Source organism: Leptodactylus fuscus, chromosome 1, assembly GCF_031893055.1.
Source record: "Leptodactylus fuscus isolate aLepFus1 chromosome 1, aLepFus1.hap2, whole genome shotgun sequence".
NCBI classification, from domain to species: domain Eukaryota; kingdom Metazoa; phylum Chordata; class Amphibia; order Anura; family Leptodactylidae; genus Leptodactylus; species Leptodactylus fuscus.
Genome location: NC_134265.1, coordinates 80,691,874 through 80,836,052, shown reverse-complemented (window position 1 = coordinate 80,836,052; position 144,179 = coordinate 80,691,874). Strand labels below are relative to the sequence as shown.

At 40.1% G+C, this 144,179-nt stretch overlaps 1 protein-coding gene across 1 annotated transcript; it reads right to left on the bottom strand.

The window, feature by feature from the left end:
* Positions 1 to 32,886: 32,886 nt before the first annotated feature.
* PRDM6 (PR/SET domain 6) lies at positions 32,887 to 136,042 on the bottom strand. Its single transcript, XM_075272325.1, has 7 exons — positions 135,595 to 136,042; positions 121,015 to 121,322; positions 62,229 to 62,356; positions 53,528 to 53,652; positions 53,055 to 53,397; positions 40,711 to 40,887; positions 32,887 to 33,001 (listed from the first exon to the last, which is right to left on the bottom strand). Exons 1-7 carry the CDS (start codon positions 136,040 to 136,042, stop codon positions 32,887 to 32,889), a joined length of 1,644 nt encoding a protein of 547 aa, XP_075128426.1.
* Between the last annotated feature and the right edge of the window lie 8,137 nt (positions 136,043 to 144,179).

Below are 144,179 nucleotides of genomic sequence, written 5' to 3'. Positions count from 1 at the left end.
TTACAAGAAAAAGCTGGCAGACTTCTTTCTGAAAGTGAACTAACTCTAAATGTGTGGCCATTCAGCACGCACAGGGGATAGATTATCAACATGGTTTGGATCCTTCCCAAGGCAATCTGTTATATGACTGCTAGGGTTTAATAAATCACAGATTTTTTAGCTGTATTTATTTGGGTGCAGCTTATTGTGTTTGTGAACATCCTCTCATGCATGATGACGCTGTCTATTTTAATGGGATAGCAGATTAAGTTACACTCTTGCGAGCTCCATTATGTTTTTCACATACTGTTATTATAGTGTGTTTATTTTGGAGCGTTCATGCGCTCATTTTTTTTAATTTTTTTTATATTTTTGCTGGAAAATTATGTTCAACAAGAGAAAAGTGGTTAGAGATCGCACTGAGAGCTGCCCCATTTGAGAGCTTTCCAATAACCAATAAAAAGGTTCATCAAAGCTCTTATTCTATCATCTATCTGTCATCAACTAATGGTTTCCTGTGAAAAATGTATTTTTCATCAATGGTATTTAAGTTGTCCATTGGATCTTTCATCATCATTATAATCCTCATTAGTATCATCATTAGTATTATTACTCTTATTATTTTTATGCATGTACTGTACATGATGAATATGGTTGTTACATGCCAGGTAACTTGCCTCTCCTATACGCAGTCTTCATACATATACTGTATGTAACTACATCTTATACACTGCCTGTTGGCAGCCTGGCTCTCCTCTATATGAGCAGCTAGCTAGTCAGTGAGCATGTCAGAGGCAGTGGTGTAACTTGAGGGGGTGCAGAGGGTGCCATTGCACCAGGGCCCAGCAGCCTTAGGGGGCCCATAAGTACTGGTATCAGTATTAAGATTGCAGCTTCCATCTGGTCCATAAACCAAGGAGACCTACAGATTAACCTAACCAAACTCAGGTAGATTAAACTCCTTAGCACCCGTAACTATCATTATCAAGAATTCGCTGTAGGAGTAAGGTAGGGGGCCCTGGACAAAAGACTGCACCAGGGCCCAGAAGACTTTAGTTAAACCACTGGCCAGAGTGTATAGGAGAGTTGGGGTATCAGTGCCCGTCTTAAGACAGGGGAGACATTAGTTGTATACATTTAAATACCAATACAGTTAGTCATATTCAGCGTATACAGTGAATGCTGAAGATGGACTTTCCTTACCAAAGCTGAGCTAGAGATATTACTAAGGGGAAATTTTAGAGGCTGTTTTATAATAATAAAACTCCTTAGGGGGCATTCACACGGAGTAAGGCCGGGCGTGTATGGCAGACTGCCGAACACTTCCCATTCACTTCAATGGGAGCGCTCGTAAACGCCATTGTTACGAGCGCTCCCATTGAAGTGAATGGGAAGTGTTCGGCAGTCCGACGTAACGCCGGCGTGTACGGCTGTGATACACGCCCGGCGTTACTCCGTTTGAATGCCCCCTTAATTATATTACAAACATGTTTAAGCCCTTGTTCCCTAGACATTAAAAAAAATTTAAAAGGAGTCACCAGAACCCATTAACCCAACCCTGCAGATAGATGGGTTAGGGTCACCTGAAACAAATAGTGTTTTCCCCTTGTGAATCGGTACCTGTGTTGCTGAGATATCACCATTGTTGGCAATATGAAAGTTATTTTCCTAGAGCATTGAGCAAGAACATTGCCACTTACCTCTTTGGAGCAACAACAATGCCCCATTCAACCTAAGGGCTAGTTCACACGTAAAAACCGCCTGGCTTATTTTGGTCCCGAAAAAAAACTCTTCCTAATTAGGAAGCTGGTTTTTGAGCATGAGGTGTTTTTGGAGCGTTTTCTGGAGCAGTTTTTGGTAAAAACTGCTTCAGAAAACGCCAGGCGGTTTTCCCCTCCCCTAAAGTGAATGGACTGTAAAAAAAAAAAAACACACTAGGTGTTTTTCGCCTCCCATTCACTTCTATTGCTTTCCTCAGGCGGAATCCGCCTGAAAAAAAGGTCATGTTGCTTCTTTTTTTCTGCTGGCAGCAAAAAACTGCTAGCAGAAAAAAAAAGCTAGCAGTCTCCATAGACCACCATTGTATGGAGGCAGATTTTGAGGCAAAATCTGCTGTCAAAATCTGCCTCATTGCCCCCGTGTAAACTAGCCCTTAGAGTTCATTTTAAAATTGACAAAAACGGTGATATCGCAGCAACAGAGGTGCCAATCACACAGAGAAAATGCTATTTGATTCAGGTGACCCTAACTTATCTGCAGGGTTGGGTTAGTGTGTTGGATTCAGGTGACAGTCCCCCTTTAGGGCTAAGGTCCAAAGTGACGGCAAGACATCGCGGTTCTTCTTGCTGCCGTTTCCATAGAAAGCTCACTGAGGTTTCCACTGCAGACTTTCTGCTTTAGTCATATTTATAGGGAAACCTTCGGTGTTTCCATAGGTATGATTGACATGCTGTGATTTCCAAAACCGCCATTGTGCATATTTTATCGCAAAGTGTGGATGGGATTAGTTAGATGTGCTGTGACTGTAAAACGCTGCTTTGTTCCCACTGCGTTTACGCTTTGTAGTGCCCCAGCCTAAGGTAATATAGATAGGAAAATGGGAAATTTTAAAAAAAAATTATGACAAGTGAACAAACATGTGCAGACTACATTACACAGTGTTGTAATGTAGAAAATACATATGTACATAGTATAACATGTCTCACGACTAACATTTTGATGGTGCCTATTATTATAATGCGTCTTAGTCACTAGCATTGAGTTACAATGGACGGATCCTTTGTGCCAGATATTTTACAAGCAGTAGAGAAAGCTCATTTATACTACAGCGGACCATGCTGGCTTAAAAAACAGGAATGAACCTAGAACAGCCTGCCCTGTAATGTCTTGTTACCAGTTTATTGTATCATTCCCATAATGTAATAAATGATGATTGATGTCTCGAGATGTAACTGTATTTTTCTTGCAGATAACTCTTATTCTCGTTAGATTCACGCTCTGATATCATGCATTCCTTATTTTACATGTTGCCAGTTTCTTGAAGATAAACAAAAAATAAAGTTGATTTGCTTCCAAAAACCGTGAGCAATAACGATATGTGTGGCTTGGTCCATTGTGAGGAGAGACATGCAGATGTGGCCAGCTAAAAACTGTGTTCCCTTATCGGTACAAGTAATTACGGATTGCTCGGACTTGTAGGAACGTACTCTCATACTCTTTGTATTACACAATGGGTAGGACGTGTCATGGCTTCTTTGTTATTTGAATATACTTTTGTACAATTCATTAAAAGAAACATAATACATGTATTGATACAAAGGAGTATATATAAAGGCTGCTGTCTTACTGCAAACATAACTACAAGCGTCCCTGACTTATGGGCCTGGTTACAGCTGTGGCAGCTGCAAAATATATAGCTGCACCACTATATTAATACAGGGACAGACAAATGAAATGGACCCTGTAGACATTGGGCTCTGCCATTTTTACAATATGACAACACTTTCAAGTAACAAATAGCTGTAATGATTTACATTGCTGAGAATTATTGGTGTATTGGCATGGGTAGCATATAACCCTTTGATGAAGGACATTTGGGGCATTTTTGTGGTTAATGGACAATAGTGCTGATACAAGATACCAAACCATCAGCTGTGAGCATGAGATCTCACCACCTACCAAAGAACTACCACATGTTATCAGGATAGCTGCATATGTCCCCCACCTCTGCAAAAAAAACATTTCTGCCTGTTATATCTACATGCTGTGACCCCCCCTCCTCATGTCCTACAACCGCAGTAGGCTGTATTATTAACATCACTTCGCACAGAAAACTAAATGATCCTGCAGTGTATCTTTGTTTCTTTCCTTTTTAGTTGCTATGATTCCTAGTATTTCTCTATCTGCCATGAGCTTGTATGTGTTTCTCTCTTGTTATATACTACTGTACCATCTGTGAAACTGTATCACTGAAATTTCCCCATTGTGGGACTATTAAAGGATTATTTTAAAGGATTATCTTTGTATAATAGAAGTGCTGATAGAATACAATGGATTCATGAGTCCACTATATGCTTTCACTGTCATTAGCCAAATGGTGCAAAATATTTTGGGACACTTTGTATGAACCTGTAGCTTTACCATAGGGTGGCATATTTTTGTAGTAAGACTTATTGTAGCATATAGTGTAGTGTAGCATCATATCAGACGTCTGCAGTGCTTTACTGTATTACAGATCCACAGACTTCTCTAGTCAACTCTCTCGCAGTCAGAGAACCCCTCTCCCACTCCTATACCTAGACCATTGTGTCTTGTTTTTCCAAAAAGCAACACTAAGGAAATGCTGTCCCATGCTCAAATACACATCCTTATTGCTATATCTCAAGAATACTACATTAACCTGCACTTTCCAGCATTGCCCATGCCAAGAACAGAGAGCTGTTCTCAAGATCAACTTCATTGCTGTCCCTATGTGGCCAAAAGCTGCCCCCTTAGCAAAAATAGTTGGTTTTAAGAATTATGGAAAATATTTTTTTAAGACATTCTTTTCAGACTTTCAAAGTGTTTTCTGAATCCATCTTGCTGAAAACTGAGTAGCCCAAATATCTAAGATACTGGGAATGGTCCAGAGTACAGCTATCAAGCTACATCTAATATATATATATATATATATATATATATATATATATATATATATATATATATATGATAAAAATAGTGGCTTGTTGGAATATCCTCACAACTAGCACTCGGGCCACGTGTCCCAGTACTCCCCTTATTAAACAGGATCTCTGCTTTTTTTATTTAAATGCAGATGCAAAAAACATGCTAAAAAGGGATGAAAACAAATGAAAACTGATGCCACCTGTTTATGTAGAATCAATGTTAAATAAGAATGGTTCAGGGTTTTTTTGTGGGACACAAAGGTGTGGTTAGTCCTACTCTTCTGTCCTATAGTAACTGGCCCTGTTTTATTTAACATTTCTATCACTTTCCATCAGTTTTCATGCGTTTTCGCTTCAGTTTTTTTGTATCCAGGAAACTGACCAGTTAAACTGATGATCAAAATGTGATGTGATGCACCCATCCAGGGGTGTAAAAAGGGCCGTACCTCTATTGGGGCGAGGTGAGACAGCCTTCCGTGGCACTTTCGGAAGGCGCAGCGGCTGCAGCAATTTCACCATTTTCTTTTTTTCTTTTTTTTTCCTTTTTTTTTTCTAAACTAGCCCAGGACAGGGCCGCTCTAAAAACAAACCGAGCGGCTGTACTGGGCTGGTTTAGACCTCTGTGTATCATCATGCCTCCTACGCTGAGACACAGACGTCTTTTGTCGGGTGAAGAGGCAGCGGCAGTAGGAGCAGCGGTGGCAAGGGATCGCAGGTAGGGTGAGTAAATACTTATTTTTGTTTAATAGGCCGCTACCTGCTGGAGTATTCCCAGCAGGTAGCAGGCTATTTACCTACCTCCCCGGGCCTGCTTATGGGTGCGTGGAAAAGTGAGGAGTCAAAGATGTCTGTGTTGCAAACTTTACAGAGTCAAGTCACAGCTGGAAGAAGTGGTCATGGTAGTCCAAAGGGAAGAGACGGGAAATATGGGAAGACATCTCCTGTAAGTAACAAAATATTACTGCGCTACTGCACTGTATTCACTGTAATGCAACCCCCCTCTCTGCTGCCTGAGGTGGGTGATCAAAAGACAACCCGATCCCAGTATTCATTTCAGGGGGAAGAGCGTCTTTTGATCATCCGCCGCAGGCAGCAGAGAGGCTACGTTCACCACCAGTTGTAAACCACCATAACTTTAACAGATTCCTAAACTAGAGGTTTTACTCATAGGTATAAAAGTAGGATCAATTGGATGTGCAATGAAAGGGATAAACAGCCCCAAATCATTTATGTTTTATTAACCACCAAGGATACCGCAGATGAAGAATTCACAATCCATAATCTGTGCAGCCAAGAATCCAGCAATGGATTCCAGGAGCAATTGTGACAGATATTACAAGACACATTGTATGGTGTTTTCTCTATTGTGACAGTCTCCAGATAGTATCCTAAGGCTGTAAGGAAGCTACTCTATCTGTATACCATACAAAACATTGAATGCATCAAGTCGGTGAAAACCGCACAAGCTTACCATTTAATAACACAGACAGTGAATTCCTGGCTGTTGCTGAATTTCTGTATCATAACACAATGCAATATAAGAAAACAATTTATGAGGGTTTGGAGATTCCTCTAACAGGACTTAGAAAGTGACTTAGAATATTATACTATATCTGATCATATACAGAACTAATATTTATCACTGTATGGGCTTTCATTTATTGCTATGTAGTAGAGCAGTGTCTGACAATATACTGTTCCATTATGATCCTGAGTATCGGCTGTATGACCTGAGCTCAGGCAAAGCTGTTACAATATGCCCTTTCCCCTTTGACTTATGTGTCTGATAGGTGTAGGTTTTTGGAAGAGGGTGCCCACTTGGTGATTTGACCACTAGCCATATAGAGTGAATGTAGAGCATCTAACTATATATACAGCATGTCCTGCTTATGCACCATAAGGCCAAGACTACACAGCAGTATGTAGAATTGCAATATTACAATTTCAAATGTTGTCCTATGGAAAAACTAGGTATAACATGTTATGACATCATCATACAAGGCCTGGAAACAGATCATAAAAGGGTGTTTTTATTCTTGCTTTCCATATGACTGAGAGTATCAATTATATTGCTAAGACAGATATTTGTGATATTGAGAAAATGGAGATCGGGGGATTACATTGACTTTGTGGATACAGATACGTTATTCATGATAGGAAACAGGGATGCAGGAAGGTAAATGTCACACATGATGCTCCTTTTACAGTATTCCACAGCAAAATCCCATCAGATATTCAGGTGCTGCAACACATCCCCATTCATATAATGGAATAAAGTTCTAATCTCTGACCTGTAGACCTCCAACACTACAACACCCAGCATGCCCAAACAGCTACAGGATGTCCAGGCGTGTCTGTGAGTTGTTGGTTTGCAATAACCAGAGAGCTATAAGTAGATCTCTGTCATAACAAAAAAATACATTGTAAGGGTGCATTCACACTGAGTAAACGCTAGCTTATTCTGAACGTAAAACACGTTCAGAATAAGCGGCGTCTAAAGCAGCTCCATTCATTTCTATGGGAGCGGGGATACGAGCGCTCCCCATAGAAATGAATGGGCTGCTTCTTTCACTCCGTGCAGTCCCATTGAAGTGAATGGGGAGTGCCGGCGTATACGGCAAGCTCTGCTCATGCCGGAGCGTACACGCCGGCACTCCCCATTCACTTCAATGGGACTGCACGGAGTGAAAGAAGCAGCCCATTCATTTCTATGGGGAGCGCTCGTATCCCCGCTCCCATAGAAATGAATGGAGCTGCTTTAGACGCCGCTTATTCTGAACGTGTTTTACGTTCAGAATAAGCTAGCGTTTACTCAGTGTGAATTCACCCTAATTGTTGAACCACTGTAAGGACAATGAGTTTCACAGCCACACACGTCATAGGCAATTCAGTGGCTCAGTGTTTAGTGTTATTGCTTTGCAGCATTGGTTTCCTGGGGCAAACTTGACTAAGGAAAAAATTTTAGTTAAGGTGGACCTAGAGATTTTATCCCCAGACTCGAAAACTGTAAAAATAAAATTTCTCTCTAAATACATGTGTATGATGTTAAATGCAGATCCTATAGCTGTTCAGCTTTTACTGGTCACCCTTGACATGTGCTGCCCTACACTTGGTTTTTGTATGGCCATAAGTGAAAGGTGCTGACCGCAGAGCCTAGTGGTATGTGCCCTGTAAGTAGTGCCGTCCTAAGTGAGCGTTTAATAAGGCTGGGAAGGAATTTGGTGTCTCTGGTCAGTGTTGCAGATCACTTTCCATGTCATGGTTTACATCAGCCAAACCATTTGATAACTTAACAGCCTTTTCATAACTACTTTGAACACTTATCATATATTTTATTTAGAACCGACAATGCATCTCTACTTGTTTCCTTATCTGTTGCTTTTCTTGTTTCCTTACGCCTATCTTTCTCCAGACTTTAAATCTTTCACATTTTTTTTCTTGACGTCTTTAGTTTACCTATGTTTGTGTGAGGTCTTGTCTGGTATGCCATCGATATTTAAAGGGAATTCCCAGTGTATTTAATGTATTGGATGGGAGATCCAAGCTTATCCAATTTTGCATACATTATTATTAATAAAATCCTAAATCCTGAAACTCTCCTGCTAACCCCCCTGCTAATATAACGTGGCTGGACCATGGCTCCAAGTTTTGCGCTGGTCTCTGTTCACATTAGCTATAGCTGAGGCCTTGTGACTGCTGGCTGCAGTAATTGGTTGCAGTGGTGACATGCCAACCTGGTTTATCACAACTCCAACTAATGTAGATAGAGACTAGCGGGAAACTGTGGGCCGGGTTTAGCAGCAAGGGTTTAGAGTTTCATTATTTTCTTTTAGCTATATAATATTATAATGCCATTTGAAGTAAAAGCACTATTTAGAAAGCTGAGAAAACCCTCTTAAAGGGAATCTGTCGAGGCAATTTGGGATACTAAGCCACCCATAGGCCCTTATGGACCATGGTTTTAGTGTCCCAAATTGCCTTTTATAATAAAAAAAAAAAAACAATAAAAACAAAAAAGCTTTATCCTCCCCATGCAGTCGTATTTCCTACACTGGTGCAGTATTTCCATGAAGCCAGAGCAGTACACCTCGGCTTCAGTACATATGCCTCATACCTTTGGCACTTGGGCAGGGTGTACGTCCTCATCTTTACTGAAGTACTGCGTAAGTATTAAGGGTTTTTTTTTTTTTTTTTAATTGTGGGTATGGATGGGTTTATAACATGGTGATTTGGGACACTAAACCCAGGACTAAAAGGACCTAGGAGTAGTTTAGTATCCAAAATCGACCTGACTCTTTAAGTCTTGAATATAAACTTTTTGTATATTGTATCTATTTTTTTATTTTTATTTTTTTTTTTTTTCTGGTGGGTATCCATATTAGAGAACACACAGTGTCTATGTAGATACAGTCCTATGAAAAAGTTTGGGCCCCCCTATTAATCTTAATCATTTTTAGTTCTAAATATTTTGGTGTTTGCAGCAGCCATTTCAGTTTGATATATCTAATAACTGATGGACACAGTAATATTTCAGGATTGAAATGAGGTTTATTGTAGTAACAGAAAGTGTGCAATATGCATTAAACCAAAATTTGACCAATACAAAAGTATGGGCACCTCAACAGGAAAGTGACATTAATATTTAGTAGATCCTCCTTTTGCACAGATAACAGCCTCTAGTCGCTTCCTGTAGATTTTAATCACTTCCTGGATCCTGGATGAAGGTATTTTGGACCATTCCTCTTTACAAAACAATTCAAGTTCAGTTATGTTTGATGGTCGCCGAGCATGGACAGCCCGCTCTCAAATGATCTGAAAACAAAGATTGTTCAACATAGTTGTTCAGGGGAAGGATACAAAAAGTTGTCTCAGAGATTGTCTCAGACACATGGCTATCAGTTACTGTCCATTATATGTGCGTTGCCCATAGACCTCAATGTTAAAAAAAATAGACACTTACTGTCTGTTTTTTCAAACGGACAGAAGAGTCCTGCATATAGGATTTTTTTGTCCACTTGAAAAAACAGACATGGTTGTAAACGGACACTAAAGGGCACAAATGGACACTAAAGGACATAAGAAAACCCATTGAAATGAATGGAAATTGCAAACAGACCAGCTAGTGTCCAATTATATACGTACAATAGCCACAGACCCTGCTGAGCAGACACCAACAGTAGTGTGAATGCCTCCTAAGTATTATATTTGTTTGTATATTATGGAATTAATGGTGCTATATAAATAAACAATAATAATAATGATGATACATCCCCTTAAAGTAATTTTTGTGGACATAATAAAGCAACCCCTTTTTCATTTAATCATTTAATCCCAATACTTTTGGAGAGTTGCCTCTTTTTGCTTTTTGTATCAGTGCAGTTTTGTTGCACCCCTGTATGTACACCCCCTTGCTGGACGGGTGCAGTGAATTATTCTATATATTTACAGAATTTGTATTTTTAATTTTAATGCCAACAATTTATAAAAATCTAATTAAATGTCTGATAAGACAAGAAATGGTGTTTCTAAAAGTCTATGTTACTTTCTACTTTCTACGTTACTGCTATACACTGTATAGCATTCAGCCAATCAACGCTGGCTCTGAATCGAATATTTACTGCGAATAGCTAGTAGTATTCAATCGAGTACTGTAGTATTCAATCGAATACTTACTCACACCTGGTTTCGACTTACAAATCCTGGTGTGAAACATTGATGTATTGTGTGAAATTGGCCATAAATGTGTTTTCACTAAATTTCTTATCATCAGGGCTATTTTACTTTTAAGCTAAAGCCCCAGAGTGTGAATTGTAGCAAAAAAAAAAAAAAATGCAGAAAAAAAATATCAAAAACGCATTTTGATTTTTTCAGCGATGTTTTCCCTTGATTTTTTTATGCTTTTTTCTTCCTCTATTGAATATATAAGGAAGATAATCACAAGTCTGCTGCTAAAATGAAGATGTTGCACTTTTGAAATCTCTTTCACTTTGCTGATACTGTAAAATGTATATTTTATTTCCCTCCTACGTTTCCGTAATATGGGACCTTAGCCTTAAGGGTCCAAGCTTATTCATGATTGTATCTATTCTGTCGGTATTTTATATATAATGTACAATACAAAGTTAAAGTCATAAGGAATAAAACTTATTTGATGTCTATCCAAACATAATCTTCAGGATCGAACTTTTTTGAAATAGTAATATACAGACCCCAATCTCTTTTGTGTGCAATTTCTCAGGGACCTATTGTAGTTCTTTGAAGTAAGACGTTATGTTTGTAAAACCGATGGCTCAACTAGAAAAAAAAGTTACATTGTGAAAGGTTATGTTGGTTGATCAATAAATCACAATTGCTATTGATGACCTGCTGATTCTTACTGACATGAAGTTGAGAAATGCTTTTCTACTCTTAACACCAGTTGTGTTATTACATGGAAAAGGATACATCAAATAGCAAAAAGTTCTAAGATGAAAGTAGGTATTTAATATGGTCCTTCCAATGGTTGTTTTAAGCTGTTTATACTGGAATGGGCTGAATTTCAAATGGTTTAAACAACTCAGACTTCTGAAAATAGAGTTACTTTCCAGAGCAGTGTAAACAGAATGAGCCTCGTAATGCAGAATGTGTTTTGTTGTGCTGTCACTCACTATTGACTTGCTGGAACTAAAAACTCAGGCATCTGTAATGAATTTGGCTCATGTTGGTTCTGAAAAAATGCGGAGTTTTCATATTTTAGAAACAATTGTCTGTTACATACTCACCTGCAAATCTAAATTGTATTTCAATTCATGGCTATCATTGAAATTTATTGTATAGGTAGAACAGATAGAAGAGGCTTTGAATACATATAGTGAGAAAGTGACAGGCAGAGTGCTGGAGTCCCGATATATCAGCACCAGGTTTCTGACCTATATGTGGTCCAGGGCAGGTCTGGAGTAGGCCTCAGCCCAGGTGTGGGTCCTGGGCTCATTACTGGGCCATAAAAGGCTGCAGAGATTGGACTTAACGGCAGATCCTGGGTGTGAGAGTAGGTGCCTGGGTCTGTCCTGACACACTGAGAATCTGGTGAGACTGTATTGAGCTGTTTTTGCTTACTTGTGTGGTTGGTAGTAAGCCACACGTATAGTTAGTACTTTATTGTTTAGTTAGTGCTCAGACGAGCAGGGTTTTTGTTTGACATTCTTTTGCCTGAAGTTGAGGCTGTACTTTATTTTGATCATTTTGTGCCTGAAATAAAGGTTTATTTATTTTGCTGTTTTTTCATATAAACCTATTTGCTACAGATTTTGTGCCCCTGTCTCTGATTGGTTGGGTCCACACTATTGCTGCTATTGAGCTATATTCCTAACAATAGATATACATATGTCAAGAAACAGATCATATGAAGTAGTTTGTTCCCATAGAATTAAATATTACAGTGAGACTAAGCCAATTTATTTTTGGAAAAATCAGACCAATGACATATGGAGAATGAAATGGCTGCATGGCTGCAAAGCTCTTTCTTTGCTCTCAACATATTAACATGTGGTTGACAGATTAGTTGCCTAACAACCATAAACTGTGTGTTGTTACCAGGGATTATATCACTATCAACCTGAATATCTGGAATTACCTACATATTCAGCTCATAGCAGAATTACAATTAGATGGGTTGTCCTTTCAGGATAGCCCATTTTCATCTGAACTATAAGGGTAGGTGGACATAGAAGGAGATCCCCTGCTTGCAACCACACTGTGTGAGCCAGAGTGGGAATAAGCAGAGGTTCATGTTCCTGTAGACTCACATTGTCAATGTTTTAGATAGACATCTGAATGGGCGCCATGTAATGCTATACATTACCAGCTCATCACCTGCAACCAGGAGCCTCAGGAATTAAACCAAAAGAGTCAACTGAATGTGGCAGCAACTCTGAGATTTCCATGTGGTGTAAAACCTGCTTTCTTGTTGCAGATTTTGCTGAGGTTTTTTGAGCCAAAACCAGGAGTGACTACAAAAGGAATGGAAAATATCTAGGAAGTTCTTATACTTCTCCCTTCTGCTCAATCCACTCCTGGCTTTGGCTCAAAAACCGCAGCAAAATCTGCAACAAAAAAGCAGCTTTTCTACAATTTGGGCCCTCAGCCAAAACCTGTAAGATCAGACAACCTCTTATCTGAGATCTGAGAAAGCTTGAAAAACTATAATTCATTTATCAGAATTTAAATAAAACAGGGCTTTAGCAACCAGAGTTCAGCTTTTTTTTTTTTTTTTTTTTAAATAAATGTGCCCATCATTAAACTTGTAGACAAATGAAATGTATACATTTTTGCACATATAAATTAAAAGTTTAGCAAATTTTTGTTTTAAAAAAACAGATTGTCACCACTAAAAATCTTCAGTTTTATTTGCAAAACTTTTTAACTTTTTATTACGTTTAAATTGAAGTATGTTTATGTTCATGGGAAAACTCAGTAAAATGTTGCTATCATAGGTTGCTTTGGACAATGGGGACAATTTTTGTGTTAAAGATTTTTGGGTAATTCTTTATATTGCTTATTGTGCTATTAACCACGTCTTTGGTAAAATATTCTTAAATATAAGATTGAAAAGAATCTTCAACTGCTATACAGAACACAAACGAAAAAGAATTGCTGAATTTTTTAAAATTTGTCTACATTTTTGGTTAAGACATATTTCCTGATCTACCAGATCAGTTCTAAAAAATGTTAAATTTACTTGGTGGATCTTGCTGGATTTGATTCTTCAATTCTCTATTCGTGCAGCCCTTGGTAATGTCCAAGATTTCGGTGTTCCTTCTTATGAATATTGCTATTTATCAAATTGTTAAATGTTAAATCAACTCTTTGTGATCTAAAATACTGAAAAAATGTCAGATCAGCTACTTAAAGTGCGAGCGTAGAACACGAGGTGCTATTGTATGCTTATGTTCCTGCCAATGTTTTAATGTCTTTAAAACATAGTTTAAAGAAACACTAAAAGTTGCACAACATAATAATCCAAAATGCTATGTAAATAAGAAAAAAATGCAAGTGAAAATGCATTCTCTGATGTTACACTATATATCAAGCCCCAAGAGTGATGTAAATGTTTCAACCACATCACAGCTGGAAAACATAAAACACCCTTTGCTGGACCTCTGTTCTCTTTGCTGAGCAGTTTTAAACATTTTGGATTATATTACAAAAACAGTATCCTTTTGTATGTTGTAGGTGATGTAACATACTGTAGGCACCTTACATGGGGTGTCTAGTTTAGCAATCTAATCTATAAATACTCTGTTAGGAAATTATAAGTGCAATGCGCTTCCCAAGTCTGTTACATGGACAGTCCTTTGATTTCAATGGAATTGTGTAATGCTCCATTTCACCATTGGTGGCGCTCTAGGAGAATTGAATTCCTGCTGCCAGGTTTTCCACAAATTACATTTGATATCTGGCTTTCTGAGCAGCAGGACAATCTGTGATCAGCTTGTCATCAATGTACCCTTCTATCGAAAGTGTTTTGGAATTGGAGATGATTTTTACATTCATTGTAATAATCAGGCAGAGGTTAGGTCACACGTGGCACCATCTCAGCAGCTGAGTAAGCGCCACAGCTGGCAGGTGTCTTCTGTTTTAAAACTCCGACCACTGACATTTATCTCCCAGATGGCATTGTCAATTGTGATCACAGTTATGGGATAATAGGAAAGGCCATTTTCATACTTCCCAATCATCCTGGATTCAGCAGGACAGTCCCAAATTTTGGGTCCCAGTCAGCTGGAGATATGTCCTGGTTTCAACTCTTCTACATGTGGAGATCCATCTTCTCCATGCTTTATCTTTTGACCCCTACCTCTACTCTGGGAGCTGTAGGCATGATGTGATGATGTCAATCACATCGTGCCTGAAGCTTACTGACGACTCTGAGGGCAGAGACTTCAGAGATGATCAGAAGGTATTAAGTTTTTCATGTCTGTTTGTTACCAGGAGGGAGATGTTAATCCTTGGGGCCAGATGAATGGGGACATTAAACTTTGGAGGCAGATGAATAGGGACCTTAAACTTTGGAGGCAGAGGGAGGGGGAGATTAAACTTTGGAGGCAGATGGTAATGTCCCTCTTCAGCTACCCCCACAGTTTAATGCCCCCTTCCAGTTCCCCAATTTAAAGTCCCCCTTCAAGCTGCCCCCACAGTTTAAAATTGGAAACATTAAACTGGGGCAGATAGAGAGGACATTAATCTGTGGTGGCAGCTGTAGTGGGACATTAAACTGGGGAACTGGAGAGGGGCATTAAACTTTTGGGGGTAGCTGGAACAAGACATTAAACTGTGGGGGCATCAGGAGGATTACATTATAATGTAGGGACATATCATGTTAGAGTGACTAGGGGCATTATACTGTATGGGGTGTGCAAGTAGAAGTGGGTGGGAATAAATTTACTCTCTGTCCTTTGACAGAATGCATTTTGTGGCTGAAGCATTTTTTTCCGGGGACTAAACTCCCCCTTCCCAGAACAAGCTTGTTGGAGTGATTCTCCTGCTAGTGTAAAGTCATATTGATAACTCTATGGTAACATATTGATCTTGCCACAGAGTTTAATGCTGTAGTATTACAGTCAATGGTATAAGTGATCACATGTTCAAAACTCCTAAGGAAGCTAAAAGTAAAGTTTAAAAAAATTGTAAAAAATGTAATTTGAACCACCCTCTTTTCCAATTTTACAAATAATACAAGCAAAAAATAAACATAATTGAGATTGCCATATTCAAAAATAGCTGAATTAATAAGATAAAAAATTATTCATCGTCTCCCCTGAACACAACAAAGGAAATAAACCAAATACCTAAACTGCTGTTTTGTGGTCACATAGCATCTCAAAAATGTAGTTAAAAGTGATCAAAAAGTTATATATTCCCCAAAATAGTATTAATAAGAACTACACGTTGTCAAGCAAAAAAGAGCCATTGCACAACTCTGTAGACAGAAATGTTAATATTTTTTCCAGTTTCGCAATTATATGTATTATTGTATTATATGTAATTAATAGAGATGAGCGAACAGTGTTCTATCGAACACATGTTCGATCGGATATCAGGGTGTTCGCCATGTTCGAATCGAATCGAACACCACGTGGTAAAGTGCGCCAAAATTCGATTCCCCTCCCACCTTCCCTGGCGCCTTTTTTGCACCAATAACAGCGCAGGGGAGGTGGGACAGGAACTACGACACTGGGGGCATTGAAAAAAATTGGAAAAAGTCATTGGCTGCCGAAATCAGGTGACCTCCATTTTAGACGAATAGTGGATTTCAAATCCGGGTCATATGAGAATGTGAACTTTGTGACTATGAGACAGGGATAGCTGTACAGGCAGGGATAGCTAGGGATAACCTTTATTTAGGGGGGAATGTTATTAAAAATAACTTTTTGGGGCTCTATCGGGTGTGTAATTGTGATTTTTGTGAGATAAACTTTTTCCCATAGGGATGCATTGGCCAGCGCTGATTGGCCGAATTCCGTACTCTGGCCAATCAGTGCTGGCCAATGCATTCTATTAGCTTGATGAAGCAGAGTGTGCACAAGGGTTCAAGCGCACCCTCGGCTCTGATGTAGCAGAGCCGAGGCTGCACAAGGGTTCAAGCGCACCCTCGGCTCTGATGTAGGAGAGCCGAGGGTGCACTTGAACCCTTGTGCAGCCTCGGCTCTGCTACATCAGAGCCGAGGGTGCGCTTGAACCCTTGTGCACACTCTGCTTCATCAAGCTAATAGAATGCATTGGCCAGCGCTGATTGGCCAATGTATTCTATTAGCCTGATGAAGTAGAGCTGAATGTGTGTGCTAAGCACACACATTCAGCTCTACTTCATCGGGCTAATAGAATGCATTGGCCAGCGCTGATTGGCCAGAGTACGGAACTCGACCAATCAGCGCTGGCTCTGCTGGAGGAGGCGGAGTCTAAGATCGCTCCACACCAGTCTCCATTCAGGTCCGACCTTAGACTCCGCCTCCTCCGGCAGAGCCAGCGCTGATTGGCCGAAGGCTGGCCAATGCATTCCTATGCGAATGCAGAGACTTAGCAGTGCTGAGTCAGTTTTGCTCAACTACACATCTGATGCACACTCGGCACTGCTACATCAGATGTAGCAATCTGATGTAGCAGAGCCGAGGGTGCACTAGAACCCCTGTGCAAACTCAGTTCACGCTAATAGAATGCATTGGCCAGCGCTGATTGGCCAATGCATTCTATTAGCCCGATGAAGTAGAGCTGAATGTGTGTGCTAAGCACACACATTCAGCACTGCTTCATCACGCCAATACAATGCATTAGCCAGTGCTGATTGGCCAGAGTACGGAATTCGGCCAATCAGCGCTGGCTCTGCTGGAGGAGGCGGAGTCTAAGGTCGGACCTGAATGGAGACTGGTGTGGAGCGATCTTAGACTCCGCCTCCTCCAGCAGAGCCAGCGCTGATTGGTCGAGTTCCGTACTCTGGCCAATCAGCGCTGGCCAATGCATTCTATTAGCCCGATGAAGTAGAGCTGAATGTGTGTGCTTAGCACACACATTCAGCTCTACTTCATCAGGCTAATAGAATACATTGGCCAATCAGCGCTGGCCAATACATTCTATTAGCTTGATGAAGCAGAGTGTGCACAAGGGTTCAAGCGCACCCTCGGCTCTGATGTAGCAGAGCCGAGGCTGCACAAGGGTTCAAGTGCACCCTCGGCTCTCCTACATCAGAGCCGAGGGTGCGCTTGAACCCTTGTGCAGCCTCGGCTCTGCTACATCAGAGCCGAGGGTGCGCTTGAACCCTTGTGCACACTCTGCTTCATCAAGCTAATAGAATGCATTGGCCAGCACTGATTGGCCAGAGTACGGAATTCGGCCAATCAGCGCTGGCCAATGCATTCTATTAGCCCGATGAAGTAGAGCTGAATGTGTGTGCTAAGCACACACATTCAGCACTGCTTCATCACGCCAATACAATGCATTAGCCAGTGCTGATTGGCCAGAGTACGGAATTCGGCCAATCAGCGCTGGCTCTGCTGGAGGAGGCGGAGTCTAAGATCGCTCCACACCAGTCTCCATTCAGGTCCGACCTTAGACTCCGCCTCCTCCAGCAGAGCCAGCGCTGATTGGCCGAATTCCGTACTCTGGCCAATCAGCACTGGCTAATGCATTGTATTGGCTTGATGAAGCAGTGCTGAATGTGTGTGCTTAGCACACACATTCAGCTCTACTTCATCGGGCTAATAGAATGCATTGGCCAATCAGCGCTGGCCAATGCATTCTATTAGCGTGAACTGAGTTTGCACAGGGGTTCTAGTGCACCCTCGGCTCTGCTACATCAGATTGCTACATCTGATGTAGCAGTGCCGAGTGTGCATCAGATGTGTAGTTGAGCAAAACTGACTCAGCACTGCTAAGTCTGCATTCGCATAGGAATGCATTGGCCAGCCTTCGGCCAATCAGCGCTGGCTCTGCCGGAGGAGGCGGAGTCTAAGGTCGGACCTGAATGGAGACTGGTGTGGAGCTATCTTAGACTCCGCCTCCTCCAGCAGAGCCAGCGCTGATTGGTCGAGTTCCGTACTCTGGCCAATCAGCACTGGCCAATGCATTTCTATGGGGAAAAGTTAGCTTGCGAAAATCGCAAACTGACAGGGATTTCCATGAAATAAAGTGACTTTTATGCCCCCAGACATGCTTCCCCTGCTGTCCCAGTGTCATTCCAGGGTGTTGGTATCATTTCCTGGGGTGTCATAGTGGACTTGGTGACCCTCCAGACACGAATTTGGGTTTCCCCCTTAACGAGTTTATGTTCCCCATAGACTATAATGGGGTTCGAAACCCATTCGAACACTCGAACAGTGAGCGGCTGTTCGAATCGAATTTCGAACCTCGAACATTTTAGTGTTCGCTCATCTCTAGTAATTAATAGAGATGAGCGAACAGTGTTCTATCGAACACATGTTCGATCGGATATCAGGGTGTTCGCCATGTTCGAATCGAATCGAACACCACGTGGTAAAGTGCGCCAAAATTCGATTCCCTTCCCACCTTCCCTGGCGCCTTTTTTGCACCAATAACAGCGCAGGGGAGGTGGGACAGGAACTACGACACTGGGGGCATTGAAAAAAATTGGAAAAAGTCATTGGCTGCCGAAATCAGGTGACCTCCATTTTAGACGAATAGTGGATTTCAAATCCGGGTCATATGAGAATGTGAACTTTGTGACTATGAGACAGGGATAGCTGTACAGGCAGGGATAGCTAGGGATAACCTTTATTTAGGGGGGAATGTTATTAAAAATAACTTTTTGGGGCTCTATCGGGTGTGTAATTGTGATTTTTGTGAGATAAACTTTTTCCCATAGGGATGCATTGGCCAGCGCTGATTGGCCGAATTCCGTACTCTGGCCAATCAGTGCTGGCCAATGCATTCTATTAGCTTGATGAAGCAGAGTGTGCACAAGGGTTCAAGCGCACCCTCGGCTCTGATGTAGGAGAGCCGAGGGTGCACTTGAACCCTTGTGCAGCCTCGGCTCTGCTACATCAGAGCCGAGGGTGCGCTTGAACCCTTGTGCACACTCTGCTTCATCAAGCTAATAGAATGCATTGGCCAGCGCTGATTGGCCAATGTATTCTATTAGCCTGATGAAGTAGAGCTGAATGTGTGTGCTAAGCACACACATTCAGCTCTACTTCATCGGGCTAATAGAATGCATTGGCCAGCGCTGATTGGCCAGAGTACGGAACTCGACCAATCAGCGCTGGCTCTGCTGGAGGAGGCGGAGTCTAAGATCGCTCCACACCAGTCTCCATTCAGGTCCGACCTTAGACTCCGCCTCCTCCGGCAGAGCCAGCGCTGATTGGCCGAAGGCTGGCCAATGCATTCCTATGCGAATGCAGAGACTTAGCAGTGCTGAGTCAGTTTTGCTCAACTACACATCTGATGCACACTCGGCACTGCTACATCAGATGTAGCAATCTGATGTAGCAGAGCCGAGGGTGCACTAGAACCCCTGTGCAAACTCAGTTCACGCTAATAGAATGCATTGGCCAGCGCTGATTGGCCAATGCATTCTATTAGCCCGATGAAGTAGAGCTGAATGTGTGTGCTAAGCACACACATTCAGCACTGCTTCATCACGCCAATACAATGCATTAGCCAGTGCTGATTGGCCAGAGTACGGAATTCGGCCAATCAGCGCTGGCTCTGCTGGAGGAGGCGGAGTCTAAGGTCGGACCTGAATGGAGACTGGTGTGGAGCGATCTTAGACTCCGCCTCCTCCAGCAGAGCCAGCGCTGATTGGTCGAGTTCCGTACTCTGGCCAATCAGCGCTGGCCAATGCATTCTATTAGCCCGATGAAGTAGAGCTGAATGTGTGTGCTTAGCACACACATTCAGCTCTACTTCATCAGGCTAATAGAATACATTGGCCAATCAGCGCTGGCCAATACATTCTATTAGCTTGATGAAGCAGAGTGTGCACAAGGGTTCAAGCGCACCCTCGGCTCTGATGTAGCAGAGCCGAGGCTGCACAAGGGTTCAAGTGCACCCTCGGCTCTCCTACATCAGAGCCGAGGGTGCGCTTGAACCCTTGTGCAGCCTCGGCTCTGCTACATCAGAGCCGAGGGTGCGCTTGAACCCTTGTGCACACTCTGCTTCATCAAGCTAATAGAATGCATTGGCCAGCACTGATTGGCCAGAGTACGGAATTCGGCCAATCAGCGCTGGCCAATGCATTCTATTAGCCCGATGAAGTAGAGCTGAATGTGTGTGCTAAGCACACACATTCAGCACTGCTTCATCACGCCAATACAATGCATTAGCCAGTGCTGATTGGCCAGAGTACGGAATTCGGCCAATCAGCGCTGGCTCTGCTGGAGGAGGCGGAGTCTAAGATCGCTCCACACCAGTCTCCATTCAGGTCCGACCTTAGACTCCGCCTCCTCCGGCAGAGCCAGCGCTGATTGGCCGAATTCCGTACTCTGGCCAATCAGCACTGGCTAATGCATTGTATTGGCTTGATGAAGCAGTGCTGAATGTGTGTGCTTAGCACACACATTCAGCTCTACTTCATCGGGCTAATAGAATGCATTGGCCAATCAGCGCTGGCCAATGCATTCTATTAGCGTGAACTGAGTTTGCACAGGGGTTCTAGTGCACCCTCGGCTCTGCTACATCAGATTGCTACATCTGATGTAGCAGTGCCGAGTGTGCATCAGATGTGTAGTTGAGCAAAACTGACTCAGCACTGCTAAGTCTGCATTCGCATAGGAATGCATTGGCCAGCCTTCGGCCAATCAGCGCTGGCTCTGCCGGAGGAGGCGGAGTCTAAGGTCGGACCTGAATGGAGACTGGTGTGGAGCGACCTTAGACTCCGCCTCCTCCAGCAGAGCCAGCGCTGATTGGCCGAATTCCGTACTCTGGCCAATCAGCACTGGCTAATGCATTGTATTGGCTTGATGAAGCAGTGCTGAATGTGTGTGCTTAGCACACACATTCAGCTCTACTTCATCGGGCTAATAGAATGCATTGGCCAGCGCTGATTGGCCGAATTCCGTACTCTGGCCAATCAGCACTGGCTAATGCATTGTATTGGCTTGATGAAGCAGTGCTGAATGTGTGTGCTTAGCACACACATTCAGCTCTACTTCATCGGGCTAATAGAATGCATTGGCCAATCAGCGCTGGCCAATGCATTCTATTAGCGTGAACTGAGTTTGCACAGGGGTTCTAGTGCACCCTCGGCTCTGCTACATCAGATTGCTACATCTGATGTAGCAGTGCCGAGTGTGCATCAGATGTGTAGTTGAGCAAAACTGACTCAGCACTGCTAAGTCTGCATTCGCATAGGAATGCATTGGCCAGCCTTCGGCCAAGCAGCGCTGGCTCTGCCGGAGGAGGCGGAGTCTAAGGTCGGACCTGAATGGAGACTGGTGTGGAGCTATCTTAGACTCCGCCTCCTCCAGCAGAGCCAGCGCTGATTGGTCGAGTTCCGTACTCTGGCCAATCAGCACTGGCCAATGCATTTCTATGGGGAAAAGTTAGCTTGCGAAAATCGCAAACTGACAGGGATTTCCATGAAATAAAGTGACTTTTATGCCCCCAGACATGCTTCCCCTGCTGTCCCAGTGTCATTCCAGGGTGTTGGTATCATTTCCTGGGGTGTCATAGTGGACTTGGTGACCCTCCAGACACGAATTTGGGTTTCCCCCTTAACGAGTTTATGTTCCCCATAGACTATAATGGGGTTCGAAACCCATTCGAACACTCGAACAGTGAGCGGCTGTTCGAATCGAATTTCGAACCTCGAACATTTTAGTGTTCGCTCATCTCTAGTAATTAATACATGTTTTTCCCAATTTTTTTTTCCAGTTTCCCAATTATATGTATTGAACATTAGAAGGTGCCATTGTGAAGTACAAGTGGTTCTATTATAGGAGCAATTCCGCCTCTCAGGAAATTGCGCAATCCTAAAGCCGACGTGGTGATGTCTGCAAAAAATCTGCATATCAAGTAAACATATAGCAGAGGGAAGGTAAATGTAATAAGTAATTTGTATATTTTCCCTTACAGTATTAAAGACATCAGAGCAATGAAGCATAATGTGCCTCCTATTGATAAGAAATCACATCTAACAATGTTACCTTTATTTGCTACTTAACATTTAGTTACAATGGAGCAGTCTCCAGCACTGGGTCAATTCCTTATGATAAAGCCCCAACCATCGTAGAAACACCATTAATGAAAACCTAATGATAAAACATAGCACAATATATCTCCTACGTCAGTCAATAAAACACATCATATTAGTGCTGAAAACCCATCGCAATTATTATGTGTGAAGTGAAAAGATTATTTGTTTATTCTGATTTAAGTAAAAAAAAAAAAAAGAATTGTGTCCATTTTTTAACGCGCCTTTCACAATTAGTGTTTCTGTTACATAGTATTATATCCAAAAGTATTGTCAATGAAAGTGAGAAATTATCAGGAAACAAAAGCTTCGTCTAGGTCTCGAACATGACTAACACAGCACTCAACATCTGCTTCCATCTATCATCAGGCATGCTATGTCACTACTTATTGATTATGTAATGCATTCACATTTCATTTACCCATAAGTATTGTGTTTGAGCAATATAATACAGTACAAATCCATTTGCAAAAAATATGCAATCACACATAATGGTATTTTTATAGGTAAACTCATTGCAGTACATCTCAGTTGTGTTGTACCATGAGATATAAAATTATTTTATTTGTAATAAGTACATTAGACTTTTGGTAAATGATTCAGCTTTACAATGAATGAACGTTCAATGTAAACATCTATCAATATTGTAATGCAGTTTTGAACAAGGTTAAGGATAGGATGAGCTTAATCAATGTGAATTATTTTTTTTACTGCCATAACTGGAAATAGCAGAATATTTCATGTCTATAAAAATAAAGTAAAATACAAATCTGATCTATGCACATCTCAATGCCATAAACAACACAAATACAATAATGCTCTATGAATGGAATGGTAGAAATGTAAAAATGATTGAATGCCTAATATAGTCATAGAAGAAAATATTTATTTTTACATTCAAAGGTGTAAAGAAGCAATTTTAGGCCTCATCAATCAGTTAAAAGACTTTATTGGATTCCGTACAAGTGGTGTTCATGCCTCACACTTTAATGTTTTGCTTACCTTTTAGACATTTTGTGAAATAGAGCAAGCCAAGTGTTAGTGTGCAGGCTCAGTATAAAGAATTAGTTGTGAGTAGAGTTTAAGGCTCAAACCTCTCATTGCGTAAACCCCATGGTTTGGTCGCGTTGGAGACGCAACGCCAAATAGCGGGGCACTCCTTAACATCTACCTAACTACTCCTTTACTTCAGAGCCTCCGTTCCTATTTCCCTTTCCTGGTGCTTGAAAACGATTAAATATCTGGGTGTGCAAATCCCTAGTTCTTTTTTCTGATTAATATTCACCAAACTTTCTCCCAATCCTACGCACCCTTCAGGTTGATCTAATTTGTTGTGATACCAAAGGCTTTCTCTGGCTGAGCCGCATTAATCTATTGAAAATGAGTATATTCCCCAGACTCCTCTATCTCTTTCAAACAATCCCCATTACTCTGCCCAAAGTCTTCTTTGCCACACTCCCAAAATCCTTCAACTAATCTTTTTGGCTTTGAGGCCCCCGAGAATTGCAAAGCGTACTTTCATCAGACCTAAACAGAATGGGGGATTGGCCGCCCCAGATCGCTGTAACTATTACTTGACATTCTTGATTGACATCACTCTATACACTCTAATCTCTGGGTTGACTTAAAGAAGTCTCTGAACCCCCTCCCACTCATTGCTTTTCTATGGCTTAAAAAGTGCCATTGGTCAGACAGAACGATTCATACTATCCCTTATGTCATGCACCAAGTACTTGGGTCTTGCCAACTCTATAGCTCTGTGCAGTGGCAGTTCAAGAATGATGGCCCTATGACTCAGGCATCCCAGACTTCCCTGCAACACTACACTGCTCCTTTCTCTCCCATACACCAGATCAACCACCTCTCTGATTCCACCGGGTGCTCCCCACCTCCTTCCCCACTCTGAGTTGCTCACACCAGACCCTGATCCTGTTGCCTCTCACTGACAATCTGCCCAATTGTCGCACTTCTATGTCTCCCTCAAGAAACCTCTTGACCATCACAGAGCACTATTCAACACCTTTGCCTTTCTTCTGTAACTCCAATCCATTCCATCTCGCTTACCTATAGTTTGTTATTGGAGGATTCCACTGACCGATGGCTGGCATACACAGGTGGCTGGAAGCGGGAGTTGGGTGTCTCAATCAACAAACATGGCTCCTCTGGAATCATTTCTATTATTCCACCGAGTTTCAGTCTTTTCCTCCTCCGTTTTCCTAATTCCCCCTACTCATCCTGTAGGCCTCACCTCGTATTACTCTTCTAGTATTACTCTTTCCTGTATGCTCTGTCTACCTCCCTAATTGACCAATCATCTCAATGTTTTCTGTTACCCAGGGGTGGGCGGTTAGCGCCCCCTCCCTTCCATCCTCTGAGACATTGATACATATTTTCCTCTGTTACTGTTGTTAGCTTTTCATTATTCGACTCTGCTGTGACACTGCTTTTGTTTACTTCCTTGCCCAGTGGCGTAACTAGGAATGGCGGGGCCCCATGGTGAACTTTTGACATGGGTCCCCCCCCCCGACCAACACCGAAGACCTCGACCGACCCCCTCCTACGCATTCCTGCGCACTCTATTATGCCCCATAGTGGCCCCTGCACACAGTATTATCCCCCATAGTGGCCCCTGCACACAGTATTATCCCTCATGGTGGCCCCTGCACACAGTATTATGTCCCTTAGTGGCCCTTGCACACAGTATTATGTCTCTTAGTGGTCCCTGCACACAGTATTATGTCCCTTAGTGGTCCCTGCACACAGTATTATGTCCCTTAGTGGTCCCTGCACACAGTATTATCCCCAATAGTGGCCCCTGCACACACAGTATTATGTCCCATAGTGACCCGTGCACACAGCATTATGTCCCATAGTGGCCCCTGCACACAGTATTATCCCCAATAGTGGCCCCTGCACACAGTATTATCCCCCATAGTGGCCCCTGCACACAGTATTATCCCCCATAGTGGCCCCTGCACACAGTATTATCCCCCATAGTGGCCCCTGCACACAGTATTATCCCCCATAGTGGCCCCTCCACACAATATTATCCCCAATAGTGGCTCCTGCACCCAGTATTATCCCCAATAGTGGCCCCTGCACACAGTATTATCCCCCATAGTGGCCCCTGCACACGGTATTGTACCCCATAGTGGCCCCTGCACACAGTATTATGTCCCACTGTGGACACCCATAAACAATTATTATACTCTGGGGACGCAGGGGTGACGTCAGATGACTAGCCGAAGTCTGCACGGATCGTGGAGAGGTAAGCAACAGTGTTTTTTATGTTTCTTACCTCTCCTGGTCTGCCAATCATTATACTCGGGGGTCCGAAAAGACCCCCGAGTATAATGATAGCAGCGGTAGCGGCTGTCACCGGGCCCCTAATGTCCCGGGCCCTGTGGCAGCTGCCTCTGCTGCTATGGCGGTAGTTACGCCACTGTCCTCACCCCTTTTTCCCCTCCTTGTCCAAGTATTTTGATATTTGCTGTTTATATTTTTTCTATTCTCATCTGTTCTATTTGTCTGCTTTCATTGTAAAACCTCAATAAACTTCTTATGTTTAAATTTAAAAAGTAAAAAAGAGGGCAGTCCTTTTTACAGTCCCTCAGTGAATCCCATATAAGGGAATCAGAATGTCTGAAGAGGAAAACAATGCATTTCCACCACAGTTTTCCGCCATCACTTGGCCTTAGCCTAAAGGATTACAGTATTATTATTTGTAAATTTATGCTACACCTGTCTTGCACCCATAGGAGTGGAGAGGTTGTTGTGTATTTCTATGGCAGCCAAGCAGTTTTGCTATTCTCAGAACTCTCATAAAAGTGAGTGGAGAGAGTCGTGCATGTGCAGCCACGTGGACACTCCAAGCGTCAGTAAGACAGGGGTTAGGCAACTACCATTCTCATAATACTACCTTAAGGGATTTGGAACTGCTATAACAAGCTGCTCCAAACTGTAGGCAGCAATTGATATTGCTACACTATATGGAAAAAAGTATTGGGACACCTACACTATCTATCTAGAGGACCTTTTACAATTTTAGGACATCCCATTCTAAACCAGGATAAAGGCATTAATATAGAGTTAGTCCCTTCTTTGCAGTTAAAACAATTATTAATCTCATGGAAAGAGTTTTTAAAAGATTTTGTTGTACTTTTTCTCCATTCATCTAGAAGAACATTTTTAAGGTCAGACACTGATGTTGGATGAGAGGGCCTGGCTCTAATTCATTCCAAAGGTGTTCCATGGAGTTTAGGTCAGAGGTGCATGTGGACCAGTCAAGTTCTTTTTCATCAAACCCATCCAACCATGTCTTTATGGACTTTACTTTGTGCACCAGGGAACAGTCATGATGGAACTGAAGGACCTTCATCAAAATGTTCACTTGAGGTTGGAGGCATGCAATTGTCCAAAATTTCTTGGTATGCTGATGCATTAAAATTTTACAGCGGTAGCATGCTTTTCACCACTTTAGCCAACATTTGGTGATGTAAGGATTGCATGCAGTTGATTGGCTATGGAAACCCTTGCTATGAAGTTCATGGCACAGTTTTTATGCTAATGTTAATACCAGAAGAGTCTTGGAACTCTGCAGTTACGGAGTTAGAAAAGCTTTGGTGACTTTTATGATGTATGTGCCTCAGCACTTGGTGAACCCTCTCTGTAAGTGTGTGGTCAAGTTGCTATGATTACTAAACGCTTCCATTTTTTAATATTAATATTTAATTCTACTCACTGTTGATGGTGGAATATCTCGGAGGGAAGAAATTTCACAAATTGGTTTGTTGCAATGTTACATTATATAGTGTGACTTTTACAGTACCGTGTTGGATTCATTGAACGCTTTAGAATGAGCAAGTCTTTCACAAATCTTTATAAAGGCCGACTACATGGCTAGATATGGCTATTGGACTGAATGAAACACCTGAATTCAGTGATTGAGAGGGGAGCCCCAATACTTTTCTCCATATATTGGGTAGGCAAAGCAGTATTACAGATACAAGAGATAACATCCCAAGTGTTGTATCAGGGAAATGATCACTTTTGTTCATAAGTTCTTACTTTCAAACTTATATGAACTCTGTAAGGGTATTTCCCAATTGGCAAGTATATCTAGATCACATATATGCTATTGAGGGCTGGTTCACACATGCGCCCGGTCTCCACTTTGCAGGTTTCCGGTTCCTGCCCAACAAACTGGTTAGGAGACAGAAACCGCAGGCAGTTTTCAAACCCGTTTGTTGGAATGGGTTTGCAAAGTGTCCACCCATGAGCACCTGTGAGCGTCTTCTGCTCTCCGTGGCAAAACCGTTTTTTTTTAACCGGACACAAAGTTGGACATGCAGGACTTCGTGTTCGGTTAAAAAAAAAAACTGGTTTTGTTGTGGAGAGCAGAAGACGTTCATGGGCGTTCACCGACGTACACTGAATGCCGGGTTTCCGTCTCCTGTCGGCAGAAGATGGAAACCCACAAAGCAGAGATCGGCCGCTGGTAAGAAACGGCCCTAACCCTCACCCTTGTACACAATAAAAGGATCTCTGCTGACTCTGTGACTTATGACTCACATTTTGATCTGTTTACTGCATCCATTTCTGTCCAGTTTTTTTTGTAGGACACAAAAGTAATGTACCAATTTTTCGTACCATGAAAAAAGAGAAAACACAAACAGGAATAGATTTTGTCATTTTTCACGTTAACAATGACATGGACTCTATGTAATCTTTTACTCCTCTGTTTCATCTGTTTTAGCATCTGTAAAACTGATTCATTAAATCAATGTGAATAGCCCCCTGGTTAAATTCTGCTTCTCTGCTCCGATCAGCTAGAAGTATGATCATTGTAAGGCACAAATGTCCAGGATCAGTAATTTTTGTTTTGTAAACTGATAGGTCACATACTTAAAACTTTTGCTGAAAGATGAGGATGTTATAGAAGCCACAATCGACACAGTATAAAGTTCCAGTAGTGACCCCCACACAGTGTAACACCCAATTTACTGGCCTACACAGTGTGTGACTCCCCTTATATTGGCCCCCACATTGTATAATGCCTCTTCTTATGTGCTCCACACAGTGTATCAGACCCTCTGCTGTCTCCGACAGGAGACGGAAACCCGGCATTCAGTGTACGTCGGTGAACGCCCATGAGCGTCTTCTGCTCTCCGCAACAAAACCAGGTTTTTTTTTAACCGAACACGAAGTCCTGCATGTCCGACTTTGTGTCCGGTTAAAAAAAACGGTTTTGCCGCGGAGAGCAGAAGATGCTCACAGGTGCTCATGGGCGGACACTTTGCAAACCCATTCAAACGAACGGGTGTGAAAACTGCCTGCCGGTTTCCGTCTCCTGACCAGTTTCTCGGGCAGGAACCAAAAACCTGCAAAGCGGAGACCAGGCGCATGTGTGAACCAGCCCTCAATAGCATATATGTGAGCAAGATATACTTGCTAATTGGGAAATTGGCCCACACACAGAATAATGTTCCTTTTTCTGGGCCCCCACAATGTCTCACCAAAGTGCTGAAGTTCAGCATCCCCTAGACAGGGTTGAGCTACTTTTAGGGTCAGTGCACATGAGTTTTTTGGCGCTGATTTTGACGCTGAATCCGCCTCAAAATCAGCCTCCAAAAAAAGCCTCCCAATAGAACTCTAATGCACTCACAAATGAAAGCTGTCAGTGTAGGCCGAGGTCTGCGCAACTGCAGCATTCACCCTCTGCAGAGTGTGAACTATGCCCTGACGAAGGTGTGATGACGTGAGTCATCGCGCCTGCAGTCTGAAGGAGGAGGACGCACTGCGGCTCTTCATGGGTAAGTATAAGTGTGCAAATATAAATATAATAAGTATAAACTGAGGAGCATATAATACTGTGTGGGGGGCGTACTGAGGAGCATATGATACAGAGTGGGGGGTGTACTGAGGATCATATAATACTTTGTGGAGGGCGTACTAAGGAACTTGTAATACTCTGTGGGGGCATACTGAAGAGCATATAATACTGTGTGTGTGTGGGGGGGGGCATACTGAGGAGCAGTAAGCCCTGCCTACTCCATCATCTCTAACACTAGCCTATCAAGTTTTGATTTGATCCTAACTCAGCTTAGATGATCACTCATAGAGGGCGCTCCCTTTAACATCATGCCGACCTTCTCAGAGGCCTTTGTTTGCAATGATGTTGGGATTTTACCAGGTAGTCTCTCAGCCTGGCAAAATCCCAACATCATTGCAAACAAAGGCCTCTGAGAAGGTCGGCATGATGTTAAAGGGAGCGCCCTCTATTGGTTTGCTTGACTGAGGCTCTGTCTTCCTAATTACATCATGGAAGATAGACTTGCACATTCTCAGTGAGCGCCCTCTATTGGTGTGCATTCTTGAGGCACTGGTTTCCTAATTATATCATGGAAGTCAGATTTGCATATTCTTCCCATGTTCCTTTGCACAGTGGAGCGCTCATGGCTTAATAAGACTCCATACACCTAAATGGTGGTCTCTCCCTATGGAGTGACAATATCCCCTCAACTTTAGAAATTGTTAAATCTTCAGCTGCATCCCCCTCCTCTCTTACTAGAATATGTCAGATATTTTAGGGATTAACAAGGTACTTGAATATGCTGACAAGTGATGAAGATAATACTTACCTCTAATACCATATAAAGTTTCCTACAATCACGTCTTACTGATTTGTGTAATAAAACGCAACTAATACTTTAAGAAAATTTAGCCTCGTAGATCAGACTGTATATACAACTGTGTTAGGCCATTATTTCATTTTTCTGTGATGTTAGAAGCATAAAAATAAAAAAATACCTATATTGATTATAATGGGTTTCATGAATTTCCGTCACATTGTCCACCGTTTTGCTGGACAAAATCCTGTTACGTTTTAACTGACATTTTTTATTTACAATATTAAATTGACCTACAGGCATAAAAGTATAACTTATATGTAAATGTGTAGGGTTTAGAATATTTGATGACTTCACAAAACTGTAGTTCTTGATTTAAATCTGTTTCTATGTAAAATGTACTGTAATATCTGAAATGAAACAAATATGACTTCATGTATTAGATTTGTTATTCACACTTTTTGTTACTTTTCCTTTATCTAGGAAGTCAGTTAGAGAAGGACAAGCACAATGGCCATAAATTTATTGTAGTGCATTATTAATTTGTGACAGTTCACTGAAGCATCGTGGGATCTTACCTCATCACATTAAGGTTAATAGAAACTAAAAATCCTGTTTCATTGCTATGAGGTCAGTATAGTGCATTGTGTCAAGGGGTTGGGTGAAGGATTTTCTAGGATAGTAATCACTCCAATCAGTAAGCTAACTGGAAGAGAGAAGGTAATGAATAGAAAAGGTAAATCTATCTATCTATCTATCTATCTATCTATCTATCTATCTATCTATCTATCTATCTATCTATCTATCTATCTACATATACAGCATCCTGGAGTAACTGCTATTTTCTGTGTTTGTCTAGTGTGCCTCCAGGTTATGTTGGTATGTCCCATCTAGGTTTTATTTCCAATATCAGAGTTATGCAGCTGTCCCTGTATGTTTTCTTCCATGCAGTTTGAAACCAGTGCCTTGCTTCAGCCCTGGCCAATCACAGGCTACTGAGCAGGGTTGTGAGAAGACTATGGTCTTCCCAGCAACCATTACCATCTCAGTCTAGAGTTAGCAGCTACCCTGCACAGTGCATGCTGTGTTGTGCAGAGGGAGGACCCAGACTGGACTCTAATGGTCACCAGTACAGCCTCTAGGAGGACTTCTTCCTGCCCCAGGCTCATCCAGAGACAGCCCCTGAGACAGGGAGTTTATTTGGCGCGTCTCTGAGAGACATTTGTCAGCTGTGCCAGGAGGAGTAATGGAGGACTCTGACAGGAGTAACTCATTCGGGCGTAGTCTCCAAGTACCCAGGTCCTTGTCAGGTCTCCTTGCCCTGATACAACCCCTATAATATTACCCAATGAGTGACACATGAGGAGTAATGGAGGACTAGTATCACAGAGTCTGTGACATCCCTGGGCAGCCTCCTATGACCAAGGTAGGGGGACTGTACTGCGACTGCTACACCTGCCTGCTAACTGCTGGTTTTTCCATTGTTCCAGTTAATAAAAAGTTCTATGGATTTCACTGCTACCTAGACCCCTGAGTCGTGCCTGAATCACCATCAGAGCCCTTCTGAACTATATCACACTGACTCAGGAAGGAGAGGTCCCATCTCTCAACTAGGAGTGCCCCAGGGGAATTACTACTAGTACCACCACCATCCAGTAGTGCTGCAGGACCCACCTAGAGTGTGTTCAGCCATGAAGTGGGATTAGAGTGTGTGAGGAGTGTTCCCGGCCTAGCAGGTGGCACAGCCAGTGTCAATACTACTCCCATCCTCCGGTCTCCTCCACCTGGTTGCGATATATATATATATATATATATATATATATATATATATATATATAAAATCTAAAGTGTCTTTTTCACTTTTTCATTACCTTTTTTTTATCTTGTTCTTTATCTCACATTGATTCCTCAGCTTGGAAACTCCCAATAAAAGAGCAAGTGACTTGGCCTGTCTATGTATTCCATGGTCAGTTCCATTCCAACAGAACAATTAGCGAGTAATATTACATTTCGCCTGCAGCATCAACTATAGACACTACTTTCAGCTGGTCAACAGGGTAACCATTATTAGAGAAAAACTGTAACCGTGAGACAACCACTTTAACCATAATAACACATTTTTTTTTTTTACCAGATTTTAAGACTAGCCACATGGGATATCTATACATATATATTTTATTTGGAATATTGCAACATGTTTACTTCCCCAGACCATCCCACTTATCATAAACAATGTCTATGAAATCTTTAACATGAAAAGTGCACAAAGTATGATTTGTAAGTAGACTCAGTAGATGGTGGATGAGTGAAATGTCCTCTTTGGTCAGTATTCAGTTCCAAATGCCGGAAACACGGCTCTCACCACAATGTCCCATCACAATGGCCAGACAAATACTTTAAACCATCAAGATAGCAGGAGAGAAAAGAAACAGTAAGGACTCAGTCTTCTGGGCTTCTAAATTCCATTGCCTTTAGGATATCCTCGCCAAACCCAAATCTTATTGTTTTGGTCCCTCTCTTTAGAGGAATGGTATCATGCTACAAAAAGGTGCTTTTCTCAACATGTCCGTGTGCATTCAGAGACAGAGATGTGGCCATTGACAGAAGAACTTGACATTTGCTTTGGTATTAAATAACATTTTTCTGTACAAAATGCATTTAGAAATAAAGCTATATATAGATGTTGGGACTGAAAAGGTTAAGTCCCCGTGTCCTTTGAAATATAATTCACCCCCACTCATAAATAAATAATGTCTTTCTTGGTCTCTCTTCCATGCCAAGATCAATATCTCTTAACATCCTACTTATTTTATTACTGCTTTTGGTTTTCTGGGCCTGATTGAAAGTTGTTCGGAGGAAATCTTTGGTTTTGCTTAAGTGTCCGTGACATTTAATCATGACTTTCCTTGCAGTTTAATTCCAACCAGTCAATCAGTTAATCCACTTCAATTGATTCTGTGCTCTCTGTTATCGGCTTGCACTCATTGGGCATCCTCTGATGTCGACTCAGCTGTGTGGCTTGTGTGAAGCTCCTCTCGCACCTCTCGCACCTAGTGGAGGCAAAAAGAAAAATTAAGACCATGGATGCTTTGGTGTCAGAAGTTTTCTCAGTGCACTTAATAGGAACAGACACTCAAAAGTGGCCTCTGGTTTCATCATCCAAAAAGGTTTAATTGGTGGCTACTAGAAGTGCCTTAGTGACTATAATAGGGCATGGTCCATCTGATTCAGATCACAGAAAACTGTCAATAGGATGGGGGAAGGTGATTTCTCTAGAGAGGCCTGTCTTGTCCCTCCACTGATCACTGTCACATCAAATAGATAAAGAACAAAAAGAGATTTTTAGGAGAGAGCCATCAAAGTAGAATCTTGTCTGGGGTTTTCTGCTCTGCGACCTCTTGAAAGAAATTGATGACAAATAGAATTTCATCTTCTGCTAATTTAAAATCTGGAATCCAATATTTTGGGTTTCTATGAGCCTGGAGGTAAGACAGGACCAATAATGCAGGTAGAGATGGCGACTCAAAGACATATCTTATTAAGATTTTTAGATGAAGATGATTTATAAAATGCCATGTACAATTGTTTTACACTTACACAAATATTTTTAGTATTTTTCTTACTCAAATGCTATTAAATTTGATTCACTATGACTAGACTTGTCTAGAATGTTCTAACTTTTACTGATACAGAGATTAGATGAAAAAGAATTCCACTATCCTGGTTTGTAAGTCAAGTCTGTAAGGGAGAATAATATTTCAAGAACTTCTGATATGTCATAGGGACATTGATCAGTGAGGGTCCATGTGCTAGTATCCTCTACAGAGCATTTTGCCCCTTAGTTTCTGATCAGCTCAGCTTGGCTTTCCTTGAAGAGAAGAGCTGAGAAACCGGTGTACAGATACAAGGGGCAGATTTACTGTAGTGTTTCAACTCATCCTTGGTGTAAAGTGTTATAAAATGTTGTGGAAATTAATGAATTCTGTCACAGTTTGCTGCATCTAGTTTTAGACCAAAATTTCCTGCATTGAAAGGGGACCTGTCTTTATGGAAAGAGGATGAGGTATTTGCAGGGTAAAGGACATGCCATTTATACATTACAACTTCATCCGCGGGTCGTTGTTGATGGATGATGTGGTGGCGCCCACGGACCCCTGCTTACCCCCAAACCCCTCTTTTGCGCCGACCCTTCTCGCACGGCACACCATGGACTCCTCCCCGCAGAACCCATCCCGCGCGGCACTGTAGTACCCCCAGGTCATACCCAGGCCCCCAAACCCCTCCTCTCCATCCCCCCTGCCCCAAAGCCCTGGGCACCGCACCATTGCCCCTAATCCCTGTCCCCAAAGCCGCCAAGTGTGCCCCTCCCCCAAACCTCACGCCCAAGGCCCCCCAGCCCTGTGCACCTCCCTGGGCCCCAAAACCTCTCTCCTGCGCACCCCCCTACCCATCCAAACGCCGCACCTATGCCCCCACGGTGGAGCGCCCGGCCCCATACCCCGCACACCCCCGGGATACTCACACAGAGCCGGCTCATCCGCTTCATGTCTGGTGTCGCACAGATGGAGGCCTCGTGTCTGCCTCAGACCTGAGCCTGGGAGTGTCCGGCATCTTGTCAGGGGCACAGACTGTCCCCAGCCGCTGGAGTTGCCGAGCGCCGTGATTCACCATGCCTGATTCGTGCCGGAGCACCTACACATGTGGCGCCATCTTCTTTACTCCGCGCTGTGCCAGGCTGCATCCTCCCACAACATAGCGCACACCAATCAGCGTGCACTGCAAGGGCCTGTGATGACGTCATCTCAGGTCCTCAAACTTACTCCGAACCGAACTTTGGTGCTCGCGGTCGTGACGCCCAGCCACCCACGGGGATGGTAAGTAGCCTATCATCTATTCCGGTCGGCATTCTATGTGTGTGTGAAATTTCAGGACAATCCATGCAGCGGTGTAGGCGTGATTGAGGACCAAACATCCAAACACACAAACTTTCACATTTACAATATTAGTAGGATATTAGCATCCAGCTTTAGCCACTATGATAAATATATGTCCTTTTCACATTGCCTGTCTATGTTTATGCTCTCTATTAGTGTCATGTGGGCCAGGACATCTGTGAAGAAGAAATGTGTATTTGAAAAGAACTTTGGGTTTCCACTTTGGACAATCCCTGTTTGTTAAAAGGGAATTGCAACAATAAGATGAACACAAACTGCTCTGCTGCTGTTTCCCCCAGTGATCAGTTTTAGTATTTTGAGAATCCTGGCATCAGTTTTTAAGTTTCTATACATCGTCACTACAGGGGACATAGCACATTACCCAGCTCCCAATAAACTGGGTAATGTGTTATTTGCACTGTGGCTGTGTTTGGTATTGCAGCTTAGCCCATTCATTTGAATGGGACTGACCTTTGATCAGGCCATATGACTGATACGTATAGCGTCATATGGTTTGTGAAGCAGGAGCACCACTGTCACATTGAACAGCTGATCCACAGGGGTCCCAGGTGTTGTACCCTCACAGATCATCAATTGATGACTTATGCTTATAAACCCCTTTAAGATCTTAATGGTTTGAGAATGTAAGTAAGTGCACATACTGTATTATGCTTTTTTAAACCAAAAAACCCCTTTAAAAATACATTTTAAATAAGATAGTTGATTTAGGTATAAAGATTCATAAAGGGATTCCTCAGTATGTGGATGACTTAGAATAAGCCTTCCATTCCTGGTTTCACTATTTATGACAAACATTATATTGTTCTAAAAATATCTCCTTCTCAGATTTCCAGTGAAGAAGGCTAATGTGTACAGGTCAGTACAACCTGGCCCCTACATGTCACTGACAGCACATTGGCAGAACAACTGCAGTTTACAGGATTAGATTTTACTGCGGTTTCTAAAGTATATGGGAGTTTAAGATTATTTTTTCTTAACCTTAGATAAAACAAAATGTTTGAAAATCACTAACAGATGGTATCTGGTTACTCCAAAGTCATTCTTAAAGAGGTGTCCAGGCAAATTTTTTGTATTATAAATAGGCCGGGGGAGGTGAAAAAATAAAAAAAAATCATGCTTATCTGTCCCCGATGCTCCGGAGTTCCCCAGTGTGGCCCTTCTGTTGGGCTGTGATAGGGCTCGTACACACAGGCACAGAGAGGGCGGATTATGGCGTGTAATACACGTCATAATCCGCCCCTCACAATGTCTATGTAGACCGCCATGCTACTTTTTACCATGAGCGGCATGCTGCCACTCACGGAAAAAAGAAGCGGGCTGCCCTTTCTTCAAGCGGCAGCAATCTATGGAGTCGGCCCATTCATTTGAGCCAACTCCGGAGGGGGGAGCCGCAACTGTCAGGAGCCGCGACAGTCGTGACAGGCAGGTTTTGACCCGAGAGTGACGTGACTCCCTGTGTCACTCTCTGTGCCAAAATCCGCCTGAACGCTCCCCGTGTGAACAAACCCTTAAACTGCTTGCCGGCTGTGATGTCCCGGATCCCTTCCACTGAAGATGCTGATTTGTCTCAGCGGTCACGTATGGCAGGTACTTTTACTGGAACATAATGTACCGGGAGGACTGGACCATGATGAGAGGCACCTGAGCACCGGGAAAAGTTGAGTATGATTTTTTCCTTTTTTTTTTTTTTTTTTTAACCTACCCCGGCCTATTTTAAATACAAAAATTTTGCCTGGACAACCCCTTTAAGTCCAAAGCTTTGTTGAAGTAGGTGTGATCCTGATTATACTGGAGCCTCTGCTTTGGGAATTGGCTATATCATTGAGGTAGGGGGTGCCTCAAGCCTCTTGATGTGATATTTTGTACTGAATTAACACACTAAGTGTTCTTTAAGCCAGTGCAATAACCAGGACTGTCCTGAGTGATAGATCCATTTTAGATCTCTTTACTTTCATCAGTTTGTCTATGTCTGCAATCCCACACTAAATATATGGTACTTAAAATGCATGAAAACATTCCTTTAGACTTCTGGCAATATATTCACCCGAGCTACTGAAGCAGTTAAGCATGGCCTTATAAATAAGTTGTATTTCCTTGATTGTCTTTCTGGGAATATTCTTAGCAGCCCGTTCTACTGTAAAAAAAACTGCACCGTGATCTTGACAAATGTAAAATGTCAGCTTTAATGTATCAGACCTATCAGCTCAATGAAAATAACTCAGAAGTATTGATTGTCTAATGATTTTTGGTGTATTCATTAATGTCTATGGGCAGATGATCCTCTCCGAGCGCCCGGAGTGCTGATGACACATTAGTGTATTGCTGATTGTTTATTAGAAAACTGATTAGTTAGTGGATTGGACTGCCAAAATATACTACCTTTTACTGCATGACAAACTTGGAACAGAGGCATTTACTATGTACTTTCCAAGTATTTAAAGACCATTTTACAGGTCTATAGTATCCTCCCTTTAATGGCGATGTAGTTATAAGGGTTTCATGTGAAGGTATCCAAATTTAAGAGCCTTAAAGGGAGTCTGTCAGCAGTAAATTGGTTATAAACCTAATCACAGTAATGGTGTAGAGGTGATTCTACAGCTTCCAGATCTACCTCCATCAGCCGTGAAACTTGGTCAATGTGTGTACCGTATTTACTAGCCTGAAGAGTCTACTAGCCGGGAGAGGGGCTCCATGATGAATCAAGTGGGCATGGGGGCTTGGTAGGAATAACTATTGGGTGCCAGTTACTATCACCAGTTTCAGAGTTCTTTTCTTCCATGTCTATTGCACGGTGTGCTAGACATTTCTTGTCAGAGGTATACCTTGTAGCTGGTCTCCAATGCAAAATGGTAACAGTGCTGCCAAATACAGTACCGTTTATGATCCTAATGCTCTTATTCTACAGATTTGTGATACAGAACCCATAACCTGCTGAGTGCCTATACTGTAAGTGCATACAATACCTTGGAATTTCTTATAAATTAACCCTTAAGTACTATCATGGTGTCTATCATAATGATATGTGTATGATAGACACCATGATAGTACTTAAGAGTTAATGTGGAATTGTGAGAAGAATTTGTGGCAAGTTCCAGTACATAACGCATTGCATTGCTTCAAGGGGATAATACGATGGTGTAATATAAAGTCAGTTTCAGTCACCCCAGGCTAATAAAGACTATGCGTAAAGAAGACCTTTCACCACCTCCACCAACTGTAATCCATTACATTCTTTAATAGTGGCTGCTCCACTGATAACAGCACGGTTACAATTTTTTTTTCTCTAGCCCCCACCGGTTCCTGAGCAATAATTTCTGTTAGTTTCAGTAAAATTATGTTCTCTACTGTCCTAAGCTGGAGCAGAAAGACAGGGACCATCCACGAGGGAGAATACCTATGCTGAAACTAACAGCAATGATTCCTCGGGAATAGCGAATGCTAGAGAACAACTCCAACCGCACCAATGTCAGTGGGAGGATGCCAAGAGTTTGTGGAGGTGTTGAAAAGTCCACTTTAAGCTGGCTATAGGCTGTCACCCAATTTATTGGAAAGGGAAACATCAGACTCATGCTGCTTTCATGTCCCTGCAAAAGTATTGGGGGTTCTAGTGAAGAACATTAGTCCAATGGGATCTACTATCTATAAGCAGCATTATAAGTTAATAAGTTTCAATAATTGAATTAATATAATAATAATTTAACATCAACAAGCAATAAATCTTATTTTGTTCACCATTTATTTACATACCATTACAGCTGTTTGTAAATCATATATTAATAATACATATTTTACGCCATGCCCCCAAAAGAAATAAAGGCGTCAACAGGGTAACAGATACTTAAGGCCTTAGCATTAAAATAAATCTATTTTCCGTTTTGACCTCAGAACCTCTTCAATTAATTACTAAAATCTATTTACACAGCAGTCCGGGGAAATCAATTACATATCTGACAGGATTTCAGCAGCTCTTTTTCCATTTCTTCAACCAGCAAAGCCCTAATGGGGACTATTTATCACAGCGCACACCTTGCAAATGCATGAAGGGAGAAGAAGCATCATAAACTACAGTAACTCCTTCCATCTTTACTTTGTATTGGAGGATCTGGAGACACCTGTCATAATTCTTTAGGTTGTAGATTGTTTACTGCTTTCTGTAGGATCCCCTCTAGGGACTACTCAACAGTATCAGTTCTAATAGTTGTGACAATTATATAATGGGTCCATGTTATCCATTGGATAGCACCTACATCAGATTAATCCTGAAAACCCCATGACTGTAGCCAATATGAAAAACATAGGTCATGTACATAATGAATAGTACAAAATAGCATAAAATGTGTACTTTTATACATTTATCTGTCTTTATGTCTTCTGGACTATCTACTAGATAGATAGATAGATAGATAGATAGATAGATAGATAGATAGATAGACAGACAGACAGACAGACAGACAGACAGACAGACAGATAGATAGATAGATAGATAGATAGATAGATAGATAGATAGGCGATGGATCAGAGTTATCTGTCCCCAATAGTTGTGGCAAGATCCTGGCTAGGTGTGTCAGCCATCTCATGCCATTGATCACATGGGTACATTGTCCGTGCCCACACAACCACCATGACAAATATATTTGCCCCCTGAGCCTTAAATACCCCTCACTCATAACAGAGAGTATAGGATGACCAACTGGCCAGTTAATAGCTGTCAAAATGAGAGTCAATGTGAAAACTTGATGGGGCAGATTTATTAAAATGGTCTAAAAGCCAAACTGTCTTAGTTGCCCATGGCCACCAATGACAATGCAGTTTTCATTTTGGAGCACAATAGAAAATTGTTAAAACTTCATTGCTTTTAGAGCATTTTAATAACTCTGTCTCAAAGTGTTATCACAGATACACTGGTGAGATTTATTAATGCTTTGCATAAAAATAAAACGAGAGTCTAATGGTTAATGATAAATCTGATGTCTAGCCTAAGTTCGCAGTTAAGTTGGCTTAGTTTTAGACAAATATTGATGCATTGTTGGAGCACGGTGTCACATTTTAAGCCCCACCTCTTTTCAGCAGGCCAAGCCCCCTTTCCAACAAGCCCTCCTCCATTTTTGAGAAAGGTGCAGAAAGTCTTCTTTTCTAGAAGGAGCACGTTTTCACAATGTGTCTATAAGGGTCAGTTCACACAGAGGAATTTACACGGGTTGGGGGCGAATCCGGAGCAAATACCTCCCAGAATCCGCCTCCCATTGTTTTCAATGGGAGGCAGAGATTGCAGCAGGACACTTCCTGCTTGATCTTTCCGTGGATTCCACAGATGATTCAGCCCACGGCGTCTGCGGCTTGAGACTCCCTCCTAATTAGGCACATTCATCAGGAGTGGGATGCCGCAATGGAATACTGATTCTCTGCTAGACCGTGGCAAAAATACCAGCGGCGGAAATTGAAGAGAATTCCTCTTCATTTTCCGCCATGTTAACAGACCCTAAAAGTTGTGTAAAGCCAGTTTCTTTGGGCAAATTGTGCCAAAATTTTACACATTTTCAATCGCAAATGTGCAGATCCAAATCGCCGAATACAGTAAAATGTTTACATCTTATGTGCATTTATTTAGTTAGATTAGAAATAAAGGTAATTCTGCATCTAGCAGAAGAGGACATATGATCAGATCTAGCAGCTATGTACTTTATATGGTTATATCTCAATGTTGAAGTGAGATGTTAAAAATAGATTTCCCATTTTAATGTACATAAAAGTCCTTTTTTATAGTTAAGAATTTGTACATTGTTACTGCCGTACTAACTACTCACTTAAATGGTTTTTCCCCTGTGTGTGTCCGGATGTGGTTGTTTAATGTAGTTGCTCCAGCAAAGGCCCTGCCACAGTAGCCACACTTAAAGGGTCGGTCGCTTGAGTGGGTGACAACGTGGTTCCTTAATTCTGATGGCTGAGAGAAGGACTGGGAACAGTGTCCACACTGGTAAGGCCTAAATAAGAAACAAAAAATACGATTTGTCTATGTGGAACCATAATGTAAAGATTTCAATGTAACTTAACGTTATAAACATAATTTCCAATCTGCTCGGTGTCTATTAATAGATGAAAGTATTGGCCATACAGAATACCCTGAATAGAAAGTACATGTGAAAAAAATACATACAAAAGCATATAGTCCCAGCATGTAACTGTGATGTAGTTATTATTTATAATAAACTGTATTATACAAGAAGCATGCTGGAATAACACTGTTACATAAGAAGGTCCTGCAGTGCTGACTCAGAAAAAGGCAATAAATTCTTACAAAGTATCTGCCAAATGCCTCTTATTAGGAGATGTTATTATTTTCAAAAACTAAAAAAATCTCTTTCATTTTTCAATGAATAAACTATGACAACATCCTCTTGTTCAATGCCTCACTGCTCTTACAGTAAAGAACCCTTTCTCTGATGATGTTCCTGGGGCATATGCGGTATAATACATTCAGCGCACATCAGCTTTCATGTTCTGTGCCCCCGGTTATCAGTGCCGGTACCGTAGCTCTTCACTGTAAGAAGGGTGTTTCTGACAGTCAGTCAGGAATGCCCTTCCTCACAGTAGCGTCTATTGCACTGTACTGTGAGAGGGGTCGTTGCTTTCTGCCCAGTGATGATGCTGAGTGGTCAGGAACGCCCCCCCAGTACTCGGATATGGACGAGTACTATCAGGAGGGGAGGGGGCGTTCCTCACCGCTCTCACAGTACAGCGCAATAGGTGCTACTGTGTGGAAGGGTGTTCCTGACTGACTGTCACAAACGCCCTTCTGACGGTGAAAAGCTACAGTACTGGCACTGATAGCTCTTCACTGGGGGTACAGAAAGGGAAATCCAATTCAATCCAATTGAATTCAGCGCTCTGTTGGCTTTCTAGCGGTGTATTACACTGCATGTGCCTCAGGAGGTGAAAGGTCCTCTTTAAGGCCCACGCATATGACTGTGCTTTCCATGGTTCCATGTGTGGGCCAACAGTCCGTGCCACAAATCTCAGGAAAGGTCCTATTCCTGTCCAGTTTTGTGGTCAATAAAAGAGGCCTGCGGAAGTACGGCTGGCACGCAGATGATACTGTCGTGTACATGAGCCCTAACTGTTGATTTGGACCCAGCCTCAATTCCTGTTATAGGCTAAGGCCCCACGGACCGTAATCGCAGCGCTAAAGTGCTGTGGAAAAAAACGCAGCATGAATGCATTACGGTTCTTTCCGCAGCGCTTTTAAGAGAAAGTTCACAGAGTTTTCCTCTGCGGACTTTCTCTTAACATTATATCTAAGGGAAAGCCGCCGGTGTTTCCGTAGATATAATTGACATACTGCGATGTACAAAGCCGCAACGGCTTTGCAAATTGCAATGGTTCTGCGCTGCAATCTTTTCCACAAAGTGGGGATGGGATTCACATGAATCCCCTCCACTTTGCCTGCACTGTACAACGCTGCGATTTTTCCCACAGTGTCTCCGCTGCGGGCAAATCACGGCATTTACGTCCCATGGGGCCCCGGCCTTACATGTGTTTGAGTGACCTAACCTTTGCTTGTCTTCTAGCAGTTCTTTTTTACTGGTTCCAGTTTGACCACTTTTATAATAAGTGTTCTGGCTTTGACTTCTTCGGTGATGCCTCTTTTATCTGCTAGTTCTAGTTGTCATTTTACTGGAAGCAAGCACTGTATATCTTGAATTCTGTAGTTCCCATATTCTGACAAAAGACAACCGCTAAAGACGGATTTAAGGCCATGGCCTAAAAATGTAATTTTTCATAAAAATCTATGTATTATGAACAAAACCCAAAATAGATTATCTGTATACGAGAGGAGAAACTGTCTCAGATTTTGTAGTATTAATATGCACCTGAGTCTGGGACACCAATCTACAATTATAATAACAAATATAACATACTTTAGTGTAAAATACATAGTATACAATAAATGCGTGTTACAGATAATATGTAATGAACCTACAACCTTGATTCAGATTTACATCTTCTCAATGTCTCCAAGAAATTAAGTTTTAGATTTTTCAAAGCTTATAAGACTTAAAGGGCAACATGGTGGCTCAGTAGTTAGCACTGTAGCCTTGCAGCGCTGTAGTCCTGGATATGAATCCTGCTAGGAACAACATTTGCAAGGAGTTTGTATATTCTCACCGTGTTTGCGTGGATTTCCTCCTATTCTACAATGGTTCTGTATTGTGTTTCCATGCTTTACCCTCTTGGCTATTTATTTATTAGCCATTTTGTATTGTTAACATAGCAGTAAGTGAGGGCTCTGTACTTTCTGTAATCCCACAATGTTGATGGTTCCCCGGGGCTCTACTATTTTGGATGCTTGGGTCACCTGGCTGATTAAAATCCTTTTGCTAATGGCCAAAACTGAGTCATTTCTTGTTTAAGAGTCGGTAATGTGTATCTTCTGGTCTTAACTCTATTAAGGTAATTTTCTCATTTTAATAAAAAGAACATGTTGCTAATATTGAGCAGATTCCCGGCTTATGGTCGCTGTTAATAAAGGCATTTAGGTGCCCGCAATGGAAAATAACTTAGCTGCACACAGAGATAAAGAGGTGGTGCTGGCAATCACTCAATGGTTTGGCTCTAACTATGAACTTTCCATCTGGATATACTAAGGTGTTTACTATAATATTTCTTCCGACTGTTTTCTTCTGCCTAGCATGAAGTATTTCTTTTGTAATATTCCTTTATGTATTGTGCTATATAAAACACACATAGGAGTAGCTCTATATAGGCTTAGACATAACGTGAAGCTTGGTTCCTCGCAAAGTAAATTCTATATTGGGCCCCCCATGTTACACATTTTACATCAGGGCCCAGGAGCCCCATCTTACACCTATGCATACATAGTGTAAGGCCAAAGAATTTACTGGGATTTGCATAAATAAGAATTTCCTGTTATATTTACATAGTTTCTTTTAGCCATTCAGATATCCCAGCATGCTGGAGTCCATATCCAGAATATAACCTGGGGTTTAAAAAGGTATTCCAATCTCGGTGGGAAAACCGTATGCAATTCCTTCTCTTGATCAAGATTGGAAGGTTATGGAAACATCATAGCTCGCTGTGCTATCTTCATAAATTTTATTTACCTGTATGGGAAATCATATAGAACAGCCGCTTCTGGCAGTCTCTGTAACTCCCAAAACCCCAGCGTCTTATCCGTGTAACAAATGCCATCCAATTACATAGAGATCAACATTTAAGGGTGCATTCACACGGAGTAACGTGCCGCGTGACCTGGCACGTATACGCCGTGTGAGATTTTGAGTGCCGTATATGCTCCCATTGATTTCAATGGGAGCCTAGATCATATACGCCACGTTATTTTGCGGCCGTAAAATCAATGCCGCAAAATAACGCGCCGTATACGAGACACACTGTTAATGGTTCCGTCCCCTAGTGAATGGACCCTGTTGTTGGAAACAACCTTCACAGTTTAAGCTAGCCATAGGGATTTTGTAAGTGGATGAAGACAAATTTTAACATAACTTCTTTGGGGACATCTTGATCATATTCAGCATCTCCTGTTTGGGGATAGGACAGGATTTTTACCTCTTCTATCATTGAGTTAATTTTTGGCTCAATGTTTTGCTTACCTTACAAATGGGAAAGCTGTGGGAAGGTTATAATCAAGGACCCCATCTTTCAAACAGTTAACAAAATGGGAGTTTCAACAATAATTGCCAACAATATTCAAGATCATTGCTCATAATATTACATAGAAAATCTGCTGTCCCTCATCACAATGTAATATATAGGCACCCGTGTAATGTAATAGAACTACTGTCTATTACTAACAAAGTAGTCCAATTAGCAAAGTGCTAATGTGAGTATTCACTACAACAAGGTAAAGGATGACAGTATTGAATGTACGTGGAAGGCTGTTTAATTTGTTTTATACTTTGCCATCGAATGTATCTCAACTTCTATTACTCAGGTCGTGTAGATACTTTACAAAGGAAACCAAGCGTATAATAAGAGGCATTATAAATGAACCTGCTTGACCTTGGAGTCAACTATGAACACATATTTAATCATTTCGCATTTACAGGCGGCTCTACAGATTCTCCTATGTATCGCTTTAGTTTGATTTCCATACTAATGCTTTTTATGTTGCTCAGAATCCCAATCCAGAGGGTTATGTCACAAATGTTATTTGTCCCCGCCGTGAATGCATATGAGGGAAAAGCGGCTGCTGAATGTAGACACACTGCTGTTTCCATACACTTCAATGGGAAATTGCCAAGTGCTGTACTTTGGCTGCTGCTGACACTCCCATAGAAGTGTATGGCAGTAGGGGTGCATCTGCATCCTACAGGGTTGGTTTCCCATAACTGCATTCACAGGGGTAAATCACCACCACATTCTTCGGGTTGGTGGGAATTTCAGCGGTCAAACCCCCACCAATAAGTATTTTAGCCTCTATCCTATGGATGGAGGATAAATATTGTTTTAATTTCATGTATACACAGCCATCTTAGGGTGTCGTTTTCTACAGAACTATAGAAAGCAGGGGCATTTCACTTAGTGCTGTCTACCACCCAGTTACCTTTAGTCCTTCCCAGATGCCCATGATGACTATGTAGTTTTCACATGATCAGGTTGCATTTTCCTGCGTAAAATAAGTCTAATGGCCATAGGAAAAGGGAGATGAGCAAATCCAAGGTAAGTCTAGGGTCACTATAGTGTTTAGGGATTCCATCCACCATTCCACTAAAATATGCAGAGAGAAAAGTCCTGCATTTACCTGTTGTTGGGTATAAACCCCGTGAACCCCATTATAGTCTATGGGGATAGGGTTTCGATATTCAGGTCCCCAAGCGGAACCGAAAACCCAAATGCTAGTGTGAACCTAGCGTTATTTGGTAAAGTTTATTTCCTGTTTGAAGAATGGATTGGGCAAGCTAATATCCGAACCATTGATAACCTTGTGTCTTCTAATATGCCATTGGTTATCTAACGTACATGGTCAGAGTAAGGCCCGGTTCACATCTGCGCATGGGTTTCCATTCAGAGGGTCCATTTGGGGACCCCTGAACAAAAAACTAAAAAAGCGGTTATTGTAGGAAACCTACAGACCCCATAGACTATAATGTGGTCCGTGTGGTTTCCACTCGATTTCCGCATGAAAAATGCAGAGAGAAAAGTGCTGCTTTTTCATTCAGAGAGGGGAACGGAATCCCTGAATGCAGATGTGACCTGATCCTAAATTATTTCTGTATGTAGACAACATAACCTGCTAGTTATGATTTCAAGGGGCCCTAGAACCTTCTTAAATATTGTGAAAACTGCTTAGAATGCTACAAAATGGTAAAAGTGATACTCACCTTGCCAATCCACTTCTTCCAGTGCTTCCCAAATGCCCTGCCAGTCTCTGTTCTTCCTGGCTCTACAGTGGCTTGTCAAGACCATTGAGGTCACTACTTGAGTCAGTGATTGACTCACATATCACATGTCTGTACTGACATATTTTGACTGGAACAGAATTTGGTGGAAAATACAAGAATTATGTCTAATCATGGCGAAATTTTGACATGGGCTCCCTAATGTCCTGGGCCCTGTGGCAGCCGCTACCGCTGCTACCCCGATAGTTACACAGCAAGGTGATAATTATTTTATAATTTTATAAATTTCTAAACCAAAATTAGATGGCTGGGAAAGGATTGAGAGAGAGATGACCCACTGGGACCCTTTTAAAGATGTTATCATGTCACTGGCAGATGGGATATCTCAATTTCATAAAAGTGTATGCTAAGAACCTCATTTTTATAACTATATATAAAAGACATAGCAGTCATATTTTATTGCCGTAGACGAGTGCTGTTGCAATTTTTTTATTTGCAATGACAAGGATTGAGACTGACAGGTTAGAACGTAATAAATATTAATTAATAATATTTTAGGAATATAACATATGTGAGCATGTGTCCTATGATTAGAACAGTAATTTATGTATTTATTTATATATCCGGTGGGGGTAATTTTATAAAGTATAGAGACTTAATATTCTATTTTTGTTACAACAATCTCTTATTTACTGTACTTAATATTGCTATCTCATAAACTAGAGCTTCAGTTGTGATGTGAGATATAGCTGCGAGAAGTCTCACTGCTTTCTTAGTTTACTAACACCAAAAACTTGGCATCCAACTCTGCCTAAAAGTGTTACTTATAAAATTGTCAAATGCAGATTATTATTTCCTGCTGAAAGTAGATCGCTCTTCTCATCAGTATCGATTGGCACTCTCCATGAAAATGCTGTTTCTGTAAACATAGAGAATAAGCAGCCATAAGTCAATTTTATTTATAGGATTTTACATCTCAGGGTAGGAAGATCTGTTCTTGCACAGTCTGCAGTTTAACTCTGAGGTCCCTGTATTTTCTTTGCTCACTATTGGAAAAAACCTGAAATATTTTCCTCTATATGATGATAATCTATCGGGAATCATGTTCGCTCACATCTGAGTTATGAATTCTGCCCATGCAATTAGCGCCTTACAGTAGTTGTTTTAATGCCTGCATAAATCTCCTATTGAAATCCTGTCAAATAAGCCGTTTTTGGTGTTATGGAACTACCCTGCTTGGTATAGAAACATTAGTCATTTGAGGAAACATGAGGAGCTATGTGTATTCTGCACAGTGTTACTAAATATTATCTGTGGCTCGCCATAAATGCAATGTCACCAGTCCATGGCTTGTAGCTTATTACAATAATGGAGACGTCGTCCTTAGCATCTTATGTGGATCTTGAAAGAATCACCAATGGGGAGTAAATCCAGTTGTAGGGTATAGGCAAAATGGCACTTGATTATAGACATGAAAAAAGTGTTATATGGTGTGTGACATTATATATCTACCCTGCCAGTACCTTATTGCAAATTATACCTACGACTTATCATTTTTTCTATATTGACCTAGGATATGTGTAGTAGTTTATATCTAGCATAAAGCACTTGACAGATTGTAGATTCATCTAATAAGAAAATTATGATAAACCAACTTTTTTAATGTTTACAAGATTTATCCTTTTTGTTGTATGTGTATAGAGTCCTATCATTTCAACTCTTGATATTTTTGTCTGGAGGAGTCTGGCAGCAGCTAATTCCGCTAAGATTATATTCATACTACAGTGGATACTACAACAGCGCTAATTTCACTGCTTAGACCTGTAAACTAACACCTAAGGCCGGGTTCAGACGGGTTTTTTTGGGCCGGATTTTGACGTGGAATCCGCATCAGAATTCAGCTCAAAAAATCGCCTCCCATTGAAATCAATGGGAGCCGGTCATTTCTTTTTTCCGCGAGACGTTTGTTACTGCTCGCAGAAAAAAGAAGCTACCTGCCTTCTCTTCAGGTGGATTCTGCGGACGTCCGACTTGCGAAACCTCCCTTCCGACTAGGCCCATTCATTTGGGCCTAATCCAGAGCGGAATGCCGTTTTTTAGACCAGAATTTGTGGCGGACTCTGCGTCAAATTTTGGTCCAAAAAACTCATGTGTGAACCTGGCCTTAGGCATATCTTCTCAAGACTAAATACATTGATATGAATATCTCCTCACTTTACAGGCATGCACTTTGCCTCTAAATATGTGAAGCTTGACCCAACCGATGGTCTACTGGCCCATGCTTAGACCACCATTGATTCATATGGTGCTATGACTTCAGCTCAGCGGACCAGGCCAGGATGCAATATGGATTTAGGCCAGGATGCAATATGGACACTGATATTGAGGCAATACTCTCTGTGAGAGCCCTTACTGAAAGTTTCCAAGCCCATTACCATGATTTTACAGGGTTGTAGGGAAGATAGCCTACTATTGTAGAAATCTGTTTGACCCTTAGGTTCTGCATGCATTTTCAATAAAATCAGCCATTCAGCCATAGAAAACAGACAAATATAAAGGGTAAAGGTCATGTAGTTTCCATGGCACTTTTAAATGTTGTTTTTAGATAACTCTTGCCCCGTTGTGAAAAAGGGGCATGACGGGAGTGCAATGTGTTTGGGACCATTTGGATCCATCATCATTTACATCAGTTTTCTGCGCATATTGCCTGGTTTATGATGGCCTGTGCCTCGTCATAAATTACCTGAATCCTGAGATTATCCCTTCCCAAATTTATGCTGTGCCTCTTGCACATGGTTGTGCATGTATAGTGGCACACATGACTGTATACCCCTGTAATATACTGCAATATTTTTTTCACATTATTTTTTTTCATACAATCCCTATGGCTATATACCCCTGCAATATACTATGCAAATATGCTGCAATCATTTTTTTCACATTATTATTTTTGTCTCATACAGTCCACATGGCTGTATACCCCTATAATATCAAATGTAAACATGCTGCAATCATTTTTTTAGATTAATTTGTGAGAAAAAAAATCCATATGTTCCTATATGTATCTATAGAACATTACCATCATAAATGACCCCCTTTCGTACCATTCATTTTACACATGTGGCTTAGCTTACCTGTACATGCAGTCCACAATAATTTATATTATACTTGTGTATTTCAATGAAATATTTACTCTATGTTAAAAACGGCTAGCAGGACAGAATTTTAGATGAAATTAATTAGATCTTTTCTCGCTGGCTAGCTATCAGGATTGTCAGATAAATGAGCTTTGATGCATAAATAATGACTGTATTATATCCACGGTGCCACTGGCCAAAGTACCAGAAATTCTAATTCACTTGTTCAGCTAAATTTCATCTTCAGTTCACAGCCATAAAATTCCGTATTGACAAACGTTCAAACCAACTTTGACTCTAAGGTATCTGGTCAACATTTTTCTTCTATATGGATATTAGTTTATTGAATAAATGGCATCTGTTTTCCTCCACATCACCGCTAGAGCAGGTATATCTTTTTGACAGCTCCACACGATTTATAGCTTTGCATGCTCTGAAGAAAAATAGTGCTAAGCAAAAAATTCCAATTCATTGCCTCTTAGTACTTAATTAAGTTCCTACACACTGTACACCGCAGGTGAACCCGGCAATGACTGTCACATAAGCACTGAGATGCAAGACATTCTCTCTCTGGGAGACATAAAAGCATTTCTAGCATCTTGGCCTGATGTTTTCTGCCTATGACAGTCATTAATCTACCCCTGTATGATGGCCATGAGAAAATAAAGCATAAATCCCAAATACAGACACACTGTTTTAAGGTCACTGCACCTTTAAAATTGCATTTTCAGCTCATTATGAAGCAGATGAGGACAGCTGTTGCTTATTTTAGTCACTTACTCTAATAAAGCTCCCAGGAAAAATGGGAAGAAACCAGTTTGCTGTAATGAGACGAGGCCCATAGTCCCGCTATACAAATAATGTATTGTTAACACTGCAGATTTTGCACAGAAGTGCCTTCATATTAGGGTAGGGCATATAAGTAGAACTATGCAAAACCTTAGCATACTTTCACATGCCGTTTTGATGCAGTTTTTTCAGTCTCTAGAGAAACGGGCAGGAACCTAGGACAAGTATCGCTACTACCCTATCATGAACAGACCATGTACATAATAGGCATGCCTGACATATGTCCAAGAAAGCATTAGGAAGGTGGAGACTGAAATCATTTACATTCTGGAGTAACTAAGATGTGATGAGAAAAAGAAAGCTAATCTTGTGTGAACCACTGTGTTCTCTCTTAACCCTTGAGGTTTAACCCCTGCAGCTAGACGGGTTTCTAACCTTTGCACTGCAAAATTTGAAAACTGCTGCAAAATCTGCTGCAATAATTCACATCTACAGCGATGCTACTGTAGTCTACAATGGGTTAGCCTCCGGCAATTTTACCAGTGGCTATCTTTCTGTCAACTCTCAAGATTTTGCCTTGACCTTTGTTTCAATATTGTTTGTTGTCTATCACTTAAAAATGTACGTGAAATTGAGTTCCCATTAGTATACAGACACCATGACCATCTAAGGCCCGGTTCACATCTGCGTTCTGTATTCCATTCGGGGAACGGAAACCTATATGCATAAAAAAGCAGTAAGCTAAGAAACCACATGGACCCTATAGACTATAATGGGGTCCATGTGGTTTCCGCTCGGTTTCCACACAAAATATGCGGAGAGATAAATGCTGCTTGCATTACTTTTCTCTCCGCATGTTTCGTGCGGAAACCACACGGATCCCATTATAGTCTATGGGGTCCGTGTGGTTTCTTAGCTAACCGCTTTTAAAGCATATAGGTTTCCATTTTGAGGGGTCCCCAAGCGGACTCCCCGAACAGAATACCAAACACAGATGTGATCCGGAGCTAAGCTTTTTGGTTGAGTTGGATAATGCCAAATTACCGAAAACTCCAACCTATACACCTATATTATTAATCATATGGATAACATGTTACCAATGTTTGATAGTTTTCATTTGGTAACCCAGAAAAAAAAAAATATATTAATTATATTTAATCCTAAAGCAGACAAATCCCATTTTGGTTATGTATCCCCTATAGGGTTGAGCGATCGTGTTCGGAAAAGATCGGATTCCGATCGGCAATCGAGAAAATTTCACGATCGCCATTGGAATTCCGAACACGATCTTTTTATGTGGGATCGAGATCGGTGATTTTTCCCGCAATGCATTGCTTAGCCTTCACACTGAGTATATGATGTATATTCAGTGTGAAGGCTCCGCTGCAGTTCCATAGGAATAAATGGAAACAGCCGACACACAGCCTTAACCCCCTGCGCGCCGGCTGCCTTCATTCATTCTTTTTTTTTAAATGTAGATTGTGAGCCCCACATAGAGCTCACAATGTACATTTTTCCCTATCAGTATGTCTTTTTTGGAATATGGGATGGAAATCCATGCAAACACGGGGAGAACATACAAACTCCTTGCAGATGGTTTTTTGCCCTTGGTGGGATTTGAACACCAGGACTCCAGCGCTGCAAGGCTGCAGTGCTAACCACTGAGCCACCGTGTGGCCCCCTGCCTTCATTCATTCTAATGGAAGGCTAAACTAAATCTCTAGCAGCTACTTACCTCTAGAGATGGCTGCTCCAGTGCCCTCCTTCTTCTTGCCTCGCTGCCCCACCTCCCAGGTTAGTGTTTAAAGTGCTAGGTAGGCGGGGCTTGTGGCTTAGTGTGGGCGGGTACAGGGCGGGGAGACGTGACGTCTCCCCTCCCAGTACCCGCCCACACTCTCCTAACCCGCCCACACTCTCCTAACCTGGCAGGGAGGGGGCAGCGAAGAGAGGAGAGCAGCGTGGAGCAGCAGCGAGGCGAAGAATGAAGGCACGGGGCACAGGACCAGCCATCTCTGGAGGTAAGTGGACACCAGGGGGTAGGATTGCTTTTAAAATCCAATCTCCGATTAATAAAAAAATCCCATTGACTTGCATTGGGATCGGAATTGGGATCGAGATCGGGTTCGAATGAAAAATGATCGGAAATCGGATTTTAAAATCAATCCTGAAAAGTCAAGATCGGCTCAACCCTAATCCCCTATTAATAGGTTAGAATTTTTCACATTCTTACCATTTACTGTTGTGTAGCAAGATATTAGTGCTGCAATCCAAAATCATACCTAAGCCAGCAATACACATAAGAAAATGATCAATTTTCCATTGACAGCTATATGAGAGATTAAACTGGCCAATCAAAAAGTTCTAAAAAAAACCCCAAAAACCTGAATCCCTGGGATTTGTGCAGAAGGGCAAATGATTTGCTGAGTTTGGTTGAGCATGCCTTACCACAGCCAAAACCTTCCAATCTGAAGATCAAATTTTCAACAAATGTCAGCCATCCATCATCATAAATGGTCATTCACATAAAATTTTCAAATAATGGTTGATCAAAATGGTCACAATTGGCTATTTTTGCTGACTTTTCTCATTTGTGTATGTGCGCCTTTCTTCACTCTGCTATACTTTTGCTGTTGAATGCCTTCATTTTCAGACTGGTGCACCATATCATAAAGGTGTCTGAGATCTCGAGCAACACCAGAGCAAGAGGCCATCAAAATTTAGAGACCATAGACCCTGGAATATATTTTCTTAAAAGGTGTCAGTAAGTGCTTTTCTATAATGAAAAAAAATATAAAAATCTGCAGCTGAAACAACCTTTCTGACATTGCTCATGTCATCTTGTTTTACCTGTCTGGATTCTGGGTGCATACGTGCATCTGTAGTAGAATCCTTTGGGTAAAAGTCTTAAAGCATTGTCCACATTTCCATAGATGCCAGTCACTGAATTCTGAGTTGAGTTGGCTTGTTGAGGTTGGGCTGGCAAGTACTCGTTGGTTTTTGGCATTAATCTGGTTATATCCTGTGTCCAGAGGCCCAGATTTATCCAGGAGAGAATAGTTTCTATTGCATGGAGTCTGTGGAAAAACTATCGACCTCTGCAATGTAGAAGAAGGCAACTTGCCATTTTTGTTGAAGGATTGTAGAGTGTCTTGTCTGGACATGGCTTCCATAACAGGTGATGGAACGTTCACTACAAGACATAAAGTTATTTCATCCTTAAAATACAGCAGACATAGAATGTTATAATATATTGTCCTGAAATGAATGTAATTTTAGAGGAAACTATCCAATCTATGACAGTATAATGAGTAATATCTTACAGTTTTCGTCCTGAGCGATGCATTGTAATGGAATCCCAAAAAACGACGTGTAGCTGTCATTGTACCACACCAATAGTTCTGTACCCCGGGGAATGTCAATACAAGCTCTGTAGAATATGCTTGATCTGGTGAAATAACAGAAAATCAATCACACATGATCTATATACTTCCTTCTATCACCTCTAAAAAATGAAAAAGAGCGCTCTTTTAACATTTCTAACAATTAAAGTAACAAATAGGAGATATAACCATGAGACGTTGCAGGCCAGTCGTGTTCATGGTCTTCAAGGTGGACACAATACAGTCTATAACAAGCACAGTCTTCTAAATAGGGCTATTAGGTAGCAGATCCTTATTAGTCTTTCTTATAATTGACACGTAAAGGAAATCTGTCAGCAGACTCATGCTACCTGAACCTTGCCCATGTATTAACCATGTATTAAATATTGAAAGACCCCCTTGCCACACACATATATATATTTTACTCTGAGATGTTGCAGAATTTTAGAAAAAACATGCGTTTAAATTACCGTGGAATTGGTTGAAGTGTATTGAATAGGGTTACAAGATGGGTTGTTACACCCCATTAAATATAGGATCTAATGGCCTTGTGCTGTTGGGCTCTTAAGTAAGAGATGATAGATTCCGATGAAGCTGGAAAACTGGAGAACTTTACATACAAGGAGGCAACTAGCTTGGTGGTCACAGAGTTCCTAAATGAGGCAACTAATGTTGCGATTTCAGAACACTCTTACAAGAGGCAGTAAAAACTTGAAGCACGTTGCTGACACTTGCGACTGAAGGCTGACATCTACAACACCCTACAAAGACTTGTGATACAGTGTTGGTATTGATTAGAGATGAGCGAACAGTGTTCTATCGAACACATGTTCGATCGGATATCAGGGTGTTCGCTATGTTCGAATCGAATCGAACACCGCGTGGTAAAGTGCGCCAAAATTCGATTCCCCTCCCACCTTCCCTGGCGCCTTTTTTGCACCAATAACAGCGCAGGGGAGGTGGGACAGGAACTACGACACCGGGGGCATTGAAAAAAATTGGAAAAAGTCATTGGCTGCCGAAATCAGGTGACCTCCATTTTAGACGAATAGTGGATTTCAAATCCGGGTCATATGAGAATGTGAACTTTGTGACTATGAGACAGGGATAGCTGTACAGGCAGGGATAGCTAGGGATAACCTTTATTTAGGGGGGAATGTTATTAAAAATAACTTTTTGGGGCTCTATCGGGTGTGTAATTGTGATTTTTGTGAGATAAACTTTTTCCCATAGGGATGCATTGGCCAGCGCTGATTGGCCGAATTCCGTACTCTGGCCAATCAGTGCTGGCCAATGCATTCTATTAGCTTGATGAAGCAGAGTGTGCACAAGGGTTCAAGCGCACCCTCGGCTCTGATGTAGGAGAGCCGAGGGTGCACTTGAACCCTTGTGCACCCTCAGCTCTGCTACATCAGAGCCGAGGGTGCGCTTGAACCCTTGTGCACACTCTGCTTCATCAAGCTAATAGAATGCATTGGCCAGCGCTGATTGGCCAATGTATTCTATTAGCCTGATGAAGTAGATCTGAATGTGTGTGCTAAGCACACACATTCAGCTCTACTTCATCGGGCTAATAGAATGCATTGGCCAGCGCTGATTGGCCAGAGTACGGAACTCGACCAATCAGCGCTGGCTCTGCTGGAGGAGGCGGAGTCTAAGATCGCTCCACACCAGTCTCCATTCAGGTCCGACCTTAGACTCCGCCTCCTCCGGCAGAGCCAGCGCTGATTGGCCGAAGGCTGGCCAATGCATTCCTATGCGAATGCAGAGACTTAGCAGTGCTGAGTCAGTTTTGCTCAACTACACATCTTATGCACACTCGGCACTGCTACATCAGATGTAGCAATCTGATGTAGCAGAGCCGAGGGTGCACTAGAACCCCTGTGCAAACTCAGTTCACGCTAATAGAATGCATTGGCCAGCGCTGATTGGCCAATGCATTCTATTAGCCCGATGAAGTAGAGCTGAATGTGTGTGCTAAGCACACTCATTCAGCACTGCTTCATCACGCCAATACAATGCATTAGCCAGTGCTGATTGGCCAGAGTACGGAATTCGGCCAATCAGCGCTGGCCAATGCATTGTATTAGCCCGATGAAGTAGAGCTGAATGTGTGTGCTAAGCACACACATTCAGCACTGCTTCATCACGCCAATACAATGCATTAGCCAGTGCTGATTGGCCAGAGTACGGAATTCGGCCAATCAGCGCTGGCCAATGCATTCTATTAGCCCGATGAAGTAGAGCTGAATGTGTGTGCTAAGCACACACATTCAGCACTGCTTCATCACGCCAATACAATGCATTAGCACACACATTCAGCTCTACTTCATCGGGCTAATAGAATGCATTGGCCAGCGCTGATTGGCCGAATTCCGTACTCTGGCCAATCAGCACTGGCTAATGCATTGTATTGGCGTGATGAAGCAGTGCTGAATGTGTGTGCTTAGCACACACATTCAGCTCTACTTCATCGGGCTAATAGAATGCATTGGCCAGTGCTGATTGGCCGAATTCCGTACTCTGGCCAATCAGCACTGGCTAATGCATTGTATTGGCGTGATGAAGCAGTGCTGAATGTGTGTGCTTAGCACACACATTCAGCTCTACTTCATCGGGCTAATAGAATGCATTGGCCAGCGCTGATTGGCCGAATTCCGTACTCTGGCCAATCAGCACTGGCTAATGCATTGTATTGGCGTGATGAAGCAGTGCTGAATGTGTGTGCTTAGCACACACATTCAGCTCTACTTCATCGGGCTAATACAATGCATTGGCCAGCGCTGATTGGCCGAATTCCGTACTCTGGCCAATCAGCACTGGCTAATGCATTGTATTGGCGTGATGAAGCAGTGCTGAATGAGTGTGCTTAGCACACACATTCAGCTCTACTTCATCGGGCTAATAGAATGCATTGGCCAATCAGCGCTGGCCAATGCATTCTATTAGCGTGAACTGAGTTTGCACAGGGGTTCTAGTGCACCCTCGGCTCTGCTACATCAGATTGCTACATCTGATGTAGCAGTGCCGAGTGTGCATCAGATGTGTAGTTGAGCAAAACTGACTCAGCACTGCTAAGTCTCTGCATTCGCATAGGAATGCATTGGCCAGCCTTCGGCCAATCAGCGCTGGCTCTGCCGGAGGAGGCGGAGTCTAAGGTCGGACCTGAATGGAGACTGGTGTGGAGCGATCTTAGACTCCGCCTCCTCCAGCAGAGCCAGCGCTGATTGGTCGAGTTCCGTACTCTGGCCAATCAGCACTGGCCAATGCATTTCTATGGGGAAAAGTTAGCTTGCGAAAATCGCAAACTGACAGGGATTTCCATGAAATAAAGTGACTTTTATGCCCCCAGACATGCTTCCCCTGCTGTCCCAGTGTCATTCCAGGGTGTTGGTATCATTTCCTGGGGTGTCATAGTGGACTTGGTGACCCTCCAGACACGAATTTGGGTTTCCCCCTTAACGAGTTTATGTTCCCCATAGACTATAATGGGGTTCGAAACCCATTCGAACACTCGAACAGTGAGCGGCTGTTCGAATCGAATTTCGAACCTCGAACATTTTAGTGTTCGCTCATCTCTAGTATTGATGTCTTTAGCACTACCTCAGTGTAGCACAGTTTCTACCACGGCAGCTCAGTTCTGTATCAATAGCTCAGTCTAATGTAGTCTGGGCTCAGAGACTCTCTCTCTAGGGTCATCTTCACCTGAAAAATAGCCCCTAGCAGTGGCTGTCAGGACTTACTTGCACCACTCCTGCAGTGTTGGCCACTTCAAGGTCCATCTTTCACAGTCCCAATGGGACAGTCCCTTACAAAAGTCTCAACTTACTTCCTAGCTATAATGTATGCTGGCATTCCTCTCCAGCAAACTCCTGTGTCTGTCTGAGCTGTCTACTGGTCTGATCCTAACGGCAGAAAGTCTCTCTTTGTAATCCATATCTCATCTGACTTGAGAAAGGGCATTTTACCCCAATATACATTGCTGCGTGTGTCTTCTAATACAATACTCCCACTCAAACCATTAATTTACTTCCAACTGAGACGGCAGCGCCAGACTGAGGTCTTTATTCTCTATCTATTTGATTGAAATGATGGAATCGTGAATTGATCTATGTAGGCAATAATGGGAAACATATTGTTCCATATCATAGTAGGGCGTCTCATGTGCTAGGGTTTTGGATTTCAAGTATGTTTAGTGCTTTTAGTGTACAAGGTCCAGGTCGTGTGCTCATCCATTGGTTGTTTCCTTGCCTCAGTCTTACTCTCTGTTGGTTTTAGTTGTTACATGCACTACTATCTATTAGACTTAAATAATAAAAATAAAATTAAAAAGTGAATGGGACCAAATGCAGCCCCATAACAGCTGCCAAAACTATGGCATTGTGCAGTGTGGATCAATGTGCAGCAGGGCTGTAGCCTCTCCATACAGCTGGACAGTGGTGCGGTGAAGAATTGCATCCCACAATCTTATATATGGATAGGCTACAACTTTAAAGAACTAGATCATTCCTTTAAGATAAGCTGTGATATCTCCTACATTATGGGGTGAACAAATTATTTCACACATTCTATAAATGGAATAGGTGATGCCACCTCGTGGACTTGTTTTATATATGATAACATTGAATAATCTTAAGATCAGGCTGAAGTGTTACACCTTCTAATATACTATAAGTACTTTATAAGTTAACATTACTTTTCCGTGAGAGGTATTTGTAACAAAGCAATTTGGTTGTAGTGTAGCCCTGCCACATCCGGGAATCCGTCCCTGCATTTTTCACTGTAGTGAGATATGCACTTGTCAACGTATTTTGTCACCACAAACTGCCTCTTGGCAACAGAATCATAAAGATCAATAGAAAAGTGCAGATCCTCAATATTTTACTTGCAGCTGCAAAACTTCCATTTATCTTGTTCTTCTCTCTATTTACAGCCATTTTGTCTCAGGAGGGCACTGCTGGCTAAGCAGAACATTTCTGCAGCTTTCTATGAATATCTGACAGAAACTCTCAACTTGGTCTCTTTTGTTTTCTGTAGTTAAACGTCCACCTTCACTATAATTCACAATTTTCTCTACGCCGCTGTAGCAATGAAGTCAGTTTGTCATAGCTTTTTAAAAAAAATCTAAAAAATCAATAGCAAGTTCTAAAACTTGAGAAAAATCAAGTCTACTCTGCGCTCGACCATTCCAAACATTTCATCTTTCACTTTGGCTCTCCGTAAAATAAACAAAGCGGAGTAGCAATGAACGTACTAAAAAACCAAATGACACAGTTTGCTGCTGAAAGAGCAGAACTGTTTTCAGGCGATGGGTGGTCTCTGAGGGTAGACCGAAAAATAGTGTAAGCATACACCATTTCTTCCAAGCGGATAATGCTTCCAAAACTCGCACAACTCTCTGCATGCTGAAGTACATCAAAGGGATTTTTCTCGTTTCGGATAATATTTCCTTTGCTGACATGTATTTAGTATTGTGGTTGGATGACTCATAAAGATAGCTTCATGGCGTCCTAACGCTGTTGAACTAGAACACATGCCAACGGACATTATTGTCAGCCTCAAAATAAAAACAAAACGTTCAGGCGAGGGTCAATCAATCACAAAGTTCTTTGAAGAAAATTCCATTTAGATATTAGACATCATAACAGAGTCAATTCAAACCAGCTGACTTTTTGTGAAAAGGACAACTTTGGACAATGCAGAAATAGGCCGATGCCTTAAGTGTTCGTTCCCTTAGGCTCTCCGCTCTTTGGTGACTGAGCAGAGTTTATTTAATTTTCATGGTTCATTGCGCTGAAAGCTGAAACAACTGAAACCATACTGTACCGAGCTGTTAACATCTCATCTGGATGTAAAAATTTCTATCAAAAAGTCTGATGCATGGCACTGTTTTTATTTTCCATGCTTGTAACTACATGTTTCTTTATTAGACATTACTTTTAGGTAAAATAGCTTCCCGAATTAAGTAAATAATTCTCTGCTACTCTTATACTTACAGCGGTTCAGGACATTTGTCTACATTAACCTCAGGCCTTCCTTATTATACTTTACTGTATCCCATATGGCCTAAAACCTCAAAACGATTTTTTCTTACCCTGACTAAAGCTATGATGACAGCTCAGAATGGATATAGTATATTCTCTCTATAAAATAACCCACATGAATAAATGTTGTCTGTACAGTTAGGTGAAGACCTTTGTAACTGCATTTATAACATAGAACGGAACATTTCCATGTATCTGCATTAACAGGGGTGTAACTGTACGGGGTGAAGAGGTCGCAGTTGGACAGGAGCCTGATGGGATCCATATGAGGACACCAATACAAGCATCATAGTTGGGGGCCCGCTTACATATTTTACATTGGGACCCCGCAGCATCAATATTTTTCTTATTAATATAGATTACTATTCTGAGTAGTTAGGCCTCTTATATCTGGGAGAATATGGAACTGTCATGCCCAGAACTGCCAATATTGTAACAAACGTATTAATTACACCTAATATTACATCTAGTACTCATTATATATATTGTACTGTATGTAGAATATGAAACATGACGATAAGGTGCCACATTGCCGAAAAGCTGCTTTTTTGTTGCAGATTTTGCTGCAATTTTTTGACCAAACTTAGGAGTAGCTATGAAAGGAATGTGAAATATAAAGGAAGTTCTTATACTTCTCCCTTCTACTCAACCCACTCCTGATAAAAAGCAGCTTTTCTGCAAGGTGGGGTTTTAGTCATTAAAGGTTTTTTCCAGGAGTCAAATATTTAACACCTACCCTTAGAATAGGTTATTAATATGTGATCAGTGGGGATCCAACATGCCAATGAGTTGCAGACAGTAAAGAAGTAGGGAGCCGTCCATTCCCTGCTTCACCACCCGGCCACTGTCTTTGCTCCCGGTGTCCTGGGAGCAGGAGGTGTGATGTAGTGACGTCACTTACATCGCACCTGTTGCTCCTTGAAGACTCTGGGACCAGAGACAAGAGTGAATGGGGAATTGGGAAAAGTGAGTAATAAGGTTTTTTGTTTTTTTTAATACATGTAGTGGGGGACTTGAAACTGTGGAAGCAATCTGTGGGGTAGGGGGACACACTGTTTGGGCAACCTGAGTGGGACATGACAATGTGAAGGGACACACTGTGGGGGACATGATACTGTGGGGACAACCTGAGGGTGACATGATGCTGAGGGGGCAACATTGGGAGGACAAGATACTGTAGGGAAACCTGGGGGGGGACATAACACTGTGAGGGTAATCCAAGTCGGACATGACAGTTTGAAGACAACTTGGGGGGGGTACATGACAATGTGGGGGCAACCAGGGTAGTTGATGTTATGAATCTGTGAAGTGGACATTAAGATGTGGGGGCAACCTGGAAGGGAACATTATGAGGGTATTATGGGGCCACTAGGGAGACATTAGCCACTAAGGGGAATTATACTATGTGGGGGGACATAGAAGGAGCATTAGAATTTGTGCAGGTCAGGTGGCGATGATAGAGGGGGCCCACTTATGAATCACTTGCACAGGGCCCACCAATGTGTTAAATCAGCTCTGCCCAGGACCCTCACTCATCAACTGTTTGAAGAGACGGCGACATTTGGGGGAGCCCTGTGGCCTCTTCATTGAATACCAAGCATAGACCATACAATTCTCCGGGTTGTACTTGGTATTGCAGCACAACCCAACATAAATTGTACTGAACTGCATACAGGCCATGTGGCGAATGAACGTGACATTACTGGCCTGTGAAGAGGAAGTAGCTGATCTGTGGGGATCCTGGGGATCAGATGCCCACTGATCAGATATTAAGGAGAAGTCATCAATAAATAATAAATAAGTCCCAGAAACGCCCTTTAATTTCAGCAGCTTTTGACAGCCTGTATAAGATACATACTCATACGTATCAAATTCGGGTATAAATCAAGTGGTATTCTGCTAAAGCTCCATCCAGTACTGAGACGATTACATAGACTGTCACTTGTGAGTTACGGTTAATACATGTAAAGAACCAAATAATCAGTCAAGAAAAGAGCAGATTACATTACACATGGGGACAATAAAATTTGCTTGTTGGCAGCGCATGTACCCATGGGACAGTAAGGAAACTTTAAGTACAGTTAATGTTTACTAAAGGTGCATGACTCTTAGGGTTATATTAAATTGAGCCCATTGTTTTAAGCTTCCCTTATGCAGTGACTTTGCTTACCGGGCATACAAATAATGTGACCCACCTCTATTATTATCTATTAATAGAAAGCACCAGGAAAGAAGAAGCCCAAAACAAGCCAGTCACAAAGGGGTTAAATGGGCGTAATGTAATACCATGGCCACCATTAGCTTCAGCTCCCCATTGACGGGACAATTTTTTAAAAATTGCTCAGCATCTCATCCAGTCCGTATCGTAGTTAGGTTGGAAGGATCAGACATGAAACAATGTTCTACCAAAATGAATTTTCCAGTCTTGGTTATTACAATAAGGTTTCTGTTTTTTGAAGTCTAGCAAACATGCTGTGATATATACATTGTTTTCATTCCTCCGACCATCCTAACCAAAAGCATCTGTATTTCTAATATCTTCTTTTCTCAAAATGAATTATTGCATTGATTGTAATTCAGAAATTTGCGCACATTACCTGTACTGAACTACTGTCAAATTCTGCTCCCCGCAGTGTCTGGCGCATCGGACGTACCTCATCCAGCTTGACTTACTGGGTTCTCCTCCATCAATAAAGTGCTGTAGTGTCCCATCTTGGTCATATATCTAGAGGGGAAGAGGTTGCAGGTTCAATATGTTATTTATCTACATTAAGAGTCAGCAATCATTTTCCACTTTGCCACCAGCGCCTATAATATATCTTTTATAGGAATTTAGGCCATTTGTCAGTAGATTATGTGTGAATCTTGAGGGTCATTTCACTTAAGAGAGAAACACATTGTGATGTACTATAAATTTATCCTGTCTTATCAGCCCAATCTTTGGTGTATTTACATTTACAGAACCTCTCAGATGTCTCTATGCTTCCCACACAATATTTTTGGCTTACGGTTATGTAATGAGCTGCTGGGCAAGAGCTCCGGGTTAATGAGGAATTAATATAGGGATGCCAAAGACATTGAAAATGCTACTATAGTGATGGGAACATTAAACTAATGTGTATTTACTGTGACATCTTCTCAATGTCCTACTCTATATATTACCACATTACTCCGCTGAGATGATGCCAAGTACCCACATAAACCCACCTACATATAAAGTTCATGAAAACATTAGAAGACAACATTTACTTGTAGTCTTAGCTTATACTGGATACAAGGTGATGTTCATTTTCTAGTAATACAATGAACTGATTTATCTAATTGTATAATCAAACACAAGCTCAAAATCTTAAGATGTCCACAAACTTAAGCGCAAACTCAGAGTTTTCTTGCAGTGTCTTACTTCCCTCTCCAATTGATCATACATGCACACTCAACTGAACCAAGTATGCATATATATATGGGGAACCTGGGAGGAATAACTGCTTGCTAGGGGCTCAACATGGAATAGTTGTATCTCAGCCATGGAATGAATGAGCATATCCTTACAATATGTGTCTGTGACTAATCCACCCCCTGGTAGAGCTGCTGAACAATGGAATAAAGTCCCTAGGCTCCTATTCACATAGAACTCCAAAACTGCAAAATGTGTTCATAGCTGCATAGTGGTATCAAGACTTATCTGTATCTATCACCAAACTGCTTATAAATATGAAATGGAATACACGAAGATCTGGAAAATGCAATGACAATTTCTCCTGGTTCCATCCAACCATTCATCTCTCCATATTGTAGCACATCATAACATTTCCACTATCCATAAACATCATAAAATTTCCACTATCCATAAGTGCCTTTTGGTTTTGTATAAGACACTGATGTTTTTTATGTATGTAAGTATATGGAATAAAGAGTTTTTATGCTGATTTTAAAGACAGTTTACACTATCTCTGGTTGTTCCATTTAGCCTAGATTTCGATCCAGCAGAAATAGGAACACCACTTAGGTGGATATTCCATGACAATCTGCAATATGGAGAAATGAATGGTCATTGCATCTTCCCCGATCTTCATGTATACCATCTTATCTTCCTAAGGTGTTTGGTGATGGATAGATAAGTCTTGATACAACTGCACCATTGCTACAGATAGCATTATATTTCCTGGTATTGAGCTAAGAACAAAATGCGTGGTTTTGGAGTCCTTCAATCATATGCTTAGTATCTTTATCAGAAAATATATAGGACAGTGCAAAACATGAAATATCATGTATGGGAGTAATGATATGTATTATTGGTTTAATCCATTCCAATATTTCCTACAATGAAATATTGAAAATAAACATACTGTATGTTCATCTGCAGTATCAGTGTCTGGGTGGTATCTGCCCTCATATCAAATAGTCCAAAGTTCACATATGTTGTAAATATTCATTTAGAAATCTCCTTAGATCAGTAACACCACACATATATTCAATTATAAGCTATAATAACATTGACTTTTCGCTTTTCTTTCTGAGGGTATTTCTGAGGTTTAGCGGAGTGGTAATCTCAATGTTAACTCTTCACCAACTAACTTGTGATATGATAGATGTGGTGAGTCATGAAGAAAAAAAAGAAAGTCCATGGAATGTATTTAAAGGGGTGTTCCCCAGAATGAAATAAAATTATAAACACTATATACTCACCTGTTCATTCAGCTGAATGGAAAGCCTCCATTTAGGTCCTCGGTCTCATCTTCCGCATGTGCATGAGCAGATCAGCCAATATGTGGCTCAGAGGCGATGCTCTGTTCCAACGCTCAGGAAGACCGAGGGCCCGAATAGATGCTCTTGACTAGATCCCCGGACGGAAAAAAAAAGTATGTTGTTTGCTATTTTAAGCTATTCTAGGTCTTAATTAAAAGAACTGGAACATCCCTCTAATTATTATCAGATATACAGTATTATTCCATTAAAATTTGGTGTATAAACTTGGGTGCAACAATTATATTATATTTATTTGTGTATGATTTATATGTGATTGGTAAAAGACACAACTACGTTGTCTTGAGGCTGGAGAGATTGCCTGAATTGATAGTGGAGGGACATGATCTTCACAAAATATATTTTTCCATACATACATTTATACACTCCATTCATATGTTCAGGAAATGGCTTAAACTAGATCAAGTGAAATGTGTGAGATGACCCTGAGAAATTCCAATGAAAAGTGCTCATGTAGGTATGATCTAACAATGAAGATAGATGGTACACATCAAATTTGGTGGAACTAAAACCTGTCATTGGAAATCTAATTTGGATAAGGGGTAGTCTTCTGAAAGAAGTGATCTTTTAGAGAGTATTCACAGTCTATACATTGATATCCAGGCCACACGACTGCTGCTAGGCATGGGACTATATAGTGTATATGAGTATACAGTTACTGCAACTGAAGTGAATGGGACCTGAGCTGTAGTAGCACAGCTTTACCACTATACAATGTATGGCGCCATCTGCTTGTGACTGTATAGTACTGGACATGGCAGTGGTCCTGAACAGCTGATCAATACTGGCTGGCTGTTGACCCCCACTAATCAGATATTGATGGCCTATCCTTACTGTAGGCAATTATACAATTCTAAGGAATCCCTTTAATGGTAATAAAGATGTCAATTACAATTAGAATAAACAACTAGCGGATTAAAAAGATGTTTAAAAGGAATCCGAGGAATATTCCTATCATAGGTTGTGGGGTGGAAGCTACTGCCCACTGAATGTCATGACCCATAGTGGCTTAGCAGCAATGACTATAAATGTCACTATATGTCACTATAACTTACATCTACATTTACAGAAGATCATTTGCCTTTTTTTCAACTGATTTTTTTTTTTTATTTACACTGGCCAAATACAGACACAACATATTGGAAATAAACAATTTGAAATGATTATTGAACTGTGCCAATGGGCCTTATGGCCATATTTATGTAGACCACCATTCGTAATGTGAAAATTTGTAGTTTCTAGATTCTTTAAATGTTAACTTTGGAGTACTCGCTAAGAATTCTGATCATGGAAGATCCAAATAGAAAGATAGATAAATAAAGAGATAGATAGATAGATAGATAGATAGATAGATAGATAGATAGATAGATAAATAGATGAATAGATAGATAGGGCAAAGTGTCTTTGAATTTACTCCTGAATATTTTGTGAGATACTGAGAAATTTCATATATACAGAGACAGTATAACACCAGGCCTGTCATTTGTGCCCGCTGGTGTAGACTCCGCCACAGATGTGAACCTAGCCTTATATAATCTTATAGTTATATTATTTTCTATTCCCCCTAATACATAAGCCAACTAAAGTACAATGAAATTCATCAAAAGTTTTTCAGAAACCTGCTGTCCTATGTAATATCCTGCTGCCCCCTGTAATGATAGCCAATACAATCATACTATTAGATTGGTCTACTGGTATGCAGACAATAGGCAATACACAGACTGTACTTGTATTATCATGACAGCCATTGACAGGTATCTTCTGGAGGATCACCAGAGCTGCTTCTTATGGTGGAGTTACTGATCACTTTGTAAATAAACATGTCCTGCTTTTGATGTTTGGCCTAACAGATATGGTAATCCCTGATAGACTGTCTAAAATTAGATTTGTAGTCTGAAACATTGTGGCTGTCACTATCTTAGCTGTGGACATTAGAAAAGATATTCAGTGCAAAATATTTCTAACTGCCCCTTTGAAAAAAAGTGTCTGTAACTCTGACTTTTTTAGCCACTTGATGATGAATGGACATTTTATGACTAGACATAACAAGAACAGTCATCATCTAGCATAATATCCAATATAAATAACATAGTAATAATGAAGATGGCTTCATCACTCTGGTACAGCCAAGAAACAGGTTGTTAGTACCTTATAAATGTGAATTTACTGCCTTCATGACTAACAAAATATTAGCAAAATTAAAGTTCTAAACCTTTTATGAATATAGTTATTTAGTCTATTCTAAACTAGTTCTGTTTTTATAGTATGAGTTGTTACGGACAGATCTATACCAAATCTGGCTATTTTATTATTATTATTATTATTATTTATTTATTTATTTATTCAGTTAAAAAAAAAAGTTGGAAAAAGGGCTATTTAAGCAGTTTTTTAATATAGTTTTTATTTATTACTTAAAGCATTTTTTTTTAACCTTTCTACTTCGCCCTATAAGGGGACTTGAACATTAGGGTGCACTATTGCTATAATAGTACATTGCAATGTACTGTAAGTGAATAGTTAAGACGTCCTCTACAATCAATAGTGATAGTGGCATCTAAGGGGTTAAACAGTTGCGATCATTGTTTAAACTACTTGCAGGCCTTTGAACAGGACGCCAGCTGTGCATAACAGCTGATATCCTCACCCAATGGTACCTTCTCAGCTCCTGAGCTGGCGCCATCTTCACAATGTATTGTCATGTCAGTTCTCAGTAATAGGAACCTGTCACTGACATTATATGACATTGTGAAGGCAGTTAAGAAACTAAAAACATTTTCAAAAAATTTAAACCACCAATGAAATTTTTGTTCCCTTGAGTTACAGGTACACAAAGCTCATAAGCAAACAGTATATCTCAGCTTCTTGGACCCCTATAGATATGACATGGAGACAGGTGTAGGATATTAAATTCATAAAAGCTAAATGCTTACATTTGTGACATCAGGCAATTCCTCATTTATGAGTTGCTCACTATATCAAGGTAATATAAATCACAGAACACTGAAGATACCAGCAAGAGTAAAACTCACATTAAAATGCGCTAATTCTGCAAAAAATATATCCTCCTGCCCTGGAATAAAGATATATGCACCATATAATAATATGTCTTAACAAATTCATAGCAAAGAAGGTTTAAGGTATTTCAATTAGGAAATGGAATCACTTCTTCAACAAATGGACCAAAGTGAACATGTACCATAAGTTATTATGTCATGTAAAACTATATCATATGTTAAAGCTATCTCTCTGACCATAGAAACCTGATATGCCAAATTCCCCAATACTAAATATTTAACCCTCCCTGTCGGAGCTGGGCATTTTGTTGGATTATCCTCCTCTGCTCTGCTTCATCAGGCTCTCTATGTAATAATGTTTTTTTTCTCTTGTGGTCATTGTGGAAAAATATTGATGACGACTTATAATAATCCATGATCACGCTTTATCCTCCTTTGAATTAGTTAATATTTGATAATATCAATATGGTTAAAGGGATATATACACTCACCGGCCACTTTATTAGGTACACCATGCTAGTAACGGGTTGGACCCCCTTTTGCCTTCAGAACTGCCTCAATTCTTCGTGGCATAGATTCAACAAGGTGCTGGAAGCATTCCTCAGAGATTTTGGTCCATATTGACATGATGGCATCACACAGTTGCCGCAGATTTGTCGGCTGCACATCCATGATGCGAATCTCCCGTTCCACCACATCCCAAAGATGCTCTATTGGATTGAGATCTGGTGACTGTGGAGGCCATTGGAGTACAGTGAACTCATTGTCATGTTCAAGAAACCAGTCTGAGATTATTCCAGCTTTATGACATGGCGCATTATCCTGCTGAAAGTAGCCATCAGATGTTGGGTACATTGTGGTCATAAAGGGATGGACATGGTCAGCAACAATACTCAGGTAGGCTTTGGCGTTGCAACGATGCTCAATTGGTACCAAGGGGCCCAAAGAGTGCCAAGAAAATATTCCCCACACCATGACACCACCACCACCAGCCTGAACCGTTGATACAAGGCAGGATGGATCCATGCTTTCATGTTGTTGATGTCAAATTCTGACCCTACCATCCGAATGTCGCAGCAGAAATCGAGATTCATCAGACCAGGCAACGTTTTTCCAATCTTCAATTGTCCAATTTCGATGAGCTTGTGCAAATTGTAGCCTCAGTTTCCTGTTCTTAGCTGAAAGGAGTGGCACCCAGTGTGGTCTTCTGCTGCTGTAGCCCATCTGCCTCAAAGTTCGACGTACTGTGCGTTCAGAGATGCTCTTCTGGCTACCTTGGTTGTAACGGGTGGCTATTTGAGTCACTCTTGCCTTTCTATCAGCTCGAACCAGTCTGGCCATTCTCCTCTGACCTCTGGCATCAACAACGCATTTCCGCCCACAGAACTGCCACTCACTGGATGTTTTTTCTTTTTCGGACCATTCTCTGTAAACCCTAGAGATGGTTGTGCGTGAAAATCCCAGTAGATCAGCAGTTTCTGAAATACTCAGACCAGCCCTTCTGGCACCAACAACCATGCCACGTTCAAAGGCACTCAAATCACCTTTCTTCCCCATACTGATGCTCGGTTTGAACTGCAGGAGATTGTCTTGACCATGTCTACATGCCTAAATGCACTGAGTTGCCGCCATGTGATTGGCTGATTAGAAATTAAGTGTTAACGAGCAGTTGGGCAGGTGTACCTAATAAAGTGGCCGGTGAGTGTATATATATATATATATATATATATATATATATATATATATATACATTAGGAATAACATTGAAGACACTGCCTTTTCAATAACGGCAATGTGTGGCTACACACTAATACTGGGAAGGCTGCCAATCACTGAGTGACCTGCACACTAGATCACTAGATATAGAAAACTCCTGTTATACATGCACATGCTGAAACGGTCTGAGCGCCGATTGACGATAAGCATCTGGAATGTCATTGGTTACTGGTTTGTATCAGCCTATTACATTAGCCTATGTAAAGTTAAAGGGAACAATCCCTACTGCTCCATTATGATGCACTGATCATCGCCAGGACATCCCTCTTCACAGAGGACAATGTACTGCCAGGGATCCTGCATCTTTTATACTACATAAAGCTGAACAACAGTTAGACAATGCAATTATCAGTAGTGGGCATTTCCTAGGAACCTAGGTACCCAATAAGTGGCCCAATTCTACAGTTCTCAGGCAATGTCAGAAGCTCTTAAATAAGCAAGATTAGACCAATAAATTACTGAAGTCTGTATTCTTCCCATTTTTTTCCGACTTTGAAATCTGCCAGTTTTTGGGTTTCCCTATGTCAAAAGATAAGTCATGAATATGTATGTCTTGAAAACTTCAAATTAAGGTTTCTCTACAACCATAAGGATCACACACCACAAGACACAGATATTGATAGATAATTTACTGCCTACCTTATTTCTCATCATTGTATATAGTGAATATAGGATGTGTATCTATACTGTGTACCGTGTATGTTATTCTGACCAGGCTCACTAAGATTTTCTGTTCATTGTTAAGAGCTCCTGCCTTTGTGCCACACACTGTATCTTACTTATCTTCTAGATTGTCAGAGGCCATGAGTACAAAGTGGGTCAATCGCTCACATTGGTGGTCTTCATTTGACAGAAGTAAATGACTGGGGATTAGCTATTATCTGCTTTCAGTCTGGTGTTGTGACATGTCTCCAAATGTTTCACTTTTTAGTTGTAAAAGAAGAAAAAGTTCCTGGAAACCAGAGGTTGGGCTGATTCAGCCATCTAGTATCTAGCTGGAGCCAGATGAAGTGTGACTGGTGAGACCAGCCTGCTTTGAAGTTCTACTTGTTCAAGATAGACCTGCTGGGAAGAAAATTTTATTCCTCCAAATTAAAGTGAAATATTTCTCCATCCAGCTGTTAAGTCTGACATGCCTGCCATTTTTCAAGGCACTGGAGAGTCGCCATCTTCCATACTGTGATGTACACCTATCCGAGCAGCATGTCCCTTAGAAAAACAATGTGCAATAAATACTGGAGTCATATTGCTGCTACAAGCCAGGAAGCCGCAGCTATTAATAGGGTTATTAGTCAGTCATGTGCAGGGCTTTCTACTAAAATATCAGTTAAATGAAATCTATTACAACTGCACAATAAATTCCTTAAGCAGATATGGCAGTAGAGAAATGTATTAAACACTATGGTTCATGTTTTATTACTTTTATGCATTGAAACTTTGCTACTATATTTACATATAATCTCCATTAAAATATTCTCCTTTTTGTGTTGGCAGCTCATATGCACCTCTGTCTGTTTAGAGTGGACCTTAGTATGGTTATGCAGGGTTCACTACCTTCTATCCCCTTCTGTTATGGTGTACCCAAATAATACAGTGCTCAAATACAGTATTATTGCCAGAAGACAGAAGTCCATGAAGACCATGTGAGCCCCATTCATCAGATAAATAAGTCATATTATAGGATCTGTAGACACCAAACACTAGGATATGTTCTACTAACATTATTTGCAAAGCTAACTTGTTTAGATCCATTGGAGAAATAAAATATGAATATTTCAGTGAAGAAATAGTCAAGGCTTAGAACAAACTTCCAGCAGATTTAGGAGGGAAATCTATGGTAAGTGAATGCAAGCTATCCTAATGGATCTCATTGACTATAATGAGGTCCATGTATCTACTGTATTGTAGTGACATTTTGCCATAATGCATACTGGACTTCTTTGTCCATGATTTATAATGGAACAGACACAGACTGCCAATGGAACCTCTGATGTTAGAGAGAATAAACCCTTATTTATGTATTCATAGAGGTTATCAGGCATTTTGTTCCACCAATCGTGTAGAACAAAATGCCTGATAACCTCTATGAATACATAAATAAGGGTTTGTTCTCTTTAACATCAGAGGTTCCATTGGCAGTCTGTGTCTGTTCCATTATAAATCATGGACAAAGAAGTCCAGTATGCATTATGGCAAAATGTCACTACAATAGATACATGGACCTCATTACAGTCAATGAGATCCATTAGGATCCATGTGTGTCCATAATGTGTCCATAATCTGGTGATAATAATATAACCTTCCCTATCTGGCATTCAGTTTTTCTGTTACTATAACAGAACAGAAAAAAAAAATTGGAAATCCCAATGGAAGTATGAACAGAGCCTATAATAAAAGACCATAGAACCATGTTCCTAAATAGAAGACCGTAGAACCATGTTCCTGAAAAACTCAAATCATTCCTATTTGATCCTATATCACAGACTTCAGGTTGTTCTCTTCAGTATATACACCAAATTACTTACTATACATGTAATATATGATCTGTATAACTTATGCTAGATTCTGCTATGTCAATCCAACATGCATTCTATTGACAGCCATACTATTTTCCAACATGAAGCGTTGGGTTTATAGCTGGGTTTCTCACAAGGCCTTGAGTAAACAGTTACTTCAAACTAATCGTGGAAATCTCTATCTGCTTATATTTATGGAGTGTAATTTTCCAAGTAATAAAACTCCTGTCATAAGATTCATATACTGTGAGCAAAATACAGCAGTTATTTCATATTTTTTCTCATTCTGAAAAGCCTGGAAATTCAGAAGAACATTTTTCTGTCAATCAAAGTTACTTTGTTTTTTACATAAATATTGTTTGACTTATTAAAATTAAGACAAGTAGAATCGCCACAGCCAGGAGGCCACACACATACTATGCTGGCCATATGCATTAGATAAACGTCTACCCTAACAATGTTGGCAAGATCTGACAGCCATCTTACTGACATTGTTCTGAATGCAGAAGTCAGAAGGATGCTCAGGGATCAATGAGATCAGTTTTTATGGAAGATAATCCTCCACCAAAAGGATCTGACAGTGGCTTATAGGGTTATTCCTTAGGATGGGTCATCAATATCAGATCAGAGAGGATCCAAAACCCAGAAACTCAATGATCATCTATTAATAAGAATGTAGCATTCTGTTGTCTCTTCATGGCTTACCAACACAATGCTGTACCTTGTATGGTGGCTGTGCTTGGTATTGGAGCTCAGCTCCATTCACTTGTATGGGGCTGAACTGCACGCAGGCTATATTATGAATAAACATGATGTCACAGGCCAGTGACTGGGAAGCACCAAAGCTCACCAGAGTCCCACTGATTGAACCCCAATCAGATATTGGTGATCTACTGTATATAGGACATCAATATTTAAGAATCACAGAAAATCCCTTTAAAGCCCTATAACCAGGCCTATCATTGGGCAGAGGATTGTACCATATCAGTTCTTTGTGCAAACACTTGTATAATAGAATTGTTTATACCGGTAGAATTATACTTGTTGGCTAGCAGCCCGCTTCCATGTGTTACCAACAAATGCAAAATATATGGGGACGAATGTAGTAATAGTAATTCATCTCTATGCTAATGATGATTTCCTCATGTAAATTTTTTTAGAGAAAATTAGGCAGGTTTGTCACTGGGGCAGCTAACCTGCTGTCATCTTGGTGTGTGCAGCCCGTCCATGTAACACTCTGTTCTACGTCATCATTTGGATGAGGCCTTCAAGGCCAATGTGACCTTCAGCCCTCCTGTTACGAGCCAGAGAGATGAAAAGGAGTAGATGAAACATAGGAGATATCTCATCTTACCTGGACTGAGTACTCTGAGTACTTAGAACTATTTGTAGTTGTGACCTAGTTTAGATGTTTGCAAGGCAGGAGTTAATCTGCTTCCAAGTGTAGGCAAATCCTGTGAGGCTACACAAGGAATTTATATAAAATTTGGCCAAATCTTGCAACTTTTCCATTGCATAATTTCAAAATATCTGATCTGTCATCACAAAGATATGTCATGTGATATGACAAGAACTGGCTGGTCATGCGATATGACAAGAACTGGCTGATCATGCGATATGATAAGAATTGGCTAGTCAGCTGCTCTGGCTCATTGTCTTGACTATTGTATATCTATTTGAAGAAGAATATATTTTACAACATATCTAAAAATGATGCTTCTAAGTGTAATAGTACTACCTCTGAACTAATAAAACCCAACAGATTCTTAAGTACTAAAACATGTATAGCAGTGGTACACAACCTTTTTATCCATGACTCTTCCCTTCCATTTGCATTTTCTATCATACTGTATGAAAGATACAGAAGCAGATAACCATGTTACATTAGCATGTTCCGTATCTCCCGTAGACTATACTGGAATGGCCGCACATATCCAGCCACCTCTTTACGGCAACATAGGGAAATGCAAGTAATATGAAGCCCACTGATGAAGCCACATCATAAGGCCTAATAATTTAGCATGTTGACCACCTGATAGTGTAGTTACTGTAAGTGTAAGTGTCGTTTCATCATTTTTTCCCCACTATTCTGTAGGGGGGTATTTGGTGAACATTTTTGTAATATACATAATAAACCTAACTTACTTCCTTTTAGTAGAAAGCATGCTCTAAAGTTCACCCTAACAACTGCTAACTGCAAACTACACATTACCAGGAAGAATCCACACACAATACTGTTAGGAAATAAAATAGGTTAATAAAGTAAAAGCAGCAAAATAAGGTCCATTAGTGACCGATGTAGAAAGTCTATATGTTGAACACTAATGGGTTGAAGGAGTTTTCTTGGTCCACCATATTGATGAACCACCCTTAGAATAGATCACATGTATCAGATTGGTTGGGGTCTGACAACTGGTAACCTGACAGATGAGCTGTTTGAAGAGGATGTGGCATTTGGACCCGTGTTGCACAGTGCCATGTACTGTACAGTTGTATTCCAATTCAATCCTATTCGTTTGATTGCTGCTAAGCTGCAGCATGGTCATTGCCATGTGACCAATGGATGTGATATCATTAGCCTAACAAAAAGTGGTGATTGCTTAAAGAGATATTTTTTGGCCCCAAATTAAATATTCATACTTATTCACACGAGAGGTCTTCAGTATGTGATTTGTGGGGGTCTGACACCCAGGCCCCATACACGTCCTCAGTATGAGAATTCGATTTGGGACTGGACAACCCCTTTAACCACTTCAGTAGGGGGCCAATTTGTGGTCCAGGACCAGACACATTTTAGGTTTATTTTGTATGTGCAGTTTAGAGGGCTGCAACATTTTTCTCATACGCCTCATTCAACTAATTTTTGCGTTTTTTTTCGGGGACACAAATGGCTTTATTTTTATGTTGTTTTTATTTTCGAATGTGTTTTAATTTTTTTATATCCGGGAAAATATAAACAAAATAGGAGGGAAATTGTGTCTGGTTTTCACTTTTCTTTTTTTTTTTATTTAATAACACAAAGTGCTACAGAAAAACTTTATAAAATAGTTTTTCCTCTCCATTATGGTAATTTTTATTTTATGTGGTGTTGTTGGGGCTGGAGCTAAAACCTTTAATAACTGCATTTTATTGGCGTATTATTTTACTTATTTTTTAATTATTTTATTTAATTTTTTTAAAACTTTATTAATTTTTTAATATTTTTTTTTCACATGGTGTCCCCATAAGGTCATAACAGACCTTTAGGGACATGTGATCACTTTTTTTTTGTATTGGAGGCTGATTTCCTCTGCAACTGGAGCTAGTACATTTAGCCCCAGTTGCAGGAGGAATACAACTTCCTGCACACTGTATACACAGTATACAGAGCTGATCTGGGTCCTGCAGGACCCAGCAGCTCTTGTAAGACACTGACACCGGTGGATCACGTGACTGCTGGGTCAGAGGGTGGCCGTATTATACACAGCGATCGAGAAGGCAGGTAGGGTAATAAACCTTCCCTGTCTTCTCTATGAGAGCTCCGGCTGAAGTTACAGCCAGCTCCCAGTATCAGCAGCTACACGATCTTGTGCAGCTGCTGTGTTCTGGCAGGACGTACCGGCACGTTCTGTCAGAACAAGGCAACCAATTCCTGGACGTAAAAAGTCTATGGTCGGTCCAGAAGTGGTTAAGCTCAATGGCTTTATCAAACATCTCACCGCTGGGGGTGCTGTGAGTCAGAACACCCAAAGACATGATACTGATGACCTATGCTATGGATAGGTGATACATTTCACAGTCCCAGAAAAATTCCTATAAGTACCAAAGAGAAATAAAAAATGAAAAGAAATGTAGTATTGTCTGCATGTCAAGTAAATATGTTCATGCTTCCATGTAAGACTATGAAGATCACATTGTGCTATTTTTGCCCTCATTTTGCTGCTTTGTACTGACTAAACCACTCACTACATTTGTGGCACCAACTAAAAAGCATTCCTCCACTCAGTCACAGTTTATGCCTTGCACAACACTGAAATAATACAAGATTTGGGAGTCTTAGCCTAGATTGTAGAGAACCAGAAGACAATGTACAAAAATCCATGTGAATATTTTCAGAACATAACAGCTACTTAAACATGGGATCATTTAACAGACAAAGCGCATTGGGAGGTTTTGACAAGTGATGGCAGAGTAACTACTTCCTGTTTTGGATCTGATGGCGCTGTAGTCAGACGACAAGGAACGGCTGAGAACAACTGCTCTTACATAGATGACCAGAAGTTGCAGAAAATGTTTATTTTATTGAAGTAATATTCTCCTGTGGTTTTACTTCTCTCCAGAATTGATTACAGTTTTATATCTCGGATGGAATGCCACTCTCTAAATTATGATGTTTTTCTAAGTATCTCGCATTCTTGCTCTCACCCGTATAAGAAAGCCCCATTCTCAGACACTCCGTACTTTGGCGAAGTGACCTCTTGCCTACAGAGTCTCAGATGACATACAATTTCAATATTTAAAACTATTAGTCAAAACATTCCTCATGATCAGAGACTCAGATCAGCTCTTGTAGTTAAAAATGAGCTGGTATGTTTGCTTCTGAAGTCCTAAATTAAAGCTGTAATAGCGCCGGCAAAATGGTGGGAATTGAAATAATTCAATATCAAATGATGGGAACAACTCTTCAATGTCATGTGTCAGTAAATACAATAGAGAGAGGCTGTGCGTCCAGGCGCAAGTTCTCAGCAATAATTCTGTCATAAAGATTTGCATTAGAATAAAATTCAGACAGGTATTGAAGAGACATAACCACTAGAGATGAGCGAGTAGTACTCAATCGAGTAGGTATTCGATCAAATACTACGGTATTCGAAATACTCGTACTCGATCGAGTACCACTCGCTGGAAAAGTTTGATGCAGAACCAGCATTGATTGGCCGAATGCTATACAGTCGGCCAATCAACGCTGGTTCTTCTCCTACCTTTAGAAGTCTTCTCCGTGCAGCTTCCCCGCGGCGTCTTCCGGCTCTGAATTCACTCTGCCAGGCATCAGGCCTGGGCAGAGCCGACTGCGCATGTCCGCTTGTAGTGCGGGAATTCAGAGCCGGAAAATGCCGCAGGGACGCTGCACGGAGAAGACTTCTCGGAGGATCCAGCCGGACCCTCACTCGTGGACTTGGTAAGTATAATTTGATCGAATGTTGCCTACCCCTGAAACGAGCATTTCCCCCCATAGACTATCGATATTCGATTCGAGTAGTCGAATATTGAGGGGCTACTCGAAACGAATATCGAACCTCGAACATTTTACTGTTCGCTCATCTCTAATAACCACATCTCTGAGAGCTACATAATTTACATCAGAAGCGCAAATCTTTCTCAGAGCCAAAGATGCTACAACAGCGGAAGGGAACCTTTGGCACTCCAGCTGTTGTAAAACTACAACTCCTAGGATACATACTTGCTTTGCTGCTCTTGGAATGCCCATGAAAGTGAATGGAGCATGTTGGGAGTTGTAGTTTCACAGTATCTGGAGTGCTGAAGGTTGCCGACCTCTGTGCCACAATGTAGGGTTTTCTGTAGAAGTACTGAGTCCAAGTCTCCCTTCACTGTCAACTGTTATCTGCATATATGGGTTGTGATGTTCTAAAAGGACTAAATAATGAGATGCCCCCATTTCTCCTTATGCCCATGAGTAAGGTGAAAGAGAATTTGAGCTGCATGGAGGTAGTGCATATGTGCTACATTTAGACTCTATGGGAGTCCTGGAGACAGCTGACTTCTACCCCTTTAACTCATTGATCCTAAGTCCATAACTCCCATAAAGAAATGTTTTTTAATATAGGGAAAGTAAAGTAGAGTAAGTAACTTTGTAGATCCAAGCCAACTCTCCATATTCATGGTATGTAAATATTCACTTGATTTATGATCTTTCTTCAAGGCTTGGAAAAATGAGTTCACCAGTATTTCATCTGGAACACATGGGGTCTGCGGGATGAAGAGGTCTAACTACAATAACATTTATCTACCCCGTACAATTGGTAATTCAATTAGCTATTATTGTAAAGGAATTATAGAAATGTATATACCAAACCAAATACCTGAACACAGAAAAATGCATTCCTGCAATTCCTTCTAGTGCATTCAAGTAGCATTTTTTCACAAAATTAGGATTTATTTTGATTTATTTCTGAACCATTACTTGTATTGATTACCTGTTATTAGGATAAATTATCAATATCGGATTGGATGAGGTCCAACACCCGGCACCCCCACAGAGCACCAGTTTGATGCATCCTGTTATGTCACATTCATGAATCACATGCCATGTTTGACACTTTTAGCCCCACTTAAATAAATGGGGCTGAACTGCAATATCAAGCATTGCTGCTAAAAAATGAACAGCTCTGTGTTTGGTAAATTGGGCTCGTCCAAACTACTGATCTGCAGGGGTGCTGGGTGTCAAACCCACAATGATCTGATATTGATGACTTATCCTATAGAAAGGTCATCTGTATCAGAGCCCCAGAAAAACACTTTAGGTTAAGGCCCCATGTTGTGGAAAAGCTTCTTTTTTAGTTGCAGATTGTAGCCAAGAGTGGCTACAAAAACAATGGGGAACATATAGGAAGCTCTTATACTTCCACCTTCTGCTCAGTCCACTTCTGCTTTGGCTCAAAAAGAACAACCAAAAAAAGCTGTTTTTCCCCAAAATTGGGCCTTAGTCTTAAAGAAAACATGCACCTATTGAGAGAAATACACCATGAATATTTGTCCCATTCTTTCCAAATAAATGTGACGACAGCGAGTCTCAAAGTGCAGAGAATTAGTTAGCACCTCTCATATAAGTAATAACCCAAAAATAACGCTGTTATTAATACAGCAAAGAAATGACTTATTAGTACTTCTGAGTAATTGAAATGGGAGATATTTCTATAGGGTTACCCTTTATACTAGATTTACCTGTAGTCAATAGCTTTATTACATGCAACCTTTAAACCACATTCGGGTCATTGTCAGTGGTTGGTTCTGTAACCTTTATTTAAGCCATGAAATGACCTAATCTTGGTTCACCTAACTATGGGATGTGGCACTGTCCATTCAGATCCCATCTCTTATCTGAAAGAAGAGCCATTTGCTGATAAATAGCTTTTTAAATGAAAGTCTATGACAAAGTAATAGCAATGATAGTAATAAAATATATATTCAAGAACCTATCCATCTCCTGTTTATCCAAAGCTGTTCTCACATAGGTGGCATAAAAAAGACAGAGCCGCTTTAAGTCCATATTATGTGGCTAAATCCTTTATTCTAAACATACCAAATAATGTAGTATTGTATATAGACTGGCTGACAGCCAGGTGAGACATCTATAATATGACTATAATTTCACTTGGCACACTACAAAACCCTTAGAGCAAAAATGCATATTGTGATGCAAACATGGTACCTTTCTTTGGGTCAACACAGCTGCTACAAATCTCTGTTTTCTTTGGTTGACATCTATTTAATATAACAATTTCTGAATATGAAATTAACAGAGATCAAAGTCTGTCTTCGGGTATAGTTTGTATGTGGCTACATGTGGTTCAAATCTGGTACCGGCATCAAGTGTATTGTAGAAGCAAAACCACAATGTTCGGATCGTATTTCTAAACAAATATGTGTATTTCACCATGTCATGCTGAACTTTATTTGATCTTTATATGGGTAAAGGCTTCACATGAGAAAATAATGTTTTGAGTTAAGAATACCACTAAGGTTTATTATGGAAAACATAATTAATAAAGTAACAGTTACCCGCCATGACAGGTATTATGTATTCTGCTGTCAAGAAATGTAATGTCCATTAATGGTAGCAATGCCTATTAATATTTTATTACACTTAACATACTGCATGGCGGTTCAGACTCAGTTCACTTTGCTATAACATAATATGAAATATTTGATTCCTAAAATGTGGTTTATGTCTTATAGGGTTCAGTAATTAGAAACAGACATGGATATTTCTATTCACTGGTGCAATATATTGCCCCCATTAAGTCTAGTAAGATATATGTGGCGTTTGTACCTTGTTGGCATATATACTACTTCTCCATAGATTTTCAAGTAAGAACAAATTAACAATTGGTTCCTGTAAGAAATTAACTGTGGAGTTCATTGAATAATTGTGACCATGTCGAGGTAGGACTAGTATTTTATTTTTTACTTCAACCAAATGACTAAATAAAACTTGGGCAGAAATTTCCATTCTCACAGAACTGTCTCATTGTCTCTTCCCTATGCAATCCCATTTAGATTAAAGAAGTTGTTTCGGGATAAGAAAAAACTGTCTACTTTCTATCAGAATCAGCGTCACATATGTCCATTGGAGTCACAGGTACAATCTATGGTCACAAGTGACACTGATTCTGGCACAGTCTTTGTAATGGAATGGACAACTCTTATAATTCCAGAATATGTCACCCATTAACCCATATAGAATGTATACACTGAAGTTTGTTTTCTCAGTAGACACTGGTTGGAATCGGAAGTCAGGAGCTGATGCACATGAGTATAATATATCAACCTTTCAGTGAATATTGTCTCCTGAAGGAAATACAACAATCTATGGGAATATATTTATACTCTTATCACACATTGGATTATGTAGAATTATAACTCCTTGGGGGTCTAATCTGCTACAGGTATGTCTTTGAGCTTGGTAGAACCCAGCAACAAGGGTGACTAGAGGTAAAGGTGAGTCAGCCATATATGTGTCACTTTCATTAATCTATTAATGGGTTAAAGAGGTTGTCCTAGATTTGGAAAAAATGGACACAAATATGGTAATTCATTAAAATTGCATAAGTGACCTTATAAAACCTTCTACAGCGCCGGTGTCACTTCTCCAGTGGTCCTGCCAGTCTTAGTTTCCTGCTCTGCCAACTACCAACACATCACTGCTCTAGCCTTGCCTAAGCAGAGCTGACCATGCTACCATCATCACCAGGGGCATAAATTGAGGGGGTGCAGAGGGTGCAGTTGCACTGGGGCCCAGGAACCTTAGTGGGCCCATAAGCACTGGCATCTGTATTGAGTTTGCAGCTTACATCTTGCCCATAAACCAAGGAGACCCACAGATTACCCTAACTACACTAAGGTTGATTAAACTCCTTAGCACCCGTAACCATCACTATAAAGAATTCACTGTAGAGATGAGGTAGGGGCCCCGGACAAAAGACTACAGCAATGACACATGGGTTGATATGTCATTACAGTAGAACGGCTAACAAGGACTAACTAGACCACCAGAGCAGTGATCCAGGAGCGGCTGAGGATTTACCAGGTAAATACAAGTTATTTTAGCATTTTATCAGTCCCTGCTATTTGGCCATATAAACTTCCGGACAACTCTTTTTAAGATTATAATGCAGTTTGCTAGTCCATCCCAAGTGTATCATGGCTCTAGTGGTAAGTAAGGCATTGCCTGTGACTATTAATGTCTATATGCTCAGAGCACTCTCAGTCCTTTTCGGATACCTGTGAACTTCAGGAATGAAAGAGACCATTGAAAACTATGTGCTGTTGCAGTTTTGCTTATATATGTCTCCTACACGCATTTTAACTTATCCATGACATATGTATACAAACCAGCAGTCCATTAAGACCAGTCAGAAGACAGTTCCTTTCAATGTTCTGTTATACTTATTGTTAGATTTATGGATTAGCGTTTGTTTGGTGTCTGCTTAGGAGTTAACCTTCCATAGAATTAGTCAGGACAGATCTCCCAGAGAAGTATGTTGTTCCTCCAGCTCTATGTCATGGAGACATTCTTCTTGATGAATATTCCCTAAATGTGCCCAGCTGGCTCTGAAAGTTTCAGTCTGAGCCCTTCACTTTTACTTGGCCTATTACTGCATTTAGAAGAAGGATAAAAATGGTTTTCAAGTCAAGTTGACAAGAACACAATAACAGTTCAACTCCCCCTTGACCCGGGTGATGTACATCATTCTGTCAGCATATAAACAAACATCTGATAGGCGGCAGTTTAACAGATACACTAGATATTATGTTAATATCTATCACAAACCTCTCTCCGGAGACAGCTGAGGAAGACTGGAAAAAATACTGACAAAATTTAAGGATAGCAACTCGGTATTCCTACCCCTCTTACAGGATTAATGGATATAATCTACACATCCTATAGAAAAGATAGCATAGTCAAATAATAAAAATATCTTCTAAGAAATTCACTCTTTTTAGCTGCATAAAAATAATCTAACAAAAATAATACATGATAAATATTTGGCAACAATTGTGTCTAGAGATGAGCGAACAGTAAAATGTTCGCTGCACAGACCAGCCTGCAAAAGAAAGAGAATGCAGACCAGCCGGGGAGCCTTTACAAGGCTCCCGGCTGTCATGAAAATGTGACGTCGGCCCTTGAGCTTGCTCCAGGCGCCGGCGATCACCGGCAAAATGTCAGCATTAATGCTGGGTGTCTACTGTGTAAAACACCCGACATGCGCCGTACTAGTACGGCGGATGTCGCAAAAGGGTTAAGGACAGCCATACGTAAAAATAATTTTCACCATTAACAGTAAATTAGGTTTAACCATTCCCCAAATGACAAGATATTAGGGAATTAGTATGTAAATAGTATAATATAAAAAAATAAGAATATGTAACTTTTTAAATATCCATTGTGCTCCAAATTCTTGCTGTGCTCAAGATCACTGCTTGCCTTCAGTGGATGTGAATACCCAGAGAATGAAAGTCTGTACATTGCGGGCCATGTACATAGCTGATCATGAAGTCAGGTCATCATCACAATGCAGTCCAATCTACATACATTTACATCTGCATTCTATGCCTGGAAACTTTGAACTTAAAGATCCTGGGCCTCAATGCACAATTTTTAATAGGACCCCTTTTATAATGTCCTCTCTCTAATACCGGCATCTTCTTATGCTATATAGAAGCCTCAGGCTCTTGGGCCCTCTAGTAGTTGCTAACTCTGCATCCACCCTATAGCTGCACCCCTGTATGTAGTGATTGAAGTCCTCTATGTATGAGGCCTTTTACATATGTCCGCATTTCATGTGTGTATGGCATTCACATTGTTCACGTGCTCCAAATCTAATCATTCATGTCAATGTGTTTATTCAGATGTCAGAGTTTTTTGATGACCATAGGATCACAAAAACAACAGATGCACATAATATTTGCCATGGATGTATCACATCAATGAAAGTCTATTTTTCATCCATTTCCAACAGACCCTGAGACATAAAAGGCACTAAAAAAAGTTGATCTCTGTTCGCAGGCGTGAACAGCAGATCAACCACAAACAGCACACTACCCACAAATGAGCAGGGTGAGGTGCTGTATGTGAATGGGGTGCGGACGTGTGAATGAGCCCTGACAGAACTAGCTGTCAATCACTGATCGGAGCGCTGAATATGGAACAAGATATAAATGAATAAAATACAAGCTATAGGCTAAGGCCCCACATAGTGCAACAAAAAAGCACTGCAAGAAAAAACACAGCAGCAACATATCATGGTTCTTCCAGCAGCGCTTTGCGGGAAATTCTATTTTCCTTATACCTATAGAGAAACCAACAACATTTCTGTAGGATATAATTGACATGCTGCGATTTCCAAACCTGCAACCCTTATGGAAATTGCAGTGTAATTTTTCTCCAATTTGTGCATAGGATTCACTAGAATCCCATCCACTTTATGGTGACTTTGCAGTGACCGTAAAACACAACAGTTTTCATGTATTCTAAAAATTAACAAACTACGGTTCCATTTAGATAGAAAGATATGAGCCCATTGGGGTAGTGGGAAAACCAATTATACAAGCAGCAAGTATTTGGCATTTCCTAGTATGTTACTAAACATCGTCTCCACTAATTCTTTAGTCAATGAAGCATGGATCCCGAGAGACTTGTAATTCCAGCATTTAATCAGTATGTTCCCTGATCCTGACTTTATGGCTGTCTCTTTTTACCCATGTACTATATATCTTTGTGAAGTTTTTGACTTCTCTGTACAGATAACTGGTATGTAATATCTGGGTGTTAGCGAATGCTTTGCAGATCGGAAGACACATGGAGGTCAGAGGAGGAGAAATTAAACTCTGAAGTTCTTGTTATGCCTGTGTAAAATAAACTGCTCCCAGCAGCTTGACATGCTCTTACGTGCCATGTTTGGAGAATGATTTCCAAGATAAATCTTTACCAAGATCAATGGGCTTTAATACTTAGGAAGACTTTTTGCTTCTATGGTAACTTATTTTAGAGCAATTTAATGAACACAATGAGATATATAAGATTAGTAACGGAACTGCATCAACTCTGGCCGACAGCAGTAAAAGTAGCCGGCTATTCTACTAGGAACTCTTCATTTTCCCAGATATTGCTATTAAGTGAGCACATATAGCACTTTCATTTTATAGGTTACATTAACCTATCGCAGGCCTTGTTGCTTGCAGTTAGACTTTGTGTTAGTAGTTATATCTACATGCTCTTCCATGCTCTTCTATATATGGACTGATGTATATGGATGGGATATACAAAGAATGCACACGCAATCCATGCAGAGCAGCTAAGGATTGGGATGGCTGTCTTCTTCTGCAAGTGTGCCGTGAATTTGGGTTATCATAGGGTGTAGCATATCCCTTTACATGGTGTATACACTTTTTACACCATTGAGAAATCCACAGATCTGTAGCGCTACTTATAACTCCCAGTACTTTACAGGAACAGTCGTTATTATACACATCAAATATGTGACCATGTCTACCAATGTTATTAATGTTATTGACTTCAAGGATACCTACTTATCCTGAGAATGAAGGACTCCTTCATTCTTAGGGTTTCATAGGTTCTTGCAGCTTGTCCCCTAGTGATTAGAAATCGATAGCATATTCTAGTGATAAGCTATCGCTATGTATAATGGAAATAACCTCTAATTCTGTTAATAAAAGTCCACAGTATAACACAAGTCATGTGTGAAGGCTATTTAACCCCTTAAAGCCATATGATGAATATACAGTCCTATGAAAAAGTTTGGGCACCCCTATTAATCTTAATCATTTTTAGTTCTAAATATTTTGGTATTTGCAACAGCCATTTCAGTTTGATATATCTAATAACTGATGGACACAGTAATATTTCAGGATTGAAATGAGGTTTATTGTACTAACAGAAAATGTGCAATATGCATTAAACCAAAATTTGACCGGTGCAAAAGTATGGGCACCTCAACAGAAAAGTGACATTAATATTTAGTAGATCCTCCTTTTGCAAAGATAACAGCCTCTAGTCACTTCCTGTAGCTTTTAATCAGTTCCTGGATCCTGGATAAAGGTATTTTGGACAAACAATTCAAGTTCAGTTAAGTTAGATGGTCGCCGAGCATGGACAGCCCGCTTCAAATCATCCCACAGATGTTCAATGATATTCAGGTCTGGGGACTGGGATGGCCATTCCAGAACATTGTAATTGTTCCTCTGCATGAATGCCTGAGGATTTGGAGCGGTGTTTTGGATCATTGTCTTGCTGAAATATCCATCCCCGGCGTAACTTCAACTTCGTCACTGATTCTTGAACATTATTCTCAAGAATCTGCTGATACTGAGTGGAATCCATGCGACCCTCAACTTTAACAAGATTCCCGATGCCGGCATTGGCCACACAGCCCCAAAGCATGATGGAACCTCCACCAAATTTTACAGTGGGTAGCATGTGTTTTTCTTGGAATGCTGTTTCTTTTTGGACGCCATGCATAACGCCTTTTTTTTTATAACCAAACAACTCAATTTTTGTTTCCAAAATGAAGCTGCCTTGTCCAAATGTGCTTTTTCATACCTCAGGCAACTCTATTTGTGGCGTACGTGCAGAAACGGCTTCTTTCTCATCACTCTCCCATACAGCTTCTATTTGTGCAAAGTGCGCTGTATAGTTGACCGATGCACAGTGACACCATCTGCAGCAAGATGATGCTGCAGCTCTTTGGAGGTGGTCTGTGGATTGTTCTTGACTGTTCTCACCATTCTTCTTCTCTGCCTTTCTGATATTTTTCTTGGCCTGCCACTTCTGGGCTTAACAAGAACTGTCCCTGTGGTCTTCCATTTCCTTACTATGTTCCTCACAGTGGAAACTGACAGGTTAAATCTCTGAGACAACGTTTTGTATCCTTCCCCTGAACAACTATGTTGAACAATCTTTGTTTTCAGATCATTTGAGAGCGGGCTGTCCATGTTCGGCGACCATCAAACTTAACTGAACTTGAATTGTTTTGTAGAAAGAAATGGTCCAAAATACCTTCATCCAGGATCCAGGAACTGATTAAAAGCTACAGGAAGCGACTAGAGGCTGTTATCTTTGCAAAAGGAGGATGTACTAAATATTAATGTCACTTTTCTGTTGAGGTGCCCATATTTTTGCACCGGTCAAATTTTGGTTTAATGCATATTGCGCATTTTCTGTTAGTACAATAAACCTCATTTCAATCCTGAAATATTACTGTGTCCATCAGTTATTAGATATATCAAACTGAAATGGCTGTTGCAAACACCAAAATATTTAGAACTAAAAATGATTAAGATTAATAGGGGTGCCCAAACTTTTTCATAGGACTGTATTCCTCAGGAGTATGGAGCAGTTAATTTATTACAAATGTGCCAGTCTACCCGAACGATCACCATCAGGAGCCCAGACGCCATACACTATACACAAGCTGATAGATAACTCCAATCCCTGGTAGTTTAATCCCTTATATGCTGCCATCAATGGCAATCCCGACATGTACAGTGGTTAGACAGAGGAGAAGGGTTTCCTCTGCTAGCTCCGTGGCCCACCTTCAGATTTATTGTAGGGTTGCTATGGAAGCTGAGGCCTAGTCGTGGGCTTTGACACTGCCATGTACAAAAGCCTACTAGGCCCAACCAGGGTCTGGGTCTAAGAGACTGTATGTCAGTGTAACATACATACAGTATAGCAGAGTATTATACAAGCGATAAACAGATGACTGGTTCAAGTCCTGTAGTGGGACTAAATAAAAATGGAAAAAAAAGTTTCATAAAATGTTTAAAAAACAATCACAATTTTCTCCAAACACATAGTGTTATTAACTTTACCATAAAATAATAAACAAACCAGTACATAAATGGTATTGCCGACCAGAAACAACCCACACTGTGAAGTGAACACACCAAGAAAAATAAATAACAACTATTTTTATTAATATGACCTCTCCAAAAAAACAAATAAAAAGTGATCAAAAAGTTGAATTTTCCCAAAAAGAATACAGATGAAAACTACAGCGTGTTCCACAAAAAATGTCGCTACACAGATTGATCAATTGAAAAATGAAAAACGACTATTAGACTATGGGGATGAAAAACAAAATAAATTTTTTAAGTATTTTTATTGCGCAAATGTAGTAAAACGTAATAACCGCTTTATAAATTAGGCATCGCTGTAAATGTTTTGACCCACAGAATAAAGTTTCCTAATAAATATTCATCTTTCTACTTCTACTTATGTGTTGTGTTTGGATGTTATCAGTAGACATACGACTATTGTTCAGTCATTGCATATTATTTAGGCTTTTAGACTCATTGAAATTTACATCTTTCAAATTTGAGAGTGATACTCATTACATCCTATATAATTACCTCTATACCAGTGGTTCTTAACCATAATATATTGTACATATATCCTTTTATACATCAGCAAAGAACACTTTATTATAGCTATCAGAGTATTAAATTTATGCACAATGGGTTAATGTATGCATTTGGGAGACGCCACAACCTCTACCATTTTGTTTTTATGTTTTTAATATAGTGCTTGTTAGACTAGTATATTGAGAATCTGTAGGTTTGCACAAAATAAAGTTAGTATGGAATTTCTATTGTATGAGGAGTGGCGTGAAATAACTAAACACAAAAAAATGAAACCAAAAATTTTATAATTGCTATTTATTTTGCTATTTCCTCCCCACCTGCCAAAAAATAATAAAATATTTTTGTATTTACTCCATTTAAAAATGCAGCTTGTCTCAGCAAAATTAAGCTGTTATGTACATATGTCAATGGAGAAATATAAAATGTATGGCTCTCTACATACAGGGATGAAAAAAAGTAAAAAGTATGCCTCTCTCGGAAGACAAAAATAGGATACATATTTAAGCGTATCTAAACTTTCTAAACAAGTTTTCATTTTCTGGAAGTTTTTGTGTCATTAATAAATTTTATGATATACTTTATTAACAAATGTTTGCTCCTTTTTGTGAAATTCTGCATTTCCTTAAAGGGGCCTGTGAAATGAAGAAAAAATTAGAGTGGGGGGTCACTTCAAATAGTTATATCGCGGGCATTATACAATGCAGAAACTTGCTATAGGTGTCTGATAAAAGAGGAGAGTCTCAACTAACTGTATTATTTTCAAAGATATCACTGGTTGAGTCGGGATTAGGATATATGTATTCAGCTGGATAATATACATGATACTAATATCCCAATTTTGACTGTTTTCAACCAGTGATATCAGTAGAAATAGTACAGGTAGAACTGCAAACTTATTGTTACATGAAAGATACAAAAACTAGAGAGTGACCAGAAAAAAATTGTTACGCTAAGATATATATATATATATATATATATATATATATATATATATATATATACTACAGTGGCTGCCAAAAAAACGGCACCATTTCATAAATGTAATGATTGTCTTTTTTTCCATTTCTATCCTCTTTTCTCCTGGATGACGAGTATTTGGCAATTTTGTACATGATGTCATGTGACATTTTTCAGTTGATTTCGAATTAGGAGGCATACTTATAATCTGCAGGAACTCACTGGGCTGAGGCCAACAAAATGGTATTTAACAGGGACAAATGCAAAGTTCTACATCTGGGTAACAGAAATGTAAAAAACATATATAGTATGGGAGGAATAGAACTAAGTGATAGCATAGGGGAAAAGGACTTGGGCATAATAGTAGATCACAAATTCAACATGAGCCAACAGTGCGGTGCTGCTGCAAAAAAGGCTAATAAAATTCTGGGATGTATTAAGACAAGCATTGAATCTAGATCAAGAGAGGTCATTATTCCGCTGTACTCTTCCCTGGTCAGACCACACCTGGAATACTGTGTACAGTTCTGGGCGCCTCAATTCAAGAAAGACATCGATATATTGGAGCAAGTCCAGAGAAGAGCAACCAAAATGGTGGAAGGTCTGCAAACCATGTCCTATGAGGAGCGGCTAAAAGAACTGGGACTGTTTAGTTTGCAGAAGAGAAGGCTGAGGGGAGATTTAATAGCAGTCTACAAATATCTGAAAGGTAGTCACAGTGCAGAGGGATCTACCCTATTCTCATTAGCACAAGGAAGTACAAGAAGCAATGGGATGAAACTAAAGGGAAAGAGATACAGATTAGACATTAGGAAAAACTTTCTGACAGTGAGGGTAGTGAGAGAGTGGAATAGGCTGCCACGGGAGGTGGTGGGCGCTCCATCAATGGAAATCTTCAAGCGGAATCTGGATAAACATATAGCTGGAATGATTTAGGAAAACCTGCACTCGCAGGGGGTTGGACCTGATGGCCCTTGAGGTCCCTTCCAACTCTACCATAAGAATAAGAATAATTTATACGTATCACATACATTTGACAAAATCCACTGGTGGTGCATTTTTTTTGGGCTGCCACTGTATATATATATATATATATATATATATATATATACACACACCTGTAAGATCCAGAATCAACAGGCTTTCATGGCATTGGCTTATTTTTGCAGATTGTGACCCCCATATTGGACTCACAATGTATATTCCTCTCTAGCAGTGTGTCTTTGGAGTATGGGAGGAAATACACACACACGGAGAACATACAAACTCCTTGCAGATGTTGTTCCTGGTGGGATTCGAGCCCAGGACTCCAGCGGTGCACGCCTGCAGTGCTAACCACTGAGCCACAGTGTTGCCCAACAATTTAATGTCTTTTTCTCGATTCTTTCCAGAGAGTAGTTATCAGGAAAAATAAGGGATAGGGCAGTTGGATGTTGTTCTTGCAGACATAAACCAATGTCAGTAGAGTCTACCAGTGTTTTTCTCTTCTCTTCCAGGTCAGTACATATACACTGCCAAGCATGCATGTGTATTTAGAGCTAAGTTTGATAGCTGTTCAAACAGAATTCATACTGTATAAAACACAAAGGACATTCCCCTAAAAAGTACAGACCGGGTCACCTAGGTTCACCTATGCGAAGACAAACAAGCCGTGGAGAGCTATGGAGGCCTTCCAGCGCACATCATAAATAAAGGGAAATGAAAGCGCTAAATAACCAAGCTGCCTAGAGAAATCTAACCTCTTTACAGCATTAAAGTGCTCCATTTTGATGTATAGATGCTCTACAGACTCGTTCTCCTCCGCACTGACTGAACTTCCAAAGTGTAAAAGAGAAACCCGTTAAATAGGTGTCTCTTAGCAATGGAAAACACTTCAAAATCGCAAATACATAATTATGTTATTACAAGGGAAAACGACCTCATAAATATTAAAATGTATCACATTATATAACATAAATATCTTTCAGGTCATATTTTTTTGAAGGCTTTCACTTATGTAGTTTGACCTCCCTGCCAGCAATCCCGTCTGATCCCAAATGTCACAGCTGCGTGTGGCAGCGGTGATGATATATGTGCTTTCTTTGGACAAGTATAAAGAGATATGTGATATCCACAAATGTATATTAATAAGCCAAGTGTGCTGACGTTGGGCGTGCCTCGGGAAGGTTGGCCACAAAAGGGAAAAAAAGGAAAAAAAAAATTATGAAGCATCAAGCGTCTATTAAAGGGCATTCTGTACACGTTCATCTTAAGGGATGTATTGTATACTTATTAACCTTAGAATTAGTTATACTTGTGATATATACTGATAAGACTGAAAGACATCACTAACATACAATAATCCAGAATGTTGGAAAATCTGGAACTTGATGGGAAATTTATTAAGAACAGAGAACCACATGGGACATTCTTCTTATTATAAATTAAGTATCCTTTATCCCATATTTACCGTTGGGTTGTTATATACCCATGCCATTGTCTGATGCCAGCCATACATATAAGTATTGTTCCAGCTGAAGCCATATAGTCTTCTGGCAGATTGTCTGACCACGTCCTGACAATCCACATGTGAGACTAAGGAAGGACTAAAAAGAACAAAGTGGTCTCTGCAGAATGGCAAATTGATAACTGCATTTGGCCAATCATGCCATACACTTACAACTGCTACCAATGTCTAATAATCTGGCACGGTTGAGGTCCCATAATAAAACAAGAAATTGCCATGGAATCTAAGAAAACAACTACATCTACACAGCAGCTGTTTTTAGGATCACATATGTGCTTTCAATTGTATAATCTTTATAAAGATTTCACAGTTGTCAGTCTGTGACTGTTTGTCCTCATATAAGATCATCTCTTACAAATGAATTTATTTATTCTTTTCTACGCTAGTTTTAATGGAACTCCAGATCTGTAGTTTCACTGGAGAGGCCCTGGGCGAGTGGCATTGTTTCATTCAACTCGTGTGACAGATCTAAGTGGTACTTAAGCACAAGTTAGCAGCTCTTGAGTCTCTTGGACAAGACTCTTAACCCTAGGTCAACAATATGCTGGAAAGAAGCAGCAGCCCATTTGTGAAGAGACTGAAAGTTAATCCGCTTTTTCTTTGTAAGTGCTGGATTTGCTGTAATGAATATCAACTAATATGAACAATCAGATCTTTACATTTGAGTAGGAGTCTGGCCTATGTTACTATATAGGGGGCAATATTCATAAACTCTCTTCTTTTTCCATTTATTCTGCAATGATTAACTTTACATATAACGCTGCAGAATATGTATAGACTATGTAAGTATTGAAGTGTTCTGTAGGTGAATTAAAGACAAATTCTTCATGTTCAGTATCTTTATAATAACAATAGTAAGAATTTGATGATATTCGATGCAGCCAATGAATATTTCACCCCAGCTTTTGAGATAGGCTCACATTGCATTCAAGATCAGTGTTTATGCTGCAAAATGCTCCTGATATATACATGTAATGTTTTATTCATAGATTTTCATTAGCAAAATGTAAGGCACAAATTTGGTCTTTTGGAATGCATTTGTCTAGAATATGTCACCATTGTCTCTTTTTCTCAAATGTACTGAATAGTGAGTGGACTACGGTTTTAAATACAAGGTAAAAAAAAAAAAAATTTACAGCGGACTTAAAGGGTTTTCCCACAAACATAACCAACTTAAATTTAAGAAAAATTAGAAAGTAAACATTTTTGCAAATATAAGTAAGGCCAGGGCCATACGTGGAATAAACACTTCGGTTTGGCTGCAGAAAACCATCCACACATTGCGGAATAATATATGCAGTAGACATGCTGCGAGTTCCAAAACTGTTGCGGTTTTGAAAATCTCAACATTTGAATTATACCTATGGAAACGCCGATAATTTCCCTATAGGTATGATGGAGCAGAAAGTCTACAGAGGAAATCTCTATGGACTTTCTGTGAAAAGTGCTGCAGGTAACACCGCGATGCGTTGCAAGTATGTGGAGCCTAATCCTAAATAAAAATGTAGCCGTTTTAAGGATTTTCTCTAACCATCTTAGTGGTGACAATCTTTTGTCTTTATCAATCTGGCACTTTTCAGAGTCCAGGCCATGTGGACAGGTTATCAGGCAGAGTGTTAGGGAATTGCTAGATGACAATTCCCCAGAAGCTGCTGGAGAACCCTGGAGGAAGGGGCACAAGGGACAGTGAGCCCTAAGCTGAAGCCCCCACTATCCCTTCCTATTGCCAGGCCCTATCCTACTTAATAGGCGGCAATTCGAAGACGATCCCTTCCTGTATATGTGAGACACAAAACACAGACATGACGAACAACAACAAAGGGAGGTCATCTAGCCAGGGTTCGGTAACAGTAGAGCAATGCAGTGCCAAATCGAAGTCCAAAAGAATAGTCTGTAGGGAAAGCCAGAGGTCAAGGATTAGAATACAAGTAAATAAACAGCAAGAGAAGCCAGCAAGCACGAGGCAATAACAGGCACCAGTGTGAATGTGAGCCAAGACTAAATAGGGGAGGATGAACCCGCTCTGAACCTGACAGGAAGGCAGGGTGTTAATCACAGGCAAGACAAAATTTTACTTAATGAGAAGTAGATGTAGTCAGGGATCCGCGCTCAAAGGTCATATGAAGAAATGATGGGTTCGAAAACCATTAAGTTAAAACGAATTGTTTTTTTATTGTAGATAAAAACAGTAGGTGCCTACTGTTTTTATCTACAATAAAAAAACAATCCGTTTTAACTTAATGGTTTTCGAACCCATCATTTCTTCATATGACCTTTGAGCGTGGATCCCTGACTACATCTACTTCTCGTGTTTCTCCCGGTTTTCCGGTGTCTCCCACGGAACCGCTGCCACTCTCACCCGGTCCATCCATCCTGTGTATATAGATTTCAGGTGTTGTGACAGCTTCACAACCCCCACAGGTGAGAGGCTATATTGGTCATTTATTTCTGAAACATAAATTTTTCTCTCCCTTCATAAGGGCTAACACACTTACAGAGCTCGGTGTCTCTGTTTTTGTTTTGCAAAATTTAACTTAATGGACAGAGGGAACACGGGCAGAAGACGGGTGTGGTGCAAATTCAATTACAGAACTAGAGCTGTGTTCACACAGTGCAACTAAAAACTCTAAGCAAATTATCAAACTGCACATGCCTCCTGCGCCGCAGCTTGCGAGCAGAGGGTGGAGCAGAGACCCGAACAGGCAGAGATGTTACACAGGGACACTACATGCATGAGAAGAGATGAGGAAATCATGGGCGATTTTGTGGCCATAGAAAGTTCCTGCATTCATGATTGAAACCATTAAGCTGATTAGAGAAAATCTTTAAAAATCAGAAAATTTTGAATTATTTAGAATTGGAAAACTATTTACCATTTAATTATCTACAAATTTAAATATGGTTATGTTCATGGGCAACCCCTTTAAGCGTCAGGCAGTTACTATACATACATATAGGTTATATGTGTTCTGAATGTATATGCAGAATATAAGTTCTGTACACTTAATGAACATAGTCTTGTCTATGTGCTTTCTCATATAAATAATCAATACAATATATCGGATTGCAGTGAATATGGCTTTGGTTGTTTTTGTCCATATGGAGGATATTAAAAGGAGAACAGCTGATTTGTGTTTCATCGATGGATATGGGTTAATGGAGATTTCCTGTATGTAACAGGCCGTCTAATAAAACAATTACTTTAGAAGTCTGAAATCTCACTCCTTGGCAATAGATGGCAGCAGATTACTGCAACTGGCACAGATAACCACTGTGAGTTAATCTCCTATATTGCTCATTGAGTACTGTTAGTAATAAAGCCTCCATTTAATGTTGAATGATACTCCTGTCATTCATTTTACAGAAGACTATCTGTCGGGACGGGGCGTTTGATACAGATAGCTGATAGGAGATCAGAGTGACTTGCCTTCCCCCGTGACTGCTTTGGTACTGACTCCAATTAAAAGTACACACTAAGCAGGTTTGGCTTAGATAAAGCGCTTTGAGAGAAATGAAGGCCGTATGTTCTCTGCTGTCATTACATTTGTTAGGAATATCATCACAATGTGGAAGGAGTTAGCTGCAGATTGAGAATTTCGATAGATTAAGTCATCACTTAGACAGGATATTTATAGCCGATGATTTATTAACTGTTTTCCTGCTAAGAGACACTTTCATCCATGCGAGGGATTCTTGTCCTAACATAAATGCCTCCCTGTTATTTCCTGGGGTAAATAGGTTTGTTGTGCATTAGTCCATCACCAGGACACAAAGAGCTTAGAGGGATCAAGTCACATTGTTCATGACATTCTAATGGGTGTGTGAGCAGTTATAAAGCAGTTGTAGTTGAGTATATTGATGTATAATGTAATTTGGTGGCATAAGATTCAGTATAACTTGTATATTATTCATTTAAATGTCGTCTTTTTCTACACTGAGTCCAGTGAGTGGTCTCTACATGCACAGGAAAGTCTACCAGTCACCGCTAGCCCCGCCAACTGGACTCATAAGCCCAGAATCATTAAAGACATAAATGAATACAATACTGAATCCTTATATACCAGTCCTCTCATCTCCTCCTGTTTTTTACATGCTGCTGGAAAGTCTTATACTTTGTTTAGTGCAACAGTTTTCCTTAAAATGAAATCCCATAAGGATACTTTTTTTTTTTTTTTTTTATCCATGTCCTCAATGCCTAATAGTCTATCACTCTCCAGGCTTCTTTCACGTATACTGGACTCATATCCCTGCACTACAGCATCTTCCAACTGGCGTGTAATTTTACACGTGTAAAATAAGACTCCCATTGATTTCAATGACATTTTACACGTGTATTTTGACATGTATTTTTTACATGTGTAAAATTACACGCCAAAATACACGCCAGTTTACTCCATGTGAACTACCCCTTATCTTTGCTCTGCTTTCTGTCCCATGATACATCAGTACAGACTCACATGAGCAGCTACAGACTGTCTTCTACCTAGTTCAGATCTGGCCATTGTACGGTCCATGGGCCACATCCGGCCCTCTATCTCTGACCAGCCCACATGAGATAGTTGTACAGGGGCATTCCTCCTCCATTCCCCCTGTACTCAGGAAGTATAGGGGGCGTTCCCCCTGTGCTCTGAGCACAGCATTGTCATCTATCTAGCTCCGCCTTTCTTCTGCTCTGTTGGCCATTCTCCTCTTCTTATATGAGATCACCACAAAATGCAGAAGAAAGGGGGCACTGAATGGATGACAATGCTGTGCTCAGAGCACACGGGTGTTCACCCTTTCTGAGCAAAATGAAAAAAGAAGAAATATTGAAAAATGGCGACGCGGACCTTCAAGATAAAAGTCAGAGATGAATAGCCTTTATAAAGACTATTCCTATGTGCTCTTAGTTTAAAACATGTTTTTTTAATGATAGAAAGAAATAACTAACTAAGGTAATACTGACAGAAGTGTATATACTGGAGGAGAGGTATATCATGAATAAGTTCTTAAATAAAACAAATATTTGCCTGCTTGGTGTCTGCTTTAGGGTCTGTTTACATTTGGGACTTTGGCTTCTTTTTTTTAAGGATCTATGATTGGATGATAGCTCTGTTCTTATAGTTCTGATAGTAGATCGCTACAGGTTCTTGTCACATCTTATGGATCCACCAGCATACACATTAGGTTTCAAACTTGTAATGGGTACAATAGTGTAGCATTCTATTCTGTTCTATTCTGGCCGTCATAGCAGCAACACAAAGGAACCAGTGCAACAATTCTCCATCTTACAGAATTATAAGACATTAAACAGCTCAAATTAAATACAAAATACGCCTTATCTTAACAGACAAGTATTAGTAGATTTGCATTATACTGTAGTATAATATTGCCCAGTTCAGGTTAACAGTCCATTGATTTTTTTTTTCACCTGACTTATGCTAAGGCCCCACGTTGCGGAAATACAGCTTTTTTTGTTGCAGATTTTGCTGCTGGTTTTTGAGCCAAAGCCAGGAGTAAATTTAGCAGAAGATAGAAGTATAAGAACTTCCTATATATTTCCCATTCCTTTTGAAGCCATTCTTGGATTTGGCTCAAAAAACCGCAGTAAAATCTGCAACAAAAAAGCTGTGTTTCCGCAATGTGGGGCTTTAGCCCTAAATAGATTTTCTGGGTTCACAATATTAACCGGTTAATGGCCTATTCTCAGGAGATTTCTTTTTCAGGCTGATAGTAATAGCAGTTGTGCAATGCAATCCAGTTTTGTCCTATTCATGTGAATTTTTATGAAAAACACGTAAGTTGGCTATTTGCTATATTCTTCTGTCAACCATGAAGGTGTCAACTTTCAGATATCACCATTCAGGTTTGTTGTTCTTTCTGAACACCAGTAAATAGAAGTCGGCATGTCAATCAATGACTCCCGAAGCTTTTATCCTATCCTCCAGCACTTCTCCTGTACAAGTTCCCTCTCAGCATACATTGATAGCAGACAGCATGGTGAAGTAGATAAATGGACAGAAGCCAAACTTCAGCTTGACTTGAATGATAACTTAAAGAGCATGTTCTGGTCATTTATTGACAATTATCCCATCACTCCTGTCACAGAAAGTGAGCCGAACAGGAATTACAAAGAGGCAGGAACTTAAATTATCTTGATTTACCACCAAAATGACAGCTGTAATATGTGGCCTCGAAGCCCGGGAGTAAAACAGATGAATTCATTATGTAAAGTGTAATGTATGGATGCGGCTGAGATCTAAACAGAATAGACAAGGCACTTATATGGAATTCAAGGTTTAATGTGAAACAAAGAAAAGGTTTTTTTAAAAAAATAAAAAATATATTTTTGAACTATTTATATATCACTGATGTTGAATATAATTTTTATTCCTATTATTACTACTACTATTACTACTAACATATTAATATTCAGAATAATACGTAACGTCATCATTCATTACTGCACTTTGAGTCTATTGTGAGCATTACAAATGTTTGTTGTTATTTGAATGCTTATAATTTTTAATAAATGTTTGATGTTGATCATATCTGGATATCATTGTCATATTATTATTGTTATAGGAGTGTTGTTGTAAAAGGATTACCCACTTTTATAATACTGATGGCCTATGTTTAGGGGTCTCAACTGTTTCGGGGCAGCACAGCTCCCAGTAATGTTTACAATGTGCAGGGGCAGGTCTAGGTATTGCAACACTGTTCAATGGACTACAATAGGACAATGCTACAGAACCTAAACCCACTACAACATATTGTATAGCGAATGAGCAGCACATACGTAAACAATTCTGGGAGCCACATTGTCCTGGAACAAGTGATCTGTGGGAGTCGCGGCTGTCAGACACCCACAAATCAAAGTTAATGGCCTATCCAAAGATCATTGCTATTATAAAAGTGGATAACCAATTTTATTATTGTTCTTATTATTAATTATAATAATAATAATAATAATAATATTATTAATGGTAATAAATATTGTATTATTAGTATTAGTAATGATTTTAATAATAATAATAATAATAATAATAATAATGATCATAATGCATATCATTATAATTAAGACAATATAATAATGCAATGCTTTACAATAAATTTAAGAATTATTTCTTTTGTTAATAAAAAAAAAATCTAAATATAAAACTGCAAAATTTCATATTTAAACCTACAGTGTAAAATATTAAAAGATTGAGGTTATAAAATAAGATCTGTGTTTTTTCCCAGGAACAGCGTCACTTTCTAATTCCTAACAACATTTGTTTTATGTCTAGACCAGTAGGGTTATGATATTAAATAACTGTTTAATCTAAGTGTTGACTGAAGAACGACCAATATACTGATGTATAGTCAATATATATAGTTCTAATAATATTCTTCATATAGTAATCCCTAAAAACTGTTGGTTTACTGCTATACGTTGTTACTAAAAAAGCTTTGACATACTAATAACATATTAAAAAGAAAACACATTAGCAAATAGGTAGCAGAGTTTTGTTGTAAGGAAACAGAAATAGTTGTATGCCTTTAAGAAGAGGACTTGAGTGCCGGGTCTGTCAGTGAGCATTCCTTAAACCTCAATCTCTGTAACCTGACATTTATGGCGCGCTGATCTGCCCCTGTCACTAGTGAGGATTGTAAATTCTCTTTGAAAATCTATGTGTTAACAGCCTTCAAACCGGCAGGATAAAGACAGGCCTAGTCCAGCTGACTATGGTATAAACCCTTGACTTTCCTAACTACTGTACTTAAATTATATATACATATACAGTATCTACATATAAATACACAGATTCACACACAATATAATTACATTTATAATTTTTTGCTTTCAGGAAGATCTATCTAAAGAATGATATAAAATAAATAAAATGTAATGGATGGATGGATAGATAGATAGATAGATAGATAGATAGATAGATAGATAGATAGATAGATAGACAGTGGTTACATTGGCTATCAATAATAATAAAGTATATGTGTCCATTATTTTTTGGAACTCTGATGGAATTTGTGCAGGTTCTAATACGTGTGCTTGTCATATGTGTTCATGGTCAGATGAAGTTGATCTCTCTGGAGGACATATCATCACTTCTAGGACTTCTCTACCAAAAGATGGTCCCACCAAGTGTTCATGTGATTGTGAACATTCTTATTTACATCATTGTCTACACACACACCTGCCTAAAACTTTTACACAACACTGTATGTGCTTGCTTAACTAGTGTCTTAGTCTGCAGTATTCTCTGCATGATCCTAGTATAGTATTGCAAAAAGCCTCTAGAGAACACCCGGGTTAGTTGTCTACTGCTCTGCTGCATCCATGGCATGCCATGGGGAAGTGACTATGAGGGAAGGTTTCTGTCTCAGACAGTTGTCCTACAGATTGTCACAGGACTATGAGGAGAAGGGGAACCATCGCTGCACTTCTGGGACACATGGACAATATTTTTTTTTTCTTTATTTCCCAGTTTTAACAGTAATATAAGTCAAAATAAAACAATGGGAAAGAAGGTAAAGAAGGTTGTAGAAGTAAAGTAATTTATAAGAAAAAGAAAAGACCCTCACCAACAATAATAACAATGGTATGTCTACCTATACCTGGAGCCTAGCTGACAGGTACTAATCCTTTTAGTTACATAAATCTTAAAAAAGCATAGTAGAAGGGAAGGATCAAAATTTTCTTGGACCGCCAGACATTAAAGGAGATCAAAGTGTTGTGAGCGGGACCTATGAGGCCCCCTCTCTCCATAGAACCAATAGCAATTGCCTACCCTCACCTTCTTACTGCAGTCCTGTCCCATCTGGGTATACTGTGACACAATCAGCCCATGTAGACTATTTCTGCAATGGCCTGGCAAGTTCTGGAAAGAGTAATTCTGCTCATGCGATGATGATGCGGTACATGGCGTGAACGGCAAGACTTCTGTTTTACGTTAATGAGTAGTGGCCATTTTGATTATGTTACATGGTTGGAACTCAGGCGCATCGGATTGTAGGTTATACAACAGATACCATTCTATAATGAATGGCTCAGTGTTACGGTTCTTGTGTGTGTGTGTGTATATATATATATATATATATAAATAATAATTTTGAACAACAGAACCTCTGGGCTGCAAGATACTGCAGCGAGGTCCACAGGCCCATATGAGCAGCTGTATGTCTGAACTAAATGTGAGCAGGGTGCAACACACACTGGCCGAGGTGCGGTGCAGTACTCAATGTGAAAAACTGCAAAAACAGTGGTGTGGTACGCTACTCAATGTGAACAGGGTGCAACTAAACCCTACAGTACAGTACAGTACAGTAGATGAGGTTGGATAAAGACATCAGTCCATCAAGTCCAACCTATAACCCTACAGTGTTGATCCAGGGGAAGGCAAAAAAAACCCTATGAGGCTCATGCCAATTGTCCCAATTCAGGGAAAAAATTCCTTCCCAACTCCAATCTGGATTAAGGACAAAGTAAGGGAAAAGTGGATGGGATTCTGGCGAATCCCATGCCCACCTTGCGGTGAAATCTGCAGAGCGGACACGCTGTGATTTCCAAAACCAGCATGTCAATTATACCTATGGAAACACCGGCGGTTTCCTCATAGGCATAGTTGTAACAAAGTCTACGGAGGAAAACTCCCCGACCTGTCTACAGTGCTGCGACAAGATGCGTTGCGACAGTGATGCGTTGCTGCCACGCTTTTTCCCGCAGCGCTTTCTTGCTGCAGGACATCCCATGGGGCCCTAGCCTAAGGCTGAGGCCCCGCATTGCAGAAATGCAGCCTTTTTTGTTGCAGTTTTTGCTGTAGTTTTTTTTTTTTCTATCCAAAGCCAAGAATCGCTACAAGAGGAATTGGAAATATATAAGAAGTTCTTATACTTCTACCTTCTTCTCAATCCACTCCTGGCTGTGGCTCAAAAAAATGCAACAAAATCTGCAACAAGAAAAGCTCAGTTTCCACAATGTGGGGCCTTAGCCCAAGGGTGCATTCACACTACGTAACGCCAGCGTGTATCACAGCTGTACACACCGGCGTTACAGCAGGGCTGCCGAACACTTCCTATTCATCTCTATGGGAGCCGGCATGCGAGCGCCCCCCACAGAAACAAATGGGCTGCCTCCCCCACCGCGAGCAGTCCCACCGAAGCGAACGGGAAGCGCCGGTTAGTGAGTTAAGCTCACTGGCCAGGTACACCAATACTGCTGAAGAAAACAAGGCTGCCATGGGTTAAACACTCACCCCTGCAACAGATAGGGGTGCTCGGGCACACAGCTACGAGTGCTTCTGCAACAGCTAGAAGCCACAATGGAAGTCTGAACATGCTCCTGCAAACAGCTAGGAGTTACCAATGAAGTATGACAGTCTAAAATAAGGCTATCTCAGAGACCAAACCTGCTGGAACAGTCTCTACTGCTCCTAGCCCTGGTGAAGAGCTGACAGTTCAGGGTTTACAGGTCCTAACTAACAGCACTCAGATAGAAGCAGAGAAACCCCACACAGAGGCCTCGTCTGGCAACCTGCCTGAATACTGGAGCCTATCCCTGCAAACTATTGTCATTAAACAAGCTTCCGTGGACTTTAGGAAAATTCAATCAATGTGTGAGCGTCGGGCGGGCGTCGGCTCACACTATTTAAAGGGAAGTCCCAGCCCAATAGGGACGGTGGTCATGACCTCACCGCTCATGCTCAATAGGGGAGAAAAGGCACTTAGCTTGTGAGCGGCTCCAAAAGTCTGAGCATGCTTAGTAGGGTGAAAGCTGGGCTTAGACTGACCCGCAGGTGGCGCTGTGCGCCGGGAGAGCAACCTACGGGACGCAATCCTAACATTCAGTCCCAATTAAAAATTACATTTTGGTCACAGAATTCCATTAAATCATGGGTCCTCTGCTGTTCCCATACCAGCAGTGCCCTATCCCCTGCTGGTCTCTACTTCTTGCAGCAGTAATGACATCCTGACACTGGTACATTCCATTAAATCATGGGTCCTCTGCTGTTCCCATACCAGCAGTGCCCTATCCCCTGCTGGTCTCTACTTCTTGCAGCAGTAATGACATCCTGACACTGGTACATGCCAACATTATTGAGGTGGTGTCGCTCCTTCACTGATTTTCCACTGGTTACATATCTTACCAGTATGTCATAATAATACCCGTTAGTGAAAACTTTCTAAAGACATGAGGATGGCCCAATTATTTGGAGCACTCTTATTGCAGAGTACATTATAATGCAGTACAGAGTATCGTACGCTATAGGGAAATACAAAAAATAAATTAGGAGAACAGTTATTCCCTGTTGTCCCACCAGTGGCACAATACGGGGAGCCTTGTGCCGCTGGTGGGACTAAGGGAAAACAGATTATCTACATAATCATCCATTTTCTTTCCTCTAATGGGCCACAACTGCTCTATACTATGCTATATATACTAGCCAATACTATCACTGGTGGACGAATGAATACCAGAAACCTCAAATTTATCACATATTGACCAATGGACCCAGCCAGTTGCCTATGGTCAAGTGACATCATTCCTTAGTGCTATTACTAACAACTACTACTACGTTTTTCTTAGCTGAGTTAACAAAATTCCTCCACCACATTTGGGGTCTATTTGTACATTCACTTGAGTGATACATTTCTGTCTGGGTCAAGAAAGATACAGAGAAGGATCAGTGATGTTGGCCAAAACCATTGAAATCCCATTATTACAGTTTGAACCAGAGGCCTGCCAAGCCACCATCAAGTAAAAGTTTTCACACGCTATTCAAGAAGCTAAAAAGTAAAGAGTGAAGTGGGAACAAGCGGTTGTACGGCAAATGTCTGCGAACATTCAGAATAAATATAATGATCACTTAAATTGAAAACAGAACTTTCAAGAAGTGGAAAATCCAAGATGACAGATGGCTCAGGAATATAATTATAACTTTTACAAATGTTTGGCACACAAGTCCTTGTGTATTAGAATAATGTGAAATGGAACACTTACACTGTGTGTACGGCAAACAGTTCACACAGCTATTTATGTCATGTCGGGTGGAGCCGACAGACGTTCCCCTTTTACTTACTTTAGAATGTTTTTTACACTTGAATTACAATCTATTTTTATACCAGCATTTTGCAACCATGTTGGTTCTATTATACATGCGTTTCAAGTTCGCTGTTCAGGTGGTAAAACATCATGTGTATGCCAAGAAGAAACACTATTGGAGACAACCAGTTGACATTACTTAGGACATCATATATTTACCAGCCATAGAACAGTTGTTACATGTGTACATCATGGGGTTCCCTCATGATAGAGGCTGTAAACATTAAATATAATAAAATTCATAGATTTAGTGAAGAAAATACTATTGTATCTAAAGGGATTTCTAGTCCGAAATATATAGAATGAATTGAAGTCTTTCTTTTAAAGAGGCCCATTCACGGATTTGGGCACATGCGGTACCGTAGCTCTTCACAATCAGAAGGGCATTTCTGACACTCTGCCAGGAACCTCCTTCTCCCCAGCAGCACCTATAGCGCTGTGCTCTGAGACCGGGGAGGAACGCCCCCTCCCTCTGCTCACAGTGCTCATCCATAAACGAGTATTATTAGGAGGGGAGGGGGCATTCCTCCCCGGTCTCAGAGAACAGTGCTATAGGTGCTGCTGTGCAGAAGGACGTTCCTGACAGAGTGTCAGAAACGCCCTTCTGATGATGAAGAGCTACGGTACCGATACCAATAGCTCTTCACCTGGGGCACAGATCGGGAAAGCCGACAGTGCGCTGAATTCAGCGCACTGTCGGCTTTCCAGCGGTATATAACACCGCATTTGCCCAAATCCATGAAAGATCCTCTTTAAATATCTTTGGGCCCTTACACAGCTTATACCTTCAGTCTGTATATTTATTGTCAACTAAATCTAGAATAGATAACATTAATAGGAAAGAAATGGGCTCTGATCTGCTTTTATATGCTAACCATAGAACCAAAGTCCAAGGGTTGAAATCGTAATGTGGACATGATTCTACATTATGAACAGTGGATTTCAGCAGTTTACTGGTGCTGTATCATTATATCTGCTAAGTAGTCTCCAGGGAATACCTCTGCAATCTTCCTGCATCTTAAATAGATACCCTTGTTTCAATATACCTTGCATAAATGTATAGTACATGAAATTAAAGGAAACTTTGTATTATATCTTACCAACAAAAAAATACCTCCCCGATCCCCCTTCCCTCTGCTAAAATTACTTTCACTGTGAAAATCACTGCTCTATCTGTCTGGAAATAGACTATAGATCACATGTCTCTGATGCCTCATCTATATAGAAGTCTATGGAGTGGTGAGGAGGAGCAGTAGCATGCAGTTAGAGCTGAATAAAATTGTCTGTCCTCTACCAAAGCACTTTATACACAGCAGCAGTGGTGTAACTACCGCCATAGCAGCAGAGGCAGCTGCCACAGGGCCCGTGACATTAGGGGCCCGGTGACAGCCGCTACCGCTGCTATCATTATACTCAGGGGTCTTTTCAGAAAGAAAAAGACCCCAGAGTATAATAATTGTTTATGGGTGTCCACTATGGTGTATAATACTGTGTGCAGGGGCCACTATGTGGTATAATACTGTGTGGAGGGGCCACTATGGGGGATAATAATGTGTGCAGGGGCCACTATGGGGCATAATACTATGTGCAGGGGCCACTATGGGGGATAATACTGTGTGCAGGGGCCACTATGGGGCATAATAGAACGTGCAGGAATGCGTAGGAGGAGGTCGGTCGAGGTCTTCAGTGCCGGGGGGGGGGCATGTCAAAAGTTCGCCACGGGGCCCCGCCATTCCTAGTTACGCCACTGCACAGCAGTATAGTTTAATACCTCTCTATGTATGTCCTGCATAATCCTGGAGCTGTTTCTGAGTGAATGAAAAAGAGCTGATTCTCCTTTACTCACTGTGTGCAATGCATGGTGGCTAGTCTAAGCCATCAGAGAAGAATGAGAGCTACAGATACAGCATGCAGAGGGATAATTGCTAGAGATGAGCGAGTAGTATTCGATCGAGTAGGTATTCGATTGAATACTACGGTATTCGAAATACTCGTATTCGGTCGAATACCACGCGGTAAACGCAGTAAAAATTTGACTCCCCTCTCACCTTCCCTGGTCCTTTTTTACACCAATAACCATGCAGGGGAGGTGGGACAGGAACTAGGACAATGTAGGCATTAAAAAATATATATATATACAGTAGAGATGAGCGAGTAGTGAAATATTCGAAAATTCTAAATTTGATTCGAGTAGACCTCAATATTGGACTATTCGATCGAATACCTACTCAATCAAATACTACTCACTCATCTCTAATAACTGCCAAATAATGTGAAATACAGTGTCACTCCTTATAATCTGGAAAAGTTCAATGAACTGACAGGTACACTTTAAGACTAATACAGTTACCAGCCCAGTTACGGCTAATGTGAATTGAACTCACAGCATCATATGAGCCAGAGCCACAGTACCACATCATAAATCAGTAGGATGTCGTAAGTTCAGTTCAGATTAGCAGGGGTCGGGTTGGGAAATATGGCCGACACACGTACCATATATCTTGTATAAAGAGGCCTTATTCCAATAATATCATATACTGTATTAGTGTATTCCTATTCTTTATGCTAGCGCCAAGCTGTTGCTTCTCCTTATTATATTCTTACAGTTCCCATTCACATGACTGTGTTAGAGACCCAGGTACCTTCACTTTTTACAGTTTGTAAAACTCTTCAATTACAGCGAGTTGTTTTTCTTGCTCGACTTCCGGGTTTTCCCCCTTAGCGATGTCAGCCTGCAGTGCATGCATTCCTGAAGTCTAGTCCTATAAAACCGTGATGTTAAGCAGAAAGGGGAAACCATGTGCGAGTAGATTAATTTATCTCCTGGGAATAAAGACACATTAATAACTGAGATAATGTTTTCCTACATGTTGGAATCAAATGTGCCTTTGCAATTCTTTATTAGCAAACACATGAGGGGAAAATTATCTCACACTCATCCATAATACCTAATTGCTGAGAAACTTTCTGACTTCCATTGCACAAACATTATAGAGGAATCGTTCCCATTACTTCAAAATGAAAATGACCAGGAATTTTCATAAGGCATAAAAAGTATTGTTGGCATCCATGTTCCGTACCCGAGCAGAATGTTTGCTTAATTCGCCTCACACTGTTTTTCCTTGAAACTAATCAGAGTTGCATTGTGCAAGTGTAACACATGAATCTCTCAATCTGCGAGAAATGGAACATTAACAAACCTGAATAATATTTTTGGCCTAGTGAAGCGCTGATATCACTCCCGGCCGCACTCTGTTTTTAGTTCGCCTTTTACTTTTTGTCTGTTCCAAAATTACCTCCTTATTTTTTGACTTTTACATCCCCTCCGTAATGTAAAGTATAGCTCATTGGTCACTATATCATACATATGCGCACCCAAAATTTAAGTCATTGATCCAGGCACGGAATGAAATAAGCATTTCAGACATAATTCTATCTGCTGTGCGTGAAAATACCTGAAAAATGAATATTTTTTTTTACATTTTAAATTTTAAATTAACAATTTCACAAAATGGCAAGAAAAAAACCCAAATCCATTTCCAACATCCACCCCATATTTATTTATTTAATGTAGATTATGAGCCCAATATAGGGCTCACAATCTGCATTTTTTCCCCATCAGTATGTCTTTGGAGTATGGGAGGAAACTCACACAAACACAGGGAGAACATACAAACTCCTTCCAGATGTTGTCCTTGGCAGGATTTGAATCCAGGATTCCAGTGCTGCAAGGCTACAGTGCTAACCACTGAGCCACCGTGTTGCCCCAACATCTACCATATATGTTCAGCAGAGATTAGGACTCTAAACATGACACCTGCTCAGGAGAGGTGCCGTAAGCTCTGGGTCCCTGCTGCAATGATCAGAGTACTATTTGGTCGCGGGCATTAACCCTTCAAATGCGTTAATCAAATGCGACTGAGGCATCTGAAAAGCGGCAGTACAGATCACCATCCCCCAGAGATTTGGTGTGATGACGTGTTACCATCACAGCCAGGGGTTGTAAACCAGAGGTAGTTTGTAGAAGACATCAAAGGATTTTATAATGCTTATAAGGTATATTAGTATTGCAGGATATTATGTGAGTGATCACACCACCTAGGCTTGAAGTCTCCTAGGAGGCATAAAAAGTTTTTAAAAATTAAATAATATACAATTTTTAATACATTTTTGATCACGTATAAAAATAATTAATCCAGAAGAAACATAAGCATATTAGATATGCACACGTCCAAAAATGCCCAATCTATAAGCATATAAAAATATTATCCCATAGAGTGAATGTTGTAGTGGGAAAAAAATTAAATGGACTGTCAGAGGGGGCGTTCCTTACCGCCCAGCCATGACACTGAGCGATAAGGAACGCCCCCCTCTGACAGTGGAACAGTGAGTTTAATGTTTTGTTTTGTGTCTTCTGTTGTTTGGCTTATGTCATCTGCCCTGCTGTAGTACATGTGGTTTTATGATCATTATTTTTTTAATTATTTGTAATTATTTTTGAATAAATTAATATTTTTAGATATTTTCTTGTTATTTTGTGTTTTTCTTGGCTCCTTTCTTTTTCCACTTATTTTGTATAGTTTTATTTATTTATTTATTTATTTTGGGGGGAGGGGGCTATTTATATTGAAATTTTTCTTTCGTAACATGTCAGAATACCCCCCGAATATAGGTAACATGTCAGAATACCCCCAGAATATAGGTAACATGTCAGTATACCCCCTGAATATAGGTAACATGTCAGTATACCCCCAGAATATAGGTAACATGTCAGTACACCCTCAGAATATAGGTAACATGTCAGTACACCCCCAGAATATAGGTAACATGTCAGAATACCCCCAGAATATAGGTAACATGTCAGAATACCCCCAGAATATAGGTAACATGTCAGTATACCCCCAGAATATAGGTAACATGTCAGTATACCCCCAGAATATAGGTAACATGTCAGTACACCCCCAAAATATAGGTAACATGTCAGTATACCCCCAGAATATAGGTAACATGTCAGTACACCCCCAGAATATAGGTAACATGTCAGAATACCCCCAGAATATAGGTAACATTTCAGAATACCCCCCGAATATAGGTAACATGTCAGAATACCCCCAGAATATAGGTAACATGTCAGTATACCCCGTGAATATAGGTAACATGTCAGTATACCCCCAGAATATAGGTAACATGTCAGTACACCCCCAGAATATAGGTAACATGTCAGTACACCCCCAGAATATAGGTAACATGTTAGTATACCCCCAGAATATAGGTAAAATGTCAGTACACCCCCAGAGTATAGGTAAAATGTCAGTATACCCCCAGTATATAGGTAATATGTCATTTTTGCTCCACCGTCAACAGTGTAAAACACAACCCATAAGAAGATGGTGTAAATGCAGCTTTTTCTTAATACCATGCTGTTCTGAATATTTTCCCAGTATATTGTAAAGAATATTTTATTGTACTATTATGAAATACAATTCTCTTACAAAGAATGAGCCATCCTATAGCTCTGTGAAAGGAAAAATAAACAAAATTATTGCTTTTGGAATACGAGGAGTGAAAAGCGAAAACACAAAAATGAAAACTGCTTGTGACAGGAAGGGGTTAAGCAGACCACGTAAAATGTACATATAAAATGTTTGCATGTTTCACATACAGATATATATATATATATGTATATATATATATATATATATATATATATATATATATATATATATATATGTTCTTTGTCTTCCACAATGCAGCATGTTCTAGGTTACATTTTAGTCCGAGTATATGGTGTCACCCAGCTTTCCACAGACCCTGGAAAAAATATAATTGTGATACATGTAATATGAGTAATATGTAGTGTATGTCATATGTCATATGATGGATGACAGTAATTTACAAGTATAGAATGAGCACTGGAAAAATGTTTTATGCCTCGCCTCCACACAATACCTCTGTCTAATTTCAGCATAAACCTACTGAATTGTGTATAACCATCTAATATAGAGCAAAGTATTTCTGGCAGTCCCCGTCCCCTCTCCACTAACACTGATACATTTAGGCACCCTACCTTAACATGTTATTGTTTCCATACATCTGAACTCCATAGTGGGTTTTTGCACATTATATCTCTACCATGTAACATAAAAACATTCTGCGTTTCATTTCTCTCTAAGTTCATTAAGAAGAACGCTAAAGCACTACTGGAAGAACCGCGGCATGAACGCATTGTGGTTCTTCCCGCAGCACTTTGAACAGAAAGTTCATGGAATTTTATAATTCTAATGGTTGTTACTGTATTTCATAACATTGTAAATATATACTGGAGAGCTGGAAAGACAATGGGGCAGATTATATACAGTGCAAACCTAGACTAGACAGTTTTACAATGCTTCATTTTTATCAGTGACTGATGTTGTTGGATAGATCTGATGCATTGTTAGTCTGCCTAGTCTAAGTTTACTCTCATCTTAAAGGGGTTGTCCAGGATAAACTGATAATTAACCCCTAAACTAAACTTCCTCCCGTCACCTAACTTCTAATTTACTTCAATTAAAAAAATAAAAAAAAATCTATAATTACCCATATCCCTGGAGCAGTCATGTGACCACCCAAGGGACACTTTCTGATAATCCGGTGATATTCCGTTTCACCACTGCCTAAAAAGAACACCACCATCACTCTTCCCCCTCCCCTATTCCCATCAATACTTACCAAGCCTTCCTGTGTCTGGGGAATGGCTCCTCCCTGTCTTCCTGTCTGCTAGTAGTGGATGGAATAGCTTAGCTAGGGAGACAGGGAGGGTGGGAGGGGCTAGCGGACGGAGTGCTACTGCGCACGTGCATGCTTTCAATAGCTTTCAATAGAAACCGCTGTGAATAAGCAGGAGGAGGAGGGCTTGGAGGGAGTGGTGGGCGTCCAGAAGCTATGACGCTAAAGGGTGCATGAAACGCCCACCATGCACGATCAAGTTCATTTACATATTGATTACCAAGGTAATTAACAAAAACGGGGGGAGGGATCTTTTTACAAACTAATAGCAGCACCTGAATAGTCTGCATGGGGTCCCCCCCGAACGAAATACCAAATGCAAGTGCAAGCGCTGGTGCAGTAAAAGCACACGGACCCCATATATTATAATTGGGTCCATGTGTTTACTGCCAGATTTCTGCAAATCTGTCTGCATGATTCATGCGGACAACGTGCGGCCAGCACATGGACCCCATTGTAATCTATAGGATCCGTGTGCTTTTACAGCATAGCACTTGCAATTGCGTTTGTATTCCATTCGGGGGGGGGGGGGGGGGTCCTCCTGCGGATTCCCCCGAACGGAATCCAAATGCCGATGTGAACAAGGGCTTACTGAAATACTCTTGTATTGCAGTAGATTGCACATACGCTCTCTGCGTGCAATAGGGAAAGGTGGTCAGAGGGCATTTGACTGGCCTTCTGGCTAACTTGGCAACTTTTCATAACCCAAAATCACATTGTGGAGGATCCGAGGGGCTGGTGATCTTGTCGCCTAGCCACCCAGATACTGTGATGGCTATTAATCATGGCATCCAAGGGGTTAAGCCACCAGAGTCAGAGTATTTTCCGACTTCAGCAACTAGTCTCAGATGTGTAATACGGCCTAGTCCAAGCAGTCATGGTGTATTATTATGGCACTAAGTGTTAATTATGTACTTAGCATGACGGAATAGTAGCACCAAGCAGGAAAAACTCTAATTCCTACAATTTAATACAACGTTAATTGGTAATAGATTATTGTTTGTAACAAGACAAATACAAATAACACGATACTGAATATTTCATACTGTATGTAGCATAAGAGTCAAATTTGCACCGTTTTAAAAGACTAAAAATATTGGGTATTTTTTTATTTATTTACTTTTACATGATTTTTTGGCTGTGAAGTGCTGATATTCATGCCAAAAAAGTGAAATTTGTCAGACATTTGTGATTGTTAAGCAAGGTCTTAACAATCCCCAACATTTTTAATCTCTCTTTTAATTCTAGAAGCAGAACACATTGTGAAGTGTTTTTTGTGCTCTTTGATGTGACTGCTGCTTTTATACATAAGCCACATTTGCTGCAATAAAAGTGTAATAAGATGAAAAATGGCCTCTTGGGTCCTTCTATGAGTTGTATAAATCAGAGGGTGGAATTATTAGCTCATGCAACCTCATAGTCACTCCCACTAATGTTACTGTAACTACTGGGACTATGGGGCGGCCATATATTTTAACAATTGCAGCATTCATTTGTAAAATAAACAGCAAAAAGAAATGGCTCGGATATTAACCCTTTCAGCCGGCAGGATTTTACACGTTTCAGTGAAATGCTATTATAACCGCTTGTAACTGCAGATTTTCTTGTTGTTAAATACTTGGCATAAAAAAGTTGCAGAGAGAGGATTCGCACTACTATGGTTCAGCACTTGCTTGAATACACCGTGCAATAGACTGAGCACGTCACTCCATGTATATAGAGGAGCTGTCACCATTCCTGGCATGTCTGTTTTAGTAAATACTTGTTATCTATAAGAAGTTACAATTTTGGAGTATATTTTTTATAACTTATTCTGAGGAAAGCCCAACCCGTGACAGTACAAGGCTATGGAAGAGTATGATGATTCTAGGCTGTAAGGCCAGCCTTTCTGACAATGGAGGGATATCAGTGCCAACAGGGACAGGGTTAGGGGGATAAACTGGGCAATTGCTCAGGGCCACTGTCAGGCCTGGCCACATCGTTATTGGAAAGAGGCCTGACATCATGTGCCACAGGGCACCTTTCTAATAGAAGCCTGCCCAGGGAGGCCTGTAAAAATAATAAATATTTTTACTCTACTCTCCCAGGCAATCCAGTGTCATCTTCTGGCCATTTCTGGCCTGTATCTTATGTCAAACGTTGTTGTCAAAAGACTTCAGGGGTTACATTATAACATCAGTGTGCCCCACGTGACCACTGAGGCCCAATCACAGGTGTCAGCAGTGACGTCAGGAATGCATGATGTCAGCTGCAGACCTGAGAAAGCCGGCGGAGAAATGGGAGCAGTGCGAGCATGCCTAGGAGAGGTAAGGCAAGGTGAGTAGAACTGTTTGTTATTTTCCCTCACTTTCCCTGAGCCTCCAATTATTATACTGTGGAGTCTAAATAGACAGCACAGTACTATAGGGGATGACTATAAGGCAGGGGTGGGCAATTAATTTTCCCATGGGGCCGCATAAGAAATTGAAACTATGCTAGAGGGCCGCGCCACAGGAAATTTAGCTCCACCCACTTTTATGTTGACTCCGCCCATTCCCAATCATCTTTCCAAGTTCCCCCACAAGGTATTATCCTCCTATAGTCACCCATACATTATATGCCCCCACACTATAATGTTCCCTTTCAACTGCCCCACAGTATTAGGTCCCTCTCCTGGTGCCCCAGTATAAACTGGTGGAAACTAGAGGGGACACAAAACTGGAGCAGCTAAGTGGGGGTAGTTTGAGGGGGCAATAAATTGACAGCTGGAGCGGGACATGAAACTGGGGGCAACTAGAGGGGGACATTAAAATTGGGAAGCTGAAAGCAGACATTAAACCGTAGGGGTAGCTGAATGGTGACATTAAACTGGGGGGCAACTAGAGGCAGACAGGCCCCCCTACAGCTACCTCCACGGTTTAATGTCCCCCCAGTCTAAGTGCCCTCTTCATCTACCCCCAGTTTCATGTTCCCCCCTCCATTTCTTCCTCAGTTTCATATCCTCCTTTATTTGCCCCATTTCATGTCCCCCCCAGTTTCATGTCCCACCCTCCATCTGCCATCTCTGCCCTAGTATAACACTCCCCTTCCATCTCTGCCCCTAGGTTACTGAGACACACAGACAGACACATATAGACACACACATATAGACAGACACACACACATAGACACACACACACATATAGACACACACACACACAGAGACAGGCACAAATAGACACACACATATAGACAGACACATATAGACACACACACATATAGACACACACACACACACACACATACAGACACACACACATATAGACAGACACACATACAGACACATACAGACACACACACATACAGACACACACATACAGACACACGGGCCAGACTGAATCAGTCAGAAGGCCGGATACGGCCCGGGGGCCGTACTTTGCCCAGGTCTGCTATAAGGGAACATACTCAGTAACGTTGGTTAGTCAGCACATATGCAAGCTTTCAGTGAAGGAGCCATTGTGTAGGCTATTAGCAGGAAGCTATTGAGTAGACCTCCAGAACAAGTTCCTCTGGGGGGCTCTATGCACTTCAGTCCGACACTGCATGAGGGGGAACTATTATATATACGGGAGAACTGTTATATAAAAGGGGGCTCTTATTTATAAAGGAGGAACTATTATTTATAAGGGTGGGCAACTATATATAATGGACAACAACAAAAAAAGTTATAAAAAAAGTAAAAATAAAAAAGTTTAAATAAGTGTAAAATAAATTAGAAATAAAGCCCCAAAAATCCGATATTTTCCCATATAAAATGTTTTATTATGTTCTATTAAAATAAAGAAAAATAGACAAAAACATTATATATTTGGTATCACTGAGTCTGTAATAACCTGAACAATAAAATTAAAACATTATTTAACCTGAACGGCGAACAACATAAAAAAAAGACGTAGAAAACCGCACAAAATAATGATTATTCACCACCTTTCCCTTACAAAATGTTCAATAAAAAGAAATCAAATGGTCAGATGAAAACCAGAATGGTACCAATAAAAAGCAGAGGTCATCCCGCAAAAAATAAGCCCTCAACCAGCTCTGTCTACCGAAAAATAAAAATGTTATGTCTTTCAGAAAATGACGATGCAAAAGTAATTGATTTTTTTCCCCTAAATTGAATTTTATTCTGCAGAAATAGCAACGTATTAAAAAATAATATAAATGAGGTATCGCCATAACCGTACCGACCCGCAGAATAAAGGTAACATGTTAATTATGCTGTACGCTGCACAGGGGAAAAAAAATGCTAAAAAGCAATGCCAGAATTGATGTTTCCTTTTACATCCCACCAAGAAATAGTTAATAAAATGTAGTCAATAAGTTACAGGCACCCCAAAATGGTGGCACTGAAAAGTACATCTAATACTGCAAACACCAAGCCCTCATATGGCCACATTGCCAGAAAATAAAAACAAAAATGTAGCTTGTACAATGTGAAGGCAAAACCCCCAAAAGTTGCCAAATTATTAGGAAGTAAGTGGCTGCGACTACAAGGAAATGTATAAGCTGTGCGAGCGTTTTCAGGGGACCCCCCATATTTAGAGCTTATAAGAGATAATACACCAGCGCTGATCCCCCAGAATGCCCCTCTTCCCCATCCGTGTCATAGGAGTTAGTGGGAAAATAGAATGGGATTTGGTGTACCCAATTTACTCCGCACAGCTTACATATTCACTTCAGGGTTACTAATGCTCACTACATCACTTGATAAATTCTTTGAGGGGTGCGGTTTTCAAAACAGGGTCACTTTCTAGAGGTTTCCACTGTTTTGACACCTCAAGGGCTTTGTAAATGCGACATGGTTCCTGAAACTGATACGTCCATATATTAGTTCCCTGTCGTCCTCAACAGCGGCACAATGTGGGGTATTTCTGCCCCTGTGTGCTGGTAGGACAGGCGGATATTTAATTAGCCAATAAGATGCGTGGCAGGCCCTATAAGAGGGCACAAGAACCTCCCCTCTGCGTGTTTTTTTCTGTCCTGTGTGGACAGAGGACAGGTGTGAGGACTTGTGTCCTCTTACAGGGCTCAGCTGTTGAGCTTGATGTTTTTGTCAAGCACCCTCTTTCCTATGGAGAGGGTGCTGGTTAGCCTGCGTTGGCTTTTTTCCCCTGAATCCTCCTTCTCCTCCCCCGCTCCCTCCCCTCTCCTCCTTACCCTTTCAGCTCTGTTGAGCGCTGATCCTCAGAGCCGCACCACGCCACTGCGTGGTTACGGCGGGTCCATGCGGCAGCCGGAACTCGCTCTGTATGCCTGCATTCGCGGCGGCCGCACTTTGCTTGCGCGCACGTCCGGTTTTTGACCGGAAGTTCGCGGCGCGGGTTAGAGGTCAGGCCGGCCGGCGGGCCGGCTGAACTATCGTTCACTACACTTCAGGCTCCACTCCAGTGTTCGGAGCCCCAGCGGAGGAGAGGGTGAGTGTTCCCCTGGCTTGGGGATTGCTGGGGAGGGGAGACAGTAGCCTTTATTAACCGCTGTTTGGGGTAGTGGATGGGAGCGGTTAGCTCCTCCCATTTCCGGCCGGCCAGGTTAAAGGTCAGGCCGGCCGTGTCACTTGTACCTTCCTGCTGCATCTGGAAGGCTGTGCTTATTGTGAGTCTGGTTATTGGTCTCACTGGCATTGCGTTCTGCGTTGTTAACCTGAGTCTGGTTATTGTCTGTCACCTTTACTCATCCGGTCTTCTGAACCTGGTAAGATCTACCCTTTTTAAAAAAAAAAAAAAAAGTGCAATGGTATGATGCATGGTGACAGTTTGCATGGTCTATTATCTCTTTATTGCAGGATATGTCATCCTCTACTACCCCTCCTGGGGATGGTAGGAGGAAATCCTCTGCCAAGAGGAAACACCTTTCCTGTTTTAATTGCGACACACCGCTCCCTGATGGTAGGTAGCGGCTTAAGAGGTTGGTCCCTTTCATGTATCGTGGTCCTATAACTTGGGGTTGGTGAACTACAAGCCTTGTCCGCTGAGGAGCCATATACCACCTTTTTCTCTGACCATGTGCAGCTTAGGTTCCTCCCGGGTTTTCGTCCCAAGGTTCCATCCGCTGTAAACAGAAACCAGATAATCTCCCTTCCGGTATTTTTTCCTTTCCCTTCTTCTGCTGAAGAAGAGAGATGGCATAAACTGGACGTGGTCAGATGCCTACAGATTTACTTACAGCGCACTCGCCCTTTTAGGCGAACTGAAAACTTGTTGGTCAGCTACACGGGGAGAAACAAGGGCGCCAAAGCCGCTAAAGCCACAATATCCCGGTGGGTGACCGAGACTATTAAAATCGCCTATACCACCCAAGGTTTGTCGGCTCCAGCATTTCTTCATGCCCACTCAACCAGGGCAGTGTCTACCTCTCAGGCAGAGAAGAGTGCCTTGCCGGTGGATCAAATCTGTGCAGCGGCCTCCTGGGCGTCGGAATCTACCTTCATCCGGCATTATCGCCTGAAGGACCAAGTGGCAGGTTCCACTGCTTTTGCCCATACCGTTTTAAGTTCGGTTATGAGTTAATCCCACCCATCCTGGGGACCTGCTTGCTATATCCCCACATTGTGCCACTGTTGAGGACGACAGGGAACGAGTGATTATGAAGATAATCTTGTTTCCCTAAGTCCTAACAGCGGCACAAGATTTCCCACCCTGGGAATCATATCTTATGTCTAAAAGCTGTATATAAATATTATGGAGGTACTTTTGTATTTACACGCAGAGGGGAGGTTCTTGTGCCCTCTTATAGGGCCTGCCACGCATCTTATTGGCTAATTAAATATCCGCCTGTCCTACCAGCACACAGGGGCAGAAATACCCCACATTGTGCCGCTGTTAGGACTTAGGGAAACAAGATTATCTTCATAATCACTCGTTTACACCCACAAGTGGGGTACTATGGTAGTCCGGAGAACTTGCATAACAAATTGTGGGATACGTTTTCTCCTTTAACCCCTTGTGAATGTGCAAATTCTAGGGCTAAACGAAAATATTAGTAAAATAAAATAAAATTTTAAAATTTCACCTCCATTTTGTATTAATTCCTGTTAAGCACTTATAGGGTTAAATTACTAGGTATATGTTGCTTTGGCTTATTTAGGGGGTGCAGTTTTGAAAATGGGGTGATTTATGGGGAGGTTTAATACAAGGGTCTTTCAAAACCCCTTCATAACTGGATTAGTCCCTTAAAAAATGGGTTTTGGAAATTTCTTGAAAATTTTGAATATTGTTATTTCACTTGTAAACCTTATAATGTCCGTAAAAAATAAAAGGGCGACTAAAGTTTGCCGACATAAATCAGAGATCTGGGACGTGAGATTTATGATATAATTTTGGTGGTCTGATTATCTGTATGCAATTCACATCATTTCAAACTTTATAAAATGCATAATTTTCAAAATTTCCACCAAATTTCCTATTTTTCATAATTAAACACAAAATATATCAACCAAAATTTACTACTAACATGAAGTACAATGTGTTACAAAAAAAAAAACAGTCTAAAAATCACTTTGGTAAGTTAAAGTATTCCAAAGTTATTGCCACATATATTGACACGTCAGTTTTGAAAAATCGAGCTTGGTCAGGAAGTCAAAAAGTGCCATCAGCAGGAAGGGGTTAAAGGGATTGCCACTGGAAGACAATGGAGTTGTTTATATATCAGCATTTGGAACTCCGCTTTTAATTTTGCCCAAAACTTTTGGGTGCCAAAACTAATTGCACTGATATCTCCAACGCCCATGCGCATACCGGAAAAGCTGACACTGTCAGCTTTGTAGTGGTATATAATACCGCCCATCTCTAAGGACATGAAGGGTCCTCTGTAAACTGAAGAGAAGAACAGTAACTAGTAGAGATACCAGTAGAATTAGGGGAGTCCCAACATGAACAACCTAATGTTTAGAGGCATACCATGCATATAAAAACATCCTTATAAAAGACCCCAGACATTATAAAATGTAGGAATCTATTGAAAATAGCAAATAGCCTTTATGATAGATCTCGCATGCAATGTCACCCTTGTACATCATGAGAAGGTTCTGTACTTATGTCTAGTGGCTGATGGAAATCTACGCCATTTTGTTTCCAGACTTGGCATTAAACTTGACCCCCGGAGTATTTACTTTAAAATAGAACTTCCAACATAATTTAGAGTCTTTCACATTCACTGGCAAGAAAGTAAAGTATCTAACTTAAAGGTTTCCAAATCAACAGAAATTAAGTCGTTAGCAACTGTTTCTGTAATGTAAAAAACATGTGCGAAATAGAAAATGGAATAAAATTTCAATAAAAGTAACTTTGTATTTCAAAGGTTACTTTGGGAAAACATGGGAGTGTATAGATTGAGCAATGCAAATTTGTTTCTTAGGTAAGCAATCCACAAATCAATGGCTACACTATATAGTGCCAAACACCTACATGTAATGTGTGTGTCTATACCAAGAAAATATATCATGTATACTGTCATCTCCATGGACAAACATTAGCATTGGAAGGAATAGCACTGTCATAAAATGCCACCTTTTGAACAAGTCAGATGGTCAAATTTCTACTGTGTTAAAGCTAAGATATACAAGCCAAAGACCACCATGTACAATGCCAAAAAGCGGCTGGAGTGGTGTACAGCACGCTGCCACTGGTCTCTGAAGCAGTGGAAAGATATTGTCTTGAGTAATGAATCATGTTCACCAGCTGGCAGCCCAACACACAAACCTCACTTTGCTTCATGCCCAAAAATATAGAGCCAATTGTAAAGTTATGTAGATGGTGAATATCAACTCCTAATATTTTTCATGATTTGGGTTGGGCCAATTACATCAAGTGAAGAGAAATCTTCATGGTACAGCTTACAGAGTCCAGAAATGGCTCTTTCATGTTTTGTCCTGACAATGCCTTGCGTATAGTCATGCATAAAGGCCCCATACACATTAGAACAAGGTAGGGAGAATACGCCGATTGTGGCAGGGCAGGATTACTCCCTTATGTTTATAGGGGCCTACTGATGATGTCAGAGGAATGAAGGATCGGGCAATGTGAACAGTCATTCCTTTTTTTTTTATATTATTATGTGAATTAAAAGGGTTGTCCAAGATTTGATTCGGTGGCCTATCGGCCCTAACACCAAACAGCTTCCATGGGCAGTAGAGCTACACAGTGTACAAAGCTGGTACCAGTCAGCTCAGTAACCTCTGTAGTAACCACTAGAGATAAGTGAACACTATTCAAAATAGCCGTTTCGAATAGCACGCTCCCATAGAAATGAATGGACGTAGCCGGCACGCAGGGGGTTAAGCAGCCGGCCACCGGCAAAATGCCGCTTCCGTTCATTTCTATGGGAGCGTGCTATTCAAAACGGCTGTTTTGAATAGTGTTCGCTCATCTCTAGTAACCACACCATGCTATTGCTCCTCACCTGAACCTGAGTATCCTAAGCATAGGCCGCCAATATTAAGTCTTAGACAAAGCCTTTCAGTCATCATTTTGAAGACCATGAAACTAATTCCTAAGCAATCAGGTTACTTTATCAAATGGTGCAAAGCTGCCAACAATTGTACAACTGGGCTGTGCCAATATGACCAAAATGTCATTAGATATAATACCAGTTAATATCGGTTGTCTGACTCCATTTCTATCTAGCTGGACCTTGATGGTGACTCTCATTGACAGTCCATTTGGGCTCAGGTATCTGCTGCTGCCATTCATTGTACACAGACATCATGTGACTCGTGAGGCCACTCGGTCAGGTACCATTTGGGTACAGGCCAGTAATTGTCTACAGGAATAACCGGAGGTGAAACGAAACATTATCAGGAGATGTCACCAAGGACCAGTAACCGCAGGAAGACGTCTGACCAAACACCTGTAAAAAGTGAGTATTTCCAGCCTATAGACAAACTTTTAATGGAGTTGGACAACTTTAATTGTTACTGAAGTCAATTTTTGTAAATATTTTAGTATTTTAAATAACTTTTTGCATTTTGTTTAGTTGCTTCATCTTATACAATTGAATAAAAATGTATATGGGATATTCTGACTTTTTCACATTACTGTATACCATAAAATATAACACCTTTACCATATTGTTGATTCTAGATAGCGTTTAAGATTCTAGATTATTCTATCTTCTTTATTCCAGGTAAGGTAGCAATTGAAAACTGATATTTCACATGACTAAGTTCTTGGAATGAATTATTTGAGACATTATACCTGTGTTACAAGCGATGATAGATTTGTTTATAGGGAAGGGTGACAGTGCATGTTATCCCTCGTATTTCTAGAGAAACAGAGAGCTTGCGTAAAAGGCAGCACAAAGCAATAAACAACATGTTAGCATGTTGATAAGACAATAGATTTCCAGTGAGTGGCCTGTGAGTTCAATGCCTGACTCCAGGGAACAAAGAAAGAAGCTGTCTCTTCAACTCTGCAAACCAGCTTAATTCTGTATCCTGAGATCTGAACTCTGCACCTCCTGATCGATTCAATAACACCGAAAACTATCCCTTTTATTCCCTATATGTCAGAAAAAAAGATGGCTTCAATAAATTGTATATTTACTTAAAAGGACATACTTTATACAGACGTACAGTAGTAAACTTTGGAAGCCACAATATAATAAAATGAGTTACACAATCTTCAAAGCAAACATAGATGAATTTAAAAAAAAAAAACAGAGATTTTCATCTTTCAATACATATAAAATTTATGAAAACCATTGTAACCAAAGCTGAAGATGCTGAGACAGATCAGATTCCTCTTCATTTTCCGACCCCCAGATGAATGGACCTAATCAGTGGCAGTTCGTAGCAGCCACTGATTGGTCCCAGCAGTAACATGGGGTGCAGGACTTTTGTTATCCATGCCCCAGCGCGACAATGAATGGACAGCAGTGGTGGGCGATGATGCACGAGGCTGGTGAGTACAATGTTTTTTGTTTTTTTTGTACAGATCCTTAGCCTACACACAAGTTGGTTCAATTTCTGAACAATCCCATTAATACAACTACAGACATTTTTGTTCCCCATAACCCCTTTAAGTAAAATACATGCTGAGGACTGCGCACAGTAACGCCTGTATTATGATATATCTTACCACTTATATTTAGTTCATGTAAGTGCCGTCTGATAGAGTAACATAGTGTCATGATGACCATCTACTATTATACTTGGTAAGGAGAATTTTAGTAGATTTTTACTAAGCATTTAAGTTGTCCCAATTTTTATTGCTTCATTAATCAAAATTTTATACAGCTATACCTTAGTGTTTGTAGGCACTTTTTACTGTACATTATCAATCTCTGAGTCACCCCACATGCTATAGCTTAAACTAAAAAGTCACTTACTTCCCAAAGGTGCTGGGTGTTCCTTAAAGCTCCTGCTTGGACTTTGTCTGGAGAGACAATAACCCCTTGAAAGGGCCCTATCCACGTTCCCTGTTGGATTCTTTGAGCTGCACAGATGCCATATGCCAGACCTGGCACAGTACTGGTACACAGACACACTTCCCGTGGAAGATCACGTAACCACTCAGGTATCTCGGGTGGAGGGGCCACAGATGCTGTGCTGCTGGTGCCCACAAGACGTCGCAGAGAATGCAAGGGCCCATGCATGGGGCATTCTCCATTCCGATTATCTGCACACATGTCACATCCTGGGTTAAAAAAGATGAGAAGATTTGTGTAAATATTCAACAAAGACTACAATTTATGTGTTGTAAATGGTTTAAAACATCTGCAACATTTTTGGGTGTTTTATTTCCAGGTTTTTTCAACAGTCTCTTGTGTCCTCTCACTCCTCCCATACCATATAAGAATGTGCTTAATCTCAGTGTGTCACCAGTAACATTTCACCAGCATTCTGTTTAATACACCCCATGGAGGTTGCTGCTGTATTACTTATGCAGTGAATGAACTGCATCCCTGAAAGTCTGTTATACATGGCAGGAAGTGTTTGTAGATATAGCTTTTGAGTACGTTGATCATTGAGGCCTCCATACACATTAGGTCAAAGTCAGTCTACTTTATATGTAGGGAGCCTCCTGACTCCACACGTTCATGCCAGTTGTCCCAGCAATTGGACTCACATTCACTTTCGAACCATGGCTTTGTTTTACAACCATCATACAATTGCTGTAAATAGTATCTGGTGGACTCTGTTGACTTATATTTGAGTTCCATTGAGGTTTCTGCCTTTCTCTGATTTCTTGCCATTAAAAATGATCAAATCCCTGATATAGATGGCAAATAGCACAATATAATATTTAATAAGAAAAATTGAAACATAAATTGTAATTTCCTTAACCTATACTTTATGCCAATATATTCCTAACATGCTCATATGATCACTTCTGGAGGAGCCCTAATATGAAATGACCAGGTCAGCCAAATGTCATGCTAAGGACATCCATCATGGATAAAAACTGTCAAGAGGTCAACTTTAATAATGAACCGAGGTGGTCGAAGGAAATTTTTCACTAGAGACCTCCTCTGATCCAGTATCAATGACAAGAAATGCTAATGTAAGGTGGAAACCCATGAAAATTTACATAAGAAAGTCAAACAAATGTATCTAAATACCAATGATGGTATGTGCATGGAAGCAGTTAAGAACCCACTAGTCCACGACATGTAGGTATGCACTTCTTTTATACCAGACTTGCTTCTTAAAGATTTGAGTCCTAGACATAACTGAGATCTGAGGCCACAATGAAACATGAGATTTCCAGTGATGAAGTATAAATGGTAAAAAGATAGATTAATTGTGTATGTCTATATAAATACATATATATATGACACCAAACCGTTCCTAACCTGCCTGCAACCCATAGAATCTCAGGCAATTCAACATATCCCAGACTAAATATTTAATGTATTCTCTTACTTGATACTTTCCGAAAAATGGTTAGCGTATAGTATTGTGGCATGATATTATGTAACATAATAAATCTGATGCTGAAAAGCAGTGTTCAGGATCTAACTGCATTTTATAGACATAAAGGAGTAGATTTCTGTAAAGAATGAGGTTCTACTGAATTTAATTAGGTTCCTACTGTATAAATTCCTGGTTATTGATGGTTTTCCTGGAGACATGTTGTCTACACATGTAATATAAAAGTCATCCATCCCACAAATCTTAGCAGACACTGATTCTGTATTTGAGAAGTCTACTTTCTGTCACTACGAGCCCCTCTGCGCTCATATTCGTTTTTGGAAGAATGTAGTAGGAGGTTAATATAGTGATGGATGTAAGAATAAATAAAGTTGGTATTGACTAGTAAACTATTGTAGCAGAAGCAGCAAGAAAACACAGACGCACTGACTGAAATCAATGCCATTGTAGGATTTCCAGAAAACAATGAGATCTGATGTGAAATACTGTAGTAGGTAATGAAAGCAAAGTGGAGATAATACTGTACAAAGATACAGGTATGAATTACTACCGCAAGAGGAATAGAAGATGGAGCTGGCTTGGGAGAAACAAGAACTTACAAGAGTTTAGAACTTGGAACTGTACCGTCTTAGATCCTTATATAACAGAGATTTGTAAGGACAAGGTCAAAATGAAATTTGTATTAATTTGAGTTACCACCCGGTTACATTACCTACAGTCCTATGAGATCACTCAACTTGTTTCCGAAACACAAAGCCATTATTATTATTCCATTAACAAACTTATCTTTGCTATTTCTGTCTTAACTTTCACTCTTGTTTTAAGTATACATTTAAGCAACTTATTTTAACCAATAGATGTATTGCGAAGTAATTACAGTTCTTTCAACGCTCCCAATATTTTCTTGCTTTTAGATACAGTTGGATCCTAATACTTCCATTTTATATCAGAAAACAAAAGGATGAGTATTTTATATTTTTACTATTTTAGATTATTAGATTATTTTTGATTTATGTACAATTATAATTATTAGGCTTAGTTTATATTTGTCATGTGTGTTGACCAGTTATGTTATGGCAGAGTTGGACACAACTCAGGACAATTTGGTTATCAATCGTACTATCTACGGCTCCATCGGTCAGAGTCTGGTGCCAAACCTGGCAACCTAGTTATGTTCAGTTAATGTGGTTATGTTTTACACAGTTGTATTTTGGAAGACGTGTATAAAAATATAACATTTAATTTTAGCAAATAAAATCACAGAAGAATTTACAAGTATGTAGATACATTTATGTATATTTGTGTTGTTCTCCTGCTTTCATATCATGATTATGTGATTCTTATATGCAGAACGGTGGCTGTAATGACTTAAAATAATGGCTTCTCCTGACAACTTGTATGGCAAATGAAAGCACTTTTGTTCAATCCCGCTCAGGTCAATAGTGATCAAATGTCAGTGTCCTTCCCAGGAGGCATGTTGAGCAGTCCTGGCGAAATCCATTGCTCTTCTCAATGCACTTGTTAGTGACAGGTGTCCACGCACAAAAACTGTTATAATTGGGGACTCGCTGACAGTCAGAGTAAAAGGCCAACATCAAGGCACGGCAATGGATTGCTCCCTCAGTGCTTTGCTTTTCTTTTCTCATAATTCCAAGTTTATTCCAATAGTTGGTGTGAAATAACATAAAGACATCAGACATTGACATGGCTCCGGTATACACATGCAACATCTGTTTACTAGTAGCGGCCTGGAATTCACAGCACCCACCAGGTCACTATAGCAGTATTTGACAAAAATGTCAAAGATTCTTGACTTTAGGCTCAGGATATTAAAATAAAATGTCCAAAACATGTCCCTATAATGCTGTTTTTTATGTTACATAATAGACACACTTCCCAAATATTCATTTATATCAGTGATGTTCGCCTTTATAATGGTTTCTGGAGCTGACTATAAGGCACTTCATTGTGTAACTGCAGGCCCTCTGCTGGATGTTAGAGGAATAACAGGCCGCTTATATTATGTATTATTTCGCTAGCCATTAACCTATAGAAGTGACCATGACCTGACTATCTTATATAGCGATCACCAAGAAGAGGCCACAAATTAGAAGATGTTTTACACAACATGATCATTTGTATCCTGAGAAATATCCTTTATGTCTATTGCCCTGATTTATTTTTTACATGAGACAATGAACTAAAAGCTACAATTTAGTGACCGATCCATTGTAAGTAAGAAAAGATCATTTTGATGACTGGTTAACCATTAACAATCCATAAACATCTATGCCCAGATTAAGGCCGAGTTCACACATTGCTGTGCCAGCATGTAAATCAGTGCGGTTTTGAAGCTGCAGCTAACAATGGCTTCACATGTGGTTGTAACGCTTTTTGCTATGCAGCCAATAACAATCACATTGCTCTAGCGGCAGTCAGTTACGTAACATGACAATTAGCATGTTGTGCGGTTAGGCCCACTATGTAGCTGCAAAATGTGAACACAGCCTTAGGATTTATTATTTAATTACAAGCCAACTAATTTTTGGGGTCTAAAACTAATGTAGCAAGTGTTAGGATCACATCCTCCATCTTGTATTTTGTCAAGCAAGGAAGTTTTTTATGTAAGGCAATCCGAATAATTAGTGACTTTACAAGGCATATGCAGATTTTATTATTAGGGTTTGAACCGTTTTGCCCACTAAATGCCACGGAAAAGAACAGTAAATTGGTAAATTATGTGGCGTAATCTGATAATATCAACTGTTTTAGATAAAAATTAATACAAGATATCCTATAACTATCCAATGCCACCTTGCAATGGGCAAAAATTTCAGTGGGTCCAATGTTGTCTATTCAATAATCTTACCATGCTCACAATACTACAGTAATAAATGCAGATGTGGTGACCATATGAAGAATGGAAGGGAAAAAGGAGGCAACAAGTGCAGAAGTGAGACCCCAGCACTAGTATTCACTATATCATGGGGCTGTAGGCCCTACATTCCTAACACTAGGAAATGCAATGTGCTTTGTAAGTTTTGTACAGTATAATTTATGTAAAGGCTCACATCTAAATGTTTGATACCAGTTCACATGGCAAAACCTAATCTTGCCTACTGGGACAGTTGTACATGCTAAAATGACTGCTGTATACACCGAAAATAAAAATATATGACATAACAGTCCAATTTACTGCAACAACAAAGCTTATGTTGGGTCATAGTCACACAATATGCTGGCCATTATCTAAAGGTAGCCCTAAAGGCAGTAGTTATATTATACTCTATATAGGTCTGTTTATACAATTTCTAAGACTACGGAGGCAACATGGTGGCTCAGTGGTTAGCACTGTATCCTTACAGTGCTGGATTCCTGGGTTCGGTTCCCACCAGGAACAACATATGCAACGAGTTTGTATGTTCTCCACGTGTTTGCGTGGATTTCCTCCCATTCTACAAAGACATACTGATAGGGAAAAAAATGTACATTGCGATCCCTATATGGGGCTCACAATCTACAGTTTAAAAAAAAAATAAAAAAAAATTCTAAGACTACAACACAGTGTGTATATATATATATATATATATATATATATATATTGCCGGACCATTAGGTTAGGTCCTTGATGGGTATATCTTGCCATAGTAACAATCTTGATGTGATAAGTATACATTGATTAATAAACCAATGAATAGGACACCTATATCTTTACAGTTCACAGACCTATTTTACTTTGGAGCGATAATTCCCTGAATTATTATCTGTGAGTATTGCATTGGCTCCGGGACAGGAAGTTCTACTTGAGATATGAAACTATGAGAGATATTTTCCGCTATGATAGATAAAGAGAAGTCAGATGTCTCATGAAAACACCATACACGTGTAGAATATATTGTCCAGAATACCATCAAGTCTGAGAAATCTAATAAACCATGTCATAAATATTATCAAGCTTGCTAGAAACTGACTGGACTTATCAAATTGACTCTAGACAGTAGATTAGTCTCCAAAGTTGGACAAGATCTTCTTGTCGGTTTTATGGGTTATTCGAGAAACTTCTTTATATCTATTCACAAGCACTCAGTAAGAAAATAGATGGACACAATCACAGAACATGTCAATGCAAGGCCTACAGACTCAGAGAGATGGCCAGACACTCTGAAAGAAGACATGGAGAAAAGAATGCTACTCTGTGCTTTACTGCAGCCACATGGCATTGAGCACCACTGCTCTCATAAAACGTATATTACATAGCTACATAGTAGATGAGGTTGGATAAAGACATCAGTCCATCAAGTCTAACCTATAACCCTACAATCCCTACAGTGTTGATCCAGGGGAAGGCAAAAAAAACCATGAGGCTCATGCTATTTGCCCAAATTCAAGGAAAATATTCCGTCCCGACTCCAACATGGCAGTCAGTATAAAAACCCTGGATCAACATGTCCTTAAATTCTAGAGTCCATAACCTGTTATATTTTTTCTCTTCAAGAAAGGTATCCAGGCCCTCTCTGAACTTGTATTACTTCATCAATGTCATTCTACCCAAGAGATATATAATAAAATTAGTATCAGTTCACTCTCTGTAGACTGTTAGCTCATCTTACAGGGCTATGCTCTCTTGATATACAGAATTATTTGCAGTATTTGCTTAATCTCATCTTCCATTACTTTACCTATATAGGATGAACATACCATTTAATTTCTTTTTTTTTTTTTTTTTTTATGTAGATTGTGACCCCCACATAGAGCTCACAATGTACATTTTTCCCTATCAGTATGTCTTTTTTGGAATACCATTTAATTTCTGTCAGGGAAATTCAGCAGTGTGTTTCCTGTAAGACACCTGAAGGCTAAGGCCCCACATTGTGGAAACGCAGCTTTTTTTGGTTGCAGTTTTTTGACACAAAGCCAACAATGACTACAAAAGGATTGGGGAAATATAAAGAAAGTTCTTATACTTCTCCTTTCTGCTCAATCCACTCCTGCCTTTGGCTCAACAAAGCATAACCAAGGGGAAACACGGTGGCTCACTGGTTAGCACTGCAGCCTTGCAGCGTTGGGGTCTTGGGCTCGGATCCTGCCAGGAACAACATCTGCAAGGAGTTTGTATGTTCTCCCTGTGTTTGTGTGGATTTCCTCCCATTCTACAAAGACATACTGATAGGTTAAAAAAAGTACATTGGGATCCCTATATGGGGCTCACAATCTACATTTAACATTTACAAAAAAAACAAAAAAAAAAAGAAACAAAATAAGCTACTTTTCTGCAACAGGGGACTTTAGCCGAAGTTTGGTGGTCATTGCTGTAAGAATTGTTATTGCACTGTTCAGCCTTTGCATTGCTTTCAGATCATATGGCTGAGATTTCTTGCATATCCATTGACTATGCTGCTACTTCCCATCCACTATGCTATATTGCAGCAGGTTACTTGCCAGAGATTTTGCGGATACTGCAAACACTGAGTGTTCATTACCCAGCCTAAGGTTTTGAGGTTTTTTCCAATGCTGTTTTTCCTTTCTTTTCTATCTACTTCTGGCTTTGGTGCTGAAAACCTGAAACCTGCCACAAAAACTGCATGTGTGAGTGCAGCCTAATAGTGTATTCTAAAACACCACTGGCTATAATGAAATATAGAAATATTTAATAAAACAGAAATAATAATTATTATCTCCAATAATGTGTTATTGATGGCATAAATACTGTAGATAGAGGTTATGTTACATATTTGTGACTTCTCAAGTATTTTTTTAAATTTTTTATGTAGATTGTGAGCCCCATATAGGGATCACAATGTACATTTTTTTTTCCTATCAGTATATTTTTGGAGTATGGGAGGAAATCCACACAAACACGGGGAGAACATACAAACTCCTTGCAGATGTTGTTCCTGTCAGGATATGAACCCAGGACTCCAGCTATGCAAGGCTGCAGTGCTAACCACTGAGCCACCGTGTTGCCCCTGACTTCTCAAGTATTTTTTAAGACTTCCAGAAATGTAAATATAATCATAAAAATTGGTAAAATTTTATATACGTTGGATAAAGCTGGAATAGATGATCCTGAATGACATTTTATAGGTGGGCCTTGGACCTAAGCTCACCAACGTCTGAATTACCTGGCCGCTATTTAATATACATAATAAATATTCTATAGATGGTTTACATTATAGATATAGTATTGGATGATGTAGTAGGTAGACGATTCCTACCAAGTAAGAATCCTCTCACTACACAAACATTCCCTATATAAATAGTGTAGATGTCTTTGGGCCAAATGCACAAGACCAGAGGCGCAGTGCATCAAAGCAGAAATACTGGATATGGGGATGAACTCAGACTTTTTATTTGTAGACATAGTATTCCCTCCGTTTATACAGACCATGGTTGTGAAAAAAAGAACAGAGACATAAAACATTAACACCTATGTAATACCAGGACGCCTTAGAGCACTTATCTCCTGAGAGCTCTGCAACACAATGACCGAAAGCCTTTACATAGTACGTTGACTTTACCAGTAACTTCATGGCGGTGTAGTAGATTACAGATGTAGGTGCCTTTCGTCTAAAATATATCATTTCTACAGGTTTAAAGAGCAAACTTATCTGACAGTGAGCGAATAAGTAAGAAGCTGTTTACTCTGGCAGTGACTGAGTTAATATTTAGTGGTTAAGGAAAAAAGTGATTTCTGTTATTTTTGCTTCTATATTTTATAACTAGTAGTATCACATATATATTATATATACCTAGTTAAATATTCATATTATCTGTAATGTCCATAATCCTTTAGTAGTCATTAAAGAAAAGCTACATCATTTCCCAATGGATTTGCTTCGAACCTGCACATTTGCATTTTCCCAGAACACGATGGTAAATGACCACATAGATTGTAACATTACAAGCTAAATATGGAAAATGTGGAATAAAACTCAAATAACATAACGTGTTCACCAATAAAAGCAAAAAACGGATGTACATTGTGCAGAGTGGATTATAGTTTTCTATGTGACATTAGGTAAGGTTACCAAACACTAAAATTATTAATAATAATATTAATAATCAATATGGTAATGCAATAAATACATACATATAATCTATTGTACTCTGTATTCTAATTCCAAGCTACTCAAATGTGATTCTTATGTATATGACACTTATAACGGATTATGCCTGGAAAGAGACAATGTTGATATTTTCTAGGTATTTGTCACATACGTTAGGTATCACTGAATATTGTAAGTCTAACAATATGGAGATATTCTATTGGCAGTTTTCGAAATAAATGTGAAAATGCTAATTCCAAGGTTGGATCCTCAGTCCTGTATCTGTATTGGATTTCACTTGGAGTGTAAACCTTGGCCAGCTAATTAGGAGTTAAAATCATAACTCAATTGATTTAACTGCCTGAGGCGTCCATGGACCGAAAATAGCATGGCGGTGCCTAGGAAATATACAATATCTGACACTATAAAGCAGGATGGACACTATCTAAGGCTCATCAGGGTAACCTTAACATAATGGAGTACATGACGTTAGATAGATACGATAGATAACCTACATAGTTGGAATTAGATTAACTAAACGGATAACTAATATGTCCCCATCTTAACGCCAACCTTAACCCATAAAATATGTTGTCATTTTTATACAACCACAAATCTACATTGCACACCTTCTCTTATTAAATCTGTACTCCTCATGTGAGAATCTCTTTCTCCTACGGTAATTTCTTAAGAATATAGTAAACAGTAATCTTGGATGTTAACATTAAGGGCCATGGACCAATAGTGTCCTTCATATAACACATGTGATTTACTACCAACACCCCTGAATAGGGAAAGATTTATGAGCATATCTCAGAGTAGTTCATAAATTTACTGCAACCTGGACTAAAGTGCTCACGACAAGTCACGTTTACTATACACTACTATCCTTCTTGTCATACATATGTCAGTATATAGAGGGTGTCTCGCCACACCCCTAGCAGCCCCCACAAACTGTAAGTAATTTGAGGTGACTAATGAAGTCATATGTTGGTAAATATAATCTACACACTATCTGTCATTTGTAATGATGTATTTACTCAATTTCTAGAAACAGAGAAATGACAGCAGGAAAAGGCCACATGGTCCATCTCGTCTGCCCTTCTTTATCTCCTTTTATCTTAGGACAGACATATGTTGATCCCAGACATGTGTATCTCACTCACTATAGATTTTCCAGCCACATCTAATACAACTTTGTTCTAAGTCTCTACTGCTCTTTCTGACGTTGCTTCTGATCTCCCCCCCCCCCCCCCAACTCATTTCACATTTTGCCCTGTTGTACCCGTGGTTGGTTTCTTGTAAAAAAAAAACACTTTCCTCCTGAGTCTTATGGACACCTTTCATATGTTTAGGGGATTTGATCATGTCCCCTTTGTCTTATTTTATCAAAGCTATACAGATTCCAGAAAGTCTTTTAAGTTTTTCAGAAACTTTGCATTTTTTTACTCTAGTGACTTAAGAAATATTTCACTAAATGTATATGTTATGTTACAAAGATAGATAGATAGATAGATAGATAGATAGATAGATAGATAGATATATGACAAGTAGATAGATAGACCTAAAGATTAGCAGATGAAAAAAAAGTAGATAGATATGAGATAGATAAATAGACAGATAGATAGATAGATAGATAGATAGATAGATGTGATGATATACTAGAATAAAATAAAGCATCATCCTATGTATTCCTAAATCTAAATGGATCACCTACATACAGTTTGTGTGTTCCCCCCATTTGTGTCACCTTCTGTGGGTTCTCCAGTTTCCTTGCACACTCCAAAAACTTGCTGTTAGATGAATTGGTATCCTATGAAATTTTCCCTAATGTATGTGAATGTGATATATTGGATATATTGTGAGCCCCATGAGGACAGGCACAAGTGTGTGCTCACTCTCAGCACTAATACATGGTGATAATAAACAGTATGGACTCTTCCTCCCATACATTCTGACTCTTTTTCTGTGCTAGTTTCAGCTAAGGGGCAATGAGATCTATAATTATAAGCCTATTAAATGTGCCTATATATTTGCTTTATTTGATTTACTTTAGTAATAGGATGTGTGAATTTAAAAAGGATCCACAAAACAGCAGTAAAATTTACACCTTCACTAACCAACTCCAGTCATACAGTATAAGTAGATGCGCAAAGCAATAGCCATCATGGTATAGGACATGTAGAAGCTAACAAGGTCTCGGCAGGCTGGGAGAAGCTCCATAGTAATCTTCCCAAATCCAACCAGTATTCAACGCTCACCCACCCACTATCAATACAATGAAATAATCTACATGCCATGAGATGGTACAAGCGGGTAGGGAGCTATAAAACTTTAAATTAAAGAGCTCTCCATCTCTTCTAGTTTCATATTTACATAATATTGTATAGAATGTATGTTTGTTAAAAATAACTGTGATATATGTATACACACACACACACACACACAAACACACACACACACACATATATATATATATATATATATATATATATATATATATATATATATATATATATATATGGTCAGGGGGAAATCATGTTGAGCTCCTCAGATGCCATATCATTCGCCATGCAAAAGAACTCTGTAAGGGACTTTATACCAAAACTGGGTAACAGCAGGTAACAGCTTGTAGTTTGCTGTCACATTCCAGTGTATCAGAATGATCATGTGTACATTTGTGTATCAGGAGCTCCTGCTTATTTGGTGGCTAATGCATATTAGCATTTTCTTAGAAGACCTCTCTATATCCACCCCTCATACATCTTAACTGGAGAAGGGTTGAAGCATTTCCAAAGGATTGATTGGATTAGTGAATTAAATGTTTGTTGTCAGCCAGAGGAGGTTGAGACGAGAATATTGTGTGTATAAAGGCTGCACCCCTGGCCCTGAGAGACCCCCATATACAATGTACAGATGATGAATAGGAGCTGGGAGCAGGGATCGATGCTGTCTCTGTGCTGGCTCCACTCTCTCCTACAAAACTATAGGGCAATTAATTGTGCCTTGTCCCCTCATCCTTCATCTGCTTGTGGCATATATCGATGGAGATTACTGCTGATGGACCATTTTATCACCTTAAATAAACAGCCACCACCTTTTCTAACCTCAATCTAATATATGACTGCATGTCCTCCCTATGGTGGGGGCACCTACTGCTGCTGGCTGCAACACCAAAAACACCTTGCCACCAATGCCACAGGCTGGGTATAGCAAGTTATGTATATGCCCACCTAAGAGCTTAGTCCTATAGCAGATATATCGGTGCATTAGTACAGAGCTGTGCTTGTGGCAGGGAGCAGTGCACTGTGGGGTATGGGACGAACTTGATAAAGTTTATGACACAACTAGTTATATAGTTACTGCATTTGTTACCTATGGATATTGAGTAATGGTCTCATATTCACATAAACAGGTGTAGTGTCATGTAATGCAGCAGCTCAGGTGTAGTGCCACATAGTGTAGTTTCAAGTAGTAAAATTCAGATATAGTGTTATGTTGTGCATTTCAGATGTAATAGGATGTAGTGTAGCAAATAAGGTGTAGCGTCATGTAACGCAGTCCAGGTGTAGTGTCATGTAGTTCAGTCCAGGTGTAGTGCCATGTAGTGCAGTCCAGTTGTAGTGTCATGTAGTGCAGTCCAGGTGTAGTGTCATATAGTGCAGTCCAGGTGTAGTGTCATGTAGTTCAGTCCAGGTGTAGTGTAATGTAGTGCAGCCCAGGTGTAGTGCCATGTAGTGCAGTCCAGTTGTATTGTCATGTAGTGCAGTCCAGGTGTAGTGTCATATAGTGCAGCCCAGATGTAGTGTCATGTAGTGCAGTCCAGGTTTAGTGTCATATAGTGCAGTCCAGGTGTAGTGCCATATAATGCAGTTCAGGTGTAGTGTAATGTAGTGCAGCCCAGGTGTAGTGCCATGTAGTGCAGTCCAGTTGTATTGTCATGTAGTGCAGTCCAGGTGTAGTGTCATATAGTGCAGCCCAGATGTAGTGTCATGTAGTGCAGTCCAGGTTTAGTGTCATATAGTGCAGTCCAGGTGTAGTGTCATATAATGCAGTTCAGGTGTAGTGTAATGTAGTGCAGTCCAGGTGTAGTGTTATGTAGTGCCGGTCGGTAATGTGCTCACGTTGTTACAACCTATTGTGAGATCACCGTGTGTGTTAAGCTTGACTGGTTGTTTGCCATTGATATCTATAGACAATAGTTATTGCTGTCCCCGAATAACACAATTCAAACGACTCGGCTACACTTGCAGCGTTATATTGCATCAGGGAAAGTTAATGGGGCTTGCGGTGTGAACTTAGACCACTACAACATGATATATACAACGTAGAAATATGTGTGTCTAATAATGGTTATGTATGTAATAATGTATAATGTGTGTGTGTGTATCCCTATGACACAGATAAGTCAGGTAGTATTATCATGAGAGGTGTAATAGGAAACGTTTTCCTCCTGAATCCTGAGTGAACTATTAGCAAACTGATAATATTAAGTTGCATCTTGTCATGTCATGGTTTATCAAGGCTGAAGCCTAAAAAGTTTATTATTGATAAATTATGGCGAGATAATGATGAAGATTATTATTATTAATATTATCATCATCAACTATTTAATTGTAAGTGCTGTAAACGATATTTGGATTTTTTTTTACTGAAGTTTGGGTTGTCAGGTTTTTCTGCCTTGTAGAGAAAAATTGTGACATTATTTAAGAAATTTACAGAACACTAAACCATGTGAAAACTATGTGAGCTGTTCAAGTAATTACCTAAAATCATGTTTTTACTACACATTGATATAAATAAGTATAATAATTGTATTTATTTATATTTATATGTGATAATATTTGCCGAGATAAATTGTTGTGTATTTCACCTCCATTTTTACACCATATTATAAAATTATTATTTACTGTCAAGAACTAACAAATTGGACATTGCTCCTTACTTTCCCCTTATATTACCTATATCTGCAACTTAAGATGATGAATAATACTTGTAGTGTTCCCGGCGGTCTATCAGCACACAGTATATATATATATATATATATATATATATATATATATATATATATATATATATATATATATATATATATATATTAAGTGTATATGTATATAATTTTGCCATTGCACAAGATCTGTTCTTTTACATATTACCATAAAACAAGTCTCAGTTATCGTCTGAATCAGATTCCTCAATGAAGAGCTTTAATCCCTCCTATTATAATGTTCTAAGCAGTGATATACCTGGCCTCCACAATCAGTATATAACTTTCCATACTGTATATTTGCCCATTAGTACTAGTTATTACTTTGTACCTACTAGGAGGCAGAGGTTCCTCATCCTCGGCATATAAGTAAGGTAAATGGGGATTATATTGCATCCAGTCCTCAGTCCTAGACATTTGGGAGCTCTATTAGATTCAGTAGAGCTTTGTTACTGAACTTTACCCATGTATATACAGTACTTATATATACTGTTGGAGCAGCAGTGTGTGTACATGTAGTAGGTGATAGCAGAGCTACTATACACTGTATGTTAGTGGCAATGGTGGAATAAAATCCTGTTCCCAATCTAATGGAGGAGGCGATGATAAAAGTGCAGGACATGCGGGTATCGGGTCATTGGTGGAGGAGAGCTGTGTGAAAGCTGCAGTACATCTAGTGGTTATATAGGAGTGTATTTATGGGTGATAGATGGAAATACCTACGGTAAGTAGTGGCACAGGGTGTACAGTATCATACAGTAGAGGTGTATACAGTTGTTCTAGTCACCTATAGAGTGGCACAGTGTGGACGATGTTATACAGTAGAGGTGTATACAGTTATTCTAGTCACCTATAGAGTGGCACAGTGTGGAAGATGTTATACACTAGAGGTGAATACAGTAGTTTTGGTCACCTATGTAGTGGCACAGTGTGTACAGTATCCTATAGCAGAGGTACGCACTGTGCAGGGTTACATGGAGGGTAATAATAAGGGTACATACGGTTGTTGGGGTCACTGGTGGGGTTGCTGAGTGGAATGATCTCCATCCTCTGTTGTCCATACAGATAATAGTCCAGTTCCTCGGGGCTGCACTGCAGGCGGCTGGGGGCTGTCACCTCCTGGCAGCTGGAGGCCACCAGTTCCTTCCTCTGTGATCCAGGGACTTCCAAGTTTGGAGCAGCTCCCATAATAGTGGTGATTGGGGTGATCCCAGCCAGAGAAGCAGGGGCAGAGGGTGCTGGAGTAGAGGAAGCTGAAGAGGTAGAGGACAGGGAGGCCGGGCGCAGACGGAGGCTGTCTGAGGCTGTTGGAGGCTCGGGGAGCTGCACATGGCTGAGGACTCCAGCCTTCACATGATGGGTCTGGGGGAAGAGCTGCTGCCAGTGCTGGAGGTACACCGGGTCCACCTTCAGGAAGGCAGAGCCTGCTGCTTCCCCGGGCTTCAGCATGGCCACCACCTGCACACAACACAACAGTCACTCAGCTGTACAAAGATATATATATATATATATATATATATATATATATATAAGTATATACTGTATATTCACAAACTGCATAGACTTTCTTCTAGCTGTAATCATGTATATAGTATAAATGCTCCCCTACACGTAGTCTGTGTATTATTATATACTTTACTTCCCTCTATATGTACTGTATGCACTTCTTCCTACATCTAGTCCTTGTGTACATATTGTATTTACTTTACCCTGCATGCACTCATGTGTTTACTGTATATACTTCTTCCTACATACTTGGATCATGTACAGTATATGCTTGAACTTATTTATATGTTGTATACACTTTTTCTGCATGTATGTACAGTATTATCTATACATTCCCTTGCATGTATTCATGTAATTACAGCATTGTCTGTACTCTACTGTGATATATACAGTATATACTAAATGGTAGCACCTCTCCTATACATGTACTCGTGTATGTACAGCATTATCTATAGTCTATCCTGATGTATATACTAAATTTTAACACCTGTACTCATGTAGGTACAACATTATCTGTACTGTATCTGATATATATATATATATATATATATATATATATATATATATATATACATACTGAATGTTAGCCCCTCACCTATACACTTACTCATGTATGTACAGCACTGTCTATAATCTACACTGTGTATACTGGATGCTAGCACCCCTCCATACATTTACTGTTACTACTTCCCACCCCAGTCATATAATAATGTAGGATTACTTACAAATCCTAATGTGTACTCATCAGTTATTCTTTGGACCTTAGTACCATATACACACACATATATATAGTATATAGTATATATACTGTATATATACTCAAGCACAAGTTATGTCGGTGCATTGTATTAGTACACCTAATGTTACCGGACCCACAGGGTACATGCAGCTATACCCTGCCATATAGACACACATATGGGCACCTACCTGGGTATGGTCCCTCCAAGTGCCGTCTCCTAAGAGGAGGGTGTACAGGTCCAGCTCTGAGCCGGGGAGATCCAGACGAGCTATGGACGGAGCTGTGCACTGTGTGAGCGCTGGCCAGGCTCTGATCACACTGTGCAGTACTGGATGCTGAGCTGCTCTCTGGCACACTCCTGCTGCACACGTGTCTGCACACACAGGGGGGACACATTAACCCTTCCTTGTCACACCTCCACCACCCTCTGCTGCATACAGAATGCAAGCTCCACAGCCCATTTCTCTGCCCCTTCTATATAGCTTCTGTTATGGTACATTTACACTTTATAATCTATCGATCTAACTATGTGTCCATTTATCTAGAGTTTGGTAGGATGTTATCATGTTTTAGGTAAAGTAAACCACTGCATACCAACCCCTTATTTTTATTCCTATTATACCTGCAGAGTTGGGTTATTTATATATGTATTTATAGAGCTGTAGTAGAGTTGAATTTGTCATGCAAGAGGTTGAGCTAAAGTAATACAGGTAAGGTAGATTTACCTGCAATCCTATAAAACGTTTTGGTATTAAAATCAATCTATGTTTTCTTTATGCATGAGATGTAATTGGATTATTAATGTACTTTAATGTTGGCATCAACCAACCACTGAGGTCCTGTAGGCTCCATTTCTGTATTGTGTACTTTCTATACAATACTTTGTATGATCTATCCCTTTACTATGTATGTTCTATCGCTATACTGTGTATGTTTTGTATCGGTACTATGTATGTTCCATCCCTATATAATAAATGCTGAATCCCAGTACTGTGTATGTTCTCTCTATGCGCTGTGTCTGATCTATCCCTGTTCTATATGTGTGTATATTATATTCTTGTACTTCGTGTATTCTGTGTGCTTGCACTGTGTTTACTATGTAGCTCTTTCCCTGTACTATATATGTTTGAAACCTTGTAGAATGTATTTTCTATTCTTGCACTGTGCATATTTTATATATATTTTGACCATCTACTATGTATGTTCTATACATGTATTATGTAGTAAAGTACATAAAAATATCCATGCCTTGTGTGTGCTCTGTAACTCAGCTACTTGTATGCTATCCTTGCTGTGTGTGTGGTGTATGCTTGTACTATATACGTTCTTGTACTATGTATGTTATATCTCTGCACTGTGGACTGCAACCCTGTACTATGTATTTTGTATCCCTGTATTGTGCTTTGTCCTTATACTCTGTATGTTGTGTTTACTTTATCCTTGCACTACTTTTCTAACCCTGAACTTTATGTGCTCCACCTCTCTATGCATGTTATATCCCTGAATTGTGTATGCCCCTTTTCTGCATTTTGTTTGTTCTATCCCTGTTCTATGTATTTTCTATCCCTGAATTATATATGTTCTACCTCAATGTAATGCATGTTATATCCCTGAACTATGTGTGTCCCATCTCTGCACTATGTATTTTCTATCCTTGAATTATGTGCTCTACCCCATTGTTCTATCCCTACACTTTGTATATTCCTTGCCCTGTGTTATTTCGTTCCTATGTGATAGTGACTGAATGTTGTGATGTCGGTGATCCTCTCCTATAACTAGTTCTCTCTTTATTTACAGGATATTTACAATAATATTCTCTTCATGAAAACATCGAAATTGAAGGAATCTACTACAAAAATAACAACTATTCTATATCTTTAGATGTCTATGGGAAAAATGTTTTATTTCTGTTATTTTAGGAGATTTATGCGAGATGCAGGTTATGCGAGGCTGCAAAGATCTGAACATGTCATATAATATTTCTATAAGATTACTAAACACTTTATAGAGGGAGTCGGATGAAGAACTGACCAACATGATGTTACCTAAACCCTGACATCTCCCCCAGCAGTCCCAGCTAGCAGAACATTTACTGTCCAACAGTATGGGAAATATTCATGTACGGCAAAGTCCACAGGTAATATCTGATGTAATATTAATAGGCACATATGGGATCATTGGGGAAGGGGCTTGTTTCGTCTATAAAGGCTGCATTTCATTGTTCTGGATTTCGTGCTACTTTTTTAAAATCATGTTTTATTCTATTAGTTTATATTAAGCCTATTTATTATTTATTCTATTGTATTTTATACCTTATTTCAGTATATAACATATTGTATTGTATTATACTATTATTATTATTATTTATGATATATTCGGTATTGTGACGTTATCACGAATCAGCTCAGTAACAAGTTATACCACTCCCAGAGCTGATATTTACACGTTATCATATTTTTTTCATTGTTTTTAGCAGCATTGTCAGATATATAATATGGGTATAAAAAACTGGATCTTCTGGATAACAAAATCCTCGCTATGTATTTGTGTTTTTTATTTCTATTTATTGTAACACAAAACTGTTTATAAGATCAAGTACAGTAGGGAGACAATGTATAGCTGCTACAGTATTATTTCATATAAGATATATATATAAGTACCTTGCATTTCATAACATTTATACTGTATGTGACATTTATTCAGTATGGAATTGTGTAGCATATTATAGTATCTTTAATATATAAATATTATTGTACATTTAATTTTCTATGATGATTTGCATTTATTATATATTTTATCCTATATAATACTCATTATTATTATTATTATTATTATTATTATTATTATTAATAATAATAATAATAATAATAATAATAATATGGTATATCACATATGTGATATAATGTATAACTAAGAACTATGAATGGAATGTAAAGCATATTCTGATGGATGCATAGTAGTACTATAAATGTCAGTCTATGTATTACTCTCTATAGGACATTATAGTTCCATAAGTCACTTTCTGTCCCATATGGTTTCTAGTGTCATCTCCATAAGTAGCACAATATACATAATAAATAAAATCACACATAGTAATCATTGACTATAGAAACAAGTGGAGGAGAGGTAGTTGTGCAGAGACAAGAACGTCTCAGGTACTAGGGATACATGGGGAGACCCAGGGAGGTTTTTCTTGTGTGATTAATGACCTATAGGATAAATGCAGCGAGCAGAAGAGCTGGGATCAATAAATTAAGGATCCCAATGTATCATCTCCTAGGAGGGAGGAATAAGCGCTGGAGCCTCCTCTCATCTGATTTCGTTTGACACTCAATTAAAAAGTTTGCATTTCATATTAATTAATTCTCCTAATCCCATAAAGACTAATGGCCGCTGCATGTGACAGGAGACCAATAAAGAACTCAGCAGCTTTTCCTGGGACCTCAGGCTTCTCCTGATCATAGAGGAAGGTCATGGACAGCAGTGTTAATAATTCATGAATGCAGACATTTATTCTTATGGGAGATACAGTAAGACCACCCTCCTGTCCTATACTCTATACCCTACCCTGACACACACACACACACACACACACACACACACACACACACACACACACACACACACACACACACACACACACACACACACACACACACACACACCAGTCTTCAGTCCAATGCACAATCCTGAGCTCCTACCCAACAATTTCACTGCTCTTCACTATAACAGTGTCTATGTGAAGCTCATACCCCATTACTACTATTGCTCATACTACTATGGTATACACTATACTATTTATATACAATATTCACCATCCTGAACTCCACTGATGGAAGCTATAGATACCCCAAATATTTCCCTTATTTACTTATTCTGCCATTACTACTATAGCTGTTCATTTATACACACAAGCCTTTCTATGAATTGTTCCATCCTGTCAAAAACTTGTCATAAATAGTGACTTTCAATCAATAAGAAATGCAGATCATGACAATCTGCAAGCAGTTTGTGTCTTCTCTCCATGTTGGCTTGGGTTTCCTCCAGGTACGCTGGTTTCCTCCCACACTCCAAAGACATACTGATAGGGAATGCAGATTGTTAGCCCTATATGGGACAGTGATGACAGTGCTGAAGTGCTGTGGCATACTGTATGTTGGTGCTATATCAGTAAGCAAAATAAGTAAATGTCATTTAGTTGACTGCCCTAGGGACTGTGGTTATAGTCATAGTTGCTACTTCTATGTATGTCAGCAAGGGTGAAAGTAACTGCTTAAGTTACCATAAGCAAACTTCTCATTAGGTTTTCTTACAATCAACCAAATGAGACAAATAAGGACATTTGTTAGACATTTGGGGTTATGACCTAGACATTGACATAACATTGTGCATCTTTCCTGCAATGTGGTGCATCGTTGACGCATCTTTATACATCTAGTTTTGGGGAAAAATGTTCTACTTGCTAGGCATGTGGGCGTAAATTCTCATATAAAGGGGGTGTGGCTTAAATGCACTATACTGTTCCAAAAATGTGCCAAAATTTTGTTGTAAAATTCTGGCTCAAAGTATGCCAAGAAAAGGATGATATAAACTTAGAATAGTCTAAAGGTATGCCAGATTTATGACCCAGCATTAGCCCTTGTGATAAATCTGGTGCATTTTGATACTGTATAACTATTAGTAAATCTGGGCCTATGTTTTTCACAGCAGGTGAAACCCATTTAAAGAGGACCTGTAACTTCACCTGACATGTCTGGTTTAGTGAATAATGGTATCTCCAATAGTATAACAATTCTGGAGCATTTTTATAACTTTACAGTTATTCCTACCAGAAGTGTATCAGTAAACTGTCAACTGGGTGTTGCCAGTAGGAGGCGTGTCTCTACCCAGTCTGACACTATCCAATCAGTGCTCCCAGTATCATACTATGTAAGAACACCCCACCCCCTTGACTTGGGAAGTGGTAACACCCAGTTGACAATATACTTATAAATCCACAGGTATAACAGGAAAATAACAGAGCATTATTAGGATAGAGGCCACAAAATTGTTACTTCATTGGGGAATGCAAGTATTTACTAAAATAGACATGTCCGGAGAGGTGACAGGTTTTTGTTAATGCTATGTTCACATGTATCTGGGTTTTAGTTCACTTTCAGCATGGTATAGGAACAAAGCATGCAGTTTCTTTCTGTCTGGGCTCTTCAGGTTATAAATACTGGATAGGTTCATAAAGTGAACAAACATGTCATCAGTTGTCTTCAGCTCAGACATAAAACAACTGGCCAGACAAAGGTTATATGTGAACCTAGGCTAAGTATATTACATAGAATAAGCACTTTCCATCTTTAAGTGAATTGGTGCTATTCTCAAGGCTACACTTAATGTCTGTATTTGCTTCCGATGCCAAAATTTAACATGAATCATATCAGAGGAAAAGTAGGAAAACCTATGTCAAAATAAAATTTCATCTGCGGGATCTATTCCTGTTTTTGGCATGAAATATTCAGATGGAAAATGGAGCCCTGTAAATTTGCCCACACTTTTGGACAAGCCTGGATTATGGCCACAAAACACAGAACCCCCATAGTCCTATTGTAATAAACCTAAATCATTCTAGGGTCCCGAGTTAGAATTTTAGAAATTGAAATTTACAACAGTATTTGCCTTGTGAACAATGAAGTTATTTAAGCAGATCTACCCCAATTTTAAAGGAAATCACAGGCAAACGTATTCAATTGTGTAGCCAGATCATTATAAATAACTATAATCATAATATTAGGAACAACAATAATAATATTATTATTATTATTATTATTAGGTTTATGTAAATTAAGAAACCTGTCTTTTCATACAAACACATTCATTTTAAAGAATAATAACAATATTTGTGTGTTCTCCAACATATAAGAACAAATCTTGGAGTGCAAATGTGTGACCAATGATGGAAAAAAATTACTGATCTCCAGCGGAGTCGCTGGATTCATTAAAATACCTCAATACGTATTATGATCATAAACATAAAATTAGGTTTTTATTCAAATTAAACATGAAAGGGCTTCAGATTTTATCTCATCCAGTTCTCAGCTGGCTAAATTTTTACCTAACTGGACCACTAGAGGGCACTCCCTTCTCTACTGAACATGTTGAAGACAGGGTTAATAATTCCAAAATCTCACACACACACACACACACACACACACACACACACACACACACACACACACACACACACACTATATTAAATATATATGTATACACTTCATTTTCATTATTTAGAAAAAGAAAAAAAATACAGCTGAAGCTTTGAAGTACTACAACCATAGATTCATCTATTATGAGAACATTCCCATCTACAAGCCTTTAAAGAATCTCACTGAAAAAAAATGTATGGCATATCTAAGGTACAAGGTAATATTCGAGATCCTATATAATGTCTCTATGAGGACTTATGCCTACTCCAGCTGGTATTACAGTTGCCCTCTGAAACTCTTTACCCACCTTTTGGTCATTCGCTAAGGCCTAACATTAGTGATTTAGGTTCTATCGGACAATTAGAGTGGTCACAGGAATTAATATCAAAAAGACTCCTGAAAAGCGATACAGTACTTGGTACCAAATTACAGTCATGTGAATGAGGCCTAGGGGGACATATGACTTATGCTAGCCCCTAAATACCCCCCCCCCAACTTTGGTTTTATATATCTTGATAGCCTCAACCACACTAACCAGATCTCAACCACCTAGCCAATGACCCTCATCCCCAACACCAGAGGTCCTTAGGCCCAGATTACATCTGTGCTTGGGTTTCCGTTTGGGGAGTCCTCTTGGGGACCCAACCGAATGGAAACATAATCCTCGTAAAAAAGCGGGTACCTTAGGAAATCTGCGGTCCCCATAGACTATAATGGGGTCCATGAGGAGAGAACGTAGATGTGAACCGGGCCTTACTTGTATATAATCTTTTTTTTGTGTTACTGGTTTGTTGGGTGTTTCAGATTTCTTTAGCTTCAGCTTTCAATAACAATTAAAGTTGCAAAATAAATATAACAAAAAATATTCTGTAATACAGAAAAAAATAACCAGTATCAAAGAATATCCTTAAAAAAAACTGTTTTAGTCAACCCATATAAAGTTATCCATACACATACACCAGTGTAAGTTATCCATGAAGAAGGCTATCTACCAAAACATGAGAGTACTAGGGCTGGTCTTTGTACAGTATATGCATCTTTTTATATGGATTGAATATAGCTGGATTTTTATGGATCTCCTGTGATCAGGACAGGGATGTCTGGTGCAGTAATGTTAGACCTTCTACGGACATCATTATTTTCATCA

Excerpts from the sequence above, each read along its gene's own strand:
- PRDM6 (XM_075272325.1), bottom strand. The coding sequence starts at position 136,042 with ATGCTGAAGCCCGGGGAAGCAGCAGGCTCTGCCTTCCTGAAGGTGGAC. Across the intron at positions 53,398-53,527 it reads CATCGCTCAGGACGAAAACT|TGAACGTTCCATCACCTGTT; the intron begins GTAAGATATTAC and ends TATGTCTTGTAG. Across the intron at positions 33,002-40,710 it reads ACAGGGGAAAAACCATTTAA|GTGCGAGAGGTGCGAGAGGA; the intron begins GTGAGTAGTTAG and ends TGCCTCCACTAG.